The sequence below is a fragment of the Erythrolamprus reginae genome, chromosome 5, assembly GCF_031021105.1.
Source record: "Erythrolamprus reginae isolate rEryReg1 chromosome 5, rEryReg1.hap1, whole genome shotgun sequence".
NCBI classification, from domain to species: Eukaryota; Metazoa; Chordata; class Lepidosauria; order Squamata; family Dipsadidae; genus Erythrolamprus; species Erythrolamprus reginae.
In genome coordinates, this window is record NC_091954.1 from 82050075 (window position 1) to 82191330 (window position 141256).

Here is a 141256-nt window from a genome sequence, read left to right on the forward strand (position 1 = left end):
GCCTAAAATGTGTTTATATATAAAAATGCACAGATGTACTTAAAACCAAGAAATAAAGTAATGTTAACACAATTTAAAGTTTTTCTTTGGAAATAAATGTTCAACTAATTATTTTAAGCATCAAAATTTGAACTACAACGGTTAGCACAAAAAGATTATATAGCTAATAACCTCAAATGGATTAATCTCTCTGTAAAAAGGTTTAAGTATGACCCAGTATTATGAAATATACATTTGGAAGTTTATATTGTTTTGTAATGAGATTTTCCTCCCACAACACCAAGCTTCTGCAGTTACCCAGCCTTCCATTATATACATTGGAGACTAGCTATCCTTCTCTCCCTTATCCAAATTCTTATCTCAGCTATAGGATGGAAGAAAAAAAAGGTTAACAAATGTGAGGATCTTCTGGAAGACACAAATCATATAATGTCACATATGTACAAGCTCATATAATGTGACATATATACAAAAATTGTTTATAAAATGTGTTCATGCATTTTGTAGCTAAAAAACTATTGTGGCATAAAGTGTCAGATAACCATCTCCTAATAATTAAATATATTTCAGGTAATCATATTTTTGTTTGACCCATATGTCTTTTATCAAGAAACTCAAGGCAGATTATAGTTTTCATTTTAACCCCATAACAAAACTTAGGAATTAAAGCAGCTGAAATAAAACAGCAGACTCAAAGTCCCCTGGAATGTTTCCATAAATAAGACTTATCTGGAATCTGGATTTCTCCAGTCCTAGTTGACTACTTTAACTACTATATCACACATAAAGCACACACGAATCTGGCAGTTTGTCAACTTGGTAAGGTTGAGAAGTCCGATTTCTGCTTGTCTTACTGATCCCAGATGATGAAGAGAATCTATTCCATACACACTCACAACTGTTTTGTAGATGACATTTAAATTAATTACAGTGCAAAACTCAAACTTTTGGATAGTCACCCTGCAGATCATGGTGAGGAGGGCCAATATTTACTATCGTCAAATGTAGTGATTGCCACCCATTTAAAGGGAACCAATTCATGGTCAATGCAACTGTCAAAGGATGCTAGTCTTGGAGATCTTTGATAGATTGCATACGTTGAATTCCAATTGCTAGGGTGTAACAATGGAACACAACAATCCCTCTGTTTCTCCTGTTTCGCCTACACACACACCTACATGCTCTGATCCATAAGAGATTCTGAATGCATCTGGTTTTTCAGGAATGCTGAACTCCATGAGCCATTTGTCCAACAAAGCTGTTTTTTTAAAAAAAGCCACCCTGAGTCCTTCAGGAGAGGGGTGGCCTATAAATTTGAAAAAATAAAAAAATAGTTTATACTAGATTCTGAGTATTTCTGAGTAGTCAGAGTAATAAAATTAAAGATAAATGGTTGTTTTGCAGAATTCATCATCTCTAACATGCAAATTTTAATTGGTTGAGAAGGTGCTAGTGAGTCAAGAGTTTGTGAAATATAGGCTAATACTGCACTTATACAGGTAATTCAAAATGCTTGGTTCAAAAGTGCAACCAGAGCATTCTTAAGATTCTGAGGGAGAGAATATTCATTTGAATTCTTCTTTCTCACTGCATCTTAATTCAGTTTAATTTTCTCTATTGTAATTGACAGAATATAGGATAAACTGAAGTAGCATTGCCATTATATTTTAGCTAAATGATTGAAAGAAAGAAAAATATTGATCCATGTGATTATTTCGAGCACTAAATTATAATTTAAATGGGTTGCTTTCATTGTCCAAGGAAATTATCCACATCTGATAGACACAGCCTTTTAAAATTAGGATTCAATTCACCTTCTGTCTCAAACCAGGATTCTGCATATGGATCTAGCAAATAATTAAAAAAATAAAATAGATACCTGAAACTATAAATATCCCTATTGCACATTTTATAGAAGCTGCAATTTGCAACTCTTAATATAGCAATTGTATCCACTGTAGTAAGTGAAATTTGCTTGCATTGCTGACTAATTTATTAAAAGAAAACAAAAGTGCACATTATAGAACATATCAAACTGTTGACGCTACTGTGTATCTTTTTATCTTCATTTCTGTCAAATAGGAATATGACATAAAATTAGTGTATTGCATATTTCAACTCTACCAGCTAACAACAGTGAGGAAAGCCACAATGTGATCATGCCAAATAATTTATTGTGTTTTTCTACAGATGGCAGTCAAAGGTAGACTCAAAAAATATCTTTACAATATTTCATTCACTCTTGATTTATTTGGGGGTGGGGTTGTGCATTTTTTTGATTTTAATATATTGCTGCCTCTACATCTACAGTACTTCTACCTCTTTATCTGCCTACCTACTTATCCTTTTGATTTATATATTCTTTTGATTTGTGAATGTACAGTAGATTTGGCAATTTTGCGATGAATGCCCCAAGCTAAAATGACTTATTTCACCTCTCTGTAAATGGTACAAATGATATGCTTTGTTTGAAAGGTACTGTTTTAGTATTGATGCCAGTTAATTATTGAGAAGAACTTTGGAATAGTTTACTCATGCTTGTGACTGAGTGCAAACAAGTTTAAAATGGAAAATGTATTGATTGTTTGAAAGATATATTGAAAATGGCCTATTACACATATTATGTAACCGTATATAATTATTAAATGCATTGTTGCGTCATCTTTTTACATAACAAAAGACTAGTGAGCAATCATGAACAAATCTAAAACATGGGCATTCACTATTTTCTTATTACAATTATAACCTTCCTTTTCTTTGAAAATTCATGATAAAGCACACGAGGATCTCTTTCGCTGCATCTCCAAGGCACAATAGTTGAGATAAGAGGACATGACTAAGTCATCTACTACACTAAACAAGTTGTTTTACCATTGTTTGTAGGCCAAGTGATTGGGTTTACATAACGCCAAGGCAAAACTAAACCAGATTTTTACTTACTCTGACAAATTGGTCTTAAATACCCTAGGGCAATGTTTCCCAACTTTGGCAACTTGAAGATATTTGGACTTCAACACCCAGAATTCCCCAGCCAGGGTTCACTGGGAGTTGAAGTCCAAATATCTTCAAGTTGGGAAATACTGCCCTAGAGAACTAAAGCCACATCTAAACAATTTCTACCCACTGTACAGGGTGGGCTCTAACTTACCTTGCTCTGGGTTCACTTTCTCAAGACACTGACAGTATGCACAGCGCTGGAAACTCTGGTATTGCTCATGTTCAGAGAAAAATAAAAATAAATCTTTTTTTTAAATTCATAAACAAGATGGCGATCGCATGCACAATGCCAGAAATTTGGCTTCTGCATATGCTGATGTTCGCTGAAAATCTCTGAAACAAATAATCAACCAAAGAAGGATTCGGAGTAAGGAAACAAGGTTTATTTGGGTGCAGCAATCTCTCTACTGCCCCAAGCGGTTGGCCAAGCGCGGTGTCACCCCTTTTGGGATGCACACATACAGAAGCGAAATGCAGGTTTGTATATCTTATCCAGAAACCCCCTATCTCCACTGTTAACCTGGTGAGTAGGTTACAAATCTAATCACATTTTCCCGATACGTGTCCTACTCTTTCCTACTCCTTCCTACCTACCCCTCCCTTATCTTACTTTCTAGCTGCTTAACCACAAGTTTCAACAGAGGTACAGGTTTCCTGTTGTAAGGGTTGCTTAAAATTACAAAGGTATGTTTTTGTTTATTATTATTATTATTATTATTATTATTATTATTATTATTATTATTATTATTGTGAGTGGCTCACAACAAGAAAACAGTGTAAATCCAATAGTTAAAAACAATTTAAAACCCCTTAATATAAAAAACAGTCATACATTTCAGACAAACCATACATAAAACCGAAACGGCCCAAGAGAATCAATTTCCCCATGCCTGATGGCAGAGGTGGGTTTTAAGGAGTTTGCGAAAGGCAAGGAGGGTGGGGGCAATCTTAATCTCCGGGGGGAGTTGATTCCAGAGGGTCGGGCCACCACAGAGAAGGCTCTTCCCCTGGGCTCCCCCAGACCAGCACCGACCAAACTACTTCTGTGATGTCATCGTGATGTCACCAGGGGGTTGCTTCCGATTCAGGCGGACCGGTCTGAACCGGAAGAACCCATCTCTGCTACTGTACCTTTGCCCTCAGATAACACCTATGATTCATACCATAGCATTAGAAGTAAACTAGACCACTTTACTTCTTCAAAAAACCTATGGTATGATTGCAAGTCTCCCTTTAAGTTAAATCTGATAAGAGTTGACAGTAGAATTAATTTCATAGCAATTTCTGTATTTATTATCTTCCCCATTCTCAATTAATTGGAAATATCTGCTTGGTGTGGTACTCACTTGATTGCTAATACATTTTACATTTGCTCGTATAGCTTAATCAACAGCAAATGACATGTAATTTAGATTGCTCCAGGACAGATATATTGTGAGGCTGTAGTAGATGACCTTAAGCACCTTGCAGGCTGATGATCCTATATGCTATGAAGGAGAGGATTCTGGATCACAATGAAGGGTACAGTGTAAAGCAATTGAAAACCTTGCTTAAATTAGAGTACAAGGCTGGACTGATAACTCCATTTTGCACACCAGTGCCTCTGCATTGCAGTCTAATATGAAAGTAAAACATTACACATATTTCTAAAAGAAATAGCATTTCCTGGATTTCAGCAATAAAATCAAAGAACTGCTACTGCAGCTTACTCAGACATATATGACTTAATTAGCCAATAAAAATCAAAAGAAATTCTATTCTTATTTTGAAAGGGCCATAAAAATACAGAAATCATTTAATGACTGAAAGAAACAGCACATTTAGTATACCATCTATATTAACTTCCCAGTTTCTTTTTAGTTCTTTTCAATTTAAGTACATTCAGATATACAGGGGGTGGACAAAGAAATGGAAACACCTTGCAGCTCTTCCGTAGAATCCAGATTTGTGAAGCTCTTTTTGAACAGTTTTTGGGGAAACTGGGTTCTGTACGTGTCTATTGAGCTCTGCAGTGATTTTAGGAGCTGTGGTCTTGAGATCCACTCTAACAATTCACTTTAGAGTCCGACGGTCTCTCTCAGACAACTTCGACTTTCGACCAGACCTGTGCTTGGCTGGGGACATTTTCCCTTCTCTTTCAAAAGCAGTTATTACTTTTGAGACATTACCTCTTGAAACGGCAAACATTCGGGCACTTTCTGTTACACTAGCGCCTGCCATTCAAGCACCAACAATTTGGCCTCTTTGGAAGTCTGAGAGGTCTGCCATTTCTAGAAGGTTACAACCAATTTCCTTAAATTTCTGTTAAAAAAAAGGTAGTTTAAAAAAACATATCAACTAACAGAATTAATAAAAATGACACATAAAAGTATGTCAAGTTTTGATTGATTTAAACATGTTCAAACATTATGATGCCAAAAAGTCAAGTGTTTCCATTTTTTGTCCACCCCCTGTATTTCTGAATGTATTTAAGCTAAACATAGAACTGTTCTTACAAATATTCAGTAACCTTTGATTAACCAAAGCCATTTATTTAGCATATATTTGTTCTGCCTTTATGTGTTAGAAGAATCTTAGAGTTAATGCTACATATATCTTTATCAGCTGCAGACAGCCTAGAAACAAGATAAAAGCATGGGTTCTACAGCTACAATCTTACTGGATAATAAAATAATGTTTTGGTGTCAGAGAAAATACAAACAATCCTAGAAATAAAATAAGAGAAGAGGAGAGAATAGAGGGTGGACAATTGCACATTTGATCAAAAACTGAACTGGACAGGTCAGAAATGTCATTCTTATTGTGATATTCTGATTTGCTGGCAGGTTTTCTGCCAAGGCGATGTAAAAAAAAAAAAGATGGCAACACCAAAAAGACAAAGGGGCAATGGGAGCAGCACCACCTGGCATTGATGTGGCTGATGGTATGGACAACCAGATGAATGATACCGATATTTTTCCTGACATAAAGATGAGCAGAGCTTTAAACCGTTCCCAAGAAAATGGCTCCACTTACATTAAAGGGAAGGGTACAATCAGTAAAAAGGCAACAAAAATTGTTACTACCACACTGTGGCTTGATGGTCATGTGATGGGTGAGTGGCTTGACAACCATGTGACTGGGTAGGAGTGGCTTGCTGGCCATGTGACCAGATGGGAGTGATTTGACAATTATGTGACCGAAGATGACTTAAAGGTGGTCACTCACGTCAAGGGTTTGGGTTAGGGTGCCTGGCCTCTCCTCGCCTCAAAAGAGATACAAGATATTTACTATTACTGAACATCCAAAATATACTATTTAATCCTATATGCTGTGGTGGGCCACTAGTCGGAACGCTAAATTGTGCTCGCCTCCACGGCTCGTAAGTGCTTGCAGGGCCAGAGCGATTTTGTTTCTGCACCTGTGGAGGTCGCAAAATCGCGCATGAAGCTGCAGGTACGCCCATGTTTCGGCATGCACAGAAGCAAAAAAACCTCACTGAAACACGGGCGCACCTGCAGCTCCGTGCGCAATTTTGCTATCTCCACAGGTGCAGAAGCAAAATTGCGCTGGCCTTGCATGCACTTATGAATCCCGGAGGTGAGCGCAATTTAGCGTTCCGGCTAGTAGCCCATCACTGTCTATGTGTATATATGCCATATATGTACATACATATTATACACAGGCACTCAAAAATATACATTATCTACTATATGTAAGCTCCATTTTTTGCTACCTGCATTGCATGCCCCATCCAGGCAGTAGCCCATGACTGGGTGCAATGGTAGGCGGTGTAAGATTGAACAGGTCCAAAGATGGGCTACAAAAATGGTGAAAGGTCTTAAGCAAAAAACATATCAGGAAAGACATTATTATTATTATTATTATTATTATTATTATTATTATTATTATTATTATTATTATTTATTGGATTGGTATGCTGCCCCTCTCCGCAGACTCAATCTGTATAGTCTGGAGGACAGAAGGAAAAGGGGTGGGGACATGATCGAAACATTTAAATATGTTAAAGGGTTAAATAAAGTTCAGGAGGGAAGTGTTTTTAATAGGAAAGTGAACCCAAGAACAAGGGGGCAGGTTAGTTGGGGGAAAGATCAGAAGCAACATGAGAAAATACTATTTTAATGAAAGAGTAGTAGATGCTTGACACAAATGTCCAGCAGAGGTGGTTGGTAAATCCACAGGAACTGAATTTAAACATGCCTGGGATAAACATATATCCATCCTAAGATAAAAATACAGGAAATAGTATAAGGGCAGACTAGATGGATCATGAGGTCTTTTTCTGCCGTCAGTCTTCTATGTTTCTAAGATTGGTGTAACGTTGGGCTAAGCAATGCTGGGTTCCACACGCTCCCCCACACCTGCAACTCTTGTATAACGACTCGGTTTAGGATTCCGCAATGGACTTCCGGGGCTGGGCTGAATGCATGTCCCGTAAACGCCAGCGATATCCAAGCGAGTTGGTAGAACTCATTTCGGGGATAGTGTGTGTGTGTGTGTGTGACGAAGTGGCCTGGTTAGTTTAGAAAAGGTTTACCCCCCCCCCCCCCTCTGTCCAAAGGCCTGAGGGTCCCATCCTATCCCAGGACGGGTTCCTTCCTTTCCCGGGTGCGAGAAGAACCTGCCTGATTACAAAGCAGTGACGTCCAGAGGAGCCGCGCCGGCCCCGCAGTGAAAGGCAGCCACCCAAGCCTGAGGAGCGGCTGAGGCGCAGCGCCGGCTTCGGCTCGCGAGGCGGGGCGTGCCTGCACCTGTCCGCGGGGCAGTCCCCAAGCCCGCCTCCTTCTCTCCGGCCGGTTGGCGGCTCTGCCCGCGGAGCAGTCCCGCCGCGCCTCTGGAGCGAGCATGGCCGGCCTCACAGGGTCTCAGCTCGTGGCTCGGTTCCAGCGCCGCTGCGGACTCTTCCCCCGAGGCGAGGAGGACCCCCGGGCTCAGGCGGTGGGCAACGGCAGCCGGCCCCCGACTCCGCGGCAGGTCCGCAACGGGCAGCGTCCGGGCTTCAGCCTACCGGCTGACTGCGCCGCCGACTGCAACGGCAGCCCCGGGGACGCCTGGAAGGTAACGCGTTCAACGGGGGCGGGATGCGAGAGGAGCCGGAGCCTTATATATATAGTCAGTGTTTCCCAACCATGGCAACTTGAAGATATTTGGACTTCAACTCCTAGAATTCCCCAGCCAGCATTCGCTGGCTGGGGAATTCTGGGAGTTGAAGTCCAAATATCTTCAAGTTGCCAAGGTTGGGAAACACTGATATAAATGCTTCCCTCAGGAAAGCAGGTTGACTTCCTGTTACTGTGAAAGGGCTTTTTGGGGGGGGGGGAGTAATAGGAACAAAATTGCAAAGCCTGTACCTTAAGGACACAAATCTAGAAAGCTGTAAGTATTGCACCCTTTACGACTTTGCTACTGTACAGCCTTGGTTCCCGCCCACGTCCCTCTGAATTTTTCACTCTTGGGTAAAGACTTCTGGGAAGAACTGAAAAGCTTGTCTGCAAACCTTTGAAATAAAGTGCTCAAAAATATAAAGGGAACACTTAAACAACAGAATATAACTTCAAGTAAATCAAACTTCTGTGAAATCAAACTGTCCACTTAGAAAGCAACACTGATCGATAGTCAATTTCACAGGCTGTTGTGCAAATGGAATAGTTGTGCAAATGAAACATTCAATGAGAATATTTCATTCATTCAGATCTAGAATGTGTTATTTGAGTGTTCCCTTTATTTATTTTGTGCAGTATATAACCCCACCCCTCCCCCAATTATAACAGTAGTAACTTTGAGAGGTGTTTTTTAAAAAAAATTAGGTCCAAATATTGTTAGCTTTTTATTTTGCATCTGGGATATTTACAGGAAAGCTTTATTTTAAATATTGCTTATTATAATAATTTGACCTTAACAAAAGTGGTGGTGGTGGTTAATAAAGATTTGATGAACTGGTGGATTTCTCGGTGGTGACAATGATGAAGATGTTATTTGCAGGATAAAATCAGTAGAAGACAGTAATTCATTGAAATACACTGCTCAAAAAAATAAAGGAAACACTTAAACAACACAATATAACTCTAAGTATATCAAACTTCTGTGAAATAAAACTGTCCACTTAGGTAGCAACACTGATTGACAATCAATTTCACATGCTGTTTTATACATTCAACTTTGTACAGAATACAGAACTACTCAACAAAGTAGTCAATGAGAATATTTCATTCATTCAGATCTAGGATGTGTTATTTGAGTGTTCCCTTTATTTTTTTGAGCAGTATACTGTATATTGCAATAGCCTGGGAAAAAATTCAGTTCCATATTACTTTAGAGATTAAAGATGTTCATGTTATTGGCAAAGGTTCTTAGTATGCCTTTATGTTTAGTAAACCGACATAAACACATCCTGAAGTTTTGCATCATGCTCAGCATGTTATGTGCAACCAGCCTTTGTGGTTTGGAAACCATGATATATGATTCAGCATGATGGATGAACCAAGACAGTTGTGTTGTATAGACCAGGGCGTCTCCAACCTTGGCAACTTTAAGACTTGTGAACTTCAACTCCCAGAGTTCCTCAGCCAGCAAAGCTTAACATTAAGATCCTTCTCTTAATGTTAAGTCAAAAAATATTGTTGCTGAGTATTACAACAGTATTTGTTTGCAATATTTAAAACCAAACCTTTATGCAAGTGTTCAATGTACCATCTATTTATTATAACTAGGAAGTAAAATATATTCTAATGGATTTATTTTTTATGAATATTTTATTATGACTGACTTGACCAATGGCTTACTTGTCTCATCTCAAAATCTCTGCTTATAGACAAGAAAAATATTTATATTTATATATACATATGTGCACATTCATACATGCAAACAAATATAGAGGGTACAATATCTCTAGGTTGTTCTTTCTTTCCATTTCTTCTAATTTTGACCTGTTGCATTTCTATTACTTTTTCTTGGATTTCTGAATTTATTTATTTATTCCTATATTAAACTTTTCTTCTCCAATTCTTCATATTGGGCTCTTTTTTGGTTTTTCTGTTGTTGTCTTGTGTCATTTAAATCAGCCAGGCAAGTCATAGACCTTCTCTCCTACCTAATTCAAACATGCTAATTTATTGTTTTGAAATAATTAACCCGAACTCCATTTACTTTAATGAATACTTGTAAAATCTTTTTCAGGGATACGCAGTATTTTGCAGTATTTTGAATTTTGTTAAAGTTTACAGTTTCATCAACCTGAAAAACAATGAGAAAGATTGCAGGAGTTGCTGATAAAGAAAATACTGAAATCACAAGTTATATATTTTTCAATGCTTTCTAATAAGAAATGTGAGAAAACATAAAGGAAAGATAGTCCCAAAGTGCCATTGTTCAATTTGTCCATATTAAAGACACAGTGAGACCAGTTGAATAGATCAAGCCTCGGTGGCGCACTGGTTAGAGTGCAGTACTGCAAGCTACTTCTGCTGATCACCAGCTCTCTGCAGTTTGGCAGATCAAATCTCAATAGACTCAAGGTAGACTCATCCTTTCATCCTTCCAAGGTTGGTAAAACGAGGATCCAGATTGTTGGGGGCAATATACTTACTCTCTGTAAACCGCTAAGACAAGGCTGTAAATACTGTGAAACAGGTATATAGATTAGATTAGATTAGATTTATTGGATTTATAAGCCGCTCCGCAGACTCGGGGCGGCTCACAACAATGGTAAAAACAGTACATAGTAACAAATCTAATATTTAGCAATCTAAATTACAGTTTTAGGTTAAAAAGTCCAAAAAAGAAACCCCAATATATAAAAAACAAGCACACAATCTAATCATCCACAAAACTACATGGGCAAGGGGGAGATGTTTCAATTCCCCCATGCCTGACAGCAGAGGTGGGTTTTAAGGAGTTTACGAAAGGCAAGGAGGGTGGGGGCAATCCTAATATCTTGGGGGAGCTGGTTCCAGAGGGTTGGAGCCACCACAGAGAAGGCTCTTCCCCTGGGTCCCGCCAGACGACATTGTTTAGTTGACGGGACCAGAGAAGGCCAACTCTGTGGGACCTAACTGATTGCTGGGATTTGTGCGGCAGAAGGCGGTCTCGCAGATATCCTGTAAGTTTAAATGCTATTGCTAATGCTATACAGTCTCACCTATCGCGGGAGTTACGTTCCAGACCTTGCCGCGATAGGTGAAATCCGCGATGGGGAATTTATCCTCCTTCCCACCAGCTCCGGATGCCTGGAGGCGAGCAACGGCCGGCTAACCTTTCCCCCCCACTACTACTTACTCTGTTCTTTGCAGCAGTTCGGCCAAATGTTGTGTTTTTTGCCTTGCCCCGTCTGTAAAGTCCCTGGTGAGCTGCCCCGGCTGTTTCTTTTTTTCTCTCTCTCTCTTCCGCCCTCGAGCACTTCCTCTTCCGCCCTCGAGCCCAGTCTGGAAATTCCCGCCGCGTCGCGTTCCTTTCTTTTTTTTCCTTTCGGCACTGGCGAGGGGGATTGAACGAGGGGACGGGCCTCCGCCGGAGCTCAGTCCCCGCCCCGCTCATCATTTGGGAGTCCCGCTGGGGGATTCTAGCGTTTGTTTGTGTGGTAAAATCATTCAAATGAAGCTGACTTCAAAACCCGCGATGAAGTGAAGCCGCGGCAGGTGAAGCGCGATAGAGCGAGGGACTACTGTAGATTTAACTTGGCAGCTGGGAGAAAACGTATATAAAATGACATTTTTCTCTTCTCAGTCAGTATGTTAGTTTAGATCAAAAATGACAAATTCAAACTTTTAGTAGAGAGGCAGATTATGCTTATTTTATTCTTTTCAAAGTATAGCTCAGCCATTGGAATTATTCTGAAAATTTTGTACAAAAGAGAATATGCAATTCATACTCTTTTTACTATGTAACTTGTATAATAGCTGCAGTGATTCACTTAACAAATGTGGCAAGAAAGGTTCACTTAACAACTGTCAGCAATAGAAATTTTGGGCGCAATTGTGGTCATAAGTCGAGGTCTACCTGTACACGAACATGCATGTAATATGTCTGCAGTTTCCATTTTCTTTTGGACCTATTTGGAATATATTTCCAAGGTTTTTGTGAGTCATTTGCATTCTTCTCTCTTCCCTAACTCTAGAGTCTATTGTAATTGGGTGGATAATACATGTAAATAAATATAAATTAGTGAGTGAGTGCACTTAAACCAATAATAATAGCACTGTCGTATGAAAGGAGTTCTGGCATTAAAACTGAAAATGAAGAAAATAAATTTGAACATTGAAATACAGTATTCCCTCGATTTTCGCGGGGGATGCGTTCCGAGACCGCCCGCGAAAGTTGAATTTCTGCAAAGTAGAGATGCAGAAGTAAATACACTATTTTTGGCTATGAACAGTATCACAGCCTTCCCTTAACACTTTAAACCCCTAAACTGCAATTTCCCATTCCCTTAGCAACCATTTAGATCATTACTCACCATGTTTATTTATTAAAGTTTATTAAAAAAAATATTTATTAAAGGTGGACGAAAGTTTTGCGATGACGTATGACGTCATCGGGCGGGGAAAACCAAATTATAGGGAAAAAAACAGCAAAGTATTTTTTAATTAATATTTTTGAAAAACTGTGGTATAGCCGTTTCGCGAAGTTCGAACCCGCGAAAATCGAGGGACCACTGTATTGAGAAAATCTGGCCCTTCACTTGACCCATTTGTTAAATCTATGAATGGACAAGGACATGAGTATAGATGTTCCTGCTACAGTTGGTTAGTCTAGAAAGCTGTTCCATTTAAACTATGACAGGTACTAGATTTTTTTAGCTGACCTGCTTTTTGCTATATTATAAGTGTTTCACAACACTTATATTATCCTAAAAGGGTCCTAAAAAATGTCCTCGGCACTTTAAAGAAAAGAGGCCAGAAACAGCCCAGTAGGCTCGTGTTTCGCCGTCCCCAGGCTCCAAAGGCTTCCCTGGAGCTGGAGAAAGGTAAAAACAGCCTCCCCATCCCTCCAGAGGCTCTCTGGAAGACAAAAATGCCCTCCCAGAGCCTCTATGCAAGCCAAAAATCAGCTGCTCGGCACACACATGCATGTTGGAGTTGAGCTAGGGCAATGGCTCATGTGCCAGCAGATATAGCTCCATAGGCCACCTGTGGCACCTGTGCCAGAGGTTCACCATCACTGCCTACACCATCTCTAAAAAATGGCTGTCCAACCCCTTCTTGAAAGTCTCAAGTGCTGAAGCTCTCACAACTTCTGCAGGCAAGCTACTTTAACAGAACCTTGCAAATCAGAAGTTACAAACTTCCTGCCACCACTTTTCACTGTCTGATTTATGAGTGCAAATCTTTCCTTCCTAGATTTCTTCCTGTGACTGTGAAGTTCTTGGGGCCCTTTCTTTATCTGATCATTTTCTAGGCAGCATCTTTCTTTCCCTTCCCCCAAGGTTATCCATACATTCCTTTACATTTATCCATGGTCTTAGATCCATAACCCATCATTTGCTGTGCTCTGTAGTGGAGGGAAGGGCAATGATGTCCAGGCTTCAAGTAGTGGCTACATGTCTAGATGTTCATTCAGGTTTTCTTGAATCTGGGATATAATGTGAAGGTGGCCTATTTCAAGTTATGATTACCGCTTCCTCTTCACTATGTTGAAGTGTTGGGTAACTAGCTGTTATCTTCTGTGCATTCATAGTTCTTGTATACTTACATTTCACATGTATAATATCTCATTAGGTCTGCTGTTGTAGTAGCAGCATTCTATCAATTTCAGGTTCTCTTATCTTGTCCATACATGGTTTGTTCCAGTAGCTCACTTAGTGTCCTGGTTTTCTATTATTTGGCCCAAACCTTGCTAATCCAGGTGTTGTGATGACTGAGTTGGCATGAATCTCTTATGTCCCTCTCATATTGGAGGCAGGCAAGTGAGCATTAGGGGAGTGAGTCTTTGTTCAAGGACTCTGCTTATAAGGTAGGCATCAGAAGGGATTTAAAGCCTGGTCTCCTACAGTACACATCCAGCTTCAATAAATGGCTATGCACAAAAAATAAATACATACAAGAATCCTACTTTAATCCTATGACATTCTGTTATTGCCTTCAGCATTTTATCTTGAGTATTCATTTGAAACACATTGTTTTATAGTTAATTTAAAAAGAGGGATGAGAGAAGAAGAGAAGGAGTGAGTGAGAGAAAGGGGAGGGAGGGAGGAAGGAAGGAAGGACTTTTTAAATCAAAACTGAGCCTTGTACTTCTCTAAGTTACATTCTTGTGCCTGGATGATCTTTCTTTGACCACAAAGACCTGTGTCTAAATAATTTAAGCACCGTATTAGGTAGAGTGTTTTCCACATCCTATGTTTTTTCCTCCCTTACTGGGAAAATAATCTATTTCCCTGACCCACATAAATACTATCACTGTGTTTTCGAGTACCATCATCATAAGAATAGTGATTGGTTGATTACAGAGCATGAATTCTAGTATTGTCATCTTAATAGTAGTGATTGGTTGATTACAGTAACAATAGAGAGCATGGGTTCTAGCTTTTGTAATGGCTAGTTGTGTTTGAAACTATCTAGGTGTAGTCTTTGAAATAATATATCTCTTTTGATCAAGGTTGCACTGTGTGTTCTCAGCTTCATTTGCTTGCAGATGTGTCATTACCCAAGTGGATAATGAATACAAGCCAAACAAACCAAGCAAATAACCAATCTCAAAGAGCATTAAGGACTCTGTATATCTCTTTCCCATCAGGAATTAAGTTGTAATTGCTTCCAGATTCAATGTAACTTCTTACAATAATAGACATATACTTCATAATTTCCCCTTGCTATTTTGGAAATATTACAAAGCTTGTATCAACACAAAACTGCCATAGTGGTTATATTTGAAGACTATTTTAAAGCATAACTTCAAAAATATATTAAATTCCTGTTGCCTTGCCTTCCAGCATATCCACCTTCTCAGTCACTGTTCTAACAACAGAGTCTCTTTACTTTGAGTTACTTTCCTGCCTCTTCTTTTCTCTGCCCTTTGTCTTGTTGTATATTTGGACTTCAACTCCCAGAATTCCCCAGCCAGCATCTGCTAGCTGGGGACTTCTGGGAGTTGAAGTCCAAATGTCTTCAAGTTGCCATGGTTGGGAAACACTGGTATAGTTGTTTGTGGCAGCCTAATGTTTTTCCAAATCTGCACCTGGTTAACTTTTTATTTATTTTTTTAAATTGATTTTTTAAAATATAGAATATAAAACACACACATTTTTATTTATCATCTGTTGACCATGTCCTTCAACCAAGAAAATCTTTAATCTTTAATTTTAACAGGATTTATATACCGCCCAACTCAAGTGGACTTTGGGTGGCTAACAATATTTAAAATAGTATAAAATGTTACAATATCAAAAATATCAGAAATAAGACAATGGAAACAAATAATAACACTAACATACATACAATCAGTCATTCATGCTCCTAGGCCCGCCCTAAAAGCTAGGTCTTGATGGCTTCCTGGAAGGCCGGTAGGGTAGGGATTTCATTTCATTTCATTTATTAGATTTGTATGCCGCCCCTCTCCATAGAGTTGGGGCAGCTCACAGCAATAATAAAACAATGTACAATAACAAATCTAATATTTAAAAATATCTAAAAACCCCTTATTTAAAAACAAGACATACACACAAACATACCATACATAAATTATATAGACCTGGGGGAGATATCTCAATTCCCCCATGCCTGACGGCAGAGGTGGGTTTTAAGGAGTTTACGAAAGGCAAGGAGAGTGGGTGCAATCCTAATCTCCGGGGGGAGCTGATTCCAGAGGGTTGGGGCCGCCACAGAGAAGGCTCTTCCCCTGGGTCTCGCCAGCTGACATTGTTTAGTCGACGGGACCCGGAGAAGGCCAACTCTGTGGGACCTAACTGGTCGCTGGGATTCATGCGGCAGAAGGCGGTCCCGGAGATATTCTGGTCCGATGCCATGAAGGGCTTTATAGGTCATAACCAACACTTTGAATTGTGACTGGAAACTGATCGGCAACCAATGCAGACTGCGGAGTGTTGGTGTAACAGGGGCATACCTAGGGAAGCCCATGATTGCTCTTGCAGCTGCATTCTGCACGATCTGAAGTTTCCGAACACTCTTCAAAGGTAGCCCCATGTAGAGAGCATTACAGTAGTCGAACCTCGAGGTGATGAGGGCATGAGTGACTCCCGGTCCAGGTAAGCAATGTCGTTTGGCGGGACCCAGGGGAAGAGCTTTCTCTGTGGCGGCCCCGACCCTCTGGAACCAGCTCCCCCCAGATATCAGAGTTGCCCCCACCCTCCTTGCCTTTCGCAAGCTCCTTAAAACCCACCTCTGTCGTCAGGCATGGGGGAATTGAAATTTCCCTTCCCCCTAGGCTTATAGAATTTATACATGGTATGCTTGTATGTATGATTGGTTCTTTAAATTGGGGGTTTTTAGATTGTTTTTTAATATTAGATTTGTTTACATTGTCTTTTTATATTGTTGTTAGCCGCCCCGAGTCTTCGGAGAGGGACGGCATACAAATCAAATCAAATCAAATCAAATCAAAAAAGAAAGAAAGAAAGAAAGAAAGAAAGAAAGAAAGAAAGAAAGAAAGAAAGAATCCATGGATGCAATAAGTGCAGAAAAATGCGAACATTTTGCCACCCGTATTGCCACTAGATAAGTCCTAATATAGGCTCTTAAATAGTGTTCAGTCAGACTCAGATTTACTAGCTTTCCAGAGTTGCTCTAGATGTCTCTTCTGGCGCTTCATCTCCCAGAGGTCCTTGGAGACCAATGAGTCCTCCTGGATCCATTGCCTCAGGGACATTCCAGAAGATAAAGAAAATGAAGCAAAAACTATCCATCTACACTGCCCTTTCTATAGTGTTTGCCACCATTTCCCCCGTGAGATGCTACATATCCCTAATGTTGCCATTTTTAAAATTGTTATTTCATCACTAGTTCATACTATCTAAACACCTGGTGTTTCTGGCATCAAAACTTCCGTAATTTGTTCTTTTTCTCCCAGAGTAGAGCCTAGAGTTGATGATAGTTTATGAAATACCTTAGCTTTAATATGACACAGAAGTTCTCCATAAGCATCTAGCAAGTTGATCCCAGGTTGAGAGGCCTGAACAGATGGAATTTATCTTCTGTCTTTCAAAAAATATGTCTTCTGTATAATATAATTGATTGATTAATTAATTAATAATAATAATAATAATAATAATTTACTAGATTTGTATGCCGCCCCTCTCCGAAGACTCGAGGCAAATTGCCAAATATTGTACTATAGTGTGATGGTTGCTAAAGACTAGTGAGAGTTATCTAGGATTGGTTCAATAACCCCATAATTTTCTGATTTGCTGGTTATATCCAGCCTATTAGTGAACATTTTGTTTGGTTTGGCAAAGCAACACTTGATCTTTGTTTTAACTGGCTGAAAATAGCGCTTGGAAGAAAAATAGAAGTTGGGAAAAGGAAGAAGTAATAGCAGTAGCAAGGAGGCCCCGCTTAAGGGCATCCAAATAACACACCCAAACTATCTTTTTACAACTGTACTCCTTATGTTGAACCATTAACATGTTCTGAAACTCAAGCATTTCTTCAGTAGACAATAATTAACCAATTTAGCTAAGCTGTATTGATTTTAGTTGGAATTTAGTGGTTGTGATGATTGTGTCCTCTTTATTCTCTTTCTTCCATTTTTTCCAAAGTGGAATAAACTTTTTGTACTTTTAAAGGTTTGTATTGGATAGATTAACAAAGTGTTTCTCATTATATTTTCCTGCATACGCAATTGAATTTGACCCGGTGTTGGTTTTGCATTGTTGGCTCTCGCAGGAGAATCCAAAATATCTTCTTTTTTTACTATCACCGAATTGTAGGATGGAATTCTAGGAATACTGGGAACTTGCCAAGTGGGACAGTGTGTAGTGTTAGGAGATGCTTGACTGCAGCCTATTGGAGGATCTATGGGAGAAAAAAAATATCTGTCAATAAGATTCTCGGTTACCGGTAGTCCTCAATTTACAGCCACAACTTAGCCCAAAATTTCTGTTCTTAAGTAAGACAGTTGTGACACGAGTTCTGCCCCCTTTTACAAACTTTCTTGCCTCAGTTGTTAAGTGAATCACTTTGGTTGTTAAATTAGCAGCACGATTGTTAAGTGAATCCGGTTCCGCCGTAGATTTCATTTGTCAGAAGGTCATAAAAGATGATCACATGACCCTGGGACACTGCAACCATCATAAATAAGGGGCCAGTTGCCACGCATCTGAATTTTGGTCACATGACCAGGGGGATACTGCAATGATCACAAGTGTGACAAAGTCCCATCATAAGTGCCTTCATTTTTGCCAGTGCTGCTTTGAATCCCAGCGAGGGGAATCCCAGCGCTTCGGCTGGCAACGAAAGTCTGGAGGTGGGGTTTCCCAGTGAGGGGAGCCTTAAGAGAATCCCAGCGCTTCGGCTGGCAATGGAAGTCCGTAGGCGGGGATTCCCAGCAGCGCAAGGGAAAAGGGGTGACTTTTGGGATTGGGTTGCATTTGCTTTTACATTGATTCCTATGGGGAAAATTGCTTCGTCTTATGAACTTTTCATCTTACGAACCTGGTCACGGAACAAAGTAAGTTCATAAGACGAGGTATCACTGTAACTTTTAAATGTTTATTGAACTAGTATTGAACCTTTCTTGAAGGAGCTTGGATAGGTCGTGATATTAAACTGAATCCTTTCTGTCCGTATGCTGACTACTTTACAACCTTGTTTCCACGTTCTTTGATAAAAGTCTTAATAGACATAGAACCCATGTTTTTGCCTTTGTGTTTCAGGCAACAGTCGGTGCCCAGTACCATATGCTGTGCACTGCAGACAGGCAGGCACCAGGGGCTGTGGCCAGTTTTGAAGCTGCCTGCATTCACAAACAGCAGAGTTGTTTGGGAGAGTGAATTGGAAGCCAACAGGCATAAAATCTGCTGGATCTTTGCTTCTTGTGTTCATAAATATTAACCAGCTGTTTGACATGAGATGCTTCTAACAATTGACACAGCTCTTTTCTCCCCTAGTGTGTTCCCAAGAAGGATATTTCTGTGTTAAAAATTGGTAAGCGTTTATTTTCCCCCCATATGGTCAAACTATAACACAATTTATAGCAATGACAAACTAACCTTTCATGAAATTTTGGGGATCAAATTTGGCTGTTTCGTAAGACTAAATAAGGTATGATGAGGCACAGATTGTTGTTATGCTGTGTGATGCATAGCATCCATTTTCTCACAGTGAGCTTACTCATGCAAGCAGGGTTTTATTTTTCAGTATTTCAAATAAGGAATAACTGCAAGGACTTTTTCTCTAAGAAGGGTTCTGAAATAATTCTATAATAGTTCTGAAGCATTATTTCTTCTGAGTTGTTAATTTTCCTACTCAGAACAAAAATACCCTTTACGGGTAGTCTTCGACTTACAACAGTTCATTTAATGACAGTTCAGAGTTGAAAGTGAAAAAGTGACCTGACCATTTTTGACACCTACAGCCATTGCATATTTCCATGATTATGTGATCAAAATTCATGTGCCTGGCAACTGACTCATATTTATGAAGAAAGGATGGGAAAGGGCTATCAGTTTATTAAAGATAATATGTATTAGAATTAAAACCACTGAGGGAAGGGTTTAGAAGGAGAAAGAGGAAGTAGAAAGGAAGGAGAGAAGGAGGTAGGAAGCAGGAGAGAAGGAGTAAGAAGGTAAGGAGAGGCGAAGGAGATAGAGAAAGGGGAGTGTGGAGAAAAGAAAGAAACAGACTGATCAATAACAATAAGACTAGTTGCTGCTGAATTTTGATTAATTGGAAAATTTGTGTACTGTTGATATATTGTTAAGGTATACGGCATGTGTTGATGTATATATGGAAATAGTAGAGAAAAATTAAAAAAACCTTATTAAAAAAATTATAATTATTTGCAATTTCCCAGGATCATGTGATTGCCTTTTTCCAACTTCTGACAAGTTTAGACAACGAGGAAGCCAGATTCATATAATAACTGTATTACTAACTTAACAACTGCAGTAATTCACTTAACAAATGTGGCATGAAGGGTCATAAAACAGGGCGAAACAGGGCAAAATTAACACAAAATTTTTAGAAGCTATGTTACATAACAGCTTCAGGGAATTTTACATAAAAGCAAAACTCTGCATTGCTAAATGGAGATAACAGAGAACATTATTGGGAAGCGCAATGGAAAGAAGCCCTTGAACCTCCTACGTCTTACTTAGACTTTTCATTAATTAACCACTGGAAGAACATAAATGATCCATTGCTCATTGATAGCAAGATTAGTAGATCCTTGGAACAAACTTCCAGCAGACGTGGTTGGTAAATCCACAGTAACTGAATTTAAACATGCCTGGGATAAACATATATCCATCCTAAGATAAAACACAGGAAATAGTATAAGGGCAGACTAGATGGACCATGAGGTCTTTTTCTGCCGTCAGACTTCTATGTTTCTATGTTTCTAAGATTTTCTTTATGCCTTTGTAGCACCAACAGTATACAAGTTGGTTTACGAATTTCAAGGGAATCCAAGAAGACTATGCGAGGAGTGGTGAGGTACATACTCTTCCTTCAGCTCTCCCTCCCTCCCTCCCTCCCTCCCTCCCTCCCTCAATTCATGAGTCTTTCTCATAGGGAAAGAAGTTTAGTGACAGGCAGAATATAAAGTTAATAAAAAATAGAACGTAATGCTTCATTTTATCATTTGGGAAGACAAATCATAGCAGAGCTGATCATTTTGTTGCCTAATCTGCTTATGCATGTGAACTATTGGATCAGTTCTGTTTAATTTACCATTTTTTTTGTCCCAATAGTGTGTGTGGCTTTTAATTGCTTACTCCACCTTGCTGGTGTACAATATTTAGTCTTAAAAATGGAATTGTTGAATTGAATGTGATAAAATGTTGTAGAATTGAACATTGTAATGAATTGTTGAAATGAACCTTATTATGAAAGAATATAATTGGTAGGAAAGAACAATGTAATTATGGATTATCTCTGTTCACATATACTTTATATGCATATATTTGAACAGACTCTGGAATGAGGAATAGAGGTGTGGTCACCTTTAGCAGAATAAAACACCTGAATTTAAAGAAGTAGAAAATATCTATTCTTAACTTGAACACAGAAGAGATTAGCTCAAATTATTCTTTAAATGCAAAGTTAAGTCTTTATTTTTAACACACGATTAGTCATGTTATTTTTTTATCAGTGTGAAAATGTGTAAGGGTATATGCATCTCTTTTTTCAATTATTATTCTTGCTAACTGAAACAGTTCACTCTGAACTGTTTTTCTTGAAACAATTGGATCATGATGTTAAACTAACAAAGTTATATCAATAGAAAAGCATAGATATAAATTCATAGAAATAAAGGCTCAGTATGGCTGAGCAACTCTGTAACAATAAGTACAATTATGACAACTGCCCTGCAAAACCAGAGTGATCCAAAGTGAATCACTCTATCTAGAAAAATGGAAAAATAAATCATTATCTTTGATCAAATCATAGAATACTAGAGATTAACAGAGTTGGAAGCAGGAGTGAAATACTACCAGTTCGCCCTGGTTTGAGTGTATAAGGTGGCTACCGGCAGTGTTCCCTCTAATTTTTTTGGGGGGTGGGCGGAAAAGTATAGTGTCTGAGCGGCAGTCCCTTTGGGACTGGGCGGCACAGAAATAATAAATAAATAAATAAACAAACAAACAAACAAACAAATAAATAACCCACCCTGTTTTGCCTCAGAGAATTTCAAAATAAAATACTGTACTGTGTGTCTATAACAGTGAGCTCATAATAGGGCAACTCTATCAATATCAAAATGCCACTTAAATAGTTGAGCTAGTTTCAAACTAGATTTTTATTTTCTTTCTCTCTTCCTTACTCCCATTCTTTTTCTTTCTCTTTTCCTTCCTCTCTTTTTTCTATCTGTTTCTCTCTCTTCCTCTCTTCCTCTCTCTCTCCTTCCCTCTCACTCTTTCCCTCTCAGCTTCTGGGCAGGTTTGGAAAACTCTGAGTTGATGATGATTTTTAAGTGAGCGATTGCTCACTGCTCAGCTTAGAGGGAACTATGGCTACCGGTAGTTTGGAGAACTGGTAGTGGCGGCAGCAGCACAAGGCTCCGCCCACCCATCCAGATGTTGCCATTTCCTTTTTTAAAAATCCTCTCCACATGCATGCTTCAAAAATGGTTGGGAAGGTAAGTAGATTTCATTGCTGGTTGGAAAGGACCTTGTAGGTCATTTAGTCCAACCCACCCCCCACCTAAACAGAGTTTGAAATAACCACAGAAGTCATTTGATTTAATCTCATTCTGAGTGAAAAGTCCTCTGGCAGATGATCATTCAGTCTTTGTTTCAATAGCATTTAGACTTAGCAATGGCATTTAGACTTCAAGCCCTCTAATGAAGACAGACTCATTATGTCCTGTGGCAGCCTGTTCCACCAGCTAACAACTCACACAGTCAGGAAGTTTCTGTTAACATCCAATCTTAAAACTAGTCCGTACAGTTTTAAACCACTGATTCCAACTCTTCCTTCTGGGGCAACAGAGGAAAAGATCCATTCCCTTTTTTTCCCTAAGAACCCATAGGATATTGAAAACCATCATCTTTTTAAAAAAAATATATATATTTGGTTACATGCATTGGAAAAGACAAACATTAAACAAGACAAAACAGTACAATAAAAGTTATACATAGACACCTCTAGGGTTATCATACAGTAATTTATATCGACGATCAATTCATGCTTATAAGTAAATTAGCATAATTCTTTATCTTCATTACAATATTTACTTAATATATACACTTATAATAACTTAAGGATAATTAAATCCTATATATATTGATAAACTAATCGCTGATAGGTTTATTTTGTTTTCTTCTTTCAAGCCAATCATAGAATAAAATCCAAATTTCATAATAGTCCAAATCCTTCCCATCGTTTAATTTCATTGACATTTTATCCAATTATGCACAATCTAAAAATCTTCTTAATTATTACGTTTTCAGTTTACACTATGTTTCAGTTTCCACTATACATTATGTTTCCAGACCGCTATCCTTGCAGTGAATTTGATCTATATCCTGCATACTTTATTCTCCATTCATATATTTTCATTCATACATCTGTGAAAAGGGTTCCCTTGGAAAGTGTTTGCATTTAACCTGTCCAGCATTTGATTTACACAGCCCCTTGGAGCAAGTATCTTTCCTTTTCTCACAAAATAACATTTTAAATCAAGGATGTCAAACTTGGATCATCACGATGATATCATGTGACATATCAGGACTTTCCCCTCTCTTCCCTAAACCAGTCATGGGCATGGTGAGCACATGAAGCATCCGGCCCATAGGCCTTGTCGACCTTGTTTTAAATGATCTATTGCAAGGAATTAGTAACATCATGTGAGGTTGTAGTTTGCAGCATGATGGCACTGTGACCATGCAATTGGTAGCAGTTATTTGCCACAATGTTTTTAAGAGTGTTTTAGAATTGCAATTTTTGTGGATCTAAAGTGGACATTTTGCTTCATGCCAATTGCAATTAAATTAAATTAAATTAAATTGCAGTCATGAAAAAAAATAGATTTAAGTATAGCTGTTGAAGGGGAAAACATTTCCCTCTTCTTTTCCTACCATGATCCTGACAGAATTAGGCCCCTGTTTCCATTCCAAGTGAAGCCTCTGTGAATCTGATAGAAATGTCTGCTGAAATGCAAACAGCAGCCCCAAGAAAGGCCACTTTTGGCAAAGTTCTAGCAAGAAAAGGGCAACCTTCTTTTTTGCCCCAAATTCTGAGGTTATTCAGCTTTCCATGTGTTTAATCTTAAGCAAAGCATAGTAGCAACTTACCATTTGCACTGACTGCCTTTATACAGTTACATTTGTCTCTAGTTTGGTCCTGAGAGCTTAAGAATTGATTTGCTCTACTTCTAAACTAGCTTCCTGTTCTCCGAAATTGCCTGCCAGATGCCTGGCAAATCTCAGATGCACTGCAGATGACCTACACAAGTCCTTGTCAGTAACGCTGCCACTGGGAGTTGCCGTACTTCTTAGCTCAATCATTGAAAAGGCAACATGTGAATCTGCTTTGTATCAGTTTGGGCTTCCTTACAAAGCTTCACATGTGATTTGATAGCCCATTGACTGCTGTTTGGAAAAATATGTACTTAGTTTATGTTTATAAAAGGCACTTTTAAGGAGAAACGAAGAAACAAAATAATAATAATTTTTTTTCACCGTTCATGACATTTACAGAAGTTGCTTGCATTTGATCCTTATGAAAGAGTTACCTAGGCTTAGTGATGGGCTGCCAAAGTTTTTACTACCACACTGTGGGCGTGGGCGTGGCTTATGCATTTTGTTTCAACATCTTTCAGTGCAAATTGGGTGCTTTGGGGTGGAGCTCCAAATTTTGCTACTGGTACTGCCCGTACCTGTAGGAGCCCATCATTGCTCAGGCTGCAAAGTTGTAGAGTTGGCTGCAAAGATCAGGGTTCCCAAGGATCCTTGAATATTGAAGATCTATAAATCTTGAGAGCCTCACACTCAATTCTTTTCAGAAAATGGCTTCAACCTGGAAATGTGTGGAAATCACAAAAGTCATATTTACTTAGAACAGTGATGGCAAACCTATGGAATGGGTGCCACAGGTGGCACGCAGAGCCATATCTGCTGGCACGCAAGCTGTTGCCCTAGCTCAGCTTCAACATGCATGTGGGTGCCAACCAGCTGATTTTTGGCTTGTGGGAGGGTGTTTTTGTCTTCCAGAGAGCCTCCAGGGGAGGGCGTTTTTACTCTCCTCCAGCTTCCTCGGCACCTTAGGAAAAAAAGAAGGACAACTTCAGAAATAATTCCCCAACCTCAGTTTTCACTCTACCAAGCCTACCTATATCTTTTTGCTGGACAAGTTAGATCTCTTCTCATTCATAACAATGGCCACCAAAACGAAGTTAGGGACAAGGCTTTCCATCTCTTTAACAGCATGGTCTATATTTTTTTCCATGTGAAAAAATAGCAAATGTGTTTATGTTTTTTTTAGCTTCCCTTTTTGGTGTTTCTGTATGTTTCTGAGTATATGCCCACAGGAAGCACACAGTGGGCCTTGTCCTTTGTATTCTGGGTCTCATCGTCAGAAAGCAGAGGTTTACAGTGGAAGAGTCAGGAACATTTGGAACTGATCACAACTGATGGGGATTTTTTTCCCTCTCTTCAATCAAATGAACCTGCTTCTTGCTTAGACTCCTCCCTGCCCCTTTGTTTCTTCTTCAATACCAGATTTGGTCTTGTTCTGTTCATGTTTTAAAAACTTACCCTTCTAATGGATATAAAGAGAGTCCTGAATCCTTTAATTTTTTCCATCATTCTGTTGAACTGGAAATAATGTACACTGAGAGCATATGCACCAAAGACAAATTCCTTGTGTGTCCAATCACACTTGGTCAATAAAGTATTGTATTGTATTCTATTCTATTCTATGCTATTCTATTCTATTCCATTCTATTCTATAAGAAATGAAAAAAAGTGGATCAGGGAATCTTGTGGACAATAAAAGCGAGATCTGCTGGTACTGGTTGTGTAGCTTTATGTTATATGTGACATCATTGTCAATGCCCTTTGAACAAGAACAGTGTTTATTTTATTATATATAGCTGAGTGAGGTTTCTTTTTTTAGTAGAAAAAAGTCTGCTGTGAGAATTATGTTCTGTGGTGCAGGGAATAAGGAATGTAAGATAACTATATAAAAACAAATGAAAAAAGTAGATATTTAAGATTGTTTCTTTGTAATTTTATATTATTAGGATCAATTAGTTGATTAAGCAAAAGTATTTGTTAACTGAATTGAATATAAACCTTAGAAATAGACATATAATGAATTATATAACAGTAAACAAATCTTCATTATAACACCATATGCCAAATAAAACAAATCTCAATTATACACCATATGTTGTGTCTCAGTGTATACTGAAGACATCAACATTACTTTGTTTCAAGATGGTTGGCTTATCCACATCCAGAACGGAAGCAAGTGTTGCAAACCTTGACAACACTTGCTTCAACTATATCTGTTCTTGCTTTTTTTGGTATCTGGAGCCATATTTACGCATAAAATATGGAGATCCTAGAATCCCATCTGGAGAAGTATGGTATATTTTGATAATTGCCCAAATATTAGTCTTCTAGCTAAACTGAAATTCCTTTCTATTTATGGATTTTGTTGCAATAAGATATTCAGCACCTGTACTATGAAGTTGGCTGCAAAGAGACATGCTGTTTACATTGTACGATTTCTGTTTTCACTGAATAATTCAAGAAAATTGTAGGGGTTTTAAATTCTTATTCTCATTTTTGCTTGAAAAATTCAAACAAATAAACAAATACCATAATGTCATTATGCAGGTTTCATTGAGACTATCATGTTGAAATATTCAAGTTTATAACAGTTCTGTTAAATCAATACTCTTCCTAGAATCTTGTGAATTACTTCTAGGATTCCTGGAATTAATTCATATCCTTTGGATTTGTTTCTCACATGTTTGTAAAATAGTTTCATTTTTTAAATTTTTAACTAAAATATGTTGACTATTATTTAAAAAGATGAGAATAAGAGATAAACTATAGGTGAATAAACAAGACATTTGAAAGTATTGTGGTGATTTTCATTAAGTAGATATAAATAAAAGAGTTATACAGTTTTTAAAAACAAAAAAAAATCATAATTAAGTTCTAACCTACAGCAAGAGTCTTTCACAAGAATCGCTGTCAACACAGTATAAATCACCATGTAGAATTATAAATTAAAAGAGATTCAATCCACATTATTAAGATTAAATATTAAATATCCTGTGCAATTGGAGTATAGGTTCCATACCTGGTAAAATCCAAATTATGCATATGGAGAAATCCATGCAATAAATTGAAATCTGTGGATGGGTTGAGTTAAATTCTGTGTCAAATGTACTTTTAAAATACAATTGTACTCTAAACACTGAAGCATACTCTCACACTTGGTTAGTCTTTCTTCCAAGGACAAAGAACCTTTTCAGTGAAAGGCATAAAATCTTGTAGCCGCCAGCATATGCAATGCTAGTTCAGTACACTTTGAAGGGATACATAGTTTAATAAGGAAATTGAGGCTGAAATGGGAATTTATCTTTTATGATTTTTTTTTAATGTTAGTATTAATCATTTTCCAGAATTGAACTTTAAAACACTGCAACCAATTACAGAGAAAGAGATCTGCTCTCTTGATAACATTTCCAGTAAAGTGAAGAGAAAGCATTGTCCATTTTTAGTAGTCAGGTTTGGAGTGGTGCTCCAATAATAGGACATCTTGTAATAGTTTTCTCTGATATTTGGAATAAATTTAATATTCTTCCATTGGAATTCTCATCGTTGCATGTGGTGCTTATAATCCCACAGATGATCTGTCTCATTCGGTTTGGCTCCCGTGACAAAGTTTGTTCGGTTGTTTGCATTTCTTTACTTTCAAATCCAGTGGTCTTTGAGAGATTCCCTACCATTTCATGATGGATTTATTCTCAAATGTTTTCACTGGTACCTTCTGTTGTGATTCAGCCTGAGGCTCCTCAGGGAACGGCTGGAACTCTGCCGGATCCATGCTCAGAGGGGGAGGACGATGAACAGGAGGGGGAGGACCAGGCAGAAGAGGAAGAGGAGGAGGGAGAGCAGCCTGAGACCCCCGTGGGGGGGCCCTCTCCCCAGCGAGTAGCCTGGATTCATTAGATGAAGACGCCCAGGCTATCATAGATATGAGGCAGAGACGGGCAGCCCAAAGAAGGGGCCAATTAGCAAGGTATTTCCATCCCTGAATTGGTAACAGCTGGGTTTGGGTGTGGTTCTCCTCAGCAGGGTTGAAAAGGCAGGCCCGCCCTTACTGTATTGTGGAGAGTTATCAATTGGGAGTCCTGTGACCTTGCTTTGATTCTTGGCGTCTCTGATCTTGGCTTGTGGCTTCGAAGGCTGAAGACTTGGGAAAGGCGTGGGTTTTATTATCTCCAGTGTTGTTTTTGCCAGCAGGAATCCTGTTTTATTGCCTGGCCGTCGTGAAACCTCTGTGAAGCTTCATAACGTTCCTGTCTGTAAGAACAGTTTTTGTTACCTGTGTTTGCTTTCAAATATATAAACTGCCTTTGCTTTTTACCAGTGTGTCTGGCTACTCTTTTTAGTTGGTGTTGGCGTCTGGGGGGACCCAGACAGAACACCTTCATTCCAAGACCTCTTAAAAGCTTCAAGAACCTCCAACATTCTTTGTTGGGCAAATATCTGAATGTAGAACATTCCACAGAGGAGAAATTATTCCACTTTTCTATGGTGAGATAAATGTCATTTAGGAAAGAAACATTATCTACTATCAAAAAACTTTTTACTTTTTCTTACATTTCATATTATTCATTTGCTACAAACTTTCCCTCCCCTCCCTTTATTTTCCCTATTGTTTTCCTTCATTTTCTTTATTCATTCTCCAGTTATTCTTTTTCTGCTTTTCCTCCTCCAATTAGAAACATCTGGAAGTTGTTCGGGATTGGAAAGAAGGACTACTCTCAGCTTTGGGGACAATTTAGAAAAAAGCTTAGAAAATATCTTGAATACTAACATCATTTTGTTATGATAAAAGAATGATTGGCTGTATGTCTTTGGGCACTGGTGAACTTTAAGAAGTATCTTAAGTATACTACATCATTGAATGTAGAAAGAATACCAGTGAATTTTGCTGTTCTTCTCATACCATCATAGCGTAAGAAAAATAGAAATGTGCTACCTTGCTTCTAGGGGTTCTTATTAATTCAGTACAGTGTTCCCTCGCTTTTCGCGGGGGATGCGTTCCGATACCGCCCGCGAAAGTCGAATTTCTGCGAAGTAGAGATGCGGAAGTAAATACACTATTTTTGGCTATGAACAGTATCACAAACCTTCCCTTAACACTTTAAGCCCCCTAAATTGCAATTTTCCATTCTCTTACCAACCATTCAGATTATTACTCACCATGTTTATTTATTAAAGTTTATTTAAAAAAATATTTATTAAAGGCAGACAAAAGTTTGGCGATGACATATGATGTCATCGGGTGGGAAAAACCGTGGTATAGGGGGGAAACCTGCAAAGTATTTTTTAATTAATATTTTTGAAAAACCGTGGTATAGACTTTCCTTGAAGTTTGAACCTGCGAAAATCGAGAGAACACTGTAAATCCCAACTGCAGCAACAGAATGAGGAAAGCTGTTGTAACTTCCTGCCACTTAAAAAAAGAGCTAGAAGCCAAAGCTGAGGTTAGGTTTGTATTTTCCGCAGGATTGAAAACCAGGGTTGTTGAAACTGTAGATCATTTAGATTTATCTTATAAATGTACTAATACACTTACAATTTCCTTGCAGGACTGTTCACAAGATTACATTGTAACAAATTATTTCTACTACTACTTGTTCAAAATTTCGGCTGCAATGGGCCAGGAAGTTTTCTACATCACGTTTCTTCCGTTCACTTACTGGATCATTAATGCCCACGTTGCACGGAGACTAATAATTATGTGGTCGGTAGGTATTATTCACATTAATCACAGCTTAATATGTCATTGGTAATAGTCACTCATGCCCTCACCACCTCGAGGTTCGACTACTGTAACGCTCTCTACATGGGGCTACCTTTGAAAAGTGTTCGGAAACTTCAGGTCGTGCAGAATGCAGCTGCGAGAGCAATCATGGGCTTACCCAGGTATGCCCATGTTTCACCATCACTCCGCAGTCTGCATTGGTTGCCGATCAATTTCCGGTCACAATTCAAAGTGTTGGTTATGACCTTTAAAGCCCTTCATGGCATTGGACCAGAATACCTCCGAGACCGCCTCCTGCCGCACGAATCCCAGCGACCGATTAGGTCCCACAGAGTGGGCCTTCTCCGGGTCCCGTCAACTAAACAATGTCGGTTGGCGGGCCCCAGGGGAAGAGCCTTCTCTGTGGCGGCCCCGACTCTCTGGAACCAACTCCCCCCGGAGATTAGAACTGCCCCTACTCTCCCTGCCTTCCGTAAAGTTCTTAAAACCCACCTTTGCTGTCAGGCATGGGGGAATTGAAACATCTCCCCCGGGCATATATAATTTATGCATGGTATGCTTGTGTGTGTGTTTGTTAGTATATTGGGGGTTCTCTTTTAAACTTTTTTAAATATCTAAATTGTTTGGATTTGTTCGATTTGTTTATGCCTTGTTGTGAGCCGCCCCGAGTCCGCGGAGAGGGGCGGCATACAAATCTAAATAATAAGTAAATAAATAAATAAATAAATTCTCTATCTAACTGGTTGTAAATTAAACCATGTAAAAGCCAAACTAACTGCTTCTATGATCCTTTCGCCCCATTTGGATAGAGAAAATAAGACCCTTGGTGTAGAACTCCCCAGCAATTATATAAACTGCTGATTCTTCAGAAGGGTTGATGCCTGATGCAACTTGGGTATCTCCTGAGATGGTCTCTTCCACATGCTTTCAAGTGGACAGTTCATGGGAAGAATGGTCAGATGAATAGCCACATAAGAGGGTGTCATACAGTTGAAACTGGTTTTCATGTATATGGGACTGCTGGAATTAAATCATCTGGGGAGAATATCAGTCCTACAGTTCTTTCTCATTGGGGTAATTCTCCAGAGGACTAGAATAGCTGATCAAGAACAGTGGTTGTCTTTGCTGCCTTGTACTCTATTCACAGTAGTATTGGATTTTCATTTTTATATCTCTGAGTGTAGTACTGCCCTCTGCTGGACTCCAGCGGTTAACAGGGCGGAATTGGTGGCTTCTGTTAAGCATTTTGTATTCCATCAACTGAAGATAGCTTGCAGAGAAAGACAAAGGCATTCCATGCTCTGCAACAAATCTATATATAAAACCAATAGTGGTACCAGGAATGAGAGAATGGATAAGAATGCCTTGACATACATGCACAAATTCCTTGGCTGTGTAAACCTTCCCCCTTCTTGGCAGATAGGGGCAAGGATGGTAGAACATTTTTTTAAATGAAGAAAATATATTTGACACCTTGATTTTCGGAGTTGTCTGCAACTCTGCTGTTCAGGGTACATGGTTTGTCAGAATGAATGAATGAATGAATGAATGAATGAATGAATGAATGAATGAATGAATGAATGGGGTAGATTCATATGGACATGCGGTAAACTGTGGAACTTACCTATGTCCAGGGAGCAATACTTACCAGTACTGTCACACAAAATCATGGATCAAAATTGTGGTTTAAGTTTAGGGTTTATGTAGAAAAATGGAGACGCTTGACACAGGAGGACATAATTTTATTGTGTATGACATGATGCTTTTATTAATCCAACATCTCTGTAACTCATAAATAAAGACGTCTGAGTGTGTACAATTGATTTTTAAAATATTAGGGATTTTAGGTTAGATTTTTAGCTAGTTAATTGGATTTGTCATTGTATATTGCTATTTTTTATTAAATGTTGTAAGCTGCCCCGAGTCTTCGGAGAGGGGTGGCATAGAAATTCAATCAATTAATCAATTGATCAATCAATAATTTTAAGGTATGCTTTGAAAGTATCATAGGCCTTACATTCTACATAGGAATTCTGAGTGAATATATCCACTTTTCTTTACTAAAAGGCCTAAGCAAAAATGTCCAAGTAACAATCATGTTGCCATTTAATTTATTATTTATTTATTTATTCAATTTTTATGCCGCCCTTCTCCTTAGACTCAGGGCGGCTTACAACATGTTAGCAATAGCACTTTTTAACAGAGCCAGCACATTGCTCACACAATCCGGGTCCTCATTTTACCCACCTCGGAAGGATGGAAGGCTGAGTCAACCTTGAGCCGGTGATGAGATTTGAACCGCTGACCTTCAGATCTACAGTCAGCTTCAGTGGCCTGCAGTACAGCACTCTACCTGCTGCACCACCTATTGTCTTGGTATTTCATAATGTAGTACTCTGTATGCATTGATTTGGTTGGATGTAGATATCAAACCCATTTTCAGAAAGCTGAACTTGGTTAGATTGTTGTAGAAATAGGCTTTCAAACTTCTTTTATTGCTTTAAAACATTTCTGAGAATCCAAATGGTTACAATCTAAGTGCTTCCTCTTTCTTATTTGTTTGCTTGATTTATTTATACCCTGCCATTCTGCTCAAATGAGCACTTAAGAAAACTAACGTAAGTTAAAAACTTGAAAGATTTTTTTCAAAATGGAAATGGATGCTAAAAATCAATAACCAATTAAAACCCCAGCAAAAGAGAAGGTTTTTTGAGGATTTTTTCAATGCGAAGAGAGTTAGGGGCTAAACATAATTTCTGAAAGAACGAGTTCCATTCCTTTCCACTAACCTTTTACCAGGGACCTGATAAGCAACATTCTGGCCACAGGACCTCTTTGAAAGGGTTTCTGTAGACTTTATAGGCTGGAGACTGCCTTCTGCCGCACGAATCCCAGCGACCAGTTAGGTCCCACAGAGTGGGCCTCTTCCGGGTCCCGTCAACAAAACAATGTCGGGCCCCAGGGGAAAAGCCTTCTCTGTGGCAGCCCCAGCCCTCTGGAACCAACTCCCCCCAGAGATTAGAATTGCCCCCACCCTCCTTGCCTTTCGTAAGCTCCTTAAAACCCACCTCTGCCGTCAGGCATGGGGGAACTGAGATATTCTTTCCCCCTAGGCCTTTACAATTCATGTATGGTATGTTTGTATGTATGTATGTTTGGTTTTACAATAAGGGTTTTTTAGTTGTTTTAGTACTGGATTTACATGCTGTTTTTTGTTACTGTTGTTAGCCGCCCCGAGTCTACAGAGAGGGGCGGCATACAAATCCAATAAATAAAATAAAATAAATAAATAAATAACAGGAGACAAGATCCTTCAGATTGTCAGGGGCCTAAAGGTCAATCAAGTGCCTTAATTGTATCCAGCAGGGAGCTGCCAACTGTGCAGAACAATCTTCATGAGGTCCTTGATTTGATATCAGTCAACAAGTCACACTAAAGCATTTCTCAGTGATGTGCCCCATTTTACAAAGGTAGAATGTAGTTTTTAGGGTTCAAGTAAGAACTAGCAACAATTATTACACATACATATATTGCAATTAGTTGTAACAATAATTGATTATGTGCCATCAAGTTGTTTTTGACTTCTAATAAGATATATTTTCTTCATGAACCAATGTTAAATACAAAATCCAAGTTTTGAATTTGAACAACTAGGGATGTATGAGGATACACATGGGAGAGAAGGGGGAGATGCAGTACACTTTTTAATTTAAACCTAGTAAGTTTTTTTACATTATTGGTTTTTCTCTTATTTATTTCATTTATTTATTGGATTTGTATGCCGCCCCTCTCTGTGGACTCAGGGCGGCTAACAACAGTGATAAAACAACATGTGACAATCCAATAATAAAACAAAAACCCTTATTATAAAACCAAACATACATACAAAACATACCATGCATAAATTGTAAAGGCCTAAAGGGGAAAGAATCTCAATTCCCCCATGCCTGATGGCAGAGGTGGGTTTTAAGAAGCTTACGAAAGGCGATGAGGGTGGGGGCAATTCTAATCTCTGTGGGGAGTTGGTTCCAGAGGACCGGGGCCGCCACAGAGAAGGCTCTTCCCCTGGGTCCCGCCAAAAGACATTGTTTAGTGGACGGGACCCGGAAAAGGCCCACTCTGTGGGACCTAACTGGTCGCTAAGATTCGTGCGGCAGAAGGTGGTCCCTGACATATTCTGGTCCGGTGCCATGAAGGGCTTTATAGGTCATAACCAACACTTTGAATTGTGACCAGAAACTGATCGGCAACCAATGCAGACTGTGGAGTGTTGGTGTAACATGGGCATGCCTAGGGAAGCCCATGATTGCTCTCGCAGCTGCATTCTGCACGATCTGAAGTTTCCGAACACTTTTCAAAGGTAGCCCCATGTAGAGAGCATTACAGTAGTCGAGCTTTGAGGTGATGAGGGCATGAGTGACTGTGAGCAGTGACCCCCGGTCCAAATAGGGCCGCAACTGGTGCACCAGGCGAACCTGGGCAAACGCCCCCCTTTACTTTCTTACTTTCTTTGTATTCCAATATGTCCCTTTTCCTATGTTCTTTATATTGTACTTACAAAAATGGTGTGCCCTATATCAGCGGTGGGCTACTAGCCGGAACGCTAAGTTGGGCTCACCGCGGCAGTTCGTGAATGCTTGCGCAACCAGCGCGATTTTGCTTCTGCACCTGTTCAAAATCGTGCATGGAGCCGCAGGTGAGTCTGTGTTTTGGCATGCCCAGAAGCAAAAAAACTCACCGAAACACAGGCGACCTGCGTCTCCGTGTGCGATTTTGCTACCTCCACAGGTGCGGAAGCAAAATCACGCTGGCCCCACAAGCAGTTACGAGCCACCATGGTGAGCCCAATTTAGCATTCCAGCTAGTAGCCCATCGTTGCTCAATTTAATGAGTTTAAACAAGGGATAGATTAATACCACCAAAATTATTATTAATTTTGCAAAAGTGCTTCTTGCCACAGCCAGAACTTGCACATTCCAGTGACAGCTAAGTGCCAAAGTATTTTCAGACATCAGATCTACCTTCTTTAGAGGGAGTAAAGTTTGTTCCCGTGATGTCAAACCTATGGCACATATGCCTGATGTGGCACTCAGAGCCTCCTCTGTGGGCATATGCGCTGTCGCCCCAGTCAGCTAGCTAGTTGTTAGATTTCCAGCGCTCTGGCGTGCACCAAAGGCACCCGTTCCAGTTTGGGCACTCTGTGCCTAAAAGATTCACCATCACTGGTCTATTCAGTTAAAATAGATTAAATTTCTATCCCTGGGTTAGTGGCATCAAGGGACAGGAGGACAAATTGGCATTAGGGTGCCATGAGTGTAATATCTGTTGGTATCACCTCCCTCTAAAGAAATAGAACTTGTAGTATAAACTGAAGAGCCAGTATTGTCTAGTGGTTGAGTTACTGGCCTAGAAATTGAGATTGTGGATTCTGTTTGTACCTTAAACATAAAAGCTGGTGGAGTGACCTTGAGCTAGTCACTGATTCTTAGCCCAATCACCAGGCAGGATTGTTGTTATGGACAAAATAGAAGGAGGAAGTTTTATGGATGTTCCGCATCTTGTAATATTTATAAAATTATAAAAATCAAATGAATAAATAACATTGTGGTGCTGGTTTTCGTCATCTTGATGTGACCAGGAAGTATCCACCACCACCATCCTGAATCCAGTTTTTTATTTGTGAACAATGCCTCTATTTTCCCTTGACTCAGTTCAGTTTGTAAACCATGGCTCCTTTTAGTTTGGTAAAAATGATAGCTGAAAGGAGCAAAGAAATGGGAAAATATAAGACTAAGTTGAATCAACACATCTTAAGGCCATACAAATTGGTTCAGTCTGTGTTCCCTGACTTCACTCATCCATTTATGGATTGGATCAAAGAGAGATACATACCTAGGGTAGTTGATTTTATTGGAGATCATCAGATGTATTGGGAAGATTACTCTAAATCAGTGATGGCGAACCATTTTTTCCTCGAGTGCTGAAAGAGCATGCATGCACGCTATCGCACATGCGTGAGTGCCCACACCCATAACTCAAAGCTTGGGGGAAGGCGAAAACAGCTTCCTTCAACCCCTGGAGGCCCTCTGAAGGCTGGAAATGGCCTTTTCCCCAACTTCTGGTGGGCCCAGTAGGCCCATGTTTTGCCCTCCCCAGGCTCCAAAGGCTTCTCTGTAGCCAGGGGAGGGTAAAAACTCCCTCTCTCATCCCCCCGAGGTTCTCTGGAAGCCAAAAATGCCCTCCCAGAGCCTCTGTGTGAGCCAAAAATCAGCTGGCCAGCGCACTCATACATGTTGGAGTTGAGCTAGGGCAACAGCTAGTGTGCCAGCAGATATGGCTCCGTGTGCCACCTGTGGCACCCATGCCATAGGTTTGCCATCACTGCTCTAAATTGTGAACAGATTTTTTTTTTGGTCCTATTTTAATTGAAAGCTTATTATTTATGCATTTTATTTGATTAAACTGCTTAACAAGATGTTTGGGATTGAATAAAACTCTTTACACCTTGCAATGTGTTTTATCAAAGCATTTTAAAAATATTACCTTGCTAATATATTCAGACATGAATAGCACCCACAGTAAATATGTGGAAGAGCTGAGCCTAAATCGACAATAAATGACATGGAGAGTGTTTGATGCATGCTAATAAATTTTAGAAAAGAGGGATTCCTCATATTGGGCATCTGCAAAAATGTAATGATTTGAACAGTGATTGTAATGATGATAGCCAAAATTGGCAGTACTTAATATAAGAATTATCCCAGAATTTTCATAATCTCATTTTGATAGGGAGTCAGTAGTTCTTTGTATACTATTTAACTAGTATACCTACTGTAACAAGGACAATGCTGGAAGGATAGTGGGAATTGCAATTCAGCAATGTCTGGAGTCTCACCAACAGGAAAGTGCAAATTGGACTGGACTGACTTCAAAACATTTATTTTTTCTTCTATAATGAAGTTGATTTGAGTGTTCTGGAAATGATCGGACAGTTTCAGAAATACGTTGTCTGGGACATGATGTTCTGCTAGAACACTTCTCTAGCTACATATTTCTAAGGTTTTCATTATAGTAATTGCATCTGTTGATTCCTCAACATTTCACAATCCAAATTAGTGGCTATTTGTATTTAATTTTTAAAGTCTGAGCTTTATTGCTTTTGGCTTAATATCTTAATGTCTTGATACCTGCCTTGACATAAGACTGCTTATAGAACAGCAGAGAAAACACGTACTACAAAGTGTACAAAGTACTACAAAGTCAGATATCAAATTAAAATAGACTTATTTTTTAAAAAATAAAAGAAGCTAAAATAGTGTACATCATTGTTATTAATTATGGTACATAATTTGACTTCTGCAAAATACATACTTTGGTTGTAGAAGTTAATGAAGGATAAGATGACTACTATTTGCTAATTTCATTTTCATTTGAGATGCTAAATTTTAAACCAGCCTTCCTCAACATACATAATTATCAGTCCTGTGGTTAATATCTATTTTCTCTGGAGAGCATAAAGATGAAGAAGATTGTCAAACATAAAACCTTTCTACTTGCATGACTAAAATAATTTACGAATTACTGCAAAGAAGGAACCACAATGCTGGGGAGATGATAGAGACGGGACATTCATCAGGCTTAAGAATGGAACTACAATAATGTTTTGTATGATTCACTGTTTGAAGTTCTGGTGTTGCTGGGAAAGCTTATGGTCACAATAACTGCATGTACAGTACCTTCATGAGGGATTCTACTCCAAAGCGGCCACATTGGAGAAAGGATTTTTTTTATGACACGTGGCTATTGAAGATAGTATAAAGCCCTGTTGTATTATTGTAAAAAGGAGCATGCAATGATAGTTTTAATGAGCATATTTCTGCCACTTTGTTTTGTAGAACAGAGTTGTCAAATTAGGATAACATAAAACTTTAGATGAATGCAATAAGAATGGAATGCTTTAAAAAGTGTGTAACAATTAGGAAATCAGGTCAAGAATGGGTGGATGATGAATAAATACAAAAGTGAGTGATCAATATAACATTTTATTATAGTTGCATGCCACCTGATTCTTAATATGAAAGAACTATATTAAGATGGTTTGATCATATATAATGAATGTGAGAGCCAGATAACTGAATAAATATGATTTGTTCTCTTATTGTAAAATTGAATCAGTCGAGAAGCAGGGGAATAATGAGAAAATTATGGTTAGCTGGAGATCCTCCAAAAATAAAGACTACTGTGTGGTGGGCTGTGGTAGGCAAGAACAGACCAGCATACATAAAACGGCATTTATTGACTTAATCAGAACTCTCAAACAATAGGCAAATCCCTGTAATTTATACTCTGTGCCCATAGGGCCTCAACCAATCATAATACTTGAAAGAGCCCGCCCTAACATGAATGTTCTAAGTTTCTCTCCAAAACAGTTGAAGTTAACAATTAGGTCATCTAAAGGATAGTTTCACTTTAGCTGGGCTTAACACAACTATATATAGTCACTACGTAACAGGGATATTTGAAAATTAATTGAAAAAATGAATGTATGAAGTAAACTATGGATATAACAGAAGGCAGAAATGTTTTTAAAGAGAGAAATGTATGGAAATCTATAGTAAATAGCATTGATATAAACTATATTTAGCTGCATTTCCTTTTCTTATCTCATGCCTTTCATTTATTTTCCACTATTTATTACTCATTTTCTGTGCTTTGCTTCATGATATTTTCCCCAGAAGGCAATAATGTAAAGGCTTATGTGTGTTTGGATATGTGTTTGTAAGTGTGTGGTATATGTATACATGTATGTATCCCTGTATGTAACTACACCATCAGAGAAGAATGGTAGCCTATTGCAAGTAGCAGGAATAAAAACAGATCAGTCCAACCAATTAATATTTTTGCCTTCTTAAAACCTGAATAATAGGCATTACTTGAGTGTTGTCTGTTGTTGCATTATTAAAAAAATATGCAAATGACTTTAAGTGAATCCTGGTGATCCTGCAACACTTTGTGTACTCTAAATTGCCGTATTAAGTAGCTAGCTGCAACTATCTTCTCTTACAGTCAACTGTTCCCTCTAAAATTAGGCCTGCTTCCAACTTTATATTGGAGGTTGCATTTAGAGTTAAACTAATAGCCCCCATAAGAGGCTATTGGGAAGGAAAATGTGATTGAGTCTGTTTAATTGTTTCAACCTGAAATATGAAACAAAGTGCATGGATTATTACTAATTATACAGTAAACAGAAAATGTGAAGATATAAACGTCATATTCCCAATGGCCTTATTTTTGAGAGATTGTTTTTGTGCTCAGCTCAAACTTTGCTGTTAATGCTCATTAGCTATTCTTTAGTAGAAAGGATATGAATCTCTGTGCTTCATCAGCTTTTGATAAGATAAATAAGGCTGGGGTTCAGTCAGATACTCATGCTTAAAATCTAGCCACTACTGTTTACTTTGCAAGTACTATTAACATTTGTTCAAAGATATACCTCATATTTTATCATTATACCTTACACTGAATAAAATATATTATATTTTCAATTGTTGTAATAGATAAAATTGAGAAAGAGTGGCAAGAAAAGTTGGCAGTACTAATAAATAACTTGGGGCATAGCTGAACTGGACTTTACCTAATTGAAGTAACACCACTGCACAATTATTTTACTCTCTGTTTTGCATCAGAGCAGAGATGGGATGGCTGTAGTCTATACACCCCTATTTTACATTCATAATCATGCCATGGATGTGGATATTTATAAGGTTGGAACATAGATGCAATGTGCACTGTATTAAGAAACAAAAAATAATGTTTTATAGCACCGTAAGGACAATTTATTTTGGCATAAGTATTTCTTGACTTGACTTCAATTGATTCAAGTAGATTTGTTCATGTGGGAATACATTCATACATCTGCTACAAGAAATATGTTCATCCTCTAGGTACAAGGGGTATTCGTTTTTATGCGGCATAATAAAAATAACCCATCGCCTCCTTTAGGAATCTATAGGGAGGACACAAAATTCTGGGCAATGCACAGGCTTCCTTTTACCATCTCTTACTCTAAAATTAAAAGCAGAAGGAAAGTTTCTAGGAGAGCATTTCCACACCCCTTGATTTCTGCCTCTATATCTAATTCCTTCTGTTTTGGGAAAGTTTATTTATTTATTTATTATTTATTTATTAAATTTGTATGTCTCCCCTTTCCGTAGACTCGGTTATCCTGTTGATGGACAGACAGTCAGAGTTTTAAGCTTTCTATGTAATTATTATTCTAACATTTTGTTGGATTGAAAACAACAAAAGCAAAAGGCTTGGCTAGTGAAAAAGTACAACTTAGTTCCGTGTTGCTTCCTAATAACCATAGTTCATGATTTTGCCTGACATGGAGGTTGTGTATGTAAAAGTAAATCTTGACCTCTGATTGACTGAAGTCTCTATCATTCTTAGCAACTACGCAGAAGGATTTTCTCCATGATGATCTGTCCTTAAGCTGCTCTTTCAGGACTTTTGGTTTTGCACCGTAACTGGGTATGTCCACCATGCTGCTGGTTATTCTCTTCTCTTCTTTTCTTCCACCTTCCTTGCAATGCAGAGTAGGTAGAGTGTCTAACAGCATGGCAGTGGAGAAGCGATGAATCTTTTCTCAGGGTTTTATAGGTCATGTAGTCAACTGATTAATTGGGTTTTTTATTCTGATGTAAGGTCAGCAGTGAAATGTATTTACTTTCCCTACCGGTTTGGAAGTGCATGCTTGCACATGTACTTTTTAAACCTATGCTTTGCTTGTAGAATAGAATAGAATTTTTATTGGCCAAGTGTGATTGGACACACAAGGAATTTGTCTTGGTGCATATGCTCTCAGCGTACATAAAATAAAATATACATTTGTCAAGAATCATGTGGTACAACACTTAATGATTGTCATAGGGGTCAAATAAGCAATGAAGAAGCAATATTAATAAAAATCCTAGGATATAAGCAACAAGTTACAGTCATACAGTCAACATGGGAGGAAATGGGTGATAGGAATGATGAGAAAAACTAGTAGAATAGAAGTGCAGATTTAGTAGAAAGTCTGACAGTGTTGAGGGAATTATTTGCTTAGTAGAGTGATGGCGTTCGGAAAAAAACTGTTCTTGTGTCTAGTTGTCTTGCTGTGCAGTGCTCTGTAGCGACCTTTTGAGGGTAGGAGTTGTAACAATTTGTGTCCAGGATGTGAGGGGTCAGTAAATATTTTCCCCGCCCTCTTTTTGATTCGTGCAGTATACAGGTCCTCAATGGAAGGTAGGTTGGCAGCAATTGTTTTTTCTGCAGTTCTGATTATCCTCTGAAGTCTGTGTCGATCCTGTTGGGTTGCAGCACCAAACCAGACAGTTATAGAGGTGCAGATGACAGACTCAATGATTCCTCTGTAGAACTGTATTAGCGGCTCCTTGGGCAGTTTGAGCTTCCTGAGCTGGCGCTTTTTTGATGATGTTTTTGATGTTAGGTGACCATTTTAGGTCTTGAGATATGATAGAACCTAGAAATTTGAAGGTCTCTACTGTTGATACTGTGTTGTCTAGCATTGTGAAAGGTGGAAGGGTGGAAGGGTTTCTTTTAAAGTCTACCACCATTTCTACGGTTTTGAGTGTGTTCAGTTCTAGATTGTTCTGGTCACACCACAAGGATAGTTGTTCAACTTCCTGTCTGTATGCGGATTCATGCACAGAGGGTTAAAAAAAGAAAATGGCTTCATCTGGGTGGATGGGCAGAGCTTCATGCTTGCTGCCTCCACTACCAGTATACCCAGATCGGGCTGAACCGGTAGCATTTCACCCTGTGTAAGTTGCTTTTATTCCTGACTTAAACAAAAACTTTTTAATGTTAGCTTGGCAGGGGAGTCTTCTCTTTCTCTGCAACCAGCAAAGAAAAACAGAAATGTGTTGGAGGCTGGACAGAAAGACATCTCTGTCCATTCATTACCACATTGATGTGACAGGGACAAGGCAGACAAGGGACAAGAGAGTAGAAGCCATATGCTGGATAAGTCTGCTTATTGCCATCCTACGGAAAATCTCAGGTTTTTTTCAATTGGATTTAACCTGCCAAATTTCCTCCTTTCAGACTGTCTCCATTCATTTTAGTAGCCATTAAATCTTTTGCAGGCATTTTGAAAAATGTCAGTATCTAAAAGCTTTGGACTGTTTCTTTACCTGTGGGATAAAAAATAACATATGGTACTGCTATTAGTGTCACCTGAGAGGGTTGTATGGATGTTCTCCTCAGTATGTCTCCAGTTACAATATTTGCCAGGTATGATTGGAAAACTCAGAGTGATGCTACACTGATTTAAGGGGACTTCCATAACCTAGTCCATTTATCAGATTGATTGTTTTTGAAATTCCATTTTTTCAAGATTATGAAATTCTTTCCTACTAAACCCACTTAAAATATAGACTGCATGCCAGGTTTTGATGTTCTTCTATACATCGACAATGTTGATACACTATTGCAGTGATGGTGAACCTATGGCACATATGCCACAGGTGGCATGCAGAACCATATCTGCCGGCAAGTGAGCCCTCCCTGTCTTTCGTAAACTATTCAAGACTCACTTATGCCACCAGGCATGGGGGAGTTAAGATATTCCTTCCCCCTAGGCCATTACAAGTTATGCATGGTATGTTTGTGTGTATGTTTGGTTTTATAATAAGGGTTTTTAGTTGTTTTATTAATTGGATTGTTACATGCTGTTTTTATCATTGTTGTTAGCCACCCCGAGTCTACGGAGAGGGGTGGCATACAAATCCAATAAATAAATTGCCCTAGCTCAGCTCCAGCATACAAGTGCATGTCAGCCAGCTGATTTTTGGCTTATATGGAGGCTCTTGGAAGGCATTTTTGGCCTCCAGAGGGACAGGGGAGGCTCTTTTCACCCTTCCAGGCTCTAAGAAAGCCTCTGGAACCTGGGGAGGGCAAAAAACTGACCTGCTGGACCCACCCGAAGTTGGGAAACGGGGGAGCAGGGGGAATTGTGTGCACATGCATGGTGGGTGGGGCAGCATTGGATTATGGGTAGGGGCACTCAAGTGTGTGCAATAGCGCGTACAGGCACGCTTTTGGCACCTGAGGGAAAAAAGGTTCACCATCACTGCCCTAGTGATTAGCATATTTCTCCCTTAGACTCTCCACGATTGACCTCTCCAGGTTCCTAAGAGGCCAGTAAGTGGCATACATAAGTGCACTAGTGTGCCTTTCGTCCCCTGTCCAATTGTCTTTCCTTTATCTCATATATCATATATATTTTCTTCCTTTCATATATCTTCTCCTCTATTTTCACTTTTATCCTTATATATATATTACCTCATGTTTATTTTCTTCCTATGTATTTGTGTATTGGACGAATGAATGAATGAATGAATGAATGAATGAATAAATAAATAAAATAAATAAATATAATTTAAGGGTTCTCCATATACCTACTAGTAGAGAAATGTGATGATTTCAACTGCAATTTAGTCAGACTCTGTAAGTTTAACTGGAATTACATTTTACTGATGTAGGCTATATTAATAGAATCTTTAAAGCCTGAGAATCATTTCACTTTTCTCTTTACTATCTTATACTATAGGAAGTTAGAGTGGAGCCTTTTTGTTTATTTTTTTTTTAATGTTTTCCTCACATCCCAAGCTTCAAACATCAGAGCTGAACTGTGGGGTCTTTGATGCTGTTTGAGTTTGGCTGTTTTCTAGCAGATGTTTCATTTCCCCATAGGTTAACATCAGTAAGACATATTTTATTTGTAACGGTTGCTGCATTGTTTCTCTAAGATCATCACTAAGGCTCTCTATAGCAGCACTCACAAGTCCTGATTTTATTATGCACTGATCTGACTTTACCAATAATATTCAAATAGTTTGTTTTATTTACCTCTTGTACAATTGGTTTATCTCCTTTACTTTTTGATGGGTAGAAAGCAGTACAGGTTGTGAAATCCAGTCTCTCATATGCCATGCTTGGGTGGATGCCAGAGGGTGCCTGGAAAATAAGTGGTTGCAGCCAAAACTACTAAGGGAGTACAGTGGTACTTTGGTTCTCGAATGCTTTGGTTGTCGTACATTTCGGATACCAAACAAAATTTTCAGCAAAAATTTCCTTTGGTATCCGAACAAAAATTCGGATACCGAACAGCCACAGAAAGTTTTGTTCATTATCCGAAATGTTACCGCCGGGGGCGGCTGCAATCCCGGCAGCTTTGGGGGGCTCCTTTCCTCAGTGCTTCGTCTTGTTACAGTACCTGTAGGCAGCTGCACCAACTTTCTCCTTCCCGGCGGCGGCAACGGCGGCGGCTTCCCTTCAAGGAGCAACAGCGCCGGGAATGTCACGTGATGAAGGGAAGCCGCCGGAGCCATCTCAGCAGTTGCTGCCGCTCCAGCAGCTTCCCTTCATTAAGTGACGTTCCCAGTGCGGTTGCTACTCGAAGGGAAGCCGCCGCCGTTGCCGCCGCCGGGAAGGAGAAAGTTGGTGCAGCTGCCTACAGGTAACAAGACGAAGCACTGAGGAAAGGAGCCCCTGAAGCTGCGGGGACTGCAGCCGCCCCCACCCTTCCTGCAGCTTGGAGCGCTTATAGAGCTCCTCAGATTTTTTATCCCATAGGAAATAAAGAAAATAGATTTAATTGGTTCCCAGCAAGTCAACAGGGGCTGTGAACCAATTAAATCCATTTCCATTATTTCCTATGGGATAAATTAATTCGGTATTCGACCAAATCGGTTCTCGACCACACTTCTGGAACGAATTGTGGTCGAGAACCGAGGTACCACTGTAGTTAGCTGCTTCACCAAAGCAGATAAGGTTAAGCTTCCTGGTATGAAAGATTTAAGAATTCAGTAGTCTGCTACAACCTGCAGAGTATGTAGTATTCAAGATGCTGATTTATCAACTCAGGAATGTTTCATCCATTTACTGAACATGCAAATATATCGGCAGCAGGGCCCATGTAGCTTTCTGAAATTGCCGTATCTGTCTGATATATACAAGATGTTCATTTGAATCCTCTACCCTAACATCAAATCAACAAAAACTTATCATTCATTAAAGCAAGACAACGAACCTCATAGAGCAGGCAACATCAAGGGACACAGTGATTTAAATTCTTTTTTCAGTGGTGAAAAGTTTTATTTTATGAGATGGCTAGGATCTAGCAGACTTGAGGAACTAAATATTTCATTGTATGCTCATTTCAATCTGATGAAAGTTGCTTAACTGATGAAGTCTGCTATTGATCCCAAATATAGAACAAATAGCATTTTGAAGTCATCATTACATTTACGCAGATGGCATTAGCTGTTTCTTAGCCTTTCAGTTTTATTTTGCTTTTAAATGGCTTATTTTCAAATGCTTATTTTGATAAAAATAGTCATTTATGTTCTGTGAAAGTTATTTGTAAATGTATAAAAATGGTAAGCATTTTTTACAAAGCCATTTCCCCCCAAATCTCCAGATGCATACTGTTGATAAAAGGACTGATTTAAGTTGGATGCTACCTGGAACCTTGACATCTTGAGACCCAAACATTAACACTTATCTGTCATTTTATGTGTTCCATGGTCGCGAAAAGAATTGTAACATCTGAAGCAAGTGATTTATGCAGATATTGAAGATGAAAATTACAATCCACAAATCTCCAATCTTAAATTTTCAAGGCTGCTGAAACAGTTTTATATTTTTTCTCATGAGATTAGGAATGGTAGAATTTTGAAGTTATTGCTGACAATCAGACTTGATGCCTCGGTGTTCTTGATGCCTCAAGGTCACTCAGGTACTTTAGTTCCTCTTTGAACTTAAAAAGGAATTGTGTATAACTTGTGAACTTCATTTATTGCAGGAAAGTATGCCAAAAGAGCAGAAAAGATATTGATATGAAAGCTGGAAATAGGATAAAATTTAATTGAGATGGCACCTCTTTTTTACTAAATGCTAGGGGGCAAAGGGGAAACTTGCTTACATCAACTAAAAGAGTGGACATAACTATAGTCCAAACTATATCTACTTTTTTCATAAGTGCATTCTATTTTATTCATTTTCTCCCACCATTTTAAAATCACTAAGTAAATTCTACTAAGAGTTGAACACCCAGAAGAGTTCTATATAAAATGCAAGAAAGTAAAAAGAAATAAAGGTGAAAGAGAGTGAGAGAGATACATGTGGGACAATATTTCCTGCACTGGCTGCCGATCGGTTTCCAGTCACAATTCAAAGTGTTGGTAATGACCTTTAAAGCCCTACATGGCATTGGGCCAGAATACATCCGGAACCGCCTTCTACCGCACAAATCCCAGCTGCCAATAAGGTCCCACAGAGTTGGCCTTCTCCGGGTCCCATCGACCAAACAATGTCGTTTGGCGGGCCCCAGGGGAAGAGCCTTCTCTGTGGCGGCCACGGCCCTCTGGAATCAACTGCCCCCAGAGATTAGAACGGCCCCCACCCTCGTCTTTCGCAAATTACTCAAGACCCACCTTTGTCGCCAGGCATGGGGGAGTTAGGATATTCCTTCCCCTAGGCCATTACAAGTTATGTATGGTATGTTTGTGTGTATGTTTGGTTTTTTATAAGGGTTTTTAGTTGTTTTATTAAATTAGATTGTTACATGTTGTTGTTTTTTATCATTGTTGTTCACCGCCCTGAGTCTGCGGAGAGGGGCGGCATACAAATCCAATAAATAATAATAATAATAATAATAATAATAATAATAATAATAATAATAATAATAATAATAACAATAATAATTTCGTAGAGAAACAATGAAAGATTCAATCAGTACACATTTTCTGGAATACAAAGCATCACCTGGCAACAGGATGCGGCATAAATTGTCCAAAGTTGTCCTCTGTAGAAGTTTTTAATCTTTCTTTTGGAAAAAACAGTGGAGGGGAGACGCAAAGCTCAGAAGCAGTATTTCCTGTGATGGCCTGGTTGTGGACTGCCCTTCCCCAGAGGCCAAGTTGGCATAAAACTCCCCTTGAGAGGTCTTAGGGAATGTGAGAGTGGAAACTCTTAGCTTGTGGCTTTAAATGTTTTCTGCTTTGATTGATGTTTATTATACTTCTATGTTCCATATTATCATCCATCAGGAGTCTGCTATGTGATTAAGTCAGTATGCAAAATTGATAAGTGAACAAACATTACTTCGTTTTTAGTATTTAAGCTCAACATAATTTACCTTTGCTCAAGCGTGCACTAAGAAAACTACATTCCCCAAAAATTGAAACACATTTTCTCTTTAGATGCAACTTCTAATGTTTGAAATTGTGATGTGCTTTGTTATGACTTTCAAATATTTTACCTCCTGCATTTATGATGCACTGCTTTAGCATTACATTGACGTGTTTTGTTATTTTTAAATGTGTAATGTCACTGCTTAATGTTCATGCCATTATTGATATTTTATGTGTTTGGATTACAGTGTTCCCTCGATTTTCGCGGGGGATGTATTCCGAGACCGCCCGCAAAAGTTGAATTTCTGCGAAGTAGAGATGCGGAAGTAAATACACTATTTTTGGCTATGAACAGGATCACAAGCCTTCCCTTAACACTTTAAACCCCTGAATTGCAATTTCCCATTCCCTTAGCAACCATTTAGATTATTACTCACCATATTTATTTATTAAAGTTTATTTTAAAAAATATTTATTAAAGGCAGATGAAAGTTTGGTGATGACATATGATGTCATTGGGCAGGAAAAACCGTGGTATAGGGAAAAAACCCGCAAAGTATTTTTTAATTAATATTTTTGAAAAACCATAGTATAGACTTTTCGCGACGTTCGAACCTATGAAAATCGAGGGAACACTGTACAATCTTATTACTCCTAGAAGGGTCTTTGATGGTGCATAGAATAGTTTGGTTCTTCTGTTTTAGGACCATGGGATGGCGGAAAGTGGGGGGCATCTAGATTTCCTATCTGACGTCAAGCTTTCTACTCTGGGCCTTGTAAAATTATTTATCAGTCTGAGATTTGAAAAGTCAGTCTTTAACAGCAAATGAATTACAGATGAATTAGACTTTTAATTAATATAATTCCAAGTATGCATTTCTCTGTATGTCTAGGAATTATGACATCTGGAGCTTATTGGATTGGGGTAGGTTCCCGCAGCTATTTATCTTGAACCCTTGGGCAAATATCTATCTCTCATTTTAACCTTTAAATAACAGCTTGAAGCCAGGCTGTTTGAAGGACCATCTTTCCTCCATTACATTTCCCTAACCCACCAGGACAGGAATTCAGAGTATGGTGTGGATCCCAACTATTAGGGATCTACATTGGTGAGAGCATGAAAAGTATCTTGTCGGTGGTGGCTCCTTCACTATGGGGCATAATTCCCACGAAGGTACGATTGTCCCTTTCCTGTTGCTTTTTTGAAAAATGACAAAAAATTTGGCTGTTCAGCAGACCTGGAGATCCAAATTGCCCAGATGGAGCTGATCAAGTGTCTGATCTGATTGTCTTGTTGTGGGGAGGGCTGTGGTTTTTGTGTTGCAGTTTTTAATGTTGTAAGCCACCCAAAGTCAATGACGTATGGAATTGGGCAGCCATGTAAATTTGTTTACTACATAAATAAACAGGAAAATGTCTCTTTGCTATCTCCAGGTAGTCATGTATATTGGTCAAGTCATGAAAGACCTTCTGAAGTGGCCTCGTCCTCATTCACCGCCTGTTGTCAAGCTGGAAAAGAAGACTAATGCAGAATATGGAATGCCATCCACACACGCCATGGCAGCCACAGCCATCTCTTTCACTTTTGTGTCTGTGACTGCAAAGCAGTACAAGGTAAAAAGAAGCAATTCTGATTTAATCTAGTCAAGTTGTATGACCAAATTCCATTGCCTTATTTGGTCTAATATCAGCCCTTCCATCTTAAGCCTCAAGTATTTCAGTGGCATTAAAGTCCATTATTATTTCATCCTTTTCCTTCTTGTGTATTGGTCTTCATTGGACAGTATTAACAAGTTTTTCATTGTCACTGATTGAGAAAAATCATTTCTAGGAATATAGGATTGTTTTACATCTTCAATGACATTTCTGTAAAATTAGGATCTTTTGTTCCGGTGGGATTTTTTGGGAAATATGCACAAATTCACTTTTGAGCCTGTATGTTAGTCTTAATTGTGGAGATGTTTCTTTAGAGTTCATTTGGCTTGGGATACTTTGAAGGGATTTTTTTTAAAAAATGGAATCACTTGATGTTATCTGCGGAAAACCCCCCAGCATCTATTATCTTTAGGTAATTCATCCAAATAAGGTTCTTGGAAGTCATAAGTTCCCTTCTCATTGTTTGAGTTTCATCTTAGATTTAGGAAAGGAAGGTTCTAATTCTTTCAATTTATGGTGTCTTCAAACTAAATTGTGGAAGGACTGGGTTTGATTAAGTGATGAATAAAGGTTTCCCCTTATATTTTTAGTATCCACTTGAACTTGGACTGTTGGGAGCCTTCTTATTTTCATCTCTGGTAGGCCTCAGCAGAATTTACACAGGAATGCATACAGTGCTGGTAAGTTTTTACTGTGGGTAACTGCTGAGATTATGAGAGGCAAGGAAAACAAATCATGAAATGCTTATGGTGCCATCATTATTTACCGTAAATTATAGAATTTTGATTCAAGTCCATAATTGTACAATTATTTAGTGGCATTGCTATGTGTATGTCATAATTTAGGCGTTTTCATCAAATGTTACTGAATCTCTATATGACTCCTTATGATATGCCTATGTAGCTTGTTGGTTTTCCTTTACCTGTAGCACCAGTATAAGTGGATATATGCAGTACAGTGATCCCCCGGTTATTGCATCCCCGACCATTGCGAACAGGCTAATTTGCGATTTTTGAACCCGGAAGTCAGAACACCATCTGCGCATGCGTGCCCTTTTTTTTCTATGGGCACGCATGCGTAGATGGCGCCGGGCAGATCAGCTGCTGGGCGGCTTCCCTAGGTCTTCCCCCTCTTGGCGGGCATCAGCGAGGAGTTTCCCCCCCGCCCACGCAAACTCCTCGCTGCTGCCGCTTCGCTCAGGCCGCTTCCCAGCTGAGTACTCAGCTGGGAAGCGGCCCGAGCGAACGGCTTGTCTGCAGCCTGCCTGCCCGCGCGCCCGCGGCTCGCGCGCCCTTCCCCCGCCCACGCTGTTCGCTCGGGCCACTTCCCAGCTGAGTACTCAGCTGGGAAGCAGCCCGAGCGAACGGCTTGTCCGCAGCCTGCCTGTCCGCGCACCCGCGGCTCGCGCGCCCTTCCCCCGCCCACGCCGTTCGCTCGGGCCGCTTCCCAGCTGAGTACTCAGCTGGGAAGCGGCCCGAGCAAACAGCTTGTCCGCAGCCTGCCCACGCCGTTCGCTCCCCCTCTTGCTGGCGAGAGCGAGAAGCCCTCCCCAGCACCCGCTCGCCCGCCGCTCGCCGCTCGCCCGCCCTTCGCCCGGCCACCCGCCGTTCGCTCGCTGCTCACCCGGCCACCCGGGTTCATTTGGCTTGAGGGCTCAGTTGGGAAGGCGCGCGGGTGTTTTAAAACGTCGCCGCCGGCATGGGGGGCTTGCTAGCACCCCCCCAAACCCGGGTTGGGGGTTCGGGGGGGTGCTAGCAAGCCCCCCATGTCGGCGGTGACGTTTTAAAACACCCGCGCGCCTTCCCAACTGAGCCCTCAAGCCAAGCGCAGAAGTTCGCCTTTGGCGCTTGGCTTGAGGGCTCAGTTGGGAAGGCGCGCGGGTGTTTTAAAACGTCGCCGCCGACATGGGGGGCTCGCTAGCACCCACCCAAACCCGGGTTGGGGGTTCAGGGGGGTGCTAGAGAGCCCCCCCATGTTGGCGGCGACGTTTTAAAACACCCGCGCGCCTTCCCAACTGAGCCCTCAAGCCAAGCGCAGAAGTTCGCCTTTGGCGCTTGGCTTGAGGGCTCAGTTGGGAAGGCGCGTGGGTGTTTTAAAACGTCGCCGCCGACATGGGGGGCTCGCTAGCACCCCCCCAAACCCGGGTTGGGGGTTCGGGGAGGTGCTAGCGAGCCCCCCATGTCGGCGGCGACGTTTTAAAACACCCGCGCGGCTTTCCAATGAGTCCCGAAGACAAACGCGGAAGTTTGACGTTTGTCTTCGGGACTCATTGGAAAGCCGCGCGGGTGTTTTAAAACGTCGCCGCCGACATGGGGGGCTCGCTAGCACCCCCCCGAACCCCCAACCCGGGTTAGGGGGTGTGCTAGCGAGCCCCCCATGTCGGCGGCGACGTTTTAAAACAGCCGCGCCGCCCCCAATCTTCGGCTCCTCGCTAGCGCTGCGGAAGTAAAAACACCATCTGTACATGCGCAGATGGTGTTTTTACTTCCGCAGCGCTACTTCGCGAAAACCCGCTCGTTGCGGGGGGTCCTGGAACGGAACCCTCGCAATGATCGGGGGATCACTGTATATCACAGAAGTGAGTACACATTATCACATTTTGTAAATATTTAAGTATATCACATGAAAAGATACAGTTAAATATTTACAAAATGTGATGGTGTGTACTCACATCTATGACATGATAGATAGATGGATGGATGGATGGATGGATGGAGGGAGGGAGGGAGGGAGGAAAGAATATGTAGCTACATTTTCAGAAGCAATTTATTTTTTGTGTTTTTTCTGTCATGCCTCTCCTAAGGTTTCTACTTAAACAAGCCTAATGAATTCTGGCTTTATGTTTTCACAAATCAGGATTTGAAAACCAAGAATAATGATTTGCTATTCTGTGTCTTAAAGGAGCAATAAACCAAAAAACCCCAACTTGCCACCGAAGGTCCGCAAGGAATTGGGGGGGGGGCTATAAATTTAATAAATTAAATTGTTACTTTACACCTCCCACTGTCAGTTTGACGTCTGGGTAAAGTTCTCCAAAGTAATTTTGCAAGAATTGTTGGGTCGTCAGACCAGCTGGAGCAAAACTGAAGCAAACAACTGCATGAAAATTTCTCTGGAGACCTGAAATACACTGAAAGTGGCTGTTGCTTTAAAGAACAATTATTCTGAAAATTAATAAAATCTAAAATTTATGTGGTAGAAAATCTTAATGTTGATTATTTCACAGGTAGGGTAATATTATAATTTGTATTTCAAGAAATATCATTTTTGGTTCTGCATTATAGAAGCAGCCAGCCAGCGAATATGGCATCATGGTCAAGATGTTAGCTTATAAGTGATGCAATTTAGGCTCATCAAATCTTAGTCCTTAGTCATTAGGTAACTCTGGACCGGGAACTCTCTCTCAATCCACCATACCGCTCTCAAGGGTTGGGGGAGGCATTAAGAATAGGAAGAATTATACTATATATTCTGACTTGAGTTGAAGAAACGATAGGATATAGTAAAGTATAACAGCAAAGTTAAATACAAAGCATTAAGTTAATTTTGCTTCTGATACAAGCTCAAAGAATCAGTAGAATTTCTCAAATCTGAATCTAAATAATAAAAAATGTGTTTCTTCATGATTCAAGACTTTGCTCACTGAGGATATATATCTTTATATGCCTTTAGATCAAAGATGTGCCACACACTGGCCATGCCCATGACCAATTTATCAAAGGGGGAAAATCACGATACATCACATGAGGGCACTGTGATGGTGTGAGTTTCACCCCCACCCCCACCCCCACCCCACCCGCTTTAGATTGAGTCTAACACTTCCATTTGCACTTTAGTTTTCTTGGTGTATGATCTAATCAAACTGGAAGAAATTATGAAGTAAAACTCCATTATTTTAAAAATCTTGTTTGTTACGCAGTGCAGCTATGATTGAGTGCATTTACTGAGTGTTAGGCTTAATGTTATTTACGGGATGGGAAAATGAACTAAAACATTTTAATGATAATTTCAGCTTACTCATATAAGCATCTTAAATAATTATAGCTGCTAATGGCTACATTTGTTTATCCATCACTATGGATTTTGATGGAAACCCTCATTAGATCAAGACATTTAGTTTAAAAACAGAGAATTCTCTCTTCCCCACTATAGAGCTAAATTACCATATTTAGTTAATCAGTAAAAAATCTCATAATTCTTTTTTCAGGATGTAATGATAGAAAAAAATACTTTTAAAAAACAGATGAAGACAGCGATTAAAAGAGAAACTTTTGTTGGTTTCATGACCAAATTCTATGTTTTTGCTGGAACATCATGGCCTTAATGAAATTATATGTCAAATTATCTCAGTAGCTTACAATTTTGCGAATAGTTTTTCTTACCTTAAATATTCTGGAGTTTGAAGATACAAAAGATCTCTATTAATGTGTTCATGTTTCTTAAATAAAATGCTATATTTATCTCCCAAAGTCTCAGCTAGAAGTTTCTGATTAGTTCAGTAATCTCTTTTCTCCCACCTGAATATGACCCAGGCATTTTCTCACAAAGGAATAAAAATATTTTGCAATCTTAGTTGCCATTAAATGATATGATGGCCCACTCCCCTCTCACGACCTAAAAGGCTTATGACTTCTTGTTTCAAATTACTAATCTAATAACATTTCATTGCACAGAAGAGAATAAGAAACACAGGTAGAATGTGCCTGTTTGCCTGCTCCGATTGGCCACACCTGTTTGGTCTCCAGGCTTCCGCCTCCGACGATTGGGTGCTGCCTTTTCTTCTTTGCTGAAAGGACCCTAACTCTTCAGTCCATCCCTTTCGTCATAGTCCCTCCCATTACAGCCCCTTCATCACAGGCCTTTCTCCAAACGGACCCAAAACCCCATTCACTCCGAGCTTTTGGGCGCACGAGACATTTTGCCACTGGCCAATCAGAGGACCAAGAATTCTATCTCCTTCTTCATGCCTTCCCTTCCATTTCCCTCCACTCTGCCTGCATCACGTGTACCTGGCTGATCCTTTTCTGACATTTCCTTGGAAGTAAATATAACCAGCTCCTATCCACGGTTTCCTGTTCCTACCCCTTCTACATTCCTCTCTCTCTCCCTCCCTCCCTCCTCCCCCCACCCATTTTGGAGTAACCAACCTGTCCCCCACCTTCTCTGAACTTGGCATGCTGACCCAGCACAGGGAACGCGTATGGCCTGTATGCCCCACCACCCAAGGCTTCTCTTGCACTCACAACTTTTTGTTTCCTGTTCATCACCCATATACACATGCAGCAAACAGGAGGGGAGGAGAGAGAGAGGAGAGGAAGTCAGGTTAAACCCCTCCCATGCAAATATGATGCAAACATGGGCAATGTGTGGAAATTGTTCCACCAGAGAGAGAGAACACACACAAACACACACAGAGAGAGAGAGAGCAAATGGGAGGAAGAGAGAGAGAGGAAGGAAGGCTAACCCCCTCCCGAGAGAGAGGAAGAAAGCAAGAGCGAGACAGAGAGAGAAATGAGAGAAAAAAGGGGAGAAAAAAAGAAATGAGAAAATGATGGAGGCAGAGAATGAGAGGAAAGAGAGAGAAACAAAAGAGAGAGGGAGAAGTGACTCTTGATCTAAAGCATATGATAAAAAGCACCCAAAGAAAAAGAGAGAGAAAACCCCCACCTATTTTTGGAAATGGTTCAAGAGTGTGTATATATACACACACACACACGGGGTGGGGGGAGACAGGGATGGAAAAAGAGAGGAGAGTGTGTTAGAGTGTCATTTTGGTTGGTGGTGTGCCCCAGAATTTTGTAAATGTAAAAAATGTGCCATGCCTCAAAACAGGTTGAAAATCACTGCTCTAGTACAGTGTTTCCCAACCTTGGCAACTTGAAGATATTTGGACTTCAACTCCCAGAATTCCCCAGCCAGCTGGCTGGGGAATTCTGGGAGTTGAAGTCCAAATATCTTCAAGTTGCCAAGGTTGGGAAACACTGCTCTAGTATACCTAATTGCAACTATTTGTCTACAGAGTATACTTGCTGTATATCCTATAATAGTAGTGGAAGATGAAAACAAAATACTAGTCCCTCTAGGCCTTCATAAGACCACCCTAATGTTTGAAATAATATAACCCTTGGCCTTTAATGCAGGAATATTATGATGGATCACTTCAGTTTCGTCCAGGATACAGGAGCCGTCAGCTCCAAATTAAAGATTTAGTACCTAAGATCAATCACAATTTAAAAGAATATATAGAATCATGGATCTTCGGTGGAGAAAGTTCGACTAACATCCCCAGAATGATGCTTTCCAAAGATTACACCATCCCTGCTAGCAATTAGAGGTGTAATTCAATATCTCTGAAGGAGAGCAGACTAGGAACTATATATGTAGAATATAATTTGTGTAATGGCCGTGTATGTATGTGTGAAAGATAGAGAAAACTTTTGTTTAAAATGACTGTGATGGTATTCTTTAATTCTCTTGTGTAAAATGGAATTAATCTTAGATATGTACTAGATATGTTATAAAATTCTTTAGTGTAGATTATAGTAGCAGTAATGAAGCATTCAAAAACTAGTCTTTTGTTTTTCTTAATGAATGGAGGTCAAGATGCCTTTGATCATCCAGAGTCCCTCTTTGAGAGAAATGGATAGTTCAAAAATATGAAAAATAGATTAAAATAAGATAATAGATAGTCACCAATAATTCAGATTTCATTAAATAAAATAACAGAAACCAGGGAGTGGGGTCAAATCAATTGTTTGGCCTAAAGCCATCCATAAAAAAGGAACTAACATTAATTCTTGGCAGAGAAATCATGAAGTTATTAAATTGAGTGCCTATGGAGATTCTCAATCACCCAGGAAATTGTTGTCTCAAAGCAGTTCAGAATGAAGAAGTTTCCCGGATGAGAAGTGAAACTTTTCAATGGGACAAAAAACCCAAGAAAATGTAGTTACTTTTGGAAAATGCATCTTTGAATTATTAAACTGAGAGATTACATAAGAGAAAGGCCGATGAATAGAGAGAGAAAAAACGGACTTTTTTTCCCTTTCTAGTCATAGAAATCTTAATTTAAGAAGCATTACTTTTGCCTTTCAGCTAAAATGTCTAAATCTAAATTATGGGTTTGCATGCAGTTTATGCAAAAATAAAAAATCTTTCAGCAAAAATGACTAAATTATATATGAATACATACTCTGCCTATAAATCTTACCTTAATTCTGCAAATGTAACATATTTATTGCTCTTGCAGAAATCCTTTTCTGTTCCCCCCATAAAGAGTATAAAAGTGATTAAGATTCCTCAATTAAATTTTGCTTCCATGAAGTAGTAGCAGTTGAAGAACATACATCATACCAAGCTTTTGCATTTTTGTTATGTTAGTCTTTATGTTACTATTTATTCTTAAGATATTTCTTGTGTCTATTCGACCTGTAACAATCTAAACTTGTTTTTCAATTCAAGCTAGGGATTGCATTCTGAGACAAATGGTATTTGTGTCACTAATATCTTTGTGTGTTTTTCCAGGACGTCATTGTTGGCAGCCTAATTTCCTTAGTTTTGACTGCTATTGCCTCTCCTACCTGGGATATCATGGACCACTTGATGCTCACCAGCCCTTTCTGTCCAGCATTCTGCATCATTGTACCCCTCTTCTTGTGCTACAATTATCCCAAACTAGATTATTACAGTCCAACTAGAGCAGATACTACCACTATTCTAGGAGCTTCCGCAGGAGCAATTATCGGGTTTTGGGCAAATAATCATTATGGTTCAAATGTTGCATCTAAAGATGTCACTTACAGTGTTCCTTCCATCACTAGTGAAATTATCTTGCTAGTTCTTGCAAAATTTATGGTGGGGATTAGTGTTTTAATTATGATGCGGCAGATTGCCAAAACTATTGTTCGTAAATCATTATGTTCTTGGCACAAGATTTCTAACAGTGATGTTGTAGCTATGCATCAAATAAAAATTGAAGTGCCCTATAAATTTATAACCTATTCTTCTATTGGCCTAAGTGCTACAATGTTTGTGCCACTGCTATATACATTTTTTGGCTTAAATTAAATGCTATGCATTTGGTTTTTTAAATTGTCCAGATTATGGACTGCAGATTAAAAATATTTACAGTAGTTGGGGGCTGGGATGATGGGAGAATGAAATGTGCCTTTTGCATAAACTCTTTAGGATTGCTAATACTGCAGACTAAATATAGGATTTAGTTATTCTGGTATTCAGTGTGAGAGAGTGTTCACAAACCAAAAAAGAACAATAATCAGGAATGACATTTAATTCTATATATATATATATTGATGTATTATTGCTGAGAATTACCAGCTTTGTAAGTTTGCATTGAGAAAAACCAAATATAATACAATATCAGTCTTCAACAGTTTGTAAGCACATATGACTGGGAATAAATGCATTCTATGATCTTCCTTGGAATGGAGATGCTGCGCTATTGCTCTAGGGTTTAAATGACCCTCCCAGTCCCCAACCTAACCTTTTATCTTCCATACAAAAAAAAAAAGACAGGTCTGAATTGTCATTTTTTTTCTGATTTGTATTTTGAATAAGAAGGGGTCTGAAAGATATTGATCGTATGACGACATAATATTCTTATATCAAAATACTGTGGATGTTTCTCAGGAATGTAGCACTGACAGCATAAAGGAAGCAGCATTTTTTATTCCAATGCTAATACAAGAGAACGGTGCTGAACTGCTTCTAAGTCTCTTTTCTGCTCATTCACATTCTAAATGTTTGAGATGAGCATGGATGGATGGGGTGATTGGTTATATGAAAGAACATATTACTGGTCAATTATTCTTTGTATTCACATTATAGCAGGAACAGAAGACAGTAAAACCTCCGTATCATATATTTTAATTTAACAGATTTTAGATATATGTTTTTGTTTGGACTTCATCTCTTTTGGCTTACATCACTAATGTGATATAATTATATAAATGAGGTAAACTATATATATTGGAACTTAACAGACATCTGAAGGATATGCTAAATCATGGTTTTACTGTAATGACAATTCTATTTAAAATAGATTTCTGAATGTTTGCTGTCTTCCCAAAAGTTTTGGGTTTGTTTACATAACTGTTTTATGAAGAATATCTAGTCTATCTGTTCATCAAGACTGCATGTACATGTTCTTATTTATTAAGTATACAATTTCTATTTTTGTATCATTTTTACCATAATATGCTAAATATATAATCTGAAAAAATACCATCAATTGCTATATCCAAATTATGTGTTTCTATATTTAAAATTAAAACATATGTCATGTATCTGTAATGTATTATATAGCAAGATGATATTTCAAAGTGTGAATGTCAAATGCTCTTAGCAAGGAAGCGCTAAGAAATACAGTATTTTCTGGTTACATTTTTAGTTCATGTACAATCTGAATTAAAATGTTAAATAAGACTGCTTGCAAACATATGGACACTAAGATAATAGGCTCGTGATTAACATTTAAAGCAGGCATACAGATCCTATAGCCTTGCTTCCATTAATTTGATCACTCCATCCAAGTGGTTTATTTATTAAAGGTATTTATTTACTTTATTTACTTAACAAGTGAGATTTTCAGCATAAATCACTAGTGTCCAAAATATCTGTAGTCATATCTGAAGACAAAAATATCTGTGGTCATTTGAAACTTCATACAAATGTCAAAGCTTCCCTATTCTATTTCTAGTATAGGAAAAAGCAGAATCAATGGATAATTTACTCTAACGCATAGTTGCTTGCAATTGTATCTACTACAACTAAGAGTAAGTGAGTAGGCAAATAAATTTATTTTGACTGTCTTTTAAAAAGAACAAAAATTTATGGTGTAGCTACCCATGGCCGGGGGGGGGGGGGAGTTTGTTTCAGTTTACAAGAAACATGTATGTTTATAATCAGGAAAAATTTAACCTCTGAATTCAGTTCACATTTGTTTTTATAAATTATCACTCTATTTGGAACAGCTGCAATACGTTAACAGTCTACATTTCAATCACTAAACTATTTGAGGAAACAAAACAAAAAATTTAGTCAATACATATTTATCATACTTGACTGAACTTTGCCATGTTTTTAAAAAAGATTGATGTCCTTAACTGTTAAAAAGATCTTTAACTGGTTAACATTTTTTTTCTTATTACAGTAATAAGATAATAAAGCCTAATAAAGCCTAATGTAACATTGTTCTAATGCTTTGATGTACAGAGAACTGCTAGGCAATAGCAAGACAAAATAAAATGCAGAATGAAGTTGGACCAAAGGACGACGTTTTTCTTACTGGAAAGGTTCAATTGTGATTTCTAGAGCAGAACAGGGCATGGTGAGATCAAATTTAGTGACAACATCAGGATGAAGAACTCCCAAGTTCCCAATGCTGTGTCCTTTGGCAAAGATCTCAGCACAACGACCAGGGAAGAAAGCAGAGTCTGGAAGCAAATAAAGAGACAACAGAGTTAATATTTCTAGGAACAAACAAAAAATATATATATTTAAGTTGGGAAAGGTTTTGCCATGAGACAAAATCAATTTAAAATTCAAATCCACATTTTCAACATAAGATGTTCAAGTAGTTAATTACAAAATTTAAATCTTAGACTAATCTAAAATTAGAATACAGATTCAAATAATTACAACTGAAGTACAGTGATATCTTGTCTTACGAACTTAATTGGTTCCAGGACGAGGTTTTTAAGGTGAAAAGTTCATAAGACGAAACAATGTTTCCCATAGGAATCAATAGAAAAGCGATTAATGCGTGCAAACCCAAAATTGCCAGCCGAAGCCTCCGTTTTCACACTGGTGGGATTCCCGAGGCTCCCCTCCGTGGGAAACCCCACCTTTGGATTTTGCAATGCTGCAGGGGAATCCCAGCAGGGGAATCTCACCAGCACGAAAACGGGCGCTTCGGCTGGCAACGGAAGTCCGGAGGTGGGGTTTCCCAGCAAGGGAAGCCTCAGCGAAATCGCAGAGGTGGGGTTTCCCATGCAAGGGAGCCTCAGGGGAATCCCACCAGTGTGAAAACGGGCGCTTCGGCTGGCAACGGAAATCTGGAGGCGGGTCATCCCAGCGGTGGCGGCGGGTTCATAAGGTGAAAATAAGTTTGGAAGAAGAGGCAAAAAAATCTTAAACCCTGGATTCGTATCTCAAAAAGTTTGTATGATGAGGGGTTCGTAAAATGAGGTATCACTGTATCTGTATTATAAAACCAGCTTGCATTTTTTCCCTCCATTGCAATCCCAATAGAATGTCATAATTTAATGCTGATATAAATTTTAAAATAATAAAGTAAATGCTATTCTGAGAAAATGTCCACAGGATTCTATTTCAAAAATTATCCGACTGTTTCTATCTCTCTATCTCATGTTGGATTTGTGAAGAAACTTATTACTAGGCTCATATTGCCACATCTGAGATTTTTCAGTTGTAGTACATTGTAAAATTATGCACAGGGCAAAGAGGGGAGACTATAAAATAACCGTCAAAAGTTCAGTAGAAGTAATAGTTCTAAAACCTTTAATGTTAAATATAGCCAATTAATGCAAGTGCTCTAAGAAGCATTAAAAAAAATCAGCTACTGTATTAGAAAACATTCGCATAAATTATCTCAAGCTAATCTCATAGTGTCTCCAGTTGTCTTGCAAATGTGTACCTGTGAAAACGGAATGGTGTGAGAAGCTGACTGCAACACTGCTTAATTTAGATATATGGATTCTAACACAAGAGAAACCAATACAGAACTGAAAGAAATAATGTCACTATATAATATAATAATGGTCACTATTAAATAACTTGTTCACTTGCAAACATGCTCACAGACAGAATTAAAAAAAATATTACTATAAAAGTACTTATACTGGGCAATGCAGGCCAGAGGAATCTCTTTTCATACCCTAGCTACGATTTAAATTACATTGCAGTATCCTCTCAGGTCTCTACCATTTTACCAAGTACAATTAAAATTTACAAATTACAACACCATCAGTTTGTACGACTTAAACTACCACGGAAGGCTACTTTATCAGCAAAAGTACTCCTCTACACCAGTGTTTCCCAACCTTGGCAACTTGAAGATATTTGGACTTCAACTCCCAGAATTCCCCAGCCAGTGAATGCTGTCTGGGGAATTCTGGGAGTTGAAGTCCAAATATCTTCAAGTTGTCAAGGTTGGGAAACACTGCTCTACACTAACAGACGGGCCTAAAAATATGCAATTAGGGATTAATCAAAATGGTATGGTATTATTTCTCACAGGTAACAATTTTCTTATTTATTAATTTATATTTTGGGGAGATTTACAATGTAAAAAAATTCATGATGGTCAGAATGCATTGGCATATTACAGTGCCGCATCTGTAGTATGATAGTACAAGTTGTTTTAAGGATCAATAATGTACATACAATTTCTGTTAAAACTATATAAAGTAAAATCCCCACTGCTTTAAAGAATGTTCCTTAATGAGACTAGATTTCATTCATCGTGAAATATTTCATTTTCAAATTTAAACATAAACATAGCTTATGTGAAAGAAAATCTTCAGCCCAATGGCATCTGCCTCTTAACTAGGTCGTAACGTACATTTGACCATACATGTTTTCAATATATTAATTGGAATTTAATCCACTGTGAATGCATATTAGATTCAAGTCCAATTTTGTAGTTAGGGTCAGCAAACATGTCAGTTCCTGTTATGAGAAAGTTCCCCATGAACTAGTGCACATAAATTGTTATCTTCCACAGTAAAAAAAAAAAAAAAGTAAAAAGACTTCCTCTGTATTAGTACACACAAAATTTTATTTTCCATGGTAAAAATAATTGCAAACTATATCAAGTCTTTTCCTCCTAACCACTTTTGGTTCACAGCGGTTCCGTTCGAATAGTCAAATTTGGGGGCCTAAGGCTGGGAATCACCAAACTACAGAGTAAGATGTATTGGCAAGCATATCTAATAGATCAAAATTGTATTATATGATGCAGAAAAAGATGGAATCATAAAAACACACATGTTAAACCTCTCATTTAAAGCCCATAAAATTAAGATCTTATTAGATGCTTTTAAACTCAAATGCCTCAAGGAATCCAAAAGGAGACTGAATTTGAACGTATATGAGTGCTGTAAAAGATAATTAAGAAAGATAAAGCATAAACTACAAAGTCTTTAAACATACTTGCCTTCTGAAAACGGGAAGCTCTAAAACTTTTTAAACCCTACAACATCCAAATAAATGAAAATCAATGATCCATAGTAAGAAAAAGATTTATGAAATGCTTTGAGGTTCAAAGAATTCTGTTATTAAAGTTACGTTAAGAACTGATAATTGTCTTTGTGTTCTAACGCCAAGACTGCTTTGATTATTCAGGGCATCCTCTTTGGTCACTAATCCAGTGGAAAACCTGGTCTTTAGCCTATTTTCTGGTTAATTGACCTTCAAAGAGCTTGTAGAATTCTCAGTGTGCTTTATGTCAAATAGCCTATACATAGCTTCTTTTCTCTATCAATCTCCTTTCCATATTGAGTGAAAAGATTAAGGAAATGATATAGGATCAGAGTTAACATCAGCTTTAAAGACTATACTGATTCAACTCAAAGCTTGAAAACAATAAGTAAACAAAAATTAGATGTCAGTCTTCAATAATTAAGAGGAAGGAACTATGCTATCCAGCCTGATTATTAAAGGCTCAGTCCAAATATTCCAAGAGTTAATGTTTATTATTATGACATGAAATGGGGAAAAAATAGTACAATAGTCTTTGATCAGACATATGATGCATTCATAAATCATCATATCGGGACTGATTTCATCATTCCTGAAAAAAATTAATATATTTTCCAGGCAGTATAAAGAATTCTTTTTCTCAGCTTATGGAAGGTTAGTATGATCTAATTGCTCAAGTTAAACAGATGTAGAAACTGAAGCACGGAATCAAGGAATGTTTGCAAATATATGAAAAGGCCTATACAATTTATGCATGGTATGTTGTGTGTATGTTTGGTTTTTAATAAGGGTTTTTAGTTATTTTAAATATTAGATTTGTTATATTCTGTTTTAATTATAGTTGTTATCCGCCCTGAGTCTATGGAGAGGGGCAGCATACAAATCTAATAAATAAATAAAATAAATAAATAAACTTCAAAATGCCAGATATACTATGTCATTTGTTGTTTAAGTTATAAGGCTGACCTTTCTAGGTGGCATATAGCATAAAAAATGAAAAATAAACTAAAATACAAGTATACAAATATAAAATGTGATTAAGCAATGTAGGAGAGCAAGCTAAAGGCATCCTCATCCAATTGGGTCCTAATGCCTGGAGGAAGAACCAGGTCTCAGTAGATTTCCTAAAGGTAGCAGAGTTTGGGCCTGTCATTCAAGAGAACAGAATATCCACAGAAAAGGTACCGTATAGTCCCACAGTTTACTAAAATTTTCAATTAAACAACACTAAAATTTATAAAACACAGTTATTTCTCTATTTGGCAATGTTAAGCTATTCCCTGCTACAGATCATTTTCCGTGAATAAATTAGATTTTGCCATTCAAATAATATAACCTACTCTCTACTTTTCCTTAACATCTATAACACACATCCCATATGAAAAGGTTAAGAAGAAAAAAAATTGACTTTTTATAAAACAAACACAAACAAGTAAACTGATCTGTGTAAGGAAACTCATGGAAGAGAAACAGTTAACAGCCACCGAAGTTCTTAATACATGTAAACTAATCCCCTAATTTAACAAGGGTCTCCCATCCCTTTTTTGAAGATCAAAAAGAACACTTTCTTTTACTGTATATTTGAAATCAGTGGGAACAGGTGTGGATTCTGGATAGGTATGCAGATGAAAAGGTATAATTACCTAGCTAGTCTACTTCAGAATTAGCGGGTCTGAATTCCCATTAAGACGAAACATTTTGCTTTCATATCTTTTGTAATGAAGTATGTTATTAATAAAATAATGCTATTAATAAAATAAAGCTTAATACACATTAGTGTTTACATCAGCTGGCTAATATCTTTCTACATTAGGATATAATTTTCCAGTGGTAATTTCATGCAAAATGTAAAGCAGACAAACTCTGTAAAATATACAAGAAACAGATCAGAAACTAAACTCGGAGTCTGGCTTCCAGACTATTTATTTCCGTGTATTTCTATTTCATATTTCTAAATCGCCCATCTCCCTCAAAGAGTGATATTCCATTGTGGCTCCCTATCATCTAGTGGTGCCCTTTTTCATTCTATGTCATACAATCAGGGCAAGAATTTAACTTAGCTTCCATCTGCTGCTGCTACTTACGTCCCAGCATGGCAAATTGTATATAATACTCAACCACACATGCTTTTTGCACCTGATCAAAAAAAGGTTTGCCATCACTATTCTATACTCTACTATATCCTTGCTTTATGCAAAAGCATATAAACATACAATAGTGTGCACATGTGTGCCCATCCTTAATACAATGCCCTCCTCCCCATGCATGCACATACAACCCCCTCCCGCGCATGCACGCAGGCCTCACTGAAGGCGCCGGACTTCCGGTAGGCCCAATTGGGTTTATTTTTTGCCATCCACAGGCTCCGGAGATTTTCCAGAAGCCTGGGGAAGGCAAAAATGCCCCCCCACCCTTTTGAACGCTGAAAATCAGATGTCCAGTGCACATGTGCACACTGGAGCTGACATGGGACTACGACACGCGTGCCATAGAGTCACTGTTCTGCCAGCATGTCTCAACCGCCCGTAATTATAGGGTAATGAGTCCAGGAAGACACACACCACACAATAAAAGGAAAACCCAAAAGTTTTTATAAACAGAAAAACAGAAACAGCTCCCTTTTTAAATGTCAAAGGGATTTTCTGGTACACACAAGGCACAGGTTAAATGCAGTCCAATTGCTCACCCAATAACTGGGAAATTGAGTCCAATTCTAAAGTCCAGAGAGTCCACACACACAGTCCTGAACAGCAAAAACCACGATCTTGATGAAACAATGAATCAGATAAACTGCCATGATATTAAAACACCAGGCTGCACTTTTATCTGTAACACTAATTACAGCAGCCCCACCCAACCACAGGTGGTCTCATTTTCTCTTGTAATAATCCTTCAGTTGTTGTCTCGTATGCATCACTCTACGCATGCGTGGATGTGTCATTAATTCTTGTTCAGAATCCAGGGATGATACAGATGACTGATCTCCTGGGCTGTCTGCCAAACTCCCCTCTTCCCTGTCACCCACGCTTCCTTGGTCAGAGGAGACTTCGTTGGCACATTCTACTGGGAGCAAAACAGGCCTGCGGCATGTGGATGTCTCCCCCACATCCACCTCCACATTCCTTGGGGCAGGAGCTGGGCCAGAGCTAACCACAACAGGTCGCCATCACAGGTATAGAATATGCTTTTGCATAACAATAATATAAACAGGAATCTAAATTTTAAAATGACAATATAAATATTTATGGTCAAAGTTTCTAACTACTATTGAATCAGTTACAAGGAGTGCAGTGGCTCACAGGGTTAGGACACTAGTTTGGCGGTGAGCAAGGCCACGGCTTGAGAACCGAGCACTACTACATGGTGGAGTGAGCTCCAGGTCCTTGATGGAAACATGAAAGGAGCACCAGACATTGGTGATGTCACTAACTAATCCTTTCACCCTGGAAGCACCTTAAAATACTTGTAGATCTGAAGGTCAGCGGTTCAAATCTCATCACCGGCTCAAGGTTGACTCAGCCTTCCATCCTTCCGAGGTGGGTAAAATGAGGACCCGGATTGTGGGGGCAATAGGCTGGCTCTGATAAAAAAGTGCTATTGCTAACATGTTGTAAGCCGCCCTGAGTCTAAGGAGAAGGGCGGCATAAAAATTGAATGAATGAATGAATGAATGAATAAATAAATAATACTAATTACACGGACCTAATCAGTATCATATCCTAAATAGATTTCTGGTTATATTAAAAGGGAAAATAGAAGTCAATGGGAAGGTAACTCTTCCAACATTACATTTAAACTCTGAACCTAGGTCAGTTCAATTCTGGATCATAGCTTGCAATTATTCCTGTGACTCAAATTACTTTGTCTGAAGCAAGAATGAAAGTTCAGTAATTTCTTAAACTTTAAAAAATATTAGATATTATTCTGCAATTGAGTTTTTAAAAATGAACTTAATTTAGGTTGTACAAAGCCTGACCAAAGCCTGCAGCACATCTGTAACACAAAAACCATTACTTACTGTAGATTAGAGTGTGACAAATCAAATACAAATGTTTCAAATTTTGGTTTCTTTCTTCCCTCACTTTTTAAACTGCAGCATGATTTAAAAAAAAAAAACCGTTCCACATTTGACATGCCTTAATAATTTTTCCTTTTTAAATATTTCAAAAGGAAAATGGCAGAATGCAACTATCCTCAGCGACTGCTCATGTCAATAATCCCAGAATTTGCAAACTAATATTAAGCATGGACCTGCCAATTTAAAATCTACCATTTTCTGGAAATATAAGTAGTTCTATTTAAAGGAGCATTAACACCGTAATGTGTTTAAGTCCTAACAGATCTGACAAAAGCAGCTTGGGAGGGCTGTTATAAAGATACAATAATTCAAAAAGCCAAGCCTGGGTTGAATTTTCATTATCTTAAATTAATGGATCAAACTGATGATTTATTAGACTGAGAAATCACTCTGGTAGCAGCACTAATAATGGCTGCTCTTGGGCATACTTTTCATTACCTTTATCAAGAACTTAGAGGAAATCCATCAGACACTGACCAGTGGGCTGTCCCAAATGACATTACAAATCTCATTACATTACCGTAAAATATATCTATCTTGCAGCCTTGAGAGCTGTTTTTCATTCACTAGACTTTAGATTTAATAGAGGCTAGGAAGAGCAAAGAAGCAACAACAGCATTTTAAGCCATTTCTCCCCAAAGAAAACAGACTTAAGATTTGAAAGAACTATTTTCATTTTAATTAATTTACAAGTATATTACTCGCAGATTAAAAAAAAATAACCACCCTGCAAAATGATTTGTTTACATGGGGCAATACTTGTAGCACTTACTGCAAAGTTGATCAGAAAATATAATAATATCTCCCTGGATATACCTAAAGGAATTCAAGCATATTATTTTTTATTAAGACAATTTAATTATTTTCTTTAAAAAATCTAGGATTAATATAACAAATACAATTTACAGTATATCTTTAAGCAGGAATAGAAACAATTTTTTTTCTTCTTGTTTCACTTCCTGTGATCAGAGTTGCTGTTGAAATCATTTAGTTCATACCAGCGTTTTATATTTAATTACTTAAATTTAAGGTTAATAAAAAAGGAAACGTGAACCATGATTCATGATTTACAACTCTATTTTTAAACTCAAACAGGTTCTGATCATTTTTATATGAACTGAAAAGTTAATTCACTGGTAAAATAATAATAGTAATAATTATATTATTTTTATATTGATTGATTGATTTGATTTGATTTGATTTGTATGCCACCCTTCTCCGAAAACCTGGGGCAGCTAACAGAATAAATATAGAAACAAAGTGTACAAAATAAATCTAATACATTAAAAAACTACAGCAAAAAACCCTATATACACTCAATCAGACAATCCAATCACACCATGCATCACATTTATTGGTCAGGGGGCAAGATCTAATTGCCCCAGGCCTGGTAACATGGGTGAGTCTTAAGACTCTTGCGGAAGGCGAGGAGGATGGGGGCAAGCTATTATCACATATAAGGCAGAAAAGCATGTAAATAATATGCATAAGACATACTATGCTAAAAATCTGTAAAAAGTTTCTATTGTTTTTACTATATGTAAACTATTCACGGTCACCATCAAAACATCTCTATATTTAAATATGATTTTTAAAATAAACATTTTATTAAAAACTGTGGGGCAGACAACATTGATATTTTCTGCACTGAAGCATGAAAAAAAATCTGTTATTTCACGGAAAACATTTTAAATCAGTAGTTAAATGCTTTCCTGCTCCCATAAAAATAAATATTGTTGAATTAATATTTTATTATCTTGAAAGCAGAAATACAGCGGTAAATGAAAGAAGTAGATTAAAATCTTAGGTGTTTGCATAGAAAAAATAAATGGAAGTATCAATGGATTGGGTAATACAGACTACTGGACAACAACTATTGCACTAGAGACTTTGGGTGATGGCACATATACTTTTAAAATTCTTTACAGCTATATTGCAAACTAGAAAACTATTTTGAATTTAGTACAGTAAACATGAAAAAAATGGCCCCATGACTGTTAATTACACTTTGGAACAATTTAACAACAATATATAATACCTCTGATTACTGACCTAATTTTGTAGCAAATCTCTGAGATTTCATGCTCCAATGAAGCAAAACCCCTTTCACTAGAAAGCAACAAAATATATTTTCCATTTGAGATAGATTCCTTCTAAAGAAAATTTGGAGGAGAAACAATCTGCTGAAGTTTATACTTTTTCTCGGGAGCTCAGAAGTTGGCATCTTTGTTGGACTAGACCTCTTATTCCAGCAGATAAGAAGCGTACATTTATTTAATTTCAGGAATAGGGTTACATCATGTGTTCCTTCAATTTGTTCTCTGGCTCTAGAACACAGAACTCACATTTCTATCATCTGCTGGAAGAGAACGTATCACTCGAAGGAGATGGGATTGGAAATCTATACAAGCAAGTAATTCATACTTTCAAGGGGGGGAAAAGTAGCCAGCTATAATATCTCTGTACAGTATTCTATTCTATACCATATCTGGATGGAATAGGAAAATTACACCAAATTTTAAAATGACATATAGGCTTCTGATATTCAGAATACAAGGGGAATTTGTAACATGGTTAAGAACTTGTAAATGTTCAACTGCTCAGAACTAGGTCCAAATTTAGAGCAAATTTCAGTAGGGCTAAAATAGGATTACTGCTCATTGGCACTTGCATTTCTATAAGGAAAGTTTTATTGGAGAAATGTATTTACCTCATTACCCTAGATATTTGGAACAAGCAATTATGCCTGATTATTAGGGTTATAAAATTTAATGTAATTTTTAATTTAATTTTAATTTTTAGGATATCAACATTTTACCTATATTTTAAGCATCTGCTATTGTTCTGAAGAAATTGCTATACTTTAAAGACAAAACGGTTTATGAACATAAGATTAGTATTAATAATACTTAGATATTAGTGAAACCAATGACAAGCCATAATCAAACTATGGAAATCTGAATGAACGTATACAATAAAACAAATTTTCTTTCTTTCTTTCATTCTTTCTCTTTCTTTCCTTCCTTCCCTTTCCTTCCTTCCTTCCTTCCTCCCTTCCTTCTTTCTTTCTTTCTTCATTCAATTTTTATGCCGTCCTTCTGCTTAGACTCGGGGCAGCTTACAACATGTTAGCAATAGCAGTTTTTTGACAGAGCCAGCATATTGCCCCCACAATCTGGGTCCTTATGAGAAGTAAATTATATAGATCTTAAAAAGATAATTGTCCATTCAAGATGGACAATATTTCATGGCTTCTTAAACTAAAGCATGCAATCTGATGTAATACACAATCTGCTGAATTACAGAATTGTTCACAGATATATTATTATGCACATTTAATTCATAATCATGCATTCTGCCAAATTTATATAACTTGTTGATGATAATGGTCACAGATACAGCATATCCTTGATTAAAGGTTAACTATGTCCTTTTTAAAAAAAACAACCCCTAATCGTTATCTGAAAGTTAAGATCCATTCTGCTTTCATTCCTCATACTGCATGTTTAGAGCGGAAGAGAACTATCTTCTATAAATATCTAACACTAAATGAGAAAAGCAAGAATCCACACTTTTGCTATATTTTTAGCATGGTTATTCATCGAAACAGTAAAACTGCATATTGGCTTGCCGCACAGCTATGCAACAGCATAAAAGACCTTACTAAAATGCCACCTCTTTCGACAGAACACTGCTATATTTTATTGTTTCATGTCTACAAACTGAAAGTTTTATAAGAATAAAGGGAGCTAAATGGTGCAGGAAATATTTATACAAGCTTCTATCTTGTTGATTATTTCCAAATTAGTTGCTGTTGAAGCTAGATGCTACCCTCCCTGTGTGCAGAACAGAATTTTAAAAATTATTGTTAACAGATTATCACAGTAAACAATAGCACTATTACAATTATATAATAACCGAGTACGTATTTAGAATAAAGAAACCAGATACAGTATTTCTGAAGACAGTGAAACTTAAGCAATTAATAAACCTAAGCCACAGAACAATGGATTTGAATTTAAAATCATTAAGAGATGGACATTTTATTTAACACAGATGTACAAGAACATCCAAATGTATTTTCAAATGTTGGCTTACCTTCAGCTGCTTTAATATAATACCCATCCTCTTTACTTGGAGGGACTTCCAGGAGCTGCATGATTCTATCCAGTAACCCATGAATTATCTCAAACCCAGGATTTTTGTTATAATAGACAGCACAAAGATGTCTATGGTTTTTTGCACCTACATCTAAAGATGGAAAAAGAAACAAAAAAAAAATCAACAACTCTGTAAAAACTGCACTTTAAAGACCATATTTGTTCTGATCCTATCAGGTATCAGTGTTTAACAAAACCATGGGTAGAAATGTATAGCTTTGATGGGTGACTATTTGGGTTATCCTTCCTGATAAGTTTAATACCAGTAAATATGCCCAGCTGCTTGGTAATATATCTTATCATCTTTCCCAGTATGATACATACATGCACGTTATGTCCAGTAGTTAGCCATTAATGACTTGCTTGGGGATTGAATGGTGAGTAAAGAGCAATATGCAATACATGTGTGTGTGTGTGTGTGTGTATTCAGAAACTAACCTTATTGCAACATAAACTTGTAACCGATTGGTATTAATTCAGAAGATCACATGACTAATACCCACCCCTTTAACAGCCATATTTTAGCAAAGACATCTTGCTGACACACTAATTTTTAAATTTAAATTTAGCGTGGGAGGGGAAAGCTTGTTATAACTTATTCTTTTTTCCTGAACCCCATCACTCTACTAAAAAATTATTCCCTCAACACTGTCAGACTTTTTACTAAATCTGCACTTCTATTTCTACTAGTTTTTTTTCCTCATCATTCCTATCATCCTTTTCCTCCCACTTAGGATTGTATGACTGTGACTTGTTGCTTGTATCCTAAGATTTTTATTAATATTGATTGTTTTTTCGTTGCTTATTTGACCCCTACGACAATCGTTGAGTGTCGTACCACATGATTCTTGACAAATGTGTCTTTTTCTTTTGTGTACGCTGAGAGCATATGCACCAAGATAAATTCCTTGTGTGTCCAATCACACTTGGCCAATAAAATTCTATTCTATTCTATTCTGTTCTGTTCTATTCTTCTTTATTCACGTTGCAATAAATCAGAGATAAACAATCTGAAGTTCCCGGACTTTTGCAGTCCTCAAACATCCAAAGATTTCCAAAATTTATCATTAAATTGTAATTTTATTTTGAGTGAAAATTTATAATGAATTTATTAATATTAATTGTATTTACTAGATTTAATTGTAATCATATTCAACTATATCACATCAAGTTTGTGGAGTTTGTGCTTCTACAAGTTTTTGGCAACATAATATTCTACTAAAAAGCCAAATAAACATTTTATACCACTGTGATAAACTATGGACCAACTTGGTTTATATGCTGAATTCCTTTTAATTGGAAAATATGGTCAAAATATGAAATTAGAAATAAAAATAGCAATATGAAATTCATTTACCAAAGACTATATAAAAAAATTATTGCCAAACGTAAGCAAAATTTTCTTAGATAACTAAGGTGTTTTTTTCAAAATAGAAACTTATTGCATCATTTCATAAAATAATTTTTCTGCTTTCGTTTTTGTTTTAAAGTATAAAAGCCCAGATATTAGGAAAAATTACAGATCTATTGTAGAGAGTTCAAAGTGCTGTCTGCAAAGTCCATTCTGCACAATTTACAAAGAAGGCAATCAGTTGGGGCGCTTTGGAGCAAGCCAAGAAAATTGAACAAGAAATACAGTACAGTACTAGTATATGCTACCCCCTGGTGGCAAAAAATTAAAACATTTTTTAGAAAATTTATTTTTCATACAGTATTGTTATCAGTACTTTAGCAACAATACCTATACTGTACATCAATAACTCTTGAAACAATTAATAAATGTCTACAAAAATATTTCTCTGTTCAATGTTTCTGTTGCCTGGTGCGTGTTCTCCAAAATGTCCATTTCAATAGCGAGATCATTAGGAGATGGTTCACTATCATATAGCCATATATTGTACTGTAATTCAAGCGGAAAATTCCACTCCGTTGTTATGATGCATTGGACACACACCTGAATTGCACATATTATTATAGTGTGTTTAGAACTATCTATTAATGAAAAATAATTATAATCCAACTAACAAATGTTTACACAGTGTTAAACAGTACTAACCAAATACAACAGCCAGTAAAATCAATTAGACAAAAATAAGCATTGATGAAAACCAATTTGGCAACATAATTTGGATTCTTTTAAGTATGCTAATTAATAAATGTGATGACTAACAAATGTTAAAAAAAAGCGGTGCTTTTCAGCCCTAACGTGGTGCTAACGATTTTCCTGGTTGGCTGCATTTTTAAAAATTTCTTACCCATGGTGGAGTCTTTCACTACAATATCAGAAATTTCAAATAGTTTCAGAGGTAAAGGCATCTTTTTATTAGCTGTAATAGTTTTCAAGAGTCCAGGCAACAGTGTAGTCCGTGCTACCTACGAGGACACATAAAATGATTGATAAATTATACTTCCCTGAAACAAAAAGCTAGAATGGGTTTTCACATGGCTGTTATTGGGGAAATGGGAGCAAAGAGTATTAAGTGAGTAAATTGCTTTTTAGTATTTTGGTTAACTTAAAAGCAGGCTAATAATCTAACAAACAAATATCTACTTAATTGACCATAAATACTTAAACCATATTTCTCCCCGATACAGCAGCAATTCTCATTCTTTTATTATCTGCCAACAAAGCTCAGCATTAACAATATTGGCTCATGGGAAAATATTAATTTGTATATTAATATGTATTAAATAAAGTGGAAAATTCATAAAATTAAATGTTATAAAAGATTTTTGCCTTCACAAGTGGGAATTATAAAAATACTGAACAAAAGGAGGCATGTTAATAGTTTCGATTTTAGAAAATCAATAAATAAGGTTGAGAAGAATATGAAAGTGAATGTATTGTCTCATTCACAACCTTGCCTGCTGGCCAGGCATATGGTGTATGGATTTTACAGCCTAATACAATTTGAGTTGGGGAGTTTTCAAGATAGCTTTTGCTATGTCAGCTTTAGGAAAGACCCAATCTAATAAAACTGAAGGTTCCTGAGATTCAGAGGAATTTTGGTTCCAAAATTGGAACATTCATCAAAATAGTGCCATTTTGAGAATCTACAATTGCTGACACAAACATTGATGATGGTAATTTCCTAACTTTGGAATTTCACAAAAATTGGGGATGGGGGTGGGACTCAGTGATGTAAAAGATATAACCTCCCAGGCAGGTATGATTCCTTGGGTATCTAAATCCAGCAAGATATTTTAAGGATAGGATTGCAAAAAAAAAATTTCATATTCATACTGAAATTCTTATAGCCCTCACCTGAAATTCAGCTGTTTTGGGATTGGCTATATGCACAGCTTTTGTTGCAGAAATATCAATCCCCAATTTACTAGCGACATCTTCTTGGGAACACTGTATATGGAAACAGGAAGTCAATGTATTTAATCATGTTAAATTACTACTTAATTGCAAGAGGATTATTTAAAAGACTTAAATAGAAAAGAAGGCCCAATCCCCAATAATGAGTTAATTTTCATGTTACGGTAATACCTAATTTAGTAATATTTTATTGCTATAATTACACCCTTGAGGATTTTAATTATAATTGTTAAGGAACAACAGTTTTTAGAACACTTTAGGTTTTAAAAACAACTTAATCTGAAACCTTGCTGAAAAGATTGGGGGCCCACATTGCCAGAGCCGCTGGGCTATTACAAAACTCTTTCAGCCGCATTCAAGTAGGAGCAAAGCCACTAAAAATTGGAACCTCAAACCTCCATTAGGATTGTGCGTGTACATGCATGCAGAGATTGCCAGACTCACCCTATAAAACGACTCAGCAGTTATGTAAAATGATAGGCTTTAATAAGTTGAAGAGAAGAACACTAGACTCAGCCTTCCATCCTTCCGAGGTGGGTAAAATGAGGACCCAGATTGTGGGGGCAATAGCCTAGCTCTGTTAATAAGTGCTATTGCTAACATGTTGTAAGCCGCCCTGAGTCTAAGGAGAAGGGCGGCATAAAAATTGAATAAATAAATAAATAAATACGCACAACACATGCTACAAAATACCTAGGAGTTTTAAAACTTTATCTTCCCTTTCTTATCCCCAGATGAATTATCTGGAACTATGTTACTGTCAATAAGCACTGAGAAGTCTTTCAGGAAAACTGTGGTTATTTCAGTGCTGTAACTTACGGTAAATTACACTGAGCAGTTTATTACTATAGTCTCCTTGAAGTTTCTTCAAAAAAGCCACATGCTTTGTTCAAAGCAGGTGAGGCTGCTATCTCTTTGCAAATAGACTTTCATTATTCTGAATACTCAGCAAATGGATAATTTAATCCAGCTTTCTCCAACCTTGACAATTTTAAGACTTGTGGACTTTAAGACTCAGAATTCCCCAGCTAGCCATGCTTTAATCTACTGATGTCTGCTGACATACATATTAGTATTTGCCTTACAAATAACAACACTGAAGATGGTTTGAAATCTCTTCTTTTTTTTTCTACAGAGGTGACAATTGAACAGGCTTTGAATGTTCAGATGTTGAAAATAGTGCAAGAAAACTAACTCTCATTCTTGGACATGCTGAAGCTGTTGTTCCTTTATCAACAGCATTCTTCATAAAATAGGAATACAGTGGTACCTCGGTTAACAACAACAATCCGTTCCGGAAGGTTGGTTGTTAACCGAAATTATCCAAAACAATTATCCGAAATAATGGAAATGGATTTAATTGGTTCCCAGCCTTTATTTCCTATGGGAAAAATTGAAAATTGAAGAATTTTTTTTTCTCTTTCCCACACCCATTGTCCCTTCTTCCCGCCCCCCCATCCTTACCTCTTTACCCCTTACCCCCCCCCCCATTGCCCCTCACTCCTCTACTCTCCTTACCTCTTGCCTCTCTGCCTTTGTCCCCTCGCCAGGGGAGCAGCAAAGTGTCACTTCGGCTATGACGAGGCAGGTGCTGTTTGCTGATCCCGGCGGCAGCTTCTCTTTGAGGACCCCGGCTGCGGTGGCGGCTTCTTTTAGGGGACAGTGGTGGCGAGGGCCTGGGGGCCTGGGCATGGACGTGATGTCCCCGGTGCTGCTGTTCTTCGAAAGGAAGCTGCCGGACGCATTGCCGCCACCGCTGCCCAGCAGCTGGTGGTGGTGGCAGCGGCGGCTCCAGCAGCTTCCTTTCGAGGAACAGCAGCGCCGGGGACATCATGTCCATGCCCAGGCCCCCGCCGCCGTTGCTGTCCCAAAAAGAAGCCACTGCTGGGACCAGCAGATTCAGTCCCTGCCTCGTCATATCCGAAGCGACTCTTTGCTGCTCCCCTGGTGAGTGGACAAAGACAGAGAGGCAAGGGGTAAAGAGGTAAGGAGAGTGCAGGGAGCGAGGGTCAATGGGGGGGTAAGGGGTAAAGAGGTAAGGAGAGGGGGGCGGGAGTGAGGGACAATGAGTGTAAAATTTCACATAATAACAAAAATATTCTGTTCGGTATCCCAATTTTTGTTCAGTATCCAAAGCAAATTTTTGCCAAAATTTTTGGTTGCTATCCAAAAAGTACGATAACCAAGGCGTTCATTAACCGAAGTACCAATGTATTATTATGATTCCTTCTTAAGACAAAATCAATCATTGCAATAATCACATTTTACTATTTGTGTAGCACCATGTATGAAATATATACTGGAGATATTAAGAAGTCAAGGCTTCACAATTACGGTTTGCTTCTGCAGTCAATCTCTTTAGGATGCAATACCATCTAATGAAATCTTATTTTCAAGAAACAGAATCTATTACACACATACCAGAGCAAAAGTAAGGGCTTCAGTAAATCCTGCTGCAGCCAAATCTTGCCTCAGAAGTTCTGTGAGTTTATTGAGAGGAAACTAGAAGAGAAAATAAAAGTTCTTTCTGCTCAATGAATATCACATATTTATAGAAATCACTGTTAGTTTACCCTTAAAAAAAAGAATGGAATAACACCAAACAGTTACATCTGGTCTCTGCAGAGGAACCGCAGTTCCCAATTAGATATTGAATATATGGCCTCCAGGTTTAAACCTTGCCTTTCTGGAAGCCCATCCATTGCAGGTCTTTTGAATTTCTCAGATCAGTTAGGCATCTGTTTTGTATCCTTGCTATGGCAAATTCCCCTTGCTACAAGACATGACAGAAAATGTTTTAATTCTTAGACACAGTTTCCTTCTACAAACTCTTCTGGCATACTTCTAGCCTTTTAATTGACAATAGAGACTGTTTACTTTAAGGGTGCAATCTTACTTGATTAGCTATGGTGTATGTTTTTGGAATAGTCATCTGAATGTTATTATAGCCATACGCTATTGCTGCATCTTCTATGATATCACATGCATGGATAATATCAGCTCTCGTAGGTGGGATTTCAACCTCTATATTGTTCCCATTCCCTATGACGTGTGACTTCAAACACATTCTAGTAAGCAGCTTTGCAAGGCTTGATGGTGTCTCACTAAAACAAAACACAAAAGTAATTTTTAATGAATGTTTTGAAAAAAAAAATTAGGTACTTTCATCAGTAACTTTCAAGCACTGTAATTCAACATAACTAGGTACCCTCATAAAACAAACCTGGACATGAAATAAATATTTGTACAATACAAATCCTGATGAAGCTGAGCAAGATACAAGTTCGTTAGACTTTTTAATTAAAAATATACTGCCCTGTTGCTTTCAAACACTGGCATTTTCAGAGTTACAAAGTGCTTTCCACTTCCCTATATATTGATTTTGATTTGTTAAACTAGAAATGATATACAGTGGTACCTCGAGATACGAGTTTAATTCGTTCCGGACCTGGGCTCTTAAGTTGAGCAGCTCTTATCTCGAACGACTTTTCCCCATAGGAATTAATGTAAATAATTTTAATTGGTTCCAGCCCTCAAAAAACTCACAAAGTTAGTCTAAATTATGCAGAAAGACATGTTTTTAATGAAGAAATGTACATGTACATATAAATGAATAATGAAGTTTCTTTCACTTAACTTGTAAACTTTCTTAAACTTTTAAATTTACATATGTTCAACTTCTCTGCCACCCAATCCTGTAGGACAGAGGTCCCCAACCCTTTTTGCACCAGGGACCGGCTTTAAGCGATCAAGAGAGGAATGGGTGAATGAATGGACGGAGGGTGGGAAGGAAGGAAGGAAAGAGGGAAGGGACAGGAACAGAGGAAGGAAGCAAGGAAACTTATGAAAGGGGAGAGTAAGAGAGGAATGAGTGAAGGGAGGGAAGGAGGGAAGAAGGTGGGAAGGAGAAAGAAAAGAAGAAATAGAGGAAGGGAAGGTAAAAGAGAGAAAGAAAAAGAGCAAGAAAGAAAGCAAGAAAGAAAGAAAGAAAGGGGAAAGGGACAGGAACAGAGGAAGGAAGCAAGGAAACTTATGAAAGGGGAGAGTAAGAGAGGAATGAGTGAAGGGAGGGAGGGAGGGAAGAAGGTGGGAAGGAGAAAGAAAAGAAGAAATAGAGGAAGGGAAGGTAAAAGAGAGAAAGAAAAAGAGCAAGAAAGAAAGCTGCAAGCACCCCCCCGAACCCCCCAGGCCGGCTGCAACCTTTTAAAACACGCGCGCCGCTTCACAGCTGTCTCCTGAAGCCGAACGCGGAAGTTAGCGTTTGGCTTCAGGAGACAGCTCCTTGGCGCTTGTATCTCGAATTTGGGCTTGTAAGTAGAACAAAAATATCTCTCCCCTCCCAGCTCTTATCTCGAGTTGCTCTTAAGTAGAGCAGCTCTTATGTCGGGGTTCCACTGTATATGAATGGTATTTGTGGTTTTTCTTCCTTTTCCCCCCTTCCTTCCTGGGATTTAAAGAGAAGTAAATTTGGATATTTCTTTTGTTAAGGGCAGCTATGATAAAATGGGGTTTTTTAAATAAAAGCAGGAATGAGTTAAGTAAGAATGCAAGAAATGGACTGAAGCACAATGGCATAGTTACGAAAAAAAGAAAATAACCAAGAGAAATTTAGATAGCTGTAGCACTTTAAATGCAAATGAAGATGACAAACAGTATCTAAAATCTGGATGATAGTACAGTGATCCCCCGATTATCGCGAGGGTTCCGTTCCAAGACCCCTCGCGATAATCGATTTCTCGCGATGTAGTGGTGCGGAAGTAAAAACACCATCTGCGCATGCGCGCCCCTTTTTCCATGGCCGCACATGCGCAGATGGTGGAGTTTGCGTGTGGGCGGCGGGGAAGACCCGGGGAAGACCCAGGGAAGGTTCCTTCGGCCGCCCAACAGCTGATCTGCTCCACAGCGCGGCAGCAGCGAGGAGCCGAAGATGGGGTTTCCCCGTTGCCCAGGCAACGGGGAAACCCCATCTTCGGCTCCTCGCTGCTGCCGCGCTGCACAGCAGATCAGCTGTTGGGTGGCCGAAGGAACCTTCCCTGGGTCTTCCCGCCGCCCAGGCAAAGGGGAAACCCCAAGATCGCTTGCCGCTTGCCCGTTCGCCCGGCTGCTCGCTTGCCGCTCGAGAGCAAGAGGGGGAGAGATAGAGAAAGAGAGAGAAGGAAAGAAAGAGATGAGAGAGGGAGGAAGAGAGTGTGAGAGAGGAAGAAGCAAGATAGAGAAAGAGAGAGAGAAAGAAAGATGAGAAAGGAAGGGAGTGACGTCATCGGGTGGAAAAATCGCGATATAGCGTTTCGCAATGATCGAGATCGCGAAACTCAGGGGATCACTTTATTTGGAAAGGAGGTAGCACAGGATGAATGATATGTAACCAGAATAAATTGGATAAATAATTAGAAAAATGTGATTAAGAATTTGGCATTTGATATTATATTGTATTATATCTTAATTTGAGGAATGTGAATTGGAATCTCTGTAAGGTGTGAAAAACAATTAAAAATTTATACCCCCCAAAAAGTTACCATTTATACCTTAATATATAGCTAATAGAAAAGCACCAATAGATGCATAAATAGTTTTTTTCTACGAATCCAAACTATGTAATATGTTCTAAGTTGGGCTTTTTAAAAATAATTGTTTTTAAAAGACAATAGAAGATAATACAGTAATATAAATTCAATCCAAAAAAAGAATAGAAAGTACAAGAACAAACAAACGGGGGGAAATAAGAGAAAATAAATATTTTAAAAAGTGATTTTTAGTCTTCATCCTAACAAGTACAAACACTGATTTTTCAATGTCTATAAGGTTACACGTAAGTATCTCTTTTTTTCTACAACCAATCCTTATCCATGTGCAAATCAATAAATCATTAATATTTTAGTCGTACTGCTAAAAAAAAGTGCATACAGGATTCCCAGTGTTTCATAGAAGCATGCCCTATTTTAACTTTGGTCAAACAAACTAACTTTGAACCCCTTCCTTTTGTTTCTAAAATCTTGATTTTTAATACTGCCTCTGCCTCTACCTCTACCTCTACCTCCCAACAATGAGCCGGGGTGGCGCAGCAGGTAGAGTGCTGTACTGCAGGCCACTGAAGCTGACTTGTAGATCTGAAGGTCAGCAGTTCAAATCTCATCACCGGCTCAAGGTTGACTCAGCCTTCCATCCTTCCGAGGTGGGTAAAGTGAGGACCCGGATTGTGGGGGCAATAGCCTAGCTCTGTTAAAAAAAGTGCTATTTCTAACATGTTGTAAGCCGCCCTGAGTCTAAGGAGAAGGGCGGCATAAAAATCGAATAAATAAATAAATAAATAAATAAATAAATAAATAAATAAATAAATTTGCCTCCTTACAGCTAGTTTCACTTTTATTTTTAGCAAGTGGCCTCCCTGCAGCCTCAATCAGATGTGAGTCAGGAGGCAGATAATCAGTTGCTTGTGCTAATCAAGCTCTGCACTGTTTGCTGCAAGGAGGTAAATTGATGGGAGGCAGAAGCCAAGAGGTGGGTATGGCTGGGTGGGGTTACATTCGGTGTATAAGATGCGCCCAAGTTTTTACCCTCTTAAAAAGGTACATCTTACTTATACTCTAAAAAGTATGGGTAATTCAAAAGTTGACAAAATTCTTGCAATGAATTTTCAATGAATGACTATTTTAAGGTTTACAAAAAAGAGAGAAAACCAAGCAGGTTAATTTACAACCAATTAGCTTATTAAACATTAACAATAAATCCTCTCTGCCAAATCCTGTTATAATAAATGGGTTGACTAAATGATCCAAGTGAAGTTACTGGCTAAGACAGCTTTAAAGACAGCTTTAAATCAGATCAATCAACTTTTAAGCAATACATCATTTTAAATATTCTGGCAGTAAAATAGTCCAGCTGCCAAAGAAGAATTCTCTAGGCAATTGTTCATTCCATTCCTAAAGAGAGTTTATAGAAGAAACTGGCAGCCACATGTATAGATCACCATTTACTCCGTCTGACTGTGATTTATGATTTATTAAATATTTATAATGATATATTTATTTACTTTAATTTCTATTTCACTCAATTCCCAAAGGATCCAAGCATCTTACAATAAACCAAGGTAAACGATTAAAGCTATAAGAAAAAGAAAACACTCACCAATCCTTGCAACAACCTAAGTGCTGTTTGGAACAGGACGACAACAATAAAATTTGCCTAAATGCTCTCTTGAAGAACTGTCTTTTAATAGCTCTTTGAATGCACATTAAGGAGAGGAGGTACGAGTAATTAAAATACTTGACCGAAAGGCCTCCAATCTATCCAGAAATTCATTAGTTTTTAATGATGATTCTGATACTGTAGCCCTTAATTCATTGTTTCAATTCAAGATGCTAAAGCTTTTGCTATATAGGTCTCAACTTTTCATCTACAAAGAAACACCGATTTTATAAACAATTCTGTTGAAATTTATAAGAACTATGCCACGTGGATTTCATTAATGAAGGTATGTTTCTATAAGGTTCAGATGAGATTTAATTCTTGAAATAATAGTAAAACTATTTAGGAGGATGAATACTTGGTCCAGATTATTTTCATTGAGAAATTGAATTTAGGCTACAAAATGAAACTTTATGAGCCATTGATAGTATACTTTCTTCCCATTTAAATACAAGAGGATTTATATTAATGAATTGAACATCTAATTCTCAGTGGTATTGTAATTCAGTAACATCCCATGTCTCTCTGTCTAAGGTATTATAAAGGCATTGTGTCAGTTTTGCAATCTTGCTGAGTTTTCCATTATCTCACATTTGGCTCTGAATTAATATTTCCCTTTACTTCATTTAATATATAGATTGGCCTTAAATATAGGTTAAACACTTTCTAACAGCAGATCAATCTAGCAAAACTTCTATGAAAATTTCCGGATTATGCTCAATTATATTGCTGGCAGAAAATGGTGGGTTTCTTTTTTTCTTTTTCTCTTTTTTGAATATTTTTATTAATTTTCTTTAAAATAGACAGACACACAAACAAACATTGAACACAAAATGGGGATACATTTTCCCCGCTTATCTTGAAAGTATAAGTTCAAATACGGAAAAAGAATACATAATTGGATATATATTGAATGTTAAAAAAATTTACTAAATTTAAGTTAAGGTTTTTCACATTGTTACTAATATATATATATAACCAAAATTCTTACTATATTACTTATATATAAACTAATTCTTATATATAAGCAAAACTTCTATGAAAATTTCCGGATTATGCTCATTTATATTGCTGGCAGAAAATGGTGGGTTTCAATGTTTAAACTTCTATGATGGTTTATCTTTTGTTTTTGTTTTCCTTTGCTCTCTGATTATATATTCAATCAATCAGTAAATAACCATGTGATAAACATAAAGAGTAGATTTAATGGATTAGATTTGAAAAAACTGTACTGAAATGTGTGTTGAGATAATTCAGGCATATTCATTTTATCATATTAATGAATGGACTGGTTGGAAAGTCTTGCTCACACTCCCTAGCAGCAACTAGTTCCAACAGACTAAGAATGAGGCATGGTCTTTATCACATAAAAAGCAAAGACTCACATCCCTCCCTCTTTAAAAGGGAGAGTCTTTGTGCTTGTGCAAGACAGCAAGCAGATCTCCAGAGGATGGGAGAAGATCAAAAAGCTGTGTGCCCGGAAGGAGAGAAGGAGAAAGCTAAGATCATTCTCTTTTAGCCCCAAATTAAAGTTTGGAGCTTCCCCAAAAAAACAAAAAAAAGCCCATCTGAGAAAATTGAAATCAGAAGGAAAATCTGATTAAAGACTGTTATTTGGCAAAAACTAGACAATTATCTAATTGGTACAGTCCAGGTTTAATTTTTGTTTGTGTGCTATCATTTTTATATCTCTGCACAATTTAAGGGCCTTGACATTCTTGTCAATTTGAACCAAACTTTCAAAGATCCTGGGCTAAGCCTTAAAAGCGTTTTAGCTTTTGCTAGCAGGAGATTTGTGACACCTTGTGGTCTGCTAGAATTCTTATATTTACATTTTTATACAATAGTATTTACATTTATATATTCTGCCAAGAAAGCTTTTTTCTTGTTAACCTATCATTTATTTTGACATAAATGATAGGTTGTCTTTCATATTTTCTCTTCAGTAATTGTTCTATTTTTACTTTCACAATTTTCACTTTTTCTTCCTTCATTTGTATGTAACGTTCATTTTTTCCTTCAGGACCCTCTCTTGGAATTAATTTAATTTAATTTAATGTATTTATATGCCACCCAACCTCCAAAAACTCTGGGTGGCTTACAAAGGATATAGAAAATACATTTTAAAACATAATAAAAGCTTTAAAAATGTTTAAAAAAACCACATACATCATTCAGGCCGGATCTCACAATTGAGATATCAATGGCCTTAAGTCTGCCAGAAAAGCCAGGTGTTCAATGCTTTCTGAAAGGCCAATAGAGTGTGGGCAGTTCAAATATCAGGGTAGTTGATTCCAGAGAGCTGGAGCAGCCACAGAGAAGGCCCTTCCCCGTGGGCCCACCAGCTGACACAGTTTAGCTGATGGGACCTGGAGAAGACCAACTCTCTGGGATTTTACCAGTCACTGGGATATATGAGGTATAAGGTGGTCTCGAAGATAACCTGGCCCTGAGCCATCTAGGGCTTTAAAGGTGATAACCAACACCTTGAATTGAGCCTGGAGACCAAGAGGGACCCAGTGCAGTTCATGGAGGATTGGTGTAATGTGAGTGTATCTACATGCACCCACAACCACTTGCATGGCTACCTTCTGGTCCAATTGTAGTCTCCGAACGCTCTTCAGAGTAGCCCCATGTAGAGTCCATTGCAATAGTCCAACTGTGAGGTGATAAGGGCATGAATGACTGAGGAGAGTCTCTTGATTTAAGCAGGGTTGCAATTGGTGCACCAGGCGAACCAGTGCAAAGGTCCTCCTAACAACAGCTGTTAGATGTTGGTCTAATCTTCACTGTGGGTCTAGAAGGACACCCAAACTGCGGACAATCCCCCCCCCCCTCGAGCCAAGGATGGACAGTCGATACAGTCTTTAGGAGACAGTACTCACAGCCACTCGGTCTTATCTGGGTTAAGTCTGAGCTTGTTGACACCCATCCAGACCCTCACAGCTTCCAGGCACCAGCACATCACATTAAAATCAATAAGTTTTTCCTATGCTAATTCTTATGCGCACCTTTTATCTCTCACTAATTTTCTGTTTATTAGAAACAAACCAATAATATGTTTAAATTAAGATTCTTTCCCTTGCCGTATTTACAAATGAATAAAACAATGCTTAAATTATGTATTCAAAATGGATCTTTTCTAAATAAAAACTCACCAAGTATCTCAACATTTATTTAAGTCTCTTGGTTCAGCTACACTTATTCATTCATGTCATCTAATTTACAGTAATCACTTTATTCCCAGGATTACATTCTTTCATAATATTGTACATTCCCCCCCTCCAACACCCCACCCCCCCCGTTTTTTCCTTGTTACCATTTAGTGAAGTATAGCATACAACTATCATTAACAAATCAGTTCCCAAGTTTATAAACAACATTCTTAGATGTCAATTATTTCTGGGATATGCTATCATTCTATTCATGTATAAACTTCCACTTTTGATTCCATTAAGGTATCTATCAACTTAATTCTATCAAATCAGACAATCTATAATCAGATATGTTTTCCCTTTGCTCACAGTCACAAGTACACAATGTATCAATCTTTTTTTCATTTCATTCACATTTTTATCATTTACCTGCTTCATAGTCTTAGTTGCAATCTTCTATGCACCAAGATCATTGCCAAATGAGCCTCATAGATGGGTCTTTGCTATCCATCATGCTTTTGGCAATCCGGCTTTGTCATATAATTTTTTTGTCATATAATTTTTTTTAAATAGATAAGTTATAGATTAGGTCTCACAAACATGCCATAAGCAGCATTCTATGCTCATAGTAAGAACAATATTGAACATTTCATTTTGATCAGTATACCAAATGCACAACCAAAGCCAGTTGTCAGGGTTACAAATAACAGTGGAGTCATCTTGGAACATCTTTAGGGTTATCACCAGTTTTACTCTAAGCATGATCACAGTATCCTCTTTAAGCTAGGATCTCAAATCTAGAGACTTTGCGAGCTATCCCATTTACTAAGTTGTGTTTTAATAATATTACAGTTTGTAAAACAAACCAAGAAGTCTGGTTAAATAATATACTTCTAATGAATTATGACTAATCTTGCCTACTCTTATAAAAACTACCATTGGCTAGAAACAATCACACAAAAATCTTATCACTCATGCCATAAATAACAATTTAAATGCATTTTCTGAAGAAAAGAACATACCTAATTCCTATCTTCTTATTAATTATTTCAGGTTTTATCTTTTCACGACGATAGGGCAGCTCCTGAAAGATGACACAAGAATTATTGCTCTCATATCATTAGACTTGCTTCTAGACAAACTTAGTTTTCAATTAAGTATTGCTAATCAGTTTTATTTTTTAGAAATATCATTATTAAACAATGCAATCAATCTTTCTGACTAAACATATGATAGCAATACTTTTCATAACCATCCATCATATCAACAACCATTTAACACAACATTAGCATTAAATATGCGCAAAACAAATAGCTATACATGAAAATGAACTATCCCAGGCTTTAAAAAGCTTCTCCAGTATGCATTGCCAGGTAGAGAAAATGTCAATCATTTATCAACATCTTATTCCATATAACTAATTACTTGTTATAGACAAGCGAATCACCTTCTGATATTTGGAGCAGTATTGAGTTATTCATATTTTGGAACCTGCTGTTACTGAAAATATGTGCAGCCTCTACTTGTTTAGTATATTATATGTTATATATTCTGCATTGACTAAGAATTGTTTTTTTTTCTTTCAATATATACAAGATCCAGAATATTCTGTTTTTCCACTTTGTGGAAAAGATCTTCTCCAAAAGAATATCTCTATTAGAGGTTCTCTGAGAGGGAAAAATGACTGATTTCTTATTATTCTGCCGGGCTAATGGCAATTAACCCCCTTTGAGTTCAGAATAATTTTCAAACACACGGCAAGAAAAGTAAATCAATCTCTTTTATATGCAGAGTCTTGTAAAACAATTCCTAATTACTGCTCAGTAATCCCAAGAGGTGACAAATTACTCACACCCAAAGTTTCTTTGATGCCGAGGCGTGTGCCAAAACAGAGGAGTAAATTATAAAGCTATAAAGCCAGAGTTCTCACACGCCAAATTCCTCACAGCTCTTCTGAACTGAAGTATGTCAGAGTTCACAAGAGTTCTTGAAAACAGAAAGCATCCCCGTGCTGCTTAAATCTTCTTTCTTCTTCCAAACACATACTCAAATGGATAAACGCCTACGCCCCAGCACTCCCAAACTCCCGTATTTATCGGAGTCACTGTAATATAATTAACCCCTGAACAGCTGCACACCTTTATCTCTTTTGGCACCTGCGCAACTGATCTCTTTGTCCCAGAATCCTGCGCACACGGGGATCCAAGATTGGGTCATCCATGATATCGTCCCCTTCTGAGTCTGCAGATTCCCTAGCTGGAGAATTGGCTGCTGGGCTGGCTGCACCATCCCCCTGTCTGCCTCTTCTCCCCCTCTGTCTGCTTCTGCTTGAGAGCCAGTTTTACTGTCCAAGTCAGCTGGCAACCAGACAGGTCTCCAATAAACAGAGGACTCCCACAAATCCACATCAAAATCTCCAGCTCTCGGAGCTGGCCTAGATCAACATTCAGAAGAAAATGACCTTGCTTTGGTAAATCATAAGTAAAGCAATTTAGTTCAGATAGAAAATAAAGTTAGAAAAATGCACGGCAGTGGAACGTGCTACCCATTTGGTATAGCAACACTGTAAAATACATCTTGAGTAAACAATATATTTTAATATATTAAATAGAGCAGTATGGGAAATAGTAATAATACCATTCAGTAAGGAATGGAATTCAGAAAAGGTAATAAAGACAAATGTCCAAAATTACTTTCAGAAGACAAAATATCTGAAAAAAATTACATATACTGGCTTTCCTTTCCAAAAAATGTTCCAATTCTTAAATATATAAAATTTCTCATGTTAGATGTTATAATACTCACTGGAAAGATGTGGCTTTTTCCATTAGGATAAGTTACTTCTACTGCTTCAACCCTTAAAGGGAGTAAAAAGACACAACTAAGGCAGAGGCTACAACAAACATGCGTACTGTTATAAAAGGAAAAGTCAGACTAACTCACGTGAATGGCTTATTGCAATATTCACTAAACATTGAAACCAGGATATCGAGTACAATTTTTGCCTGAAAGACAGAATGCATACCTATTTCTTAAATTATAATATTTAATTATTAAATACTATAATGCAAGTAACGGAGTTAAATTAATGTTTTAAATATAAAATTACAATATCAGTTCATAAGAAATCTTTAAAAACTTTATTAGTTTTTCAAAAATGTCACGAAAAATCAGACAACTAAAACTAAATAACAAATGAAGTGTCCGAATGTCTATGAAGCGGACAAAAGATCCAAACTCTTGACTAGGTTCATTATATTATATACATTTATATCCAATTTAATTTCTACAGACATAAAAATAACTCTAACAACTGATTGCTATGATCCAACTTTTTCAAGCCCTTTTATAAAGCATCAAACTTATTCCTTATATTTACTTGGAAGCAGGTCACATTTCTAAAAACAAAACTGATCAGCCGTTAAGGTCAATTTCAAAGGGACATCATTCTTATTTTATTTTGTAGATCAAGATTAACTTTGCTCAACACTTTGCTGGTTAAGAGTATTTACCTTGGTAAGATCTGTGGCTGTACACTCAACGAATACATTTTTAGTGTTGAGGCTAATTTTTGAATGTTCTCCTAAAAAACAAAAATACACTGGAATTGAAGATGCAATTTTTTGTTTTCTTGAATTTAAAAGACCAAAGTTTACAGATCTTTCTACTGAATACTGGAATTAAAACTACAGTACTAGAAAACCTAACAACCAGCAAAATATGCATGCTGAGATCCAAGTGATCTTTATTTAAATGAACAAGATTAGATTAGATTAGATTTATTGGATTTATATGCCGCCCCTCTCCGAAAACTCGGGGCGGCTCACAGCAAGTCAAAAACAATACATAATGACAATCCAATACCCACCAATCCAATGACAATTTTAAGCTAAAATTCATAAAAAAACAACCCCAACCCCAAACAAAACACGCATACAATCAATCTAATACCAAAACAACATGGGCAAGGGGGAGATGTTTCAGTTCCCCCATGCCTGACGGCAGAGGTGGGTTTTAAGAAGTTTGCGAAAGGCAAGGAGGGTGGGGGCAATCCTAATCTCAGGGGGGAGCTGGTTCCAGAGGGTCGGAGCCGCCACAGAGAAGGCTCTTCCCCTGGGTCCCGCCAGACGACATTGTTTAGTCGACGGGACCCGGAGAAGGCCAACTCTGTGGGACCGAACCGGTCGCTGGGATTCGTGCGGCAGAAGGCGGTCCCGAAGGTATTCTGGTCCGGTGCCATGAAGGGCTTTATAGGTCATAACCAACACTTTGAATTGTGACCAGAAACTGATCGGCAACCAATGCAGACTGCGGAGTGTTGGAGTGATATGGGCATACTTAGAGAAGCCCATAATTGCTCTCGCAGCTGCATTCTGCACGATCTGAAGTTTCCGAACACTTTTCAAAGGTAGCCCCATGTAGAGAGCGTTACAGTAGTTGAACCTCGAGGTGATGAGGGCATGAGTGACTGTGAGCAATGACTCCCGGTCCAAGTAGGGCCGCAACTGGCGCACCAGGCGAACCTGGGCAAACGCCCCCCTCGCCACAGCTGAAAGATGTTTTTCTAATGTGAGCTGTGGATCGAGGAGGACGCCCAAGTTGCGGACCCTCTATGAGGGGGTCAATAATTCCCCCCCCAGGGTAATGGATGGGCAGATCGAGTTGTCCTTGGGAGGCAAGACCCACAGCCACTCCGTCTTGTCTGGATTGAGTTTGAGTTTGTTGACACCCATCCAGGCCCCAACAGCCTCCAGGCACCGGCACATCACTTCCACTGCTTCGTTGACTGGGCATGGGGTGGAGATGTACAGCTTAGAAGTCCTGTAAATTCTTGTTTCTCCTTGTTTACGGCTGTTCATAATTTTGTACCAGGCTATTTGGAAAGACTTTGAAATTCAGATGTATAGACATGATTACACCTACATTATTTGGGGGACCAGGCCTGCAGATGAAATTACTGGTGAAGGGTACAATACAGACAATTGAAAATTCTACATTTGCCATAATTTTATAGTAATACATTGTAATTACCATTACACTGTGATTACCATTACAGTAATTGCTGTTAAAGCCTGTATAAATATCATGGCTTTCCTAAAAACTGATTTCATTTGAAATGCAATAAATTGCAAAAAAATGTCCTTGAAAAATGGTGCATCTACGGGATAAATTATTTATATTTCTTTGAAACATGTTGCAATATTTATTGAAAAAATGTGCAGATTTATATTAAGTGTAATCTCAATCAATTCTATGTTTTCGCAGACCAGAATCCCCAGTTCCTATGTCATGAGAAACAAACTACAACTTACTGCTGTCCAATACTTACTGCTCAGATTGAATGACTGCAATCTGAGCAGTGTGCACTAGCAGTTTCGCTTCCCCATCTGTAAACAAGAGTTCTGAAATTTTGGCTTCCGATAAAGTACAAAAATGCACTTCCCACTTCTCACTAGGAGCTCAATCTGTTCCCATAATGGATTTTTGTGTTCTTGTTCTTTACTTTGCAGAAAGATACTCCGTCTCATTCTAAAATTACATTCTTGAAAAATCTGTAACCGTAGAGCTGTTTTAAATGAAATGTAGAAATGCATTTTACAACAATAAGCCACTTTCATCCTCATGGAAGTGAGCTTCTAGTTATCTATGATGTTTCCCCTATTTTCTTATCCTGGGAGCTTTTCCCAAATATGTTCTAGATGTACAGTACATGGGAAGGACGCAGACAGAAGAGGAATTTAATGTGCCAGTTGTGTCTAGTCTGCTTACATATGAGAACCTTGATGCTTTTTGAGCTTGCTTGTTTTCTTGCAGCAGAAATTTCATCATCCAAACTAGCTAACATTTGCAGTGTTAGTTTGGGTAATGAAACATCTGCAAGAAAACAAGCAAGGTCAGAGAGCACCAAGGATCGTCCTTGCCTTTCGTAAGCGCTTAAAAACCCACCTCTGTCGTCAGGCATGGGGGAATTGAAATATTCCTTTCCCCTAGGCTTATAAAATTTATGTATGGTATGACTGTATGTATGACTGATCTCTTAAATTGGGGTTTTTATATTTTTTAATATTAGATTTGTTTACGTTGTCTTTTTACTGTTGTTAGCCGCCCCGAGTCTGCAGAGAGGGGCGGCATACAAATCTAATAAATAAATAAATAATAAATAAATAAATGTCAACTCTTAGCTAAAAATATTCTCCTTCACATATGAGAACTTCAGCCAATTTAAATTTTTTTTACAGTTTCTATTCCATTTCTGTTAAGGAGTTGAAACAATCAGATCTTGAGAAGATATTCAAAAGTCATGAAGAGGTTCTTAGAAACTGGGGAAAAAAACTTATATTGAAGAGGATGTTCTGAAATAAATACAATAAATTTCAGACTATAACAGTATGCCATTTCCTATTTCTCTCATTTAACCAAGATTAACACAAATGTTGCTAAGAAAAGTCTTACCATTAATTATTGGTGGCATTGAAAGAACAACACCATTGCTATCATAGATAACTGGATAAAGTGATTCGTTTTCAATAATAGGTAGATAGTGTTTAAGATGGCTATCCGTCTAAAACAAACAAAAGTTAATGTTTATATCTTTCCTCAGAAACCATTACACAGTATCTTTTTTAAAGATTTGTTTCATTGTCTCTATTTATTACATAACCATTACACAGTATCATCTTACAATATCTGTATAATATACATTAAGTCCTAGAATAGATAGTCCTAGAATAGATGTGTAGATGTTATATATAAATGATTGTTTTCATTGGAAAAAGTCACCATGGAAATTCACTTATTTCCCACTATATTCCTTATGGCACATCCCTTATTCAAAAGTATACAAGCAGATGTGAAATTAGAAATCAAACTATCTGTAAAAACTCAACTGACTTTCAATGTATTGCTAATCTGTATAAAACAAGCAAACTATCAAGCTGTTTGGATGTGTACAGATTCATAACAGAATATAGGGCACACTACACTGTGACCATAGTGCAATAATTTTACAGTATCACCATAAGATAAATTTCTAATGTTATCCATTATGGGGGGAAAACATTAAAAGCAGGTTTTATATTACTGGACATTAGATTTCAGGCCAATGCCCCCAAATTGTTGGGGAAATGGAACTAGTAAAGTAAATTTGGAAGAGAAAGTTTAGAGAAATACATGAAGGATTATTTATTTGGGCAGGAAGTTGGACAAGAAGACCTCCAAAATTCTTTCCAGCTCTGATTCTATAAAGCATAAGAAAATACATGAAGAGCAACCAATGGAGTGTGATCCAAACAGCAATATAAGCAACAGCTACCTAGCTTTAGTAATATTGCTACATCACAGGATTTCAGATAGAACTAATGTCTCCTAAGTCACAAAGTGGGCCCGCAAGCTAACTTCTATGCTATGACATCTAAATAAACAAATCATATTTAGGGCAAGCACTCTACTTCAAGGAGCAACAGCACTATGAGGTCAGAAATGAATTTACAAAAAAGATAAAACCTATTTTAGCACTGCTCAAAAGTTTACTGGATTACTGCATGATCTAAGGCAGTGTTTTTCAACCAGTGTGCCGCGAGACATGGTCAGGTGTGCCGCGAAGCTCAGAGAGAGAAAGAAAACAAGAGAGAGAGAAAGAAAACAAGAGAGAAAGAAAGCAAGAGAGAGAAAGCAAGAGAGAGAGAAAGCAAGAAAGACAGAGAGAGAGAAAGAGAGAGACAAAGAAAACAAGAGAGAGAGAAAGAAAACAAGAGAGAAAGAAAGAAAGAGAGAGAAAGAAAGAGAGAGAGAAAGAAAGAGAGAGAGAGAAAGAGAGAGAGAAAGAAAACAAGAGAGAGAGAGAAAGAAAACAAGAGAGAAAGAAAGAAAGAGAGAAAGAAAGAGAGAGAGAAAGAAAGAAAGAGAGAGAGAGAGAAAGAGAGAGAGAAAGCAAACAAGAGAGAGAGAAAGAAAACAAGAGAGAAAGAAAGCAAGAGAGAGAAAGAAAGAGAGAGAGAAAGAAAGAAAGAAAGAGAGAGCAAGAAAGAAAGCAAGAGAGAGAGAGAGATAAAGAGAGGGAGGGAAGGTGGGAGAGAGAAAGACATAGAGGTAGGTAGGGAGGGAGAGAGAAATAGAGCAAAAAAGAGGAAAGAAGGAAGAGAGAAAGAAAGAGGGATGGAGAGAGAGAGAAAAAGAGGAAGGGAGAGAAAGAGGGAGGGAGAAATAGAGCGAAAGGAAGAGATAATTTTTTTGTTCAAACTTTTTTTAGCCCCCACCCCCTCTCAATGTGCCCCATGGTTTTGTACATGTAAAAAATGTGCCGCAGCTCAAAAAAGGTTGAAAATCACTGATCTAAGGTTTTCTACACTGCTAAAAACAATGAACTACACTGCATGTCCACTTAGAAGCAACACTGATTTACAGTCCATTTCACATGCTGTTGTGCAAATTGAATAGTTGTGCAAATGAAATATTAAATGAGAATATTTCATTCATTCAGATCTAGGATGTGTTATTTGAGCGTTCCCTTTATTTTTTTGAGCAGTATATTATCGGCCAAGTGCTTTGGAACATTCTCTAGTTATAAAAGCTGGATGTTAACTCAATCCAGTGTATAATACTGGTTACAGTTTTTCCAAATCTACCAGTTAAAAATAAGAATCTCAGTTACATTGTATTTCTTATGTGTGTTTATTTTTTCCAGGTTATGGACATTAAGTTCTTGTTTATACTTTCATGTGATGCTGTTTGCATGTATTTATAATTGTATTCATTCAAATTCACTATGTTGAGATAAGTGGCCATATAAATTGTATCAACTCACAAATAAATGAGAAAATGTCTAGTAATTTTAAAGTAACCTACCCTGTACATTTCCATGATTTCAGGAGCACTGTATTCTTTATCCTGATTTAATGGTTTGAATTTAATTTCAGGTGGTGGTTTAGCTGTATATATAAATGGGCCAGAGATTGTATCTAGATCATGGGTACCAATTGCAACTAATGATCTCTTCCTAAAAAGAAAGCAAAATGAATTAACGTCTCTTCTATATACTAAATTCCCATTAAGCAGGGTAACAACACAGACAGGGATAAAGTGACAGTTATTATATTCTTGTATAATAAATATAATTCATGTATGATAAACTTTGAATATTACCCTGTAACTTTTATCTGAAAAATGAATACAAACATATTATATGCAGAAGTTTTCTTCCCTTTTTATTTACATCTAATTTTTAAAATACCGCATAAAAACAGTGTTCTTTAACATTTTCTTTTTAATTTATACTTTTATTATTTCTCTGAAAAAATTCTTTTTCAGAATACAACTAACCTGCAAATATTTTGATGCAATTTTTCTTGTAGATCAATGAAACTATCATAGCGGTCTTTGACAAAAGTTATATTACGAAGAACTGCAGCTACTGCATAAGGACGGATTTGGGCAGTCTGCAATAAAATAGATAGAATTAGACAATTTGGGTGAAACTATTATATGCTCCATAAAGCAATCAATTATTTCATAAAAGTAAGCCTTCATCTTAAACCAAAATATTTAAAATAACTAATACTATAGACTTTTAAAAAATCAGAATTATATTCTTTAAATGTCTGTATTCAAAGGAAAAGAACAGCAGTACAGTTGATCAATATAATAATAATTTTATGCTTGTTGACTCTTAACTAACCTCTACAAAAATTGACTTAAATTTGAAAAACGTGTATTTACAATCTATGCATCAAGATGAGGATTCAATTTTACTTACCTCTTCATTAATGGTAAGTCTTTGAATTTCACCATTGGGTGGTGTGATTTTTTTATATCTTGGAGCCCTTATTCTAAAATAATGAGATTTTAATATTAAAGATCAGTTTTGGAGGCATAAAAAATAGGCTCCATCTTAATGCTTCTTCCCATCCAACCAATACCCAGCTAGCACACAGATAAATAGCACACAAATACTGTACTTCCAGCATGATTCAAAAAGCTATTTTGAAATTTTTTTAAAAAATTGCATATCACCAGCAGATAATTCTGTCATTATCATCAGATTCCTAATCATACATAAAGGATTAATTGTCTTAAATATTTTAAATGCTATTAAATAGCAAAAAAATCTAAATAATTACCCATTAAATCTTTTTAGAAATTTGTTTCATTGAGTTTTGAATGAAATTTGTTTCATAAACATGAAATGTTTATGATCTAATGTAATATAAGATATTGCTTAAACAATAGGAAAACATAAATTACATGGGCCAAAGCAGTTCAAGCAACTTAAATTTTTAGTTATTTCTAAATCTATCCTTTACTAGTATTTAGACATATACCACTTCACAATGCTTTGCAGCTCTTTTCCTCAGCGTTCTGGGTCTTTGTTTTGATGATCTTGAAATGTTGCATATAGTCCTTGAGTTATAACAGCAACTGGGACAAGGATTACCCTGATTAAACAATATGATTTTAAAGTGTGATCTCATCCTTAGTACTGAAAATCCCAGATTATTGGTCAGGAAGTAACAGCAGTCCAAGGTAAGAATGATGTGACAGGCACAGAAAAGTAGGCCCTGGGAGCACCAGTGCAGGCTGGATACAAGATGGGAAAAGGCTTGGGAGACCAGCTGTAGGCCATGTGCAACTGAAGGTAAGCCTGGGGATGGATGGCACAGTGCAGGGTGGCTGTAGAGAAGCTAGAATACTGGATGGAGTGACAGGCAAAAGGTTGGAGGGTGGTGACATGACATTGCATTACACAAATACAGGAAAGCCTTCTCTACAAGCTTCCCCATTGATGATGATGATAATAATAATAATAATAATAATAATAATAATAAAAATAAAATAAAAAAATTATTAGATTTGTATGTCGCCCCTCTTCGAAGACTCGGGACGGCTCACAACAATAACAAAAACAATATAATAGTAATACAAATCCAATATTTTAAAAAGTATATATAAAACTCCAACAATTAAAACCATACAACACATGCTTTTTGCTTGGGGAAAGCCAAAAGGGGAGGTTTCAAATGGCAATTATGTGAGTTGGAACATCGCAACCATTGTAAGCGCAAGCCACATTCCAAGCAACCAAATCATGACCATGTGATGGAGGGCATTGTGCCAGCCAGAAAAATCAAGTATCAGTTGTAAGTACCACTTTTTCAGTGCCATCACAACTTCAAATGGTTGCTGAATGAAGTGGTTGATAAAGTGAAGACTACTATTAAGTGTAAAGTTGGAACTATTAGACACAAAAAACATTATTCATGTTTCGTCTGACTGATTACTTATGAGCTTAATATAGCATTTAATAATATTAGTCTCAAATGTCTTAGAGTATTACCTCTCTTTAAAAATCTGAAGACCTCTGACTAGGCCTTCCAAACAAAGGAGATCATATCGATTAGCAGGAACATCAATTTTATACAAAATGGTTTCTGATGCACCGTCTGCTTTTCCATCACCTTTTTCTTTGCTTATTATGTCCTTCTCAGACGTCTAAAATAAAAAAAGGTATAAAAGATATTATTTTTTAATTATACGCTACCCAGAGTCATATTCCAAGTGTAGCTTCATCAATGCAGTAAAAGATGTTACTATCATGTCTCTGATCTTGATGCTATCTCTGTTGATGCAATTTAGAACTATGTAGTTGTATTTGGTAGGTACAGCACATTGCTGACTCTTATTTAAGCAATGATCCAATAGAACACCTAGATGCCTCTCACAGATACTACTGTTGAGCTAGGTACTTCGAATTTTATTCTTAGTGCCATTATCTTTTCCTGGCTAAGTGAAGAAACTTATTTTTCACATCACAGAACTGCCTCCTGTTAGATAGTCAAAGCTCAAGTCTGTCAAAATCCTTCTGAATCTTGAGTCTATCTTCCACAGTGTTGGCAATTCTTCCCAACTTAGTGTTGTTTGCAAATTATCTCCTCATCTAGATCAGTGATTTTCAACCTTTTTTAAGCCACGGCACATTTTTTACATTTACAAAATCCTGGGACACACCACCAACCAAAATGACACAAAATGACACCCCAAGACACTCTCCTCTCTTTTTCCATCCCTGTCTCCTCCCCACCCGTGTGTGTGTGTGTGTGTGTGTATACACACTCTTGAACCATTTCCAAAAACAGGTGAGGGCTGGGTTTTTTCTCTCTCTTATTCTTTGGGTGCTTTTTATCATATGCTTTAAATCAAGAATCACTTCTCTCTCTCTTTTGTTTCTCTCTCTTTCCTCTCATTCTCTGTCTCAATCATTTTCTCATTTCTCTTTTTTCCTCCCTTTTGCTCATTTCTCTCTCTCTCTCTCGCCCTTCCTCTCCTTTTCTCTCTCTCTCTTGCTTTCTTTCTCTCTCATTCTTGCTTTCTCTTGCTTGCTTTCTTTCTCTTTTCTTTCTCTCTCTTGCTTTCTCTCTCACACACACTCTCTTTCTCTCTCTCTCTTTCTCTCTCTCTCTCACTCTCTCTCTCAGCAAAATGTTGCGAGACCAGAACCTGAGCTTCCTTTTTCGCGGCACACCTGACCATGTCTCGCGGCACACTAGTGTACCACGGCACACTGGTTGAAAAACACTGATCTAGATCATTTATGGAAATGATGAAGAGCCTCAGGCCCAAGACTGAACCTTGAGATATCCCACTGCTTACTTCCCTCTACACAGGTGTAGTTCCACTGAGGACTACACATGAATGCAGTTGATCCACAGCTTTTCCCTGATCCACTAATTTAATCACTTTATAAAAAAAGATAATAAAGTTTGTCTGGCATAATCTGTTTTTAATAAACCCACACAGGCTTCCAATAATCACCTAATTCATTTCTAGATGCTCAACAGATTATTGAAAAGGGAAGTAATAGTATAATTAGAACCACTCTATTTTCATTATTAAAGTAAGGTGTTTTTTTTAACAAAACAGAATCCTGAAGAATTAGGAAAATATGCTTTATCTGATTGTTGCATTACATCACACCAACCCCATCTACAGTGGAAACATAGAAGATTGATGGCAGAAAAAGACCTCATGGTTCATCTAGTCTGCCCTTATACAGTACATCTACAATAAATGTAACAGTAAAAATACTTACAATTTCATCAAGTTCCAAACCAAATTCAAAACACAATTCATCAAATTCTTCATCAGCTGCAAAAAAAAGTTTTTAAGATTGATTATCTATTAAAGTTGAATTAATGTGACAGATGGGGGAAAAAGAACTGATTTTATCTTAATATTTGGTTAAATAGCATTCAGAAGGATTTCAGAGGTGACCACAAAACAATAGGAAACTATGCAATTTGGATAAGCAGCCAATGTAATACCCTTCCATTTTCATAGCTATTGTGGGCTAATAATCTACACTGCTAAAAAAAAAAAGGAACACTTAAACAACACAATATAACTCCAAGTAAATCAAAGTTCTGTGAAACCAAACTGTCCACTTAGGAAGCAACACTGATTGACAATCAATTTCACATGCTGCTGTGCACATTCAACTTTGTACAGAACAAAATATTCAATGAGAATATTTCATTCATTCAGATCTAGGATGTGTTATTTGAGGGTCCCCTTTATTTTATTTTATTTTTTGAGCAGAGTATATTCACCAGAGTGCCTTCTGTCCCTTGTCCTAATGTTTCTCTTGTACTAGTATCATATCTTTGTGTTATATCTTTGTATACCACCAATACTTACTTGACAAAACAAATAAAACAAATAAAACAAACAAACAAATAAATAAATAAATAAGTAATAAGAACGGTTGTTTCTGTCTGGCTACCTGCTGGAAAATAAAAGCCCCCTCCCTTCCCTTGAGCCTTGTCACTCAATCTGTCTCCAACCTGGTACCTGCTCAATGGGCGGAGGTGTACAGCTGCCAAGTCCACAATGGGCACGGACTTGGTGGAAAGCAGCGGGAGGCTGCAGTCCAACCTATTTGGTAAGCACCAAATCAGGACAGGATAATGTGCCTTTTCGCCCCTGAGCTCAAAGAATGTTATGAAAGCTCCATTATGCTCCGAATCTACTAAGCCAGTGTTTCCCAACCTTGGCAACTTGAAGATATCTGGACTTCAACTCCCAGAATTCCCCAGCCAGCATTCGCTGGTTGGGGAATTCTAGGAGTTGAAGTCCAAATATCTTCAAGTTGTCAAGGTTGGGAAACATTGTACAAGCTGCCCTTTCCGGAAACCCCCTCCCCTCCACATCTAGTGCGAAATATCACCGCAGTGCCCTCTTTCCCCACCTCTTCTGACCCAAAGACACGCTCACTACAAGCCCCCCGAGCTTTTCCTTACTGTAGCTCCTTCCCAAGGCTTGAAAAAGCAGGTCTCGCTTCACGCCGACAGTCGGCATGGCTCACCGGCAGGTCCTGACACTTGCTTTCCTTCGCGGCGCATGCGCTAGGTTCAGTGTCACTAAGGAAGGCCGCGGGACTTCAATTCCCTGACGTTAAGGACTAGTGCCTAAATTTCTGCCCGCTCCAAATGCTTATTTTTTTTGGGGGGGGGGTACTTTTTCGTTCAGAAGAATAAAAAAAAGGATAAAGTCCATCCAAAGCCTGTGTTCTTAAAGCGTGGAATAATCCGGCAGAGAGAAACTCGTATACATTTTGTTTTGTGTTGATCAGGCTTGCCGCGGACAGCTAACCGTTCCGCTTGTATCAGCCGGAAAAAAGGGAGATGTTTTGGTTTATAGATTTACGAATGATAAATGGTGTAGAACGGGCTTCGCACCGTTCTAGCACCGTGTGTTAAGTTGGTAACAAGAAACGTGTAAGTTACTTCTTCAGTGCAAAGTAACGTTGGCATTAAATTGAATACTGGCTCTGAGATAGACAGGTACAGATGTGCAATTTCGAAAATTGAAGTTCACACATCTTAAAGTTATAAGATATAATACAGCCCCGTGTTGTTCATGTGGCTTTCAGAGAAACCGAATCTAAGTGTCTTTAGAATCTACAGGGGGTGGACAAAAAAATGGAAACACTTGACATTTTGGAATCATGTTTGGACATGTTCAAATCAATCAAAACTTGACATATTTTTTTTTAATTCTGTTATTTGATATGTTTTTTTTAAAACTACCTCTTTTTAAACAGAAATTTAAGGAAATTGGTTATAACCTTCTAGAAATGGCAGACCTCTCAGACTTTCAAAGAGGCCAAATTGTTGGTGCTTGAATGGCAGGTGCTAGTATATACATAAAGTGCCCGAATATTTGGCGTTTCAAGAGGTATCGCAGTCTCGAAAGGACTTATAAGACTTGGATGTAATTCTCTCTAGAACTTGGGTTTTTTTAATTATTCAGGAATCTCGGAGTATACACAGTATGGGCAAAGAGAAAAAAATGTATAGGATGTTTTGGGAGGAGAAAGTTTGTTTGCAATCAAATGGTGATTGTATTTAGTGATGGCATGTGTCCTCTAAGCTGTAAGTTTTGCTTTACAAAGCATAATAGATGTGAAAATGTCATACAGAAAATTGGATACATTTATTCCAAGTTATTCCAAAAGCAGGACAAATAACAATTGAATAAAATTGCACAGAAGTAAAATTTAGTTGGGCATAGTGAAAAAAAATCTGTTAAGCGTGGACTGTTCAACAATGAAACAATCTGTCTTGGGAATTTAGATTTATTATATTTAGAATAGAATAGACAGAATAGGATAGGATAGGATAGAATAGAATTCTTTATTGGCCAAGTGTGATTAGATACACGAGTAATTTGTCTTTGGTGTTTATGCTCTCACTGTACATAAGGAGAAAAAAAATACATTCATCAAGAATAATATGATACAACACAGTAATACAAGCAACATGGTTATAGTCATAAATTGGAAGAGATTGGTACTAGGAAGGATGAGAATAACAACAATACAGTCTTGGTAAATAATTTGACAGTGTTTGTGAGAATTATTTGTTTAGCAGAGTGAGGGCATTTGGGAAAAAACTGTCCTTGTGTCTAGTTGTTTTGCAGTGCAGTGCCCTATAGTATTTTTTTGAGGGTAGAAGTTGAAACAATTATGTCCAGTTTGTGAGTCAGTAGATATTTTCACAGCCCTTTTTTTTGACTCCTGCAGTATACAGATCCTCAACTGCAGGCAGATTGTAGCAATTGCTTTTTCTGCTGTTCTTATTATCTTTTCAAGTCTGTGTTGTCTTTTTTGGCTGTAGAGCCAAACCAGACCGTTAGGAGGTGCAGATTACAGACTCAATAATTCTTCTGTAAAACTAAATCAGCAGCTCTTTTGACAGTTTGAGCTTTCTGTGTTTGCGCAGAAAGAACATTTTTTGTTTATGTTTTTGATGTTAGGTGTCCATTTTCAGTAAGTATTTAGATATTATAGAACATAGAAAATTGAAGGACTGTACTGTTGATACTATTTGTCTAGTATTGGTATAGGAGGTTCTGGCATTGGTATAGGAGGTTTCCTTCTAAAATCCACCACCATTTCTACGATTTTGCCTTTATTTAATTCAAGATTGTCGACAAGACACCACAAAACCAGTTGTTCAACTTCTGGACTGTATGCAGATTCATCATTGTCTTGAATGAGACCAATCACTTTTGGGTCATCTGTGAACTTCAGTAGTTTAACAGAGAGATATTTTGAGATGCAGTCATTTATTAGGGAGTTTAAACATTTCTCAGGTAATTCAGTTCATTAACATGTTCAAGGTATAATATTAATAATATCTTTTAAGAGAATCTATCCATCTGCTTCCTAACAGTTGACCCTAACTTGGCATATGATTGAAATTTGAAAATTCACATAGAAAAGCACATGAAAGCACCCAAAGATTATAAACGATAAATATATGCAGCAATCACATTTCAAGTGTTTTTTCCTAAATAACTTGGCTGTGAGTATTAAAATATGCTAATAAATTTTCCTCATACTTCAAAGGAAAGGGTATCCCACTGTATAGCATAGTAACAGAGAAGTAGCATGTGTAAGTCTTCATGAAAATGAGAGACAAGCCACAGATTCTGCTAAGACAACTGTGGTTCTAAACCAGTTGAAAAAGTCTTGAATATATCTTGGAACCAAGATTTGTAGAGTTTATATAATATGTATTCATTGACTCATGTAATGAGCTCATTAGATAGTGGCATAATTACATTTTTTTCATGGGAAACCCTACATTTTTTCATTCCCCAAAAAAGTTAAAATAAGACTGAAAAGAGTGACATAGTTTTAAATTTCTGCAAATATCATGCATAGTGATGGGTGCCAGTGATGGGCAGCATGTACAGTGATAGCTACTATCACCGGTTACCCCTAGATTTGCCTATGGAACACTTCCGTTATGCAAGCTTCAATGGCTAGTTTCTTTCCAGGTACAAAAGTGTATCTTTTCTATCGCAACCCTTACCTTATGGAGCACTTTCCCTCCCTGGAGTTCTGCAAAGTCTCTAATTCTCCTAGCCTTCTTTCTGTGAAACACTGAAGACTTGGCTTTCCCTCCCAAGTGCTGGAAAAGATTGAGATGACTGCATATAGGAATCTCGATTTAGTGCCAGATTTTTGTGTTCAAAATATTTAAGTTTATAGTTTTAACATGGTATATATGTTGATTTAATTTTTGATTGGAAGCCACCTGGAGTTTGTTATAAGAAGAGGGGCTGTACAAGAGCCCCCAGGACCAGACTTTAAGATACATTGGTCTAGATCAGGGGTAGGCAAAGTTGACTCTATGACTTGTGGACTTCAACTCCCAGAATTCCTGAGCCAATCATGCTAGCTCAGGAATTATGGGAGTTGAAGTCCACATGTCATAGAAGAGCCAGCTTTGCCTACCCCTGGTCTACATAGTAGGTCTTCAGATAGATTCCGTCAATTCTATCAATTTAATCAATTTCAGGGGCCACAAACTTTCTTAAACAAAAGCAAACAAATTGCTTTATATCTTAGTGTAGTGTGTGATTCCAGCCATTGGATAAATGAACAAAGGCTGCAAATAAATGAAAATTTAAGAATATATTTTTCTCTTTTCTGCATTATGGGCATTAATAGGGGTCATAAGCATATCTTGCATAACGATTAAGCAATATCTTTGCTTCAGGATTAATAGCAACTCAAGGCCCTTTATCTGAATTCACCAGACCACTGTTGCTTGAATGTCTGGCTTACAGTTCATTTGTCTTTGTTTTTGTGCTACAGGTCATCATTCAAAACAAACAGGCAACTGTAAGCAGTTGTTCTCATATTAATCATCTGTACAGATCAAGGGCATAGTGTCAAACATAAAGAAGAACGGAACTTTAAGGAATGTTAACTCAAAGCCCGGGAAAACAGGTGACAGAATAAGGTCTCCTATTATTGTTCTTCGGATCTAGTAAAGCAAAAGTTTCTGAATAGGGATACAACCTTGCTGAATGGCATGTCTAAGTTTCATGCCGCTAATACAGCAAAATAAAGAATGGAGTGTTGTGAAGAATTAGTGAAGAGGGATTTTGTGACACATTGCACCAAGTTTCCCCAAACCAGTACTCTCCAGTGTTGTTGAATTTTGATTCTTAAAATTCCCATCTGAAATACCAGATTGGAGAACAATGTCTTATACTATTCAGTAAAGTATAAGAAGTTAAAGCCACAACAACTCAGAAATGTTTCCAGATATAATCTATTTAGTGTAAAAAAAATTAGTACACACAAAGGCTCATGTAAATTGTATCAAAAGTGGCTAACTTGCTTTGATTAAATAATTTTGAGTGGAGGGTAGCCTATTTATTCATATCGTATCTGCCAGTATATAGCTTAATATTTGAGCTACAGTATTTAGGTATTAGATTTGCTCAGACAAATGATCACAGCCCGCAATCTGGCTTTCAGAAATTACAACCAGCTGATACTTAATGCACATCCTGCTGTTTGAAATACTACATGGATGGAAATAAGAGTACTGACTGATACCCATTTCCTTCTAAACTGCCATTACATACAATGTGTTAAATATGTAAAACATATAGTATATGTCTTCATCCATTATGAAAACAGCTAAAACAAATCAAAATAATTCATTTAAAAACTTGAAAATATAATATGTGACTTTATATACTGTTATCAAGAAATAAAAAGCATTAAATTTGTGGGCCAACATGTAAGACGCAGTAGTAATTTTACTATGGATTTTATTATTACAAAGCAGTTGGTTGGTTGGTTGATTGGTTGGTTGGTTGGTTGGTTGGTTGGTTGGTTGGTTGGTTGGTTGGTTGGTTGGTTGGTTGGCTGGCTGGCTGGCTGGCTGGCTGGCTGGCTGGCTGGCTGGCTGGCTGGCTGGCTGGTTGGTTGGTTGGTTGGTTGGTTGACATATGTACAGAATCATAATCTATATGTAGACAACTACTGTACAATAGTTTTTATTGCGAGCCAGTATGAAACAATGGTTAAAGGATCAGGCTAGAAACTGGGAGACTGGGAGTTCTAGTCCTATCTTAGCCACATAGCCGGCTGGGAGACTTTGGGCTGGTCTTTCTCTGTTAACCTCAGGAAAGAGGTAGCTGCAAACAACTTCTGAAAAATCTTGCCAAGAAAACTGCAGGACCTGTCCAGGCAGTTGCCAGAATAAAACACTGACTAGAAGACAATAACAACAATAAAAGCTAGGGTGGCGCAGTGGTTAGAGTGCAGCACTGCAGGATACTTCAGCTAACTGCTAGCTGTAGATCAGCAGTTCAAATCTCACTACCGGCTCAAGGTTGACTCAGTCTTCCATCCTTCTGAGGTGGGTAAAATGAGGACCCAGATTGTTGGGGGCAATATGCTGATTCTGTAAACCAACTAGAAAGCACTATGAAGAATATATAAGTCTAAATGCTAATGCTATAATAAAAGTTTCAATTAAACCTGCACTTACACTGTACCTGCTGATTTCTGAAATATTTCTTTTGGAAGGTTTTTCAAAGAAATCTTTGCAAAATACAAAAAATTGCCAGTAATTAATTACAGAAATGATCTCAAAATATATACCATTCTAAAAATGGAGGGGAAAAATCAAATCAAATCAAATTGAATGTTATTAATTATGGCCTGATGTCCGCATGCTTAAAATGATTGTTGAAAAACAAAACATCCCAACCTATGTGTCTAAAAAGTAAAATATACAATCAATAAATAAGAATTCTAATAATGATTGTCAATTTTATGCTAGGGAAATCATCGTTTGTTGATATCTGAAGGCTAAAGTAACAACTTTGGCACCATTGTATATATAATAGCAATCCGTATTAACAAAATCTAAATCAAAATCTTAAGTCTAATCAGAATTCCAGCTGAAAGAAGATAAAATTAGCTTGTGCCACAAATCCATATAAACCCTCCTTCATGGCACAAGAAATGTACTGCAGGAATTTATACAGTTGAAATATATAGTCGAAAGCAGTTAATATGCTGTATGTCTTTATAAATGCCAAATGATTGAGTCAGTGTATAAAGAGAAAGGATTAATGTTCCTTTGAAAAACATTTGAAGATTTTCAAAAGCTAATATTAAATTATTCTTGTCTGTCTAAAAATTGCTCTTTGCTCTTGAATAAATTCTTTCCTTCTGGATAATTTTTTACTCTTGGATAATCTCTTCCTTATGTCTTAAAGCCTAAGTGTACAGCATACTTTATTTTTGTTATGTATTGTATATATACTAGTTGTCAGTTGATGTTCTCATTCTGGTCCTCTGTTGGAGCGGGAAAATACTCTCTCCTATTTGCTGGTTTGGCTGATCAGTTTATATAAAAGGAACATTCTTTGCCCATAACATAACATAACAATTTTTATAGTACTGAATAAGTTAAGAAGCCTATGATTTGATGGATCATTCCTACAATCTTTCTTGTAGATTGGTCCAAAAATGCCTTATCCCCTGGTTTTGGGGTATAAAGGCTATCCTATATATAAATAAAAATAACAAAGCCAAAATTGGTAGCAACCAATAACCAGGCTTTTGTTTTTTCACATAGCTAAATATATATTTTATTAGATTAATAAGCCGCCCTTCTCCTCGCGGACTCAGGGTGGCTTACAAGGTAAAAATAGGCACAATGAATAATAAATATGATTAAAACATTAGAAATAAATAATACCCACTATAGTTAACCTTAGTAACATGGGTAACTTTAAATGGCTGAGTAAATGCAAACATACTTTTCAAATAGACAGCTAGTTGATGTTACAACTGCAAAAACATTTTAGGGAGATATTTACACAAGCAAGATTCGAACAACTTGAGACAAAAGTCCGATATGGGAGATTCCATTCAATACTCTTCAATGAGCATCTCTGCATTTGCGAAGGTAGAACACCTGGCTCACATCCTATTTGATTGTTGCTTGTATAAAGGGGTGAGAGACAGGTGTCTTGGTCTACATACCAAAGAAATGATCTATTGGGGTTTCCATATCAAAACAACTTACTTTATGTGCAGCCAGAACCTGAAAATAACATTTAACACAGCACAGTATTTAAACAAAACGGTTCGGTTGAGATCTGCATTTGTAGGATTGATTGGGGTAGATTACAGGGGTGACACCAAAATATTTTTTTAATCATATTTTATCTATATCTTAAATTATTGTATTTTATTCCAGCTTCATTTTAAATTGTATATTATTCCAATTTCATTTTAAATTGTATTTTATCAAATCCCATTTTAAATTGTTCTTATCAAATTGTAGTAATAATTTGTTTCTGAAACTTTACATTTTGCTATGGCCCAAGGACTAAATGTCACGTCATGTTATGTCAATGTGGGACAGAAGAAAATAATTCATTCCTTTGATTGTATCCTTTCAAATGAAAGACAGCTAGTCCAATGGAGTACTGTAGATTGGATTGAATTAATACAATGTGTGAACCTATTCACCACACTGGTTTATACTTCATAATGATTATTCCAATGACTGGTAAGTGTAATATTCAAGCCAAAGCTGAGAAAAGCTATTCCTGGATTATTGGAAAAGACTAATAGTATTTGTAGAAGACAGAAAACCTTTGTTTTTGTTAGTCAGAGGCATAACTTGTTGTGGTTAGCCCTGGCCCAGCTCTTGCCCCAAGGACTGTGGATGTGGGGGAGACATCCACATGCTGCAGGCCTGTTTTGCCCCCCACACCTGTGGAATCTGATGGTGAAGGCTCCTCTGACCAAGAAGATATGAGTGACAGGGAGTAGGAGAGTGGGGCAGACAGCTCAGAAGGAGATCAATTATCTAGCTCCTCCTTGGATTCAGAACAAGATTTAATGATACAGCCAGGCATGCGGAGAGCGATGCATAGGCAACAACAACTGAGAGATTATTATCAAAGAAAATGAGGCCACCTGTGGTTGGGTGGGGCTGTGGTAATTAGTGAGGGTGCTATAAATAACAGCCTGTGGGTTTGGCCATTGTGGAGGATTATCTGATCCTTGTGTTTCCTGACTGTTTTACTGACTTTGACCTTTTGTGTGCTTATTTTTCCCTGCTTTGAAACTAAACCAGAGCAAAGTGTGTTTCACTTTGTGAAAGAAGAAGGACTGTGAATTGCCTCACAGCTGCAAGCTAAGTATCGCAGAACTGATAAGGGACTTGTACAAATTACTAGTTTGTTTGGAGACAAGTGCTCTTTGCTATACCAAAAGATGGCTTAGGTTAAGGAAATTTTCATTATAAAGAACATTGTTTTGGATTTTCAAACGTGTGTGTGTCTGAAATTTGTACCTGTGAATTTTTGGGAGGAGTGTACCAGAGAGCCCGACAGAACATAACTGATATAAACAAAAAAGATATTTGAGATTATTTTTTCCTAGACTATAACTCCAAACAATAGTCACTCCCAATCATCGTAATTCAACCCAGGTGGAAAAAGAGGTTCAGAAAGCTTGTCTAACATATTTTAGACTTCTGGGCTGTCAGATATAGAAGGCTTACTACTCTAATACAGAGACAGTGCTACTGTCAAGCATTTTTCCCACAAACCATTTTGGTCTGGTGGTTAAGGCTCCACATTAGAAACCAAAAGACTGGGAGTTCTAATATCCCCTTAGGCATGAAAAACCGACTGTGTTACTTTGGGCCAGTCATTCTATCTCACCTCACCTCACTGAGTTGTTGTGGGGAAAATAGGAGGAGGAAGGAGAATTAGGTATGTTCACAATCTTGAGTTTATTTATAAAGTAATAAAGGCAGGATTTTTTTAAAAAAAATCTGTGCCCAAGTTTGTTATCAGTTGGGTTTTTAGTTTAGGTATAATTAATCCTTTTAAGAAATGTCTTCTACTGAACTCTGAATCATGAGTTTGTGTAATAATTTTGTGTAATAGCTCATTAAAAAGAACACATGAAAATTAGAACTGATTATGGATTTGCTTGAGGCTTAAAAGTTTTGAATGGATTAGCTTCACAATTGCAGTTATGACAGGAGTTTTCTGAATTGCCTCAATTGGCATAGTTAGCTCATACTTAATATGTTTTTCATATTTTGAGATAATCTTCAAGTTAAGCAAGATGAAATGAAATCCTCTTTGAAGAGGTGAAAGAAAGGCAGTTTTAGCAAGCCAATTCATTGTGCCAAGCCCTTGTATTGTATCATCAATCAAGGCAGGATGTATATCATTCAAATACATTACATATTTCTTGCCCTTTGGAAGATAATTTAAACAGAATTGCTAGATTCCTTTAATGTAACAGGGCTTGGGATCAAATCTAAAGCAAAACAAAGCACATTAAACTTTTTTTAAAAAATATTTTTTAAATTAAATTTTTATTACAACAAACAAACAAAAAAATCTTAAAGAAAAAGTGCCCAACACCAATAAACCCCACCACCATTTAGGGGGTTAAATTATTTACAATAAATTTCAATTTCTTCCTTGGCTTTACATACAAAAAGTGATTGGAATTTATTTTTCACATTGTCGTCATATATTCTACTTAAGATATAATCTTTCACCTTATTCAGCTTCTCCAATTTATTTTCATCAAAGTTATTTAATCTTATTTCTATAATTTCGAAGTGGATGTGGTCCATCATGTACCAGTACCAATTCTGGATTGTCCATTTATTGCTGTCCTTTCACCCTAATACCACTACTGCTTGAGCGCTTTCCAAAGCTGCTGTTTTGATTTCTTTAAATTCTCATAATTCCCCATGTTTAACTAGTGTTGCTAATTCTTTCGTGATTATCCAATTAATGTTTAGCATATTGTTAATTTCATTCTGTACTTCCTTCCAAAATTTTTGAACTTCAACACATTCCCAGAGCATATGCATAAAAACTCCTTTTATTTGGCACATTGGCATTGTTTATGCCAATACTGTTTCCTACTCTTCTCCATAGAATTCCAACTTTGCAAACTGTATTTACTTCCCAAGGGTCCAGATTATTTCATATGTATAGATTTAAGAGAATTTTAACTAGTTTTCCCCTATCAGTTTTCATCATAAGAAAAGGTTAATTTGGGGTGAAAGAATGCTTTCTACTGCTACTAGGTTGACACTATTTTCTCTTTCTATGCTATCTCTATTCTATAAAATGTTTTAAGTACATATTGTGAAAACAAATACATATTGCTGATCATCCCAAGATTTATCTTGGCACCCTAATCTACTTCTTGTCCACTTCTACATTATAGGGTATTCTTCAGTTATAATATTTTGCGATCAGATTAAGCAAATTTATATCTGACTATGGCTGGGGTTATACAACCCCACTGAATATAGATAGATTTATTCCTGGGTAAGAGTTCTCTGGTTTGTAACCTTACACAGATGTTGGACTTTATACACTATTTGTTCATGGTACATAGTTTAGAAATTACAAATGTAGTAATTTCCTATATTGGGAAAAATGTTTGTGATTATTATTTCTAAACCTGCTATTGGCCAACTGCAGCCCTGTAGACTTTTCACATCTCATGAGCATTGCTTTCCATTTCTAAATGTATTGCATTGCTTAATGTAATTTTCTATTTTAAAAAAGGTGGGTAAAGAGACAACCAACTACAAACTTTTGTGTGATTTTCTCAAATCTCTGTTTCTGTCTGCATCTTTTAAATGCTTTGAGAATGTATTTATTTAATTTTTAATTGAATAATTTTGTGAAACAAATTAACTGAAGATTCCATCATGAACCCAAGCTGATGATGATAATAATAATAATAATAATAATAATAATAATAATAATAATAATAATTTATTAGATTTGTATGCCGCCCCTCTCCGAAGACTCGGGGCAGCTCACAGCAACGATAAAAAACAATATTATACTGGCACAAATCTAATATTTAAAAAAAACAAAAACTAAAAACCCTATCATAATTAAAAACCAAACAGCACATACATACCAAACATAAATTATAATTAGCCTGGGGGAAAGGTGTCTCAAATCCCCCATGCCTGGCGGTATAGGTGGGTCTTAAGTAGATTACGGAAGACAAGGAGGGTGGGAGCAGTTCTAATCTCCAGGGGGGAGTTGATTCCAGAGGGCTGGGGCCACCACAGAGAAGGCTCTTCCCCTGGGGCCCGCCAGATGACATTGTTTAGTCAACGGGACCCGGAGAAGGCCAACTCTGTGGGACCTTATCGGCCGCTGGGATTGATGCGGTAGCAGGCGGTTCCGGAGGTACTCTGGTCCAATGCCATGTAGGGCTTTAAAGGTCATGACCAACACTTTGAATTGTGACCAGAAACTGATTGGCAGCTAATGCAGGCCACGGAGTGTTGTAGATACGTGGACGAATCTGGTAAGCCCCATGATGGCTCTCGCAGCCGCGTTCTGTACGATCTGGAGTTTCCGAACACTTTTCAAAGGTAGCCCCATGATAAATTAATAGAGATGTTTTAATTTATTTTATTTATTTGCATGGATGAGGTGGGGGGCAGAGAGCACTGCCGCCCGGCTGGGGAACGGCAGCTCCCAGCAGGGAGGAGCCCCGGCCATGGGATCATCTGTTTGGGTAAACCAACCCCTGTCAAGGTTCCAGGTAACATCCTGACTGAGAAACATGACACCACCCTGCCCACACTGGCTGTTCGCCAACCAGGGCTTTGGTCTGTCTGGGCCTGTGCAAGGAGCTCCCATGGGCAGGGAGGATGGAAACCCAGTTACCTTGTTCTGTTCCCTTAGGAAGCAACTGCTGGGAAAACCAGCTGGCCGGCACACCGGGACCCGGAAGAGCAAATGGCAACGGCTCTGCATGCCTAGAGAAATGGCTCTGCGTGCCACTTATGGCACACATGCCACAGTTTCACCATCATGGAGGTAGAGTATCAGGACTTGAGGGAGAAACCATGATTTCATCCATCTAAACAAATCAGAATGATAAATGAGGTGAAAATGCCACTTAAACAGCTGCTATTTTATTATGATTTAGCTTTATCCTTTATTATCTTTATAACTGGGCATGGATAGCCTAGAGAAAAGGAGGGCCAGAGCGGACATGATAGCAGTCTACAAGTATATGAGGGGATGTCACAGAGAGGAGGGGATCACTTTATTCTTCAGGGCACCAGAGGGCTGGATGAGGAACAACGGCTGGAAGCTGACCAAGGAGAGATTCAACATGGAGATAAGGAGGAACTTCCTGACGGTCAGAGCGATCAACCAATGGAACAACCTACCAGCGGATGTTGTGAACTCGAACACTGTGGACATTTTTAAGAGAAGATTGAACTGCCACTTGACTGGTGTATTATAGGGTTCCTGCTTGGGAAGGGGGTTGAACTTGATGGCCTTCATGGTCCCTTTCAACTCTAACAATAGATAGATAGATAGATAGATAGATAGATAGATAGATAGATAGATAGATAGATAGATAACAATGAACCATCCACATGTAATTTTTGAAAAGCCAAAACTGTGTATTGAAGAATAAACGTGAATTTTAGATATTTATTGGCATCTTCATGGTTGCAAATTTGAGCAATTGCTATTGCCTTTTACCCAGATCCAGTACTGCTAAATTGAATTTTCTTTAGTTTCACTTTCAACTTTACCCTAGTTTCATTCTTGGAAAATTTCCTCTACTTACAGTTGTTTTGGCAGACATTTTTCTTTCTCCTATTCCTGCATGAATTATTCTAGCCAAGTATGGATTATAAACTGCATGTACTGAATGTGATGTTATTACAGCAGGCGGTCAATAACTGTTAAGGACAAATAGAGGAAAGAATGTAAGTCAATGATAGCACACATACTTTGCAAGATAGCAGATCACAAATATAGTCCCTGTCATCTCTAGATGGGCTTAGGAAAAATTACTGGTATGTATGAAAGTAATCCTGAAGAACTGCTGCTACCTTGGTAGTAGTAAAGAGATACATACTGATAGACCTCTGGTTATGATGGCAATTGAGATCAGGATTTCCATCACAAAGTGATGTAATTGTATATTTGGGCAGTTGCTGAATGAATGAATTTAATTTGAAGACCGCCTGAATGAAGGTCATTCATAGTGAGAATAATGCTTCCAAAACTATTTATAGCAATGAACAATTTAATCAACCAAGGATAATTGTCACTATTAAACATATAGTACTTGATATTTTGCTATGATTAGTTGCAATATTTCTGGCTTTAACAGTTCTAGATAATACATTACTAGTTAAAGTAATATTTTATAATAATTAAAATTTATATTTTTGATAAAAGGAGGACTAGAAGCAATAAACTATTTTGAAACAAGTGTGCATATAGCTCTCAAAGGGTCTCCACCTCTAATACACTACTGTACATACTACTTCTGATGGAAAAACTGGCTAAATGAATTGGAAGAAAAAATTATATGATATCATTTCCATGTGAAATTATTATAATAGCAGCCATAAGTTCATTAAAATATAGTATTCAGTTCAGTCCCAGATATAAAATGTTGGGTACTTATCATTGTAGTCTTCTTTTCACTATGAAAATAAAACAGCATGCTGCAATACAATATAAACCAAAACAGGAATAAGACTTGATCTATTATCTTAGTGAAGTATTATCTCATTATACTTAGTATGAATGGAACTAGCAGCTGTTCATGATATGGCATTATCAGATTTAATAAAGAAAGATCAACATTGTAGTGTGTTACTATGGAAACGGGAGGAGTGAATTGTCATTTGGAAAATGAGGTGATAAACATTGTTATGGAAGTTGTGTATTTTTCAAAGGAACTTAAATACCAAACATAAAATTGTCCTTTTAAAGCAGATAGTTTTCCTGAGATGAATGCAAGTTATCTAAAACCTGATGACCACTTCATTCACTAAGATAGTTCATAAAAATGAAATGGATCTAATATTAAAAATTTGATCCAGTATTAGAAAAGAATTCTTAATATTTATACCATTTTTCATTTCAGTTATAAGAAAATAAAGCAAAAATGACATTTTGTTGCATTCCAAATCCCAATTGCAGCCAGCATAACCAGTGATTTTAAAAGGTGAGAGCTTTCGCTCAATGTTTGTATGGACCCAACTACTATAGAAATGTGGTACCCAGAATGCAAGAGGAGACAGGTGCTAGTTACCATCATCATAAAAACTTAAAGGTGATTTTGTTCCAGTGACACACACTAGTTCAACTTAACTCACAGGTGTTGTGGGGGGAAATAAGAGGGAATAGTATGCACATAGAACGTAGAATAACAGATTTGGAAGGCACTTCTTCTAGTCCAACTCCCTGCTCACACAGGTGTTCCTATACCAGGCTGTCAAACTCACAGCCCATGGCCCAAATGCATCACGTGCTGACCACACCTATGTCTGGTTTAGCGTATGTCATATGATGAAGTTGTGACTACATGAGTTTCACACCCCTGTCCTACACCATTCTGGACAAATGCTTGACCAATCTTTTTCTCAAAACCTCCAGTAATGAAACACCAGCAACTTCTGAAAGCAAGCCATTTGATTGATTGATTGATTGATTGATTGATTGATTGATTGACTGACTGATTGATCAATTTCACTGTGAAGAAACCTCTATTTAGTTCTAGGTTGGATCTTTCTTAAATGATCTATTATTTGTTATTCTGCCCTCAGGTGCTTTGAAGAATAGGTCCAGACCTCTGTGATAGCTCCTTAAGTATTGGAAGATGGCTATCAGATCACCACACTCCTTCTCTTTGTTATACAGTGATACCTCGTCTTACAAACGTCTCGTCATACAAACTTTCCGAGATTCAAACCCGGGGTTTAAGATTTTTTTGCCTCTTCTTACAAACTATTTTCACCTTACAAACCCACCACCGCCGCTGGGGTGCCCCGCCTCCGGACTTCCATTGCCAGCAAAGCCCCTGTTTTTGCGTTGCTGGGATTCCCCTGAGGCTCCCCTCCATGGGAAACCCCACTTCTAGGCTTCCGTGTTTTTGTGATACTGCAGGGGAATCCCAGCAGGGGAATCCAGCAGCGCAAAAACAGGCACTTCGCTGGCAACGAAAGTCCAGAGGGGGGTTTCACAGCAAGGGGACCCTCAGTGAAATCACAGCATCGCAAAAACACAGAGGTCTGGAGGTGGGGTTTCAAGGACTTTGGTGTTTTTGCGATGCTGCCATTTCACTGATGCTCCCTTCGCTGGGAAACCCCACCCCTGGACTTCAGTTGCCAACGAAGCGCTCGTTTTTGCGATGCTGGGATTCCCCTGCAGCATTGCAAAAACACAGAGGTCTGGAGGTAGGGTTTCCCATGGAGGGGAGCCTCAGGGGAATCCCAGCAGCGCAAAAACGGGCGCTTCAGCTGGCAAAAGGGGTGAATTTTGGGCTTGCACGCATTAATTGCTTTTCCATTGATTCCTATGGAAAACACTGTTTCGTCTTACAAATTGTTCACCTTAAGAACCTCGTCCCGGAAACAATTAAGTTTGTAAGACAAGGTATCACTGTATTAGACATAACTAATTTCCACACCCATTCTTTGTATGGTTTAGCTTCCAGATGTCTTATCATCTTTGGTGCTACTTTGCACTCTTTTTAGAACCTCAAAATCTTTTGTCTATCATGGTTGCCAGAACTGGATACAGTATTCCAAGTTGGTGTTACTTGTGCACTATGAAACGGAATCAACACTTCATGGGATCTTGATCCTATCCCTCTATTGATGTAGCCTAGGACTGCATTGGCTTTTTTTGGCAGCTTACTGCTGGCTTACTGCTGATTCATCCTTAAGTACAGGACTTTATTTTCCTCATCATCATCTCTGCCAAAACCCTTCTGAATCTTGAGTTTATCTTTCAAAGTGTTGGCTATCCCCATCCCACCCCCAGCTTGGGGTTGTCTGAAAATTTGATACGTTTCCCTTCTATACCCTCATATAAATCTTTTATGAAGCTGATGAAGAGCACTGGGCCTTAGACAGAATATTGAAGCACCCCTCTGTATACTTCCCTCCATTTAGATAAAGTTCCATTGAAGTTTGTCAACCACTTGTGAATCCATTTGGTGGTGATGCTATCTATTTCACATTGTTCTATTTTATCAAGAAATAGGGTATCGTCTTTTTTTTTCTTGTAATGCCTTCCTGAAGTCTAAGTAAATTATATCCACAGTATTTCCCTGATCCAATAATTTAGTCACTTTATCAAAGAAGGCGATAAGGTTTGTCTGATGTGATCTGTTTTTAACAAATCCATATTGACTTCTATCATAGCTTTGCTAAATTCTAGGTGCTTGCAAATCCATTGCTAAATTATCATTTGCAGAATTTTTTTTACGTATTGATGTCAGGCTTATTGGTCTGCAATTTCCTAGGTCCATTTTTTCCCTTTGTGAAGATTCAAGCCACATCAGCTCTTTTCCAATCACCTGGTATTTCCCTAAGGCTCCAGGAACTTTGAAAGATTTTGTTCAATGGTTCTACTAGCTCCTTCAAAATATAGAAGTAGTGGAAAGTAATCCCTCTGGTGCTGACTCCGAGTCTTCGGAGAGGGGTGGCATACAAGCCTAATAAATAATAATAATGATAATAATAATGATGATGATAATAATAATAATAATAATTATTATTATTATTATTTATTTATTTATTTATTTATTACTTGGATTTGTATGCCGCCCCTCTCCGAAGACTCGGGGCGGCTCACAACATGTAGAAACATTATTATTATTATTATATTATTATAATATTATATTATTATTATTATTATTATTATTATTATTATTATTATTATTATTATTATTATTATTAAACTTTTCCAGAGTGGATAGGTGTTCTATAATCATTTTCTTGCCTATTTTGATTTATATTCCTATTCTGTCTTTTACAATACTGTTTTTGATAGGTTGAAAGTACAAGATACACTCCCACGAATCCTCAGGTTATGAATGGAATAGGCAGGCTCTGTTCCATTTGAAACTCAAAGACTGCCTATTAGAACTATCTCCAGTATAGCTGATCCTCTGGTTTCCTCCCCTGCCTTTTGGATGACAAAATTATCTGCTAGATTCATCTGGAACCTGCTTGATATCCCACTTGGTGCAGAGTTTCTCTGCCAGTTGATGTGAGGGTGGTTGAATCTTGATCTATTCTAAATGAAAGGTGGGATATAAATCGAGCAAGTAGCAATAGAAATAGAAATTATATACTGGTTCATAGTGCTTTACAGCACTTTCTGAGTGGTTTATAGTAACAGCATATTACCTCCAACAATCTGGGTCCTCAATTTTCCACCTTGGAAGGATGGAAGGCTGAATCAACCTTGAGTCAGTCAAGATCAAACTCTTGGCTGTGGGCAGAATTAGTCTGCAGTGCTACATTCTAACCACTGTGCCACTATGACTCTTAAATAATTTAAATAATAAAATTCTCAGCAGCCAAATTTTATTCTAAGGTATCCATGAGATTTAATTAGGACAGAGGAAATGTTTTGTGTTGTAGATATCTTTTAATTTACTAAAGTATAAACCTACTATCATTTCAGATAGAAATGTTTTTAATTTTATTTTTACTAGAATAGAAACTGATAGAATGGCTGAAAATAAATCATATCCCCTTATTTAGTCAAGACTAGCTAGGGGAGCAAAGAGCAGCTTAATATTTGCAATTTGCCTTGAACTTTACTGTATTTCCACCTGCCCCATTTTTTGTTTGTTTATTTATTAGACTTATATGGCTTTCCATCTCACCAATGATTACTCTGGGCAGTGTGCAATAATCCAATAAACCAATGTGTATATTTTTTTAAAGTCATATAAATATATAAACATCAGGGCTAAAAGTGCTGGTTCAACTATTTAGTTGTATCTTGACTTTATTATTTTTGCAAACAATTCAAGGCAGTGAACATATCCAACACACCTTTATAATACTTTATAATAACAGCCCTATGGATTGGGCTGAGAGAAGGTGATTGGCCCAAAGTCACCCAGCTTGTTTCATAGCTAAAGTGGAACTTGAACTCATAGTCTCCCACTTTCTAGCTTGGTGCCTTAATCATTAACTCAAACTGGATCTCTTTATAAATTACCATATATTGCACATATTACCACATATTGCATTTTAAATGTTGAACAGAGAAAGGCAATTTGTAGATTTCTCTTAAAAGAAAGGCATTCTTCAACTTCCTAAATTAGACTAGCATGTTGAAAAAGTATGACAGAAGAAGATAATTGCAAAGCCAGTTTCATGGACCAATCCCCATAGATCATGAATCACTAGTCTTGAATGAGACTTTGTTGTTTCACTCAACTATGTACTGAGAAGACATTTCTTATTTTTAATATATGAACATTGGCTGCAGTAGATATTAATAATAAATATATTGGTATTTATATGGAAATAGAGCATCAATGGCTCTATAGAAGGGGGTAAACAGATGTCTGATTAACTGAAGAAAATGTAGCTCTCTGTATCTTATATACAAACTCTCCTCTACTTGATGGAACGTAATATTGTCAATATCAGCCTGCCACACCCAAAAACCAAGAATATCAGCCAGCCAAGCCCAAAAACCAAGAATGACACATTATGATTATTCTAAGCTGATTTTGACACCTACATAGACAAAATTTTGGCAGACTCTACCACCTGCAGCTACAATGCACTCTGTGAACTATTAGGGAGGGACTGTTTTTATCCTCTTTCTCTTATAGATAATATCTGAACTCATTTGTCACTCCTCTGGAATGAACTCCCTCCCTCCTGGGACTCTACCTCCTTATTATATTCCATTGTACATTGGTTTTACATATCCCAAAATAGGTTTGCTTCTTTGTGACATAGCATGGTATATAAACCAAACCATTCTCATTTCTAAATTGTGACATATGCAGTGATGGGCTCCTAAGGATACGGTCAGGTACGCAGTACAGGTAGAAAAAGTTTGAATCCCCCCCCAATTCCGGGCTCTGGGCAGATGGGGGGGGGGAAATACTGTGGGGTAGTGAAAATGGAGCCCCACCCCAGAGCACCCAATTGTTAACTGACTATCTGCAGAGTATCAAGCAGGAATATTTTTTCCAGTCCTATTGAAGGCACTAAAGATTGACCCTAGAACCATCTGTACTCTATAACTGAGCTATAGCTTGCTTGTTCCAGGGACCAGGTGGACTTTGCTATGTTTAACAATGCTGGAAACATTATTGTTCTATAATTACATTGGATAAAAGGCACACCTTCTGTCTATTTATTTTAACCCACTAGATGTCACTTTTCCGTTTTATTTTCTTTTTGTTCCCCAGGATTCTCCATCTCTGTTAGGGGCATCATCAGACGTTTATAATGTTACAAGAAGGGACTAGGCCAATTGTTTAGATGTTTTTTTAGAGTTTTGTTTAAAGTGGGAATTGGAGTAGAAAAGCCTCAGGAAGGAAAAAAACACTCCCATTTCTATCTTTTAAAGCCTCTCACTTCTCCTTTTTAATAAAATGGCCTGACTCATGCTAGCAGAAGTCAGCTGCAAGATAATGAGAATTCAATGACATGACTTTGGACTATTGGCAAAATGAGAATGGAGAGAAATGACCAAAATGGATGCTACTTGTTTATTAGGAGGTTCTCCAAATAATGCTGCTGAAAATTAGCCATTGATTATCAAATTTAATTGGTGTGATCTAAGGGTGCTAGAAGCCACTGCTCACTCCTGACCTAAGATAAGTTAATGAAGAAAAGTATCCAGTTTAGGAATGTGAAAAACAAGCCTAAAATTATAATACTGTCCTGTCTCCCTTAAGAGTAAAACTCATTGCGCTATGTAAATTTTATTTTGGATAAATATTTACAAGCCTGAAATGTTAAACACTTTCTACGTAAGCAAGAAGAGAGGAAGTAGACAAATGAGATATAGCTGCTGAACAGTGATGGGTCATGGAAAAATTAATATGAATAGTTTCTCACAGCATGCTATGCCTGTCAACATTTCAGAATCAGAAATAGAGATAAGGTTATTTCAATGTGTCTCACACATAGCAGCAACACACAGCATTATTTTCAGTCCTATCCCCCACTGCTTCTCTTGTACTCTTCTCTTTCCGGAGCTCTTACTCCAACCAAGCAAGATATCAAAATAGTATGTGGATGGAATAGGGCAGATCAAGTTTACTTTTATTTCATTTTTTACCCAGGGATAGAGAAGGTTTTTCATCACAATTCCAGGAAAAGTTTCATATTACATTTACTACAGCCAAATATAAAGTAGATGTACAAACACAAAGTTTACTAACATAAAGTCAAAAACTGCATATAGTACAGTGTTTATCATTCTACATATCTACTTAGAAACTGAAATTTTCAGATTGAAAAAGTTGTTTCTCTCCGTAAACACGAGTCACCTTAAATTCAATGGGGCTTCTTCTGACAAACACCTGTATTGGATTACAGCCATTTTACATAGAATTAAACAATGTATTTGCCACAAGTTATGCTATCCTTTTCCTAATCAATAAAAAACAGATACTCAAAAACTTTTTGTATAGAATATTTGGATAAATTGCTACTTGTGCACTGCAATGCTAAAATTCAGGTTTGAGGAAAAAAATGTTAAAGAAAGCTTATTTCTGGCAGCAGAGGTGGGTTCAGTCTGGTTCGGATTGGTTCGCTCAAACTGGTAGAAAACTGGTGGTGACATAGAAACATAGAAACATAGAAGTCTGACGGCAGAAAAAGACCTCATGGTCCATCTAGTCTGCCCTTATACTATTTTCTGTATTTTATCTTAGGATGGATATATGTTTATCCCAGGCATGTTTAAATTCAGTTACTGTGGATTTATCTACCACGTCTGCTGGAAGTTTGTTCCAAGGATCTACTACTCTTTCAGTAAAATAATATTTTCTCATGTTGCTTTTGATCTTTTCCCTAACATCACAATGAGGTCACAGAACCAGATTTGTCCATGAGTGCCACCATCTCTTCTTTTAGATTTTTTTGGATTTAAAAAAAAAATCAATTTTCCCCCCAGAATTCCCCCCCCTGCGCATGCATAAAAGCTGAATTTATGGCATAGCACATGTGTCACCATATTGTTTTCAGCTTTAAAAAAAATGATTCTTTTTTACTGCTCATGCACACGCATGCAAGGAAGCGAACCAGCAGTGAAGTAAGTTGGAACCCACTCCTGTGTAGCAGTATTATAAAACTCCAGCTATCTTAAACATAATTAAATTGCACAAGCCCATGTAACACTTCAACCATTCGCGGGGGGGGGGGGAGAAAATCCTTTATCTCCCCATGGGCTAATTATTATCATTAAGAACTCCCTAGGTACAATGTATTTCTGATTTCTATCTTATGTTGCAAGCAGCAGAAGTACACCAAAGATAGCCAGGCTTACTCAGAAATCTCTCCACTCTGCATTTGATCACTGCTCAAGTAAAGAATAATTTCTTAAAATTCTTGATACAGAATAGGTATCCTTCAACTGCAGATTGAAGGCCAAATTTTAACTTTAAATATTTGATTGCCTTTGCCCTTAATTGGATTCAAAAGAAAATAATTCTAGCAGTATAAAATGGGCACAACTAGAAGAATAGGTGGAGACTGAAAAAGAAAGAGGCTTCCATGAAGTCTTTCAAAGTTACTGTATTAACTTCCGCAATTGCAAATTTGAGATGGCGAAAGGGCAGTATTCATTCACTGCAGAATGCATTTCAAAGACATATGATTCGTAGAAATGCATGACAGAAAAATAATAGAATTACCGTACAAAATTAGAAGAAGTCATTAACTCCAATCCCTGAACTTAGAATCTCTAAGAAAAACTAACAAACCTCTAAGATCTCTGGCAAGAGAATTTGCCACATTGTGAGTTCCATGGTGGATCACTCTTGTGATATGGAATATTCCTTCTTGTAGTTTTAACCCATTAATTCTGAAATTAGGACCTACAGGTGCTAATGGGCCGCCACTTAAGTATGAGCCAGCAATGTGCTACATCTGCCAAAAAACCAATGTAGTCCTAGACTACGTTAACAGATGGATAGCCTCAAGATCATGCGAATGATCAAGGAAACTAGGTATATCTAGTCTTCTTAATGAAGGGAATAATTAGGGATGATAGGAGAGCTATCTTTCAATATACAGGGGCCTGCCACAGAGAGAAGATCGTCAGCTTATTCTCCAAAGCTCCCAAGGGTAGGACAAGAATCTATTGGTGCAAGCTTGTTAAAGAGAGATCCAACTAGGGAGAAACTTCATGTTATTGAGAACAATTAACCAGTGGAACAGCTTGCCTTTCAGACTTGTTGGTGCACTATTGCTGGAGATTTTCAAGAAAAGATTGGACAGCCACTTGTCTGGGATGATATAAGATCTGCTATGTTCAGGTGGTTGGACTAGAAGACCTCCAGGGTCCCTTCTAACCCTCTAGTGCTATAACAACAGAGAATAAATCCATCCATTTTTCTCTAACAATTCTTCATATACTTGAAAACTGCTACAGAGATGGTAGATATACTGGGAAGAATGGATAAGGACATGACATTGTTTTTTCAGTCCTGGTCTTATCATTCATTCATTCATTCATTCATTCATTCATTCATTCATTCAATTTCTATGCCACCCAATCCCGGAGGACTCAGGGTGGCTTACAACAATATAAAATATAAGACAGGAAAAAGAAGTCAAATATAAAACTAAATTATAAAACCGTTGATTAAAAACCCTAATAAACATAATAAACTAACCCAACATGCATACTAAACATTCATACAATTTGCCCATTGTTGTTGTTGGTTCATGGCTCCCAGGCCTGTCAGCAAAGCCAGGTCTTTGTGGTCTTATGGAGGGCCAATAGGTGGGAGCAGTACAGACATCAGGGGGGAGTTGATTCCATAGAACCTGAACGGCAACAGAAAAGGTCCTCCTCCATGGTCTCACCAGCCTGCATTGCTTGGCTGATGGGACCTGGAGGAGGCCAACTCTGGCTGCTCTTATAGGTCTCTGGGAGATTTATTTATTTATTTATTTATCTATCTATCTATCTATCTATCTATCTATCTATCTATCTATCTATCTATCTATCTATCTATCTGATTTGTATGCCGCCCCTCTCCGAAAACTCCGGGCGGCTAACAACAATAAAAAAGACAATGTAAACAAATCTAATATTAAAAATAATCTTAAAAACCCCAATTTAAAGAACCAATCATACATACAAACATACCATGTATAAATTCTATAAGCCTAGGGGGAAGGGAAAATTTCAATTCCCCATGCCTGACGACAGAGGTGGGTTTTAAGGAGCTTGCGAAAGGCAAGGAGGGTGGGGGCAACTCTGATATCTGGGGGGAGTTGGTTCCAGAGAGTCAGGGCTGCCACAGAGAAGGCTCTTCCCCTGGGTCCCGCCAGACGACATTGTTCAGTCGACGGGACCCTGAGAAGGCCAACTCTGTGGGACCTAACTGGTCGCTGGGATTTGTGCGGCAGAAGGCGGTCCCAGAGATATTCTGGTCCGATGTTATGAAGGGCTTTATAGGTCACAACCAACACTTTGAGATATATGGCAAGAGACGGTCCTGTAAATAATCTGGTCCTGAGCCATATAGGGCTATAGGTAATAACCAACACCTTGAATTGTGCCCGGAGACTAATAAGAAGCCAGTGCAGCTTGTGGAATGTAGGTGTTATATAGGTGTACCAAGGTACACCCATGACAGGTCGCGCGGCTGCATTCTGGACAATTTGGAGTCTCTGAATACTCTTTAAGGGTATTATGATAAGAGAATGGCAAAAATAGAATGGCAAACCTGTTCTAAACATAACCTTCCCCAGTGTTTATTAAATTACCAAAGGTGAAATGTAGCAGCACTTTCTTCTGGAATCTTTATATAACATAGCCATGAGGTTCTGGCTAGAACATGAATACCATAGCATAGTAGACAGCATAGTTTAAGAAGGCTCATATGCAAATTAAAAGAGGGAGTGGAAGAAATAGTGGAAGAAACACATGCTTCAGCCAAACTCATTGCTTTACACAGATCTTATGTAAAGTCCACTGCAACAATATCGCCAAAAAAAGCCTCTAGAGTTGTTAACCTGATCCTACGCAGCTTCTGCTCAGGCAACCTCACTCTACTCACAAGAGCCTACAAAACTTTTGCCAGACCCATCCTAGACTACTGCTCATCTGTCTGGAACCCATACCACATCTCAGACATCAACACCCTTGAAATGTCCAAAGATATTTCACCAGAAGAGCCCTTCACTCCTCCACTCAAAACAGAATACAATATCCTACAAAAATAGACTAACAATCCTAGGCCTAGAAAGCCTAGAACTACGATGCCTAAAACACGATCTGAGTATTGCCCACAAGATCATATGCTGCAATGTCTTACCAGTCAATGACTACTTCAGCTTTAACCGCAATAACACAAGAGCACGCAACAGATTCAAACTTAATACGAGCCGCGCCAAACTTGACTGTAAAAAATATGATTTCAACAATTGAGTTATCCAAGCGTGGAACTCATTACCGGACTCAATTGTATCAACCCCTAACCCCCAACACTTCTCCCTTAGACTCTCCACGATTGACCTCTCCAGGTTCCTAAGAGGCCAGTAAGGGGCGTACATAAGTGCACTGGTGTGCCTTTCGTCTCCTGTCCAATTGTCTTTCCTTTCTTTCATCTATCTTATATATTATATATTATATATATCTTTCATATATCTTCTCCTCTAAGTTCACTTTCACCCTCTTTTATATTATCACATGTCTATTTTCTTCCTATGTATTTATGTATTGGACAAATGAATAAATTAAAAAAATAAAAAAATAAATCTCATTGCATAGATCTTAAAGATGAACAGCATCTTCTACATTGTATAGAGCATCTCTGTGCTTCCATCACTCTTGATGACTGTCTATACTGAGTAGGACTGATACGAATTGGAGTCCAACAAAATGTAAAGGATCTTCAACTTTGATGTAAATTACTTGCCAACATGATTTTCCTAAGAATATCATAGATGGACATACTAAGGTCCTCACAATTCAGTGTACAAGCAGTATTACACATATATAATTTAAATCATATTCTGACTCAGGAGTCCTTACTTTGGAAACAGTTCATGATGCCTTAATTTACACATGCACATATACACATATAGTAGAATCACTTTGCCTGCCTTGCACCATCTTATCAAGTGAACTTTCACCCACTGAACTAAGGCTAAGATTTCAACTGGCACTTTTGTGTAGACTTTGACTAATGGTTTTATAACCTTTTAAATAGATGATTGCCACAGTCTATAGTACACATGAAAAGTTCTCGATATCGCATATTGAATCTATGTTTGTTTGCTTTTGTTTCTTCATGAGTTCTTAATTTTCTGTGTCTGAAAAGAGTGACTAATAACAGATGATAGGAGGCAGCCACAGATAAGCAGCATAGTATGGGACATTGCTGATGTGTTAATTGTGGATAAACTGAGAATAAAGATTCAAGTGCTATAAGAATATTTTAAAATTACGGGTAAGAAATATAACCTATTTCTGTCCAAGTAACAATAATTTCTTATACATATTCTGCTCTGATGTTTTGTGATGCAATTGCCCGTGCATTATTCAGAGGGCAGAATTCTTGACATTGATTCACAAGGCTGAACAGAAAGAAAATTATGTTCTGAATGTTATAAATCCATAACATTAAAATATTCACTGGGCTGACAGACTGGGGAAAGAATCAGACAGCTGATGCTTGCATATACAGCATGACAGCTGTTACTAATCTTCTGGAAAAGAGTGTGAGTTTTATTTTAGGAAAAGAAGGGGTGTGTGTCTCTGTGTGTAAGTAATGACTTCTAATTATTGATCTCAATTCAATCTCATTTCCTCCTGCTTAAAGTCTGCAAAGTTTTCTTAAAATCAGTGTCTACAAAAGATAGGCATTTGTTTTAAATAACATTATGAGAAGAAAAATCGGGTCCAGTTCCAAGCAGGGAGAAAGATGCCAAAATAAAATGGAAGCAGGCTGCAGGAAAAACGGTATCTGATTATTTATTTGGTAGCCAAAAACTTCAGTGACCACAGCATATTTCTGGAGTGGCTTTGAGTTGAAAATAGGTGAGAATACATTCTTTGAGGCTTTGTGATTGAGATGCCTGTTTCTGTGCAAGAATATGTCATTTAATCTGGCTCTTGCAAGATTCCTATGGAGTCATATAAGGGTCAGGGTTGGCTCTCCAGGCAAAAGGGGAAATGTAAATCCTAGGTGTTTTGTTTGTCTGAGCTAATCTTCTCATTTTGGCTCTTTGCCTGTTGTGTTGCTTATTCTTAGTTGCTGGTTGCTTTTTGTTTATGAATAGAGAGGTCCAGCTTTCTGAATATTAAAGGGGGGGAAGAAAATATTTTATTCTGGGAGTGGTGGGTTTACCTACAACATCTTGGATTCTGTGAGTTAGCATGGCTGTGCTCCAAAAATCAAAGTAATATGCTCAAATATCTCAGAGAAAGATTGACCAGTTATAAGATGGAGAGAGGGAGGGAGAGAGGGAGAGACTGGCCCATGGACACTCAGCTAGCTTCATATCTCAGGCACAACTGGAAAGCATTCACAGGTACAAATTTCAGACACACACACGTTTGAAAATTCAAAACAAAGTTTTTTATAATGAAAATTCACTTAAACTAAGCCCTCTTTTTGTATAGCAAAGAGCACTCGTCTCCAACCAAACTGGTAATTTGTACAAGTCCCTTATCAGTTCTGTGATACTTAGCTTGCAGCTGTGAGGCAATTCACAGTCCTTCTTTCACAAAGTGAAACACACTTTGCTCTGGTTTAGTTTCAAAGCGAGGAAAAATCAGCACACAAAAGGTCAAAGTCAGTAAAGCAGTACTGGTCTGTGGGTGCTGCCATCTTTTTAAAAAAAATTAATTTAAATTTCCCCCCCAGTTTTTTCTTCTTCTCCACATGTGCAGAAGTCAGGTTTCCGGCACTACTCATGCATCACCAGCTTGTTATCAGTTTGTTTTTGCTATTTTTGTTTCAATTTTTGGTGGTGGGAAAATGCTTGCCTGACTGCTCTCTTCCTAAGCATCTTTGCCAAGAGAGACATTTTTTAAAAAGAAAACCGCATAAAAGCTGCAAGATCCAGAGCTGGTCTTTGCTTTGAGACGCATCTCATGGCCCACACTGGCCCATTCCCTGCCCAACCTGCCACCCCCAAATTGCACCCCACTGTCAGCATCTCTCAGCTGTTGTGTGCAGGGAAAAACCTTAAACAGTAAAGAAAAACTTCTGGTGAGTATGAGGCAATTAACAACTTCTTGCACACGTGAAAAGTTTTTCTTTACTTGTGCAAGGGCTGGGAGTTGCTCCGAGGGTCTGAAGAGCAAAACGTCCACCTGCACCCCCTCCCCCGTGAATCCCAGCCCCACAGTGAGGGATGAGGTGATCACGTCAACAGCTCGGTCTCCTGCCATGTTCAAGCAGAGCTGTGGCGGGGCTTGAATCTGCATTGCAGGAAAACTCTGCTCTTGGGGTACACACGCTCCAGGCAGGAAGTATTATGTGGAGACTTGATTTCTCAGTAATAAACATAGACTACAAAGATTGGTATTATTATTATTATTATTATTATTATTATTATTATTATTATTATTATTATTATTATTATTATTATGTAAGTACAACACAGCAAACGAAATCACTATGCTGGATTTCGTATTTCATCACCAGTCAGGCGCTTCCCAAGCACCTAGGACTGCGTGATGTAGCAGCAAATTATGTTTGCCGATCCCAGTAAAGTGGCCTTTTGCAATTGACAGATGGAGATTTTGTCAATTCCGATGGTTTTCAAATGTCCGCTGAGATCCTTTGGTACTGCGCCCAGCGTGCCAAGTACCACTGGGACCACTTTCACTGGCTTATGCCCGAGTCGTTGCAGCTCGATTTTTAGATCTTTGTATTTCACTAATTTCTCTAGCTGCTTCTTCTCAATTCTGTTGTCCCTTGGGATTGCGATGTCGATGATCCATACTTTCTTTTTCTCCACGATCACAATGTCTGGTGTGTTATGCTTCAGAATTCAGTCAGTCTGAAGTCGGAAGTCCCACAGTAGTTTTGCTTGCTCATTTTCGACCACTTTTTCGGGCTTATGATCCCACCAGTTCTTTGCCACTGGTAAATGGTAGTTCCGGCACAAGTTCCAGTGGATCATCTGTGCCACAGCATCATGTCTATGCTTGTAGTCAGTCTGTGCAATCTTTTTGCAGCGATCTTTATTATTATTATTATTATTATTATTATTATTATTATTATTAATTAGATTTGTATGCCGCCCTTCTCCGAAAACCCAGGGCGGCTCACAGAATAAATATAGAAATAAAGCATACAAAACAAATCTAATACATTAAGAAAACTACAGCTAAAAACCAATTATTACTCAATAGAGTAATTAAAGATTAATTAAATAATTAAAGACTAGAGACCAAATATTATTCAATCAGACAATCCAATCACACCGTGCATCATATTTATTGGTCAGGAGGGCAAAATATAATTGCTCCAGGCCTGGCGACATAGGTGAGTCTTAAGATTCTTGCGGAAGGCGAGGAGGGTGGGGCAGTACAAATCTCTGAAGGGAGCTGATTCTAGATGGCCGGGCCCCCCACAGAGAAGGCTCTTTCTCTAGGCTCTGCCAAATGACATTGTCTGGTTGCTGGGACCTGGTTGATGGCCAACTCTTTGGGACCTAACCGGCTGCTGGGATTTATGTGGCAAAAGGCGGTCCCGTAAGTACCGTATTTTCCGGCGTATAAGACGACTTTTTAACCCCTGAAAATCTTTTCCAAAGTGGGGGGTCGTCTTATAGGCCGGATACTGCGCCCATTCCACAGCCGCGGGCGGGAGGAGGGGGGGAGCGGACCCGCGCTCACTTTCGGCTCCGGGGACTGCGGGTGGCTATGGCGCCGAAAGGAAAAAGCGCTGCTGTTGCTGCTGTCGCTGCCGCCTGAGGCGGCGGCACTCGAATCTGGCGTGGTGGAAAATCTGGAGGCAGGCAAAGATTTTCCACCACGCCAGATTCGAGTGCCGCCGCCTCAGGCGGCAGCGACAGCAGCAACAGCAGCGCGTTGTTTTTTTATTTCCCCCTTTGGTTTCTCTTCACAGGCGGGAGTTCGGGAGGCAAGGGAGCGCTCGAGGAGACAGCATCTTGCGGCATCGCTCAGCAACTTCTTTTTCCTTTCGGCGCCATAGCCATCCGCAGTCCCCGGAGCCGAAAGTGAGCGCGGGTCCGCTCCGCCCGCTCGGTTTGCAAGCGGCGGAGATCCCGGGCTGCTTGGCCGAGCGGGGCTTCCATTCAGGACGGGGGCAGGAGGGAGGGAGGGAAGGGAAACGCAGCCCTTTGCCTCAACCCGCCGGCTCCGGGGACTGCGGGTGGCTATGGCGCCGAAAGGAAAAAGAAGTTGCTGAGCGTCCCTTCGTCATAAACCCAACGGGAGGCGATGCCGCAAGACGCTGTCTCCTCGAGCGCTCCCTTGCCTCCCGAACTCCCGCCTGTGAAGAGAAACCAAAGGGGGAAATAAAAAAACAAGGCGTCGGGCGAGCGCCAACCGATTCCGGAGCTCCCTCGCCGGCTTCATCGAAGCGCTGCTATTGCTGGACGACGCCACTCCCGCCGCCGGCTTTGCTGGGGTGGAGCGCCACTCCCGGCGGCAGGAACTGCGGGGGGTAGCCGGCGTAACGAGCCCTTGCCACAGCTATCCGCCGCTTCTTTGTTCTCCGCCTTGCCTCCGCTACTCCCGCCGCCGCCTTTGCCTCTTGCCCGGCGGGGAGAGCAAAGGCGGCGGCGGGAATAGCGGAGGCGAGGCGGAGAAGAAAGAAGCGGCGGATAGCTGTGGCAAGGGCTCGTTACGCCGGCTACCCCCCGCAGTTCCTGCCGCCGGGAAGCAGCCCCTTTACATTAGCGGTGGCTGCAACGGCACTGGCGATGCGGCCGCTAGCCGCTCCGAGCGGTGTGGGAACGCCCACCCCTCTCACAGTCCGGTCCCGGGCTGACAGTAAAGGGGCTGCTTCCCATCCTCCTGCCAGCTTGCTCAGAAGGAAACCTTCTGAGAAGGAGGATGGGAAGCAGCCCCTTTACTGTCATCCCGGGACCGGACTGTGAGAGGGGTGGGCGTTCCCACAGCGCTCGGAGCGGCTAGCGGCCGGATCGCCAGCGCCGCTGTAGCCACCGTTGTGGGAGGAGCCTCAGAAAGAAAATAAGAGAGAACAAGAGAGAGAGAGAACAAGAGAGAGGGAGAGAGGTGATTCTTGAAGCATATGGTAAAAAGCACCCAAATAATAAGAAACACCCCCCCCAGCCCACACCTGTGTTTGAAAAGAATAAAAGAGAAAAAAAAACCCAGCCCTCAACTGGTTTTGGAAATGGTTCGAGTGTGTATACACACACACGTAAGGGGGGGGAGAGAGACAGGGATGGAAAAAGAGGAGAAGTGAGAGGGAGAAGGAATGAGGGAAAAAGGGAGGAAGAGAGAGAAATGAGAAACATGAGAGAGAAAAGGGGGAAAGACAGGAGAATAACCCAGAAATGAGACAGTGGTATAAATTTGAGGAGGGATGATTGATGATTGACTGTATTTATAAGGGGATGTTACATGGGATTGTATATATGAGGGGGTTATTTATGTGTGTGTGTGTGTGTGTGTGTGTATGTATGTATTTATTTATTTATTAGATTTGTGTAATTTTGGTTGGTGGTGTGCCCCAGGATTTTGTAAATGTAAAAAATGTGCTGCGGCTCAAAAAAGGTTGAAAATCACTGCTCTAGCAGGTGGTAAATCAGCACTCCTTTTAACTGACAAGGGACCCATTTCCCAGACTTTGATCATTTCCACAGGTATTTTTGTACCTACTTGACCAACATTATTAGTGGTTGCAAAATTGAATGTTAAACTGGATGCATTTATTTCTGCCTGTTTGTATTTGTTCTTATGTTTAACCATTGAAAATGTACTTTTCCTCCAAAAAGAATCCTCTTTCCATATTTCTTAGGCAACATTTTAAAATAACTTTAAAAGCTGAGGTCATATTATTCACCCTGCTCTGTATCATAGCACACTGCACAGTACTGAAAATTGGCAGGGTCACTAATTAAATCCGACAAGTTAAAATCTGTTTAAGTGACATTGCAAGAGGATAAAGACAGAAAGTGCGGAAAGAGGAAAAAATGGATGGGCTGTTTGGATTGCCATATCATGATATCACATACAGATTCTCATTCCATAATAGATTCTCACATAGGTGTCAGCATGCTGCATGTTAGACTGAAAGATACCTGCAGAATAGATGGTAGGAGAAAGAAAAATAGCCAGGTTCACCTTTTTGTGTTGACAAATTATGATGAGTTATAATAATAAACTTAATTGTGGTGAGGAGAAATATGAGAGGCAGACAAGACAGATAGACAGAGACATATGGAGAGATAGACAGAAGAGTGCTCCCACTTGGCTCTCTCTCTCTAAATAATTCATTCATAATTTTAACAATAAGATCTTCATCATTAGTAATTAAAATATTGTGTTATCATGTTCAGAAATGATTTTTTTCTCAATGCAAGTACATCATAGACCTAGACTCAGTCAGGTCTATGATGTACAGAAGAGGGGTAGTCTTATACGGCGAGTATATCTCAAATTCTATATTTTAACTGGAAAAGTTAGGGGGTCGTCTTATACGCCCAGTCGTCTTATACGCCGGAAAATACGGTAATCTGGTCTGATGTCATGTAGGGCTTTGTAGGTCATTACCAACACTTTGAATTGTGTCCGGAAACCAATCAGCAACAAGTGCAGCCCGCAGAGTGTTGGTGAGACATGGGTATATCTAGGAAGACCCATGAACGCTCGCGCGACTACATTCTGACTATTCTGAGAAGTCTAAATATTTTACTCCAAAGTAATGGATCAAAAGTGGCAGGAAAAGTGTGAAAGAGTTGACTTAAAAAGCCACCAACACTGATAACGTATCTATTGACTATATTGATCAGACCAGGATATTGTCTAAAGGTGATGTATTGCATATCAACCTTGCATTTTACTTTGATTTGATTTGATATGGTCATAAGACTAATGAATCAATTATTCTGTATCCATCCGTCCGTCCGTCCATCCATCCATCCATCCATCCATCCATCCATCCATCCATCCATCTATCCTCATTTTAATTCTATATTCCTTTTATGGAACTACTTTGCACTTTTCTTCTACCCCGAGTCTTAAGATAATCTGCTACAATGATCTTGATGTGATTAAGCAGATCTTTAAGAGCTCAAGTATAATACCACAGCAGCACTGTTTGTGAATTGTTTTGCATCAGTCACATCAGCCTGCTTTATAATACTAATGGATTTGTGCCTTATTGTAAACCAGAAATCAACTACATTAGGGTTTAATGTTTAACATGGTGTAGAAATTGAGTATGATTCTAGTTACTGCCTGGGAAAGAAATTGCTTTAAACGTCTTTGAGCTCTTTGAGCATATGAATGAAAGTAGATTTCATATATTATCTTAAAAAGAGAGCCAGAGGGAGCCAGTAAAGTATAGCAATTAAGATACTGTATTGGATTAGCACCTTGCACAACAGGTTCAACTTCACTTTCTGCCAGAGAAGCTCAAGGAATGACTTTGAATGCTCATTTTCTCCCTCAGCCAAGTTTACCTCAGAACAGTATTGATGTGGGGAAAACGCCCTGAGCTCATAAAGCAGCAATGAAATATAAATAAAATAATCTCTCTATAAATACCAATTTTTTAGACTGTATGGAGAAAAAAACAGCAAAACATTATTCTTGTCCCAAACAACAAAATAAGACACCTATAAAATATCTTAATAAACTTGAACAAATTTGGCTCATCATATTCAAAAGATTTTTAAACATTTTTTTATCCTATTTGTTGATTCTTATTTTTTTTGCTAAAAACAATAATGGCAAGTCTTTAACAGGCTTGGGGATACAACAAGTACACAAGTTGATTATAAAATATTTCTGTAAACTAGGGTACTAGGTTTTGAGATGAATGAGACTTTTCTTTAGTTTAAGTAAGTAAACTGTTTTGATTTTTACATTTGATATGCAGGTGCAGATATCTAATTCATTTTCACATAGTTTATCTTGACATTGCAATTACTATTTTGACACTTTATTGTAAACTGACATTGGAAAAGTATTAAGGGGATATCAGTAATAACAATATAGTTTTTTCTTTCTAAAACAATAATTCCTAAAATCAGTTCCTAATATTAGCCATTGCCTGACAAGTGACAGCTGTGGAAAAATACTTTTATCTAAGTGTAATCCAACTTCTGCATTCTGCCTGTAAGTCTAAAAACCTAGGAAATGTAGGAAATTAAGTTTATAAATCATATCACAAAATGTTCATCTTTTTTTTTCTTTTTTGATATTTAGAATTTGAATGCTTACCTGGAAAAACAGGTTATGCTCCAACCAAGGAATTCTGTCTGCGGTTTATGTTCTATCCATTTTAGTAATAAATTATTTTTTATGTGTTAAAACCTTGCAGGATGAGGAATTAAGACAGTGAGGTTTTTAAAAATGGCAACTTTTAAGGGGTGCAGACAGCTAGCATTCCCCAAGTTAGCTATGGAATTCTGGGAGTTGAAGTTCACACCTCTTAAAGTTGCCAAACTTAAAAACACAAAGTTTTGTGTGTGGAAACAAAGGAAGCAAAAAGTCTGGAAGCTGCTCTGAAGAAATAATATGTGTGATCCAGGAGGAGTCATGCCGTTTCAGATCTCAACAAAAATAAAACAAAAAAGGTGTATGTGAATTGTTCTCAAGGCGGTGGGTTATACTGCTCTATTCTTGGGTATGTCTTCCATATACTGTAAATATAACCAGAACATCAGGATTTCTTATTCATCAGTACTACCTCACAGAAGATCTTACCAGCTGAACCCTCTTGCATTCCATGGCAGCTTTTGCAATAATATTTTACAGACTGATGTACAGTGTTGATACTGGAGCTCTTTAAATATCTTGATCCTAACATATCTGTAGGATATATATTGGCAAAAGGCTGTTTCCTATATTCTGCCATTAACTGAATCTCTTACCCATTGGATGCAGCTTCTTTACTATTTCCTCATAAGAGGACTGACACATACACACTAAAGATAAGCAGGTTAACAGAGTTGGACATGATGTCCATCTGCTTTCTTGACTCTTTTGATACTTTTGATACTCCTTGCAAACACAAGAACTCACTAATTGGATGTGCATAGTATGAAAGTTTAAAATGAGTTTGGATAGTTTGAAGCAATGGTGGGCTATGAGCCAGAATGCTAAATTGCACTTGCTGCTGCGGCTCGTAAGTTCTTGCGGGACCAGCATGATTTTGCTGCTGCGCAATTTTGCTACCTCTACAGGTGCAGCAGCAAAATCGCGCTGGTCCAACAAGAACATATGGCTAGTTAATGCTTGTTTAGTATATCACAAGAACCTAAAAGAATGAGGAAGTTGAATATATTATGGTTGCTAAGCAGGCCTGCAAGAAAGTAAGCTTTATAAGGTTTGTTGTGCACTATTGAGAACACTGATTTCAAGAAATGTTCACATCTTATCTGAAAATATATTTTATTTGCTCACAGCAGTGATTCTGCTCTGGGCTTCAGTTAACATTGTTAGCCTAGTTTACAATGGATTTTTATTTGATTAGATAACAGAATAACTCTTCTGAATTCTGGCATCAGTGCTTCAGATACTACTGGATTTTTCTTTAGCTTTTGCTGGTATTTTTTATGAATTTGGGTAGTTTTAAGAAGCTGCAATCTAGATTTGAAAGTTCACACAAAAAAGGTAACATAGTTTCCCTTGTGGAACAATTTTTTAGCTTCTCTGGGATATTTTCCAGGAAAAAAGATATATCGGAGCCAAAAAAATAATGAATAATTCCAAGTATATTAACAATAGCTTAGAGAAGGGGGTTTGCCTAAGTTTACAGTAGGATCCTGAACAAGCAACAACCTAGATTTGCATGATTTTTTAGTAACCATGAACAATCATAGCTGTTCTCATCTAACTTCCTGAGGTATAAAGAAGGTTGCAAAAGGATGGCATTAAAATTTAAAATAAACAAATGTGCAGAACCAAGATACACCCTTAAATAAACTAGCCATTTGCCTAGGGCAGCATGATGGATAGGAGCAGTGGTAGGCATTAAGTGACTTGGATGAACGTTGGAAAGCAGAAAAAAGAAAGAGTACAAAAAATCCTAATTCTTTGTTGCCATCTGATGGTTATTAGGATTTTGCTATTTACATCTGGTACTTGTAGCATTGGTATAACCTGCTGGCACAAAGCCATCCCAAGAGATCTTTTTGAGCTACCATTACTTACATTTGTCCCTGAGAATGATTAATATATGCAAATCTCAGACACCAATGTAAGCCTTCTCCTTCAAATGAAACCACTTGCCTTTTATTTAATTGAATACATATTATAGAAAGGGAGGTACCATCTATCTTATGGCCCCAAATCCAAGAGCTCTCTTTCCGCTTGCCAGAAACAAGTTAGCCACCTTAGTTAATCCAGTCTCAGAAATACTTGTGGCCAGAGAAAGAGAGGATGGCCCCCCTTCTTAAAACTGAACTTTGAATCCAATTGCACTTTGCTCCTGTTCACTATCTCCAAGTATTTTATTAAAGGAAATATTTACAACTAACAGTGATGTGGACCTTGATCCAATAGTTAAGATGTTAAAGTGCAAGAGATAGCATTTCAGTTAAATAACTCCCCTGAGATACAAAAGAGGAGTAAGGTTTCTAGTAAAGTTCAAATGTGCTTGCTTAGTTCCAACATGCTAGATCTGTTTGTTATGGCTGTTTTGAGATCAATGTCCAATTTAGAGTACATTAAATATTTCCTTTCTTTGCCTCAGCTTAAAGATTGGTGGACCATTTGAGTTCAAAGCTTTGACTAAAACAAAAAACAAACAGAATACAGACACCATGCAAAATCCATCAACTGTATATAAACTTGGGCAACTCCCATAAAATAGCAAAAGAAATAAAGACCTCGATGAAATACAAATGGAACTGCTAAACCTTTTCTCTTGAATAAATATTTATTTATATATTTCTGCAGTTTATCAAACAGCTTGAACTTGTTGAAACAAATGCCTTGGCAGAATGCCCAGCAATCTCTTCTGTCATTTGAATCTGTACCTCCAATATTACCCAATAAATGGTTTTAAATCATAAACTTAATATAATTCCAAACAGAACATTTGTTTTAATAGTATTTTGTTTTGTGCTGTCTGCTTTAATTGAAAGATGCAACCCCCAAAAAAGAACCCATCAATTTTTGCTAGCTAAAGTCTGTAAAAAAGATTAATTAATGAAGAGTAGCATTTGAGAAGCTTGACTGATAGCTCTTATCGTTATACCCCTTCTTGAAGCTACTGTTTGCTTTTGATTCAGGTGACTGATTGATCTATCCTTGCTCTTTATCTGAAATATTTTAATTCATGCATAATACAAATCTTGAGTATAAAAAATGCAGATGCTTTTATTTGGATTCCTTCATATAGCTTGGCCTTTGGTTTGATTATCTACATTAGGGCATCAAATTCATAACCCATGAGCTGGATACGTCATGCATGGGCCATGGTCACCCCTGGTTTAACAAAAGAGGGGGGAAATCATGATACATCATGTGACCATGTCAGTTTGGCACCTCTGGTCTAAACAGTCTCTTCCAACTCTTTGTAACTAAATTGTCTCTTTAAAATTTAATCAAAGGATCAATGCATTTAATTTTGCAGATAGATAGATAGATAGATAGATAGATAGATAGATAGATAGATAGATAGATAGATAGATAGATAGATAGATAGATAAATAGATAGGTAGGTAGGTAGGTAGGTAGATAGATATTTTTAAGTAAGTAAAAGATGTATGTCTAACGCAGCCTCATAAACCATATGATTTAAATCAAAGTACATGTGATGTGCCTAATTTAATTGCTTAATTTTAGGAAAAAGTAATCAGACACTTTCAAACAAATGTACTTCTAATCTACATGGAGGTCTCACTGGCTCAACTACAATTAAACAAAAAGAGATAGATGGCTGTTCCAAGCATCAAGTTTGAGAGTCCCATGAAACTGCGGCATCTTTTCAATTATTTGTTTCAGTTATTAGATACAGTGAGTAATGTTGGGATATGGGAGAAGCATCTGTCTCATTGTTTGCATAATTGGATTAGGGAAGAGCAGCACTCTCTGCTTTGCAGAACCCTCCCATCACTAAGGACTCTGATCAGTTTTGCATATTATGTACATAGTATAGATATATACATATTTCTCCTATGTGCTTCTGATTGTAAATATCATTTTGGAGAAGAAACACAGATGAAACAGAGGGCTATTATAAACGTCTAATCAGATTGGAAGCTATGCTGATGTGGTCTCCTGCTACTCTCTATTCAAAATCAAAACAGTGAATCTGAATGTACCTGTTTAAACAAAAGGCAATGTGTGCAATTTGGCCTTCAGAAGCCATGAAAAACATTGTTCTTATGCCATTTTAGATTAAGACCTAAATATGAGTCAGTATGGGGAATGAAATAGGAGTGAATAATGCTATCTACCTAATTACATTTGACTAAATGTAACCCTGCATGGTACGCTCTTGAAGAATTGCAAAATATGCCCTCTAGGCCAAGCTATCTTTGAATAATAGAATTACAGAGTTCACAGGGACCTTGCAAGTCTTCTACTCCAATCTCCTGTTAAAGCAGGAAACCCTGGCCTATACCATTTCAGACAAATGACATGCAATCAACAAAGAAGCTAGCAGTAGAATCATAAGGTGAGGCCATGCAATGAATGTCACTTAGCAATAGAGTTGCCAGGCTCAATTGTCATTGTTATTCTAGGACTACCTGTAGTTTGTTAACAAATCATTCTCAGAACCTTCTGAGACAAAGAAATGGCTGTTCCTCAGTTCTAAAAACTGTCTGGCTGAGTGAAGGTTTCCCTCATTCTAGTCTAATACCTTATGGAAATTCAATATGTGACTCCCCAGTTGTTGGGAATCGATGGGATTTGCAGTTTTGTTTGGCTAATTGCTACTGATTCCTGTTTCAAAGGATAGCCAACATGACTCCCATTTGCCCACCATACAACTAGTAATTCAGGACTATGTTGCTCTTCAACACATGCAAATTTTCCATATTTACCCATTTAGTCTGTATTTCGATTTTCCCTGTGACTAACACATTTGTAGAATATTTGCATTAAAATTGCAACCCGTCCATTCTACTATACAGTATGTCCTCTTAATGCTAGGATTGCAACAGTATCTCTGTTGGGCAGGTTACTGGGAAACTTTTGCTGACTTCTCAAATAGTCACTTTACATGTATATAAACTATTATTTATTAATTAATTAGATTTGTATTCCGCCCCTCTCCGTAGACTCGTTATTAGTAGACCTGTAGACATCATATTAGTTATGATGATTAATAGTATTGTCAGAATGGCCTAAGAATTACTTGACCTGTTGACTTAACCTTGTTTGTTCATTTCTTTCCTATCTTTTGACTTTACCCCGTCTGCTGATTTTACCGATTGCTGTCACACATTAACACTTTGACTACTGTTGCTGCTGCAGTATTTTCCCTCATGGTGGATATAGCATCCAGTAATGGGTTAACTCCATCTGCTCTCTGATTGGACTGAGTCTGACAAAGCTGTTCAGGTCCCACCCTTGTTACTATCCTTGACAGCTTTTTCACGCAGTCCAGGGAAGAATGTTGTGTGATTCCTGGTTCCTATTTGAACTGTGCAGCTTCTCTCAATATTTTCCATGTACTGTGAGTGTGACTTGTTAACATCAGAGGTCTCCTGTCTGTATTGATACAGGACTTTGTTTAATGGCTGGAGCTTTGGCTCAAGCAACCCCAGGCAGTTTTACATTTTTGCCTGTCAGTGGGCAGCCATTTGATTGACACGGTGGCCATTTTTTGAAAGCACCAGGAGACCGAAGAGTATCGCTGAGCATTTCTACTTGCTCATAGACCATCCAAATAGCTGACCAAATGCTTTCCACTGCCCTGGGAGTGATTCTTATCTCTTCAGCCCATCCTGTCAGCCACCTGAGCAGTCAGCCCTTTGAATCCACTGCTGTGAAAACTGACAGTTACGACTGCGATTTTATTGATACAATGGCCATTTTAAAAAATTGGGTGACCAAAGAGGATTGCTAAATATTCCGCTTGTTCATACAACCCCCAGTAACTGACTAAATGCTTTCAGCTGCCTTGAGAATGATACTTACCTCCCTCATTATTTATTTATTTATTTATTCAATTTTTATGCTGCCCTTCTTCTTAGGCTCAGGGCGACTTACAACATGTTAGCAATAGCACTTTTTAACAGAGCAAGGCTATTGCCCCCACAATCCGGGTCCTCATTTTACCCACCTCAGAAGGATGGAAGGCTGAGTCAACCTTGAGCCGGTGATGAGATTTGAACCGCTGACCTTCAGATCTATAAGTCAGCTTCAGTGGCATGCAGTACAGCACTCTACCTGCCTTCCCACCCCGGCTCATTACCTGTCGGGTGCACAGCTGAGAGAGAGGTGGTGGTAGAAGAGACACTTGTCTCCATCTACCAGATTGCTCCATTTGAGAGACATAATTGATTCAGTCCAGGGTATCTTATATCTCTCCCCTGACTGGCAGGCTATTATTAAGGAAATGGTATTCACCATTAGGGGAAGACTGATTGGTGTCTTTAGCAGTCTTAGCCAAACTCTTGGGCAAAATGGAGTCTACATTCAATATTGGTACCATGTTCATTCCTGAGACCTCCAATGGTTTTATCAGGGCCCATCTACTGGCATATGTCATCTTGTCCCTAGCATGGTGAGGATCCCAGGCACTCTCCACAGGCAGCTTGCTTTGGGAGCCCAACAGATTGGTCCCTACAACAGAGACCAGATTGATGGGCTGCGGTGCCCACATATAATCCAAAATGGTCTAGATCAGTGGATCAATCATGACCATGAGCACAGTATAAATTGGCTGGAGCTTTGGGCCATGCACCTAGCCTTCCACCATTTCCAAGTGGTTTCTGGACACCACGTATTGATCATGAGAGACAACATTGTTGTCAAGGCTCATTTGAACCGCCAGGATGGCACTTGGTACAAGTCACTGATGGAGGAGGTGTCAACTGTCTTAATGGGGAGAACGCCACCTTCTTTCCCTTCGGGTGGACTATATTTCAGGTGTGGCCAATGTGCAGGTGGACTAGCTCAGCCGAGCCTCTGTGGACCATGCCAAGTGGTGCCTGAACCTGAGCTTATTCTGGAAGATGATGGACATCTTTGGTCTCCCAGACATGGACCTTTTTGCTACACCGAGAAAAGCCCAGCTCAGCAGATACTTCACTAGGTTTGCGACACCTGGAGCAGTGGGGCCAATGCTCTTCTGATACTGTGGCCCAAAGGCCTACTTTACACCTTTCCACTGCTTCCACTTAGTCGTCTCAATCTCCTTTCGTGCGACACTATAAGGTCAATATTTATGTGTCGGCTGAGGCATCGTTTGGCCGATGAGTAATGCAACAGGTTCTTAAAGATTAGATACTCAGCTACAGCCAGGACAAGTTGTATATCCCGCCTGTCAGGACAGCCAGCTTTGGTATGTCCTGTTCCTGGATGCTATATTCACCAGGAGGGAGAAGGGGCATTGGTCTTACCTGATATGGCTCTTCTCGGACAGGTGGATATAGAATTCATCCCCAACCAGTCTATTTGATGTTGGACTGTTGGCTTCAGATCTGGGGATGAATGTGTTTTCATTCACTATGGCATGAGAGAATCTGTCACTTCACTTTTCCGTCAAAAGCTGTCAAGGATAGTAACAAGGACAGGACCTTGAACAGCTGATAGATTCAATCCAGTCAGAGAGCAAATGGAGTTAACTCGTTCCTGGATGCTATATCCACCTTTTATTTATTTATTTATTAGATTTGTATGCCGCCCCTCTCCGTAGAAGACGCATATCAAGTAAAACCAATGCCCCCTTTCTCCCTCCAATACAGAGAAATAAAAATGAGAACAGAATCTTGACAATCATAGAAATAGAAAAGAAAGGAAACTGATCCATTCTAATTGTTTGGAACTTTGGACAATAGAAAATCAACTTTCCTGACTAACGTTCAGGCTTTTCCTTATGTTTTCAGTTCTGATGATTTTTAAAATCTCACTAAAGACTATATCAAAAGAGATAAAGAAAGCAGCTGCATTTCCATATACAGGTAGTCTTCAACTTACAAGTACTGTACAATTGTTCCCAAATTTCCATTCTTAAGAAAGGCAGTTAAGTGAGTTTTGCCTCATTTTAAACCATTTTTCTCCACAGCTAAGCAATGTTGTAGTTTAATGTAGTTGTTTAAATGACTCATGTGGTCATTAAATGGATGTGACTTCCCCCACTAACTGTGATTGACTGGGAAACTTACAAATGAAGATCACAATTTCAGGAAAGCACTATGACAAAATCACTATCAATTAATTATATAAGTCAACTTATACAATTTACATTCTGTGATAATTTTAATGCCATCAAACTCCACCACCTACCTATTTCAGGTCCGTGAGAAAGGATCAGAAGGTGGAAAAAAAATACCAAATCCAGTCTAAACATCCCGCTGAATGCGTGACCAACCATAGTAATAAAATCATAGTAAAACATAAATTTGGTAAGCAAACCAAATAAAATATGTAACAGAAAAGTAAATTAAAAGTGGCAATGATGAATTATTTCAGATACTTTTTTGGAAAAGTTCTACATAAGCAGCTTATGGAACCTCAAAAGGAATGTAGCAAATATTAATTCTAATGGAAAATATTTCTCAGCAGTTGAGAAACAGTACACCTGGCCTCACTTGACCTTACTTCTCAAGATTCTAATATGGTTAAAAGCTTCTCCTTCCAAAAAGAAGCTATTGGGCCAAAAATTTAACCTTAGATCAGGGGTAGGCAAAGTTGGCTCTTCTATGACTTGTGGACTTCAACTCCCAGAATTCCCAAGCCAATCATGCTAGCTGGGGAATTCTGGGAGTTGAAGTCCACATGTCATAGAAGAGCCAACTTTGCCTACCCCTGCCTTAGACTGTCTACATTCGATCTCTCCCTGTTTCTAAGAGGTCTATAAGGGGCATGCATAAGCGCACCAGTGCGCCTACCGTCCCTCTCCTACTGTCTCTTTTATCAATACTTTTTACTTAGGTTTATACAAACTGTTACTATCCTAAACATTTTTGACAAAAAAATAAAAAAGAGTTAATAGTTTAATATCAACAGTTTAAATTGAGTTGGAAATCTTTTGGTAATGGGGAGGGCTGAAACACAGAAATAATCTACTATTCACCAATACCTGAAATGGTTCCCAAAAATTCATTTTCCTAAGTAACAAGTACTTAAATGCCTACTTGTGGAGATGTCTCCCACCTCCACAATCACTTCCCAAAAGGAAAGCTGTACAATAGTTATCAAATATGGCTAGATTGGACACAACAGTCTGTTTCAAGATTGCATCACTCTTGTCAAAAAGAGGCTCTGATAATTTCTTGAAACTAACCACACCTTCCTTCTATGCCCTAAAGGAGACAAGAAGAGGGATGAAGAGCATAAGTGAGGACCTGGATTGTGGGCGCAATATGCTGGCTCTGTTAAAAAGTGCTACTGCTAACATGTAAGCCGCCCTGAGTCTAAGGAGAAGGGTGGCATAAAAATTGAATAACTAACTAACTAACTAACTAACTAAATAAATAAATCTTCCAGTCACACTGCCTTAGAGAGTTCCATTTTAAATCTTTCATTTACTATACTGTATAAATTTGGCAGCATGTATTTAAATCAAAATTGGCAACAGTCAAAGGTGTGGGACAAATGTTTTCCGATTTGATTTTTAATGGGAGCAATTGGAACTTTGTTTAAACCAAGTTAATGCCCTTTTAGGATTCCTCCACTTGAGTAGTTCACTTTTTGAATAATAATTATATGGGGTGGTGGGGAGGCCTCAGGATTTTAGAGATGCTTAGGTGGAGCCTGGCCAAAAAAAGGTTGGGAACCACTGTTTTATATCCTTCCTTCAGATCGGCCAAATACAAACGTTGAGTTCTCCCCACGTCATTCATGATTTCGTCCTACAGCGGCAGCATGAACATGAGAGACCAGGAAGCCCAGTACCTCTATTTTTAATCTTTGTTT

At 38.1% G+C, this 141256-nt stretch overlaps 2 protein-coding genes across 6 annotated transcripts; one reads left to right on the forward strand and one right to left on the reverse strand.

The window, feature by feature from the left end:
- The first annotated feature begins 7599 nt into the window (after positions 1–7599).
- Positions 7600–57994, forward strand: SGPP2 (sphingosine-1-phosphate phosphatase 2). 4 transcript variants are annotated; one of them, XM_070753295.1, is made up of 7 exons: positions 7716–8055; positions 19055–19091; positions 28221–28387; positions 29449–29607; positions 48263–48442; positions 49075–49164; positions 56009–57994. In XM_070753295.1, the coding sequence occupies exons 1-7, from the start codon at positions 7843–7845 to the stop codon at positions 56549–56551; spliced, it is 1389 nt and encodes a 462-aa protein (XP_070609396.1). In that variant the 5' UTR covers positions 7716–7842; the 3' UTR covers positions 56552–57994. The 4 variants fall into 4 exon arrangements, with proteins under 4 accessions (XP_070609395.1, XP_070609394.1, XP_070609397.1 ...); XM_070753296.1 differs by lacking the exon at positions 28221–28387 and having other exon boundaries at positions 7660–8055; XM_070753293.1 differs by lacking the exons at positions 19055–19091; positions 28221–28387 and having other exon boundaries at positions 7625–8055.
- A 45-nt stretch (positions 57995–58039) lies between these two features.
- On the reverse strand, positions 58040–98019 carry FARSB (phenylalanyl-tRNA synthetase subunit beta). Of its 2 annotated transcripts, XM_070753290.1 has the most exons (18): positions 97918–98012; positions 96711–96766; positions 94959–95113; positions 93381–93453; positions 92948–93063; positions 92474–92624; positions 90083–90191; positions 87142–87212; positions 86573–86634; positions 86435–86486; positions 84652–84713; positions 76186–76393; positions 75711–75791; positions 73230–73322; positions 72220–72337; positions 69903–70055; positions 67857–67913; positions 66487–66620 (listed from the first exon to the last, which is right to left on the reverse strand). In XM_070753290.1, the coding sequence occupies exons 1-18, from the start codon at positions 97973–97975 to the stop codon at positions 66502–66504; spliced, it is 1794 nt and encodes a 597-aa protein (XP_070609391.1). In that variant the 5' UTR covers positions 97976–98012; the 3' UTR covers positions 66487–66501. The 2 variants fall into 2 exon arrangements, with proteins under 2 accessions (XP_070609392.1, XP_070609391.1); XM_070753291.1 differs by lacking the exons at positions 66487–66620; positions 67857–67913 and adding an exon at positions 58040–58938 and having other exon boundaries at positions 97918–98019.
- Positions 98020–141256: the final 43237 nt, after the last annotated feature.

Coding starts and splice junctions, on each gene's coding strand:
- SGPP2 (XM_070753295.1), top strand. CDS start 7,843: ATGGCCGGCCTCACAGGGTCTCAGCTCGTGGCTCGGTTCCAGCGCCGC. Junction 19,092..28,220: donor TATTTCTGTGTTAAAAATTG/GTAAGCGTTTAT, acceptor GCTTTTTACCAG/TGTGTCTGGCTACTCTTTTT. Junction 49,165..56,008: donor CAGGAATGCATACAGTGCTG/GTAAGTTTTTAC, acceptor GTGTTTTTCCAG/GACGTCATTGTTGGCAGCCT.
- FARSB (XM_070753290.1), bottom strand. CDS start 97,975: ATGCCGACTGTCGGCGTGAAGCGAGACCTGCTTTTTCAAGCCTTGGGA. Junction 90,192..92,473: donor AAATCATGGAAATGTACAGG/GTAGGTTACTTT, acceptor TGTTTGTTTTAG/ACGGATAGCCATCTTAAACA. Junction 86,635..87,141: donor CAGCCACAGATCTTACCAAG/GTAAATACTCTT, acceptor TCTGTCTTTCAG/GCAAAAATTGTACTCGATAT.